The sequence below is a fragment of the Amblyomma americanum genome, chromosome 1 (assembly GCF_052857255.1).
Source record: "Amblyomma americanum isolate KBUSLIRL-KWMA chromosome 1, ASM5285725v1, whole genome shotgun sequence".
NCBI classification, from domain to species: Eukaryota; Metazoa; Arthropoda; class Arachnida; order Ixodida; family Ixodidae; genus Amblyomma; species Amblyomma americanum.
In genome coordinates, this window is record NC_135497.1 from 94,518,186 (window position 1) to 94,662,364 (window position 144,179).

At 47.2% G+C, this 144,179-nt stretch overlaps 2 protein-coding genes and 2 pseudogenes across 9 annotated transcripts; 3 read left to right on the top strand and 1 right to left on the bottom strand.

Moving 5' to 3' along the window:
- Positions 1–11,504: 11,504 nt before the first annotated feature.
- Positions 11,505–12,960, top strand: LOC144133976 (uncharacterized). The gene has a single exon (XM_077667014.1). It carries the CDS (start codon positions 11,912–11,914, stop codon positions 12,821–12,823), a length of 912 nt encoding a protein of 303 aa, XP_077523140.1. The 5' UTR covers positions 11,505–11,911; the 3' UTR covers positions 12,824–12,960.
- Positions 12,961–24,742: 11,782 nt separating this feature from the next.
- Positions 24,743–102,714, top strand: LOC144113260 (structural maintenance of chromosomes protein 5-like). 8 transcript variants are annotated; one of them, XM_077646240.1, is made up of 10 exons: positions 24,743–24,848; positions 25,358–25,596; positions 42,569–42,775; positions 46,768–46,876; positions 55,377–55,472; positions 67,118–67,327; positions 72,235–72,435; positions 83,866–84,072; positions 91,704–91,904; positions 102,497–102,714. In XM_077646240.1, the coding sequence occupies exons 4-10, from the start codon at positions 46,853–46,855 to the stop codon at positions 102,620–102,622; spliced, it is 1,065 nt and encodes a 354-aa protein (XP_077502366.1). In that variant the 5' UTR covers positions 24,743–24,848; positions 25,358–25,596; positions 42,569–42,775; positions 46,768–46,852; the 3' UTR covers positions 102,623–102,714. The 8 variants fall into 8 exon arrangements, with proteins under 8 accessions (XP_077502366.1, XP_077502369.1, XP_077502362.1 ...); XM_077646243.1 differs by lacking the exon at positions 67,118–67,327; XM_077646236.1 differs by lacking the exon at positions 46,768–46,876.
- On the bottom strand, positions 44,767–45,330 carry LOC144116108 (uncharacterized; annotated as a pseudogene).
- LOC144113259 (uncharacterized) lies at positions 94,632–99,150 on the top strand (annotated as a pseudogene).
- Positions 102,715–144,179: the final 41,465 nt, after the last annotated feature.

The following is a 144,179-nucleotide window of genomic DNA, read 5'->3' on the forward strand; positions in this document are numbered from 1 at the left end:
GCTGGAAACTTCATTTGACTGCAACGGGGGGTCAAGGAGAAGTTTAATCTGATCGAAGCCAATATACTGTACATGAGAAAATCAAAAAGATCTCTAACCTGTACAAGTTGCATGTCAATTACACGATTCAATGAAGTGTCCAGCAGCGAGTAAGTGCCGTATTTGGCACAGTAGCCAGGAGAATCTGCCCGGCTGTCACGTGCTAGTTGGGCTTCAGTCCTGCTGAGAGGGTTGACTAAAGAATGCTGTTCGCGTTCCCACAACTGAAATAAAAAGTAAATACATATAAATATGTACAGAGTACTCTTATAGTGTAGAAGAACTTCTATTTTGAAGAGCCGCAGGCCTTGCGTTGGGCTTGAGCCGGTAAAGAGGATTGCAGCAGCCGCAGCGATGTTTCCGAAGGCAAAGCTTCTCTTCTTTGGCTGGCTGTTCTGTCTTAAAACATGGCCGTCTTGGCATGTAGACGTGACCACAGCGAGGGAGCCAAAACCCTGAGCAAGAAAGAAAAGACACCTATAAATTCTCTATATATTCCAAAATGCAAGCACTGCACCGCCTGTTTCATTTCATTTATTTTGTCCATAAAGGCCCAACGACATTACATAAGGAAGGGCTACAAGTGATGGAAATACATGCACAATGAACACAACACTGCTAACTGTAAACACTAAAAATAACACAAAGAAGATCAAGCAATTACAAATAAGGAGAGAGCAAAATAGAGAAAAAATTGCATGTACGGCACTTTGTACATGTGAAAGTCATTGAATATTTCATGGTGAGGCCGACAAAATGATTTGCGTTCATTGCACAACAGTGTGTCATTGTGTAAGGCATTCCAGTGGGTTATTGCATCGGATAAAACCTTCATTCCTAAAGTACGGCTCTTGATGCTGGCTATGAGGTGGCTGTAGCTAAGGCGACTGGAATTCTAATCGGTGGTTTCATCGGGAGGTGCCATTACGTCGGAGGGCAGAAAAAGCTGTGCAGCAGACAAAGGCACGAGGTGATGCGGCATGATTGAAGTGACTACTACTGCATTGAGGGAAAGAAATCAGTAGGGCTCCATGCTTTCGCTATATCCTGATAAACCACAAAAAAAAACGAACCTCGAGGCATTTTTGTGTGATGCGGCGAAAACTGAAAAATCCCGAATTTTATCTGACCTTGAAAAACAAAATGGCAGCTTCACATGAAGCAATGTTCTATACTACTTTTTTTCTCATTGGCACTGAACACAACTGAACTACTTTTATATTTTCTCCCTTCATTCCTCATTCCTTTTTGAAGAAACCCTATTCCTAACCCCGAATTCCCTTCTGTTACTTTTACCAGCATGACACGTTCAAAGTCCAAAGTAGCGTTTTTTGAGCGATAGCCTCCAACTCAGCATTATATATGCAGAAAATGACTTCCGAACTTAACAAGTCATGCCGTGATTTTGTCACGGTGCCCATAAGAGACATTTGTCATCTTTTGAACGTTGTAGTGACGGAGTGTATGAAGACGCCATCTCTCAGTGCTGCACGAGAAATGGCTGTTCATGTACCAGCAATGCTTACAGACTCCAGCGATGCACGCGCAAATTTCACATTGCCTGCAAATCCCTCGGATTGTCAGCGCGGCGACTTGCTGCTGTGGTTCCCATGCGCTGGTGCAATTATTTCAAGCGCTCACTGATGTTCTTGTTTACTCGGGAGTAATAGAACAGCTCATGGAAGAACAACTAAAGGTGAAAAGCTCGAGAAGGTGCAGGCACTACTCACTAGCCCTGAAGACATGATTGCATTTTTTTGCAAACTGTGACTACTTGGCCTAGAGCGTCCTGCCAATAACTATAACACAAAAAGCCCCCGAGTCTGAGCAGGTGCTTGTCTGCCACGTGTACTATAGTCAAGATGCCCAAACGTGAAGCCGTCGGCTCTCGACTGCGCTAGTATGTGGTGGCGTCGAGGCATCGACGCCAGAGTGAAGAAAGACGCGATGTTCCATGTGCGGCGGCGTGCCACCCAAGTGTTTATCCAACTAACGGTGTATATATACAGATGGATATAGACGGTGCCCGTGATACCTACTAACAGTAGCGCCCTCTATACACAACAGTACCCAATCACAGATGCAATGCCACACGTTGATTGTTCTTAGCTTCTCATATTTATTGCGCTATCACAGCAATAAAATCATCAGTCGTAAGTGCAGCGCCTGTGTCTGTCCGCTTTTTCAGTCCCATCTTTTTGCGCTGTACCTTTTCCTGCGAAATGTACCGACTAGCCCAGACTAATACCCTTTTGCTGCACTGGGCTTGAAAACAAGTCGTTTTCTTGTACTTCGAGCGCATGTTAACTAAGCACAAATTCATAATAACATACCCCGGATGAGTCTCCGGGAAGAATATGGCCCACCTGCCCAGATTTCAGGAAAAGAAAAAAAATGGCGGTGGTTTAGCTCTGGTTAAACCTGGAGTGACGTGGTAGCTACAGCTGGCCGAGTGAAACTTGGTCGCGTGACGAACCACGCGATCAACCACGGCGCCGCGCCGCCGGCAGCTGCTCCGCACCACGTGACCAACCACGTGACAGCATGGCGGCGCAGCCACAGGGTGGCGCGCCGCCACGCTGAAGGCTCGAAATGCTACCGTAATGTAGCTATCGCTACAAAAAAAAGAAAGACGGAATACGGCTCTACGCTAACTGTAGCGGCTTTAACTGGTGTGGCCGCTTTATTCAGGCTAGCGCCGCTTGGCCACTGAAGAACACAACATCGGGTTTCACCTAAATGTTTCCTGTCCCCAGGAATAGCATGATGCACGCTTTAATTAGAGATGTGCCAGTGAGTGAGTGAGTGAGTGAGTGAGTGAGTGAGTGAGTGAGTGAGTGAGTGAGTGAGTGAGTGAGTGAGTGAGTGAGTGAGTGAGTGAAAACTTTATTGTCAGCTTTGGGGTTGTGGTTACTGGGTTATTATGGCTGCTGCAGGTGGTCGGCAGTTTTCTTCTGGCGACGACCTCTTGCGCCCTCTTTGTCTCCCGCATCTGGATGGTCGTGTCCGAGTTGGCGAGAACGGCTTCCCATTCTACCAGGGATGGAGATATGTCAATGGTTCTGCCGAAGGTGTATCCTCCGGGCAGTCCCAGATTATGTGATCTAACGTGGCGAGGTTTCCGCATAGGTGACAGTACGGGTTAATTAGTTCCGGAAAGATATTCGCGTATGTCCACGAGTTGCGTTGCGACCTAGTTTGCAGCCTTCTCCAAGTCGCAGCTTGGTCGTGAGTCATGCGGATGGGGCATACACGCTTTTAGGTTTTTGTAATATTGTGTAACCGCCTGGTAAGAGTCTATAGTTTCGCTTCTAAGGGTGCCCGGTTTGGAAGTCGAGTTCTGCTGACAAATCCTCGAGCTTACTTATCAGTTGCTTCGTTCCCCGGGTTACCTGAGTGAGGTGGAACCCGTACCAAATTTATTCCTTTAGTGCTTTTTGAGTGTGTGCTTAGAATTCTGAAGGCCTCGACGGAGACACAGCCTTTTGTGTATTTATTTGCGTAAGGTCGTTTTAGAGTCGGATAGTCTACACTTGCTGTATATGCTGCCAATATACAGAAGCCCTAGGCCACTCTAGGAAATTTTAATTCCACCTTTATACACAGCATGCCCTTTTTGATGAAGCACAAAATGATTCATGCGTACATGGCGATTCGAGCTATACAGTCTCGGCCATAATAATACGGAGCACGCTTTAGCGATAAAATTCCTTTCACGTCTAACCAAGCGAAAATTAGATACTTATTACCACAGTTAGCAGATAGCGCTGGTGCGCTCGCGCGCACTAACCCTAACTACATTTCTATGAAACGCGCGCAAAAAGTTCTAAATTGAAGCGTGCTCTGTATTATTGTGGCCCCACCTGTATCTGTCTTCAGTACGGAATTTCAGAAAGTGATCCACAGATCTGAATCTTGCCGATGAGCAGCGTTCGCCAGTAAATGATTCGTTGGTTGTTTTCGCGTATCAGCGAAATAAATTAGTAGCAAAACTGCAATGTTAAAGTCGAGCTGAGGGCACATTATAGCAGGTGTTTCAATCAATCAAGAAATATTTCAATAAATCAATCAATTAATAATCAATGAATCAGTCAATCAATCAATCTTTATCGACAGAAGATAGGTATATGTCTTTTTTGTACAGGTGGGACCCCAGAACTCGAGCCTAGTTCTGGAATTGGTCTTTTGATTACACTTCTGATATTTATCACTCTGAGCGATACATAACACAAAAAACAGAGAAATACATAAACACAAATTTCATTGAATAATCAGCAGCGATAAAAGAAAGCACATGTCGGTTACTACAAAACGCAGCGGTTACTTTTGTAGTAATGCAGTAAAATGAAAGCCTGTTTTCGTAAGGTGGTTTTATGAGTGGATACTTGTTGTTGACATAATGCTATTTGGCAACTTGTTCCATGTGTCACTACAAACAAAATAAAAATGTCTAAGTATACTCCTAAAAACTTTGTGTGGTTAACATTTTGTAACCTGTGAGTACCAAACCAAATCCTTGCATTACTAGCTAGTGATGTATTTGCTGTTTCACCTAAGATGTTCTGCAATTTTTTTTAAATAGGCTTTTCCAGATAGAACCACGCTTTTTTTCTCTATAGCGTTGTCAGCGGTATAGCTCATCAGAATACAGCTGAGACGTGCGAATAGTAGGCTGGTTAATTAATACTGAATGTCCAACTTTTTAAGTATTACTGCCAGCCTCCTTCTTTGCTGAAAGCCGTGTAACCCACCGTAATATACATATCAGTTAGAATTTCGAAAACTTGGTTACCCTCGGCGCTGTGGCCCAACAAATTCTGCCTACATCGCGCCAAACTACACGCGCTTTCGAAAAGCTTGCAGGCAAAGCAACCCCTCCGCTGTACGTAACTCGTCCAAGTAGGCAAAATTTGCTCGCCCTCAGCGCCTAGAGTAACTGTGTTTTTGAAATTCTAAAAACTGATATGCTTGTTATTTACGATTGGCTACAAGCCTGTAATTAAATAAAGAGGCTAACGGTAATAGTTAAAAAGTAACTATTGACTATTAGCCAGTCAGCCTATACTAGCCCTGTTGCGCGACACCGCTAATAATGCTTCGACGAAAAAGCGTTCTTATACATGAAAAAGCCTATTTTTAAAAAGTTCAGAACAGCTGAGGTGAAACATCTAGTATAAACATTGAAATGAAAAATTGTGCACGAGTATTTTCAAGCGTATATAGAGACAGCGTTTTTCGCACTTATTCCGTATTGCTTATTTTATGTGTATCTAGGGCCGTTTTTTTGGGGGCTTTATTTTTTTTCGGAAATTGTGGGGGGGGGGGGGGGGTAAAAAGATGGCGATATCTTTTTACCTCAAATTCGGGTTCAAATCTGGTTATTGAGCAAACGGATCAGTAATTCGGGTTTTGCATCAAAGTGAGTTGCTGGGCGAGTTGGTGACTGAACATCTTGGAAGAAAAAAACGGCGCAAAAAGAGGAGACGAAGAAGGAGCTGACAGGCACGAGCGCCGACTATGGCAACTGATTGCATTTCGTGCGCGAGCGTAGAACGACAGATGCGCGGAAACAGAGAAGAGGGGAAAGCAACAACGCCAACAGCAGAAACACAAGGCTCGTCAGTCATTAGTTAAGACACGCCCACTCATAACGGGACAGTGAAATTTAATGTTTGTTTGCGCACAAAGCCCCCTTGCGCGTGATGACGAGGGCTTCATAGACTTTCCTCGTGCGTTGCTCGGAGTAACATTTGAGGATTGCGGACTGATCAAAAAGCGGAAAGCAATTTTCGCATGATTTATAGTGGAGCACTAGGTTGCTTTTGGGAACAATGTCATAGACGATGCATGTTCTCTGAGGCGATCATTGATGCATCGCCCCGTCTGACCAACGTACGAATCCCCGCAAGGAAAAGGCATATCGTAAACTACGTGGGTGCGGCAGGCGACAAAACGATTTTCATGCCTCTTGCCGCATACTTCCCTTCGAGGTCCTGAAAAGTTCACTTTTCTGTGCAGATGCTGTAGTTTGTATGGGGCGCTAAACATAACATGTATACGTAGTCGAGGGTTTGACGGCATACCGTCTGGTCAGGAATCATGTTGATGCAGATTGCTGGTCACTGGCCAAAGTCAAAAGATGAAAAGACGTTTCGGGAGCACTACGGCTCCCTTGTTCACTATGAAGCAATCGGCGCACGGATTCGTCCTTTTGTAGCACCGAGTAGCGTTTTTAATGATTTAGCATAGATAGGATGTAGAGTTCCGTCGTTCCTGTTTAATGTGTTAGACGATGTCTGTATGATAAGGGACTCAAGATTCTGCCGTGCTGATGTGTTCTTTTCTGTTGTCAATATCTTTACTTGATCCCAGTTAATCTCGTGGCCGGATTCTTGCACATGCTCGGCGATGGCGTTAGATGCTGCTTTCCGGTTTCGGACGTCGTTCTGGTGCTCTCTCAGGCGTCTCCTGAAGTCCTTTGTTTCACCGATATATATTGATGAGCAATCGGCGCAGTCTATCTCATATACAACACCTGGAAATCTTTCACGAGGGAGCTTGTCCTTCACATTCACCAGTTCTGTTCGCACCTTGCCAGCGGGGACGTGCGCGATATTGACGCCATGCTTGCGGAAAATACGTGCAAGCGCTTCGCTAATTCCCGCCACGTATGGGACAGCAGCTCGTTTTTCTTTTTTTTTCTGTGCTCTCGCGTTCTTGGGAGGTAGGCTGATTTGCTGTCATTCTTCTTTCGGTGTTCCTGATGAAGGAAAGAGGGTAGCCGTTCTTTCGAAGATCCGACTCTATTCTTTTCATTTCGCTCTTTAGATCGGCATCTTGACTGCAGACCTGTCTGGCACGGTTGATCAGGGAGACAACCACAGACCGTTTGTGAGCGACTGGGTGCACAGAACTGAAATTTAAATATCTACCAGTGTGCGTAGGTTTGCGGTAAACATTAAATACAAAGCCAGTCCGAGTACGGGTTACCGTGGTGTCCAGGAATGGGAGGCAGCCGTCGGTTTCTTCCTCAAAAGTGAACTTGATTTAGGGTTCAATGGAGTTCAGGTGGTCTAGAAAAAGGGCCATCTAAGCAGCATCTAACGCCATCGCCGAGCATGCGCAAGAATCCGGCCACGAGATTAACTGGGATCAAGTAAAGATATTGACAACAGAAAAGAACACATCAGCACGGCAGAATCTTGAGTCCCTTATCATACAGACATCGTCTAACACATTAAACAGGAACGACGGAACTCTACATCCTATCTATGCTAAATCATTAAAAACGCTACTGGGTGCTACAAAAGTACGAATCCATGCGCCGATTGCTTCATAGTGAACAAGGGAGCCGTAGTGCTCCCGAAACGTCTTTTCATCTTTTGACTTTGGCCAGTGACCAGCAATCTGCATCAATAACATCTATACCACCACTCAGCAGCGCGCGACACGCTCAAGCTTATGGGAGACCTGGTGAATCTAAGGAACGATCGCTATGTTTTGCCTATTCTTTGGTTTCAGTTTTTTGTGGCCCATAGAGTTCCGGCACCCCCTTATAACCCTTCCGCAGCACTGAGCAGAAGTGATTTGGGAAAGCCAGCTGACTTCAACCGTTCCATCTGAGCGTGGGAACTGTTCTGCACCTGGTAAAGTTTGCACGACCCGGTGATGGCATTTCTGAGTCCTCCCGAAGCGACTTGTCGTTTGACAACCTTGGGGTGGGAGGACATGAGTGGCAGGAAGCGTTCTCTCGCACGGGGCTCATAGCGTCAGCAAGGGTCCGTGCTTGCTGCGAACAATGACCGTTAAGTCCAAGAAACTTATCCTACCTTCGGATTTCATCGAGTCATGTTTTCTAGCAGACGACAGTTTGCCCTAAGTGCTCTTTTTTCCTTGTGGGTCGCAAAATGCTTTATTTTTTGTTGATTTCTTTTTGGAAAAAATGTGGAAAAATAAGGTTGCGCTGTAAACCATCTATAAAATCAGATATTTCTTCTTTTTTTATTTACTACAATCATTTCACCGCGCGCGCATTATCATCCATTGCGCAGCACTTCTGCGTCCTTGAAACACCTATCTGCCCTTGCTTGTACACTGCGACATTCTTTCAACGCAGAAGAGCCTTGGAGCAGGACGCCGTTAGCGTGGGTAGCGCTTGAACAGAGTGACTTCACTAAGACGTCTGGTCAGTACCCGCACTTTTGCTTCTCATTTCCGAAGCGTATACTGTTCGAACTTAGCCATACATTAGGCACTGCAATGAATGAATGAACCTTTATTGCAAGAGAGGGACGGCACTCGGGCGCTGTTGGGGAATTAGGAGGAGGGGGGGGGGAAGGGTAGGTGCAAGGGCAGCTAGTAGTCTGTCATCTTCATAGTCTTCAGAGTCCTCTCTTGCACTACATGCATGAAGCAGGTCACTCTCACTACCGTATGTCGCGATGGCATGTTGTGCTGCGGTGCTTGATCGTATATGGACCGCTAGAATGGCCATGTCTTCATGTGGTATGTGCTGAATTTTGTTTCTCCCTCACGGGAAAGATGGCCAAGTCCATATAAGATGTTCTGCTCTGCAGTGTTCCTGGCAGTGGGTGCATCTGTTGTGCATAGGAGCGTCGTATCTGTCAAGGGACCAGTATGGGGCGTACGCAGTGTTTGAAAAGCCTCAAAGGATTAAAAAATGTTAGCTTGACATAAACGCCCCTGAGGGTATCCGTACAAGATGTTGGCTGTTTTTCTTGCAGTGTCTTCTGCTATATCCATACAGAAACCAAATTTCCTATAAGGCTTATTTTCGGGTAGAAATCGGGTTTTACCCCAAAAACGAAGGGCTCTATATTATGTGTTTCAGGGAAGACTATCGCGAATTTTTAAAAACAGTGTTTTCGGCATAGTAATACTAGTGCTGGCGGACGTAAAAAAAAGACGAGCCATATTAACTAGTAAAGTGATTTACTAAGTTCTAATAGTTAACTTTTCAAACAATTGCAAGTAGGCGCCTGGTTGCAATTCGAGATTTGCAGCCGGCCCGGAACACCTGGAATATCCGCTGCACGTCGGAGTCAAGGCTGTCAAAGTACGACTATGTCGACATCAACGTTTATAGATATAAACGTTGGTCGACATAGCATGACAACTTCCACCTTTTCAACTAGTGTTCTTTCAACACTGCAAACATAATCTTTCTTTCCAACCGCGTTGTTTATATAGCACTGAGCACATGTTGCTCGCCCGACAAACGTTTGGCGCGCGCAGGCACTCCGGTCGGGCTTTACTCCGGTCCTCTGACACTGCTGAAAAGGGGCGGTAGAGATATGCTTTTTAAGTTTCTTCTTTTACATATGCCTCGTGTTGTTCCTTACGTTTTCTCTGCTCATGTTTTTTCACTTCATATCAACCGTTATCTGCATGTTTTTGCACTTCATATCAACCGTTATCACTCTTTAGTCACCTGTTGTTACATTCAGCTTTTCGGCCTGCATGGTGAGCTTTGTTACGCCACTTGTTTTTTTTGCCGATGTTTGAAGTTGTTTGCCTGTCATTCATTTCGCACACCCTCACCCCAGCAGATATAAAAGAGCGTCTGGCATCCTTTCCTGTCATTAAAGTTGGAAGTTGCGCTTCTTTCCTCTGTCTCCAAGTTTCCTGTGTACGTCCTGTTAGCGCACGCTGTCTAATAGAGATATGCGAGTTACGGCTTTAAAAAGCCACCGCCCACGAAAGAAATGCTCAAAACAACTCAGTTACACAGTGCTGCTTCCGCTTCCGCTCTGACAGAAAACACCGTCATGGTCACATGACCTACTTGCTTGGTCTTGCATTGGCTACTTGCGTTGGCTTGCGGACTCGCCGCCTTAGCTGGGCTATAGTGTTCTAGAAGGGGGTAGTGGGCTCAGCAGCCGGCGCGCCCCATGCATTGCGGGGAGGCGGCGAGTGCGGACGGGACCCGGATGTTAGCGGCGGCGCTGTAGTCGCGTGGGCTGGTTGGTGGCTAAAAGCAAGACAGGAGTAAAATTTCACAAGACATGGCTAGGTGGCTTGAGCCACCGCCCGATGTAAAGGGTTCAGCCGTATCCATCCATCCATCCATCCATCCTGGCTGTTGGTGGCGCCCATGTGTTGCCTCTCGCACGTTTGTTCCCGCATGGTTTGCGGCTTAATAATAATAATAATAATAATGGACCTTTTTCATGGTAGCACTCTGCGCATGCGCGCGCAATGCATTGCGGGAAGCGCGCGGCCGCCATGTTTTTTGGTGGTTCGTAGGCCAGTTGAGCTAGCTGAGCGGTGCGGCCGGTCGCGTCTTCGCTGCTGCGTAGCTGTGGCGAACTCTGCGCTTTGCGTGCCTGCTGAAATCGCTGGCGAGATGCCTCAGCGATGCGCCGCCGTGGGGTGCTTCAGTTCTAGCAAAAAGCCAGGAAATGTACGATTTTTTTAGATTTCCTGCGGCATCACTGCATGCAGCCAAAAGGGCAAAGTGGGTGCAGGCAATGTGCCGTGAGAATGTGGATGGAACTTCGTGGCAGCCAGCAGCCAACTCGCGTGTCTGCAGCGACCACTTTGCGACAGGTAAAAGCTTTTCTTCTTTCTTGCACTCTATTCTCTGAGACGCTGTAGCGCGAAACACAGGGTGCGACGCCTCTGTTGTTCATATGCTAGTGTAGCAGAAGTGCCTGCATAAAAATATAAGCGGAAACTGCGCGAGCCTGTCTGCTAGCGCACCTGAGATAACTTACTTGTCAGGCTAGCTGGTTGATATAGGCACAAAAAACTGCGCGAACGAGGAACGGACGGCGAAGAGGCAGAGACTGAGCCACGTTTATGTGCGTCATTGCCTCTTCGCCGTCCGTGACTTGTTCGCGCAGATCTTTCATTGCAACTGTAATTTCAGTGCCGCATACGAATAGAAGGGAGCCTAAAAGATAGGGTGAAAGGTAAAGGGAATGTAGCATGCCTGCGGGAATGTGCGCGCGCCGTGGGACAGCTTGTTTCGAGGGGAGGACGCGGCCGCGGCTACAGCGTTCGCCGAAACGACGACGATGGCTCCAGAACGCTGGATACCTTCAGCTTAGGAGCAACTCCTCTGCGAAAGCAGTCGCCTCGACATCTTTTGCCGCATTGGATTGTGCCCATTTCAGACCATCGCAATGGAGTGGGGCTGTGCGACGGCTTCCTCAGCGGAACTCTCATGCCCTCGCGAACCAGCTGAATATGCCTGTCAGTAAGCGCTTCCACAGCCCCGTGTCACATTGCGAGACCGTCATGAACAGCCCTGGCACAATTTATCAGATAACGAGCACGCTCGACTAGGTGCTCCGATCGGGCTTTCAATCTATTTGTTTCCCATTTGTTATTCCTGGAACTGCATTGATTTGAGTAACGAGAGTGCAGAGTTCTGAAAAAGGCCAGGTGGACGTGCATTTCCCTTACGTTTAATATTTTTTGCAGGGGTGCCTTCTCGTTTCGTGGACCATCCAGATTACGTGCCATCGCTCTTCAAACACAACAAGAATGCTAGCCGCGTCGGTGCTGTCGCTCGCTTCGAAAGGTCGAAAAAAAGAAACACCGTAGCCGCGAGTTGTGGTCCGAGTGATGGGGCACCTTCACTGAGCACTCCACTGCACGACAGCGATCAGACGCAAGCTATGGCTGAAGATGGTATCACTGGAGATAACACAACAGATGCTGTCATGACTGATGATTCCTCAACAGACAAGTGCCAGAATGAAGATCTGCTTCAACAGATTGAAGAACTGGAGTCGCTTTTAGCTAAAGAAAAAAGGAGAAGAACGGTAAACTTCATTCACAGCTGAAAACAGCAGAAGAAAGTATTGGTCACTGGCAGACATGTTATTATGAACTGAAGTCAAGAATGTTGTACCTTGAGAACATGAAAACGCCACAGGACATGCTGTATTATACGGGGCTGCCATCTGTACCTGTTTTTAATCATATTCTCAGTTTTGTAGTAGAAAGAAACCCAAAGCTTGCCAGAAGTGAAAAGCAAAATTTGCGTTCCCTGGAAGAACAGTTGTTTATGGTTCTAGTACGTCTGCGGACAGGCATGGCAACAAAGGAAATTTCACGAAATTTTGCAGTTTCCATGCCTACCTTTAGTCGCATTTTCACAGAATGGATACTCATGCTGGACAAAGATCTGGCTGCTATAACAACCTTTCCATCACTTGCCGAGGTGCAGCAACATATGCCATCCCATTTTAGGCAGTATCCAAACACACGGATTATTCTGGATACAACTGAAGTGCGCATCCAGAAGCCCTCGGGTTTAAATGCGCAAAGATATACCTTTTCAAACTACAAATTTGCAAACACTATGGAGTGTTTGGTGGGGGCCACACGAGACTGTTACATCAGCTTTGTGTCACCACTATTTGGTGGAGGTACGAGTGACAGATCTATTGTTGAGGAGACTGGAGTTCTAGATCTGTTAGAGCCAGGTGATGGGGTAATGGCTGACAAAGGGTTCAAAGTTACTGACCTGCTTCCTCCTCATGTTGACCTCTATATGTCCCCATTTCGCATCCCTGGGAAGCGTCAGATGAGTGCCAATGATGTCCGAGGAACAAAACAAGTGGCAAGTGCAAGAGTGCACATTGAGAGAGTGATACGGAGAATAAAAGAGTATCACATACTAGACAAGCCATTCCCCATCAACATGCTGGATATAGCAGACCAAATTTTTGCTACCTGTGCTCGGCTGTCAAACTTCCGAAGACCATTGTTGAATACCAAAAGGGATGAAGAACAGTCAGAATCTGAGTAGATCACCAGTACACTATAGGCTGTTCGCAAAGACATCAGTTTAACTTTTCAGTTTGGTGGTTACCTAACGCTTGTGTTCATGTTGATGTTTTTGAAGTGGCACATGAAAGATGCAACCGCTTATATCACTTCCGTATGTTGGCCCTGTTCAATGAAGCGAGTCATTTGTGTGTGAAGATTTGCTATCAAGAAGGAGTTTAAATGCACTTTGTAGGCAAAAATATGATTGTGCACTTTTTGTAATGTCATGCCTATTGCAAATGTAATATTTGAAAGTATAGGTGGCGAATGAACTTCAGTACAGCCTGGCATGTTGCATTTACCACAACACGATGAAGGCAGCAAAAATATTTATTTCAGCTTTCTAAGTTTCAGCTTCAGTGGCTCGTTCTGCTCATCAACAATGTAAAACCCTTCCCTGAACTTATGAAATGGCACATAGCCAGCGCCTGTTGTGTACAATAATCCTAGGCGCTTCACACGGCGTGTTATTAGCTCTGGTATCACTGCAGCCCTGTAAAAATAAAGTAGTCCTTGCAGAATTTCATCCCACACTGATTATCGAAATAAATCATCTGAACTGATATAGAGTGCTCCAGTTCAGGGTGGCCAGTCCACACCACAAAATCGCACCATGGTTTGCTGGTGACACCAAGTTGTCCCTGTATTTGATAAAAGTATGCATGTGAATGCTTTAGATGCATTTACCCTTCAATAATTTCAGCACAGAATGCTTTATCAGTGCATGCATTGTGCACTTTTTGTCCAGCTTTTGATGAAGGGCATTTCACCTCGAGAAGGCCACCTATGCCTCCATCCATCACAAGACGGTCTGGCGATGCAGCGATGAAAGAATATTTTTCATGGACATGGAGGCCCGTCTTGCTCACTTTGACGTCTTTGTCGTATAGTCGCATTATCTGAATGTACTGCAGTACAGCTGCTTCTTCATTCTTCAGCCCATACGTTCTTGGGTCTTCATGTCGGAGTGCTTTTCTTCTTGGATACAGAATATCCTTAACAACTCCTTCAGGTTTTCGGCAGCAGAGAATTCTTTTGAAATTTGATACCGTTAGCCTACCAGTCCTTTCAGCGGCCCATAATGCATTTTTGTCTTGGCCAAGCGTTTTCACGCAAATCTCATCTCTCTCAGCTGTTAGCGGGACAAGCCGCTCAAAGTGGCTTCTTGTTTCTGCCAAGAATTCCTCTGAATGTAAATCTTCAGTGTCCGCAATCACACTCACGTTGCAGGATGGCGCTGGCTTGCTGGTCGAGTACCTGTTCCACACTAAGTGCGGTGCGTCTTCAGCAATTTTCTTCGCGAAGCCTGCGTAGTCTGAGTGGTCTGCCGTTGAATTAGCAGGTGGCAGTCATCGCTTCCGCTTTGCTGGCACTGTTTTGTTGACGATATGTTTTTTGAGGGTTATATCAGCCAGCGGTTTTGTCAGCAGACGGCTGTGACCTGCAAGTGAAAAAAATCACCACTTGTAGAAAACGCTAGCGTTATGTGTATTTGAACTCCTTGGCATTAATTTGCTCAAGTCAGTCCACTTAGTGAAAATATATATTTTTGTGCCTTATGATCTCTCTCGGCAACTCCACACACGAGGCTCGATCATTTCAAAGCTGCATAACCAATAAGTTCAACAAATAAAGTACAGCTGTTCGAGGCAAAATGCAAAGCTGGTCTGAAGATGCTCTTTAAATACAGCGCTGTATTCAAAGAGAATCTGTCAGTAACCATACGCTGGATACCCATAAGTCAGACTTTATTAAGCAGCACAACAAAATGATGGGCAAGAAACATGCAAGGAACCAAGCAAAGACTGCTGCATTAGACAAAACAAAAACAATAAATATTGATCTCGATCCAGTTTTAGGTGTGTGTCCTTTTTTTTCTGTCGTGTTACTGCACAGCAACATTGCATATATATCAGCTACCATGCCCGAAATGATTTTTCTCCATGTAAAAGTAGGTGTCATAACACGTAAGTCAATGCACTTAAAATGCTGAATGAAATGTAGAATAGTCTGGCCTTGTGTTGGTGCCATCCATCGGCATGGCATATCGGTACATGAAGGTGTCTGAATGATGCGTACAGCAAAAAGGAGGGCAGCGATGTGCTGGCACCTCTGGCTCAGTCTGCAAAAGAACGCATTGAAAAGAGTTGCAAAAACATCCTTTGTTGGAATGCATGCAAACCGCTTCTATGTACGCACTTCTGCATGTTGCTCTGGCAGGCATCCATTACCATTCTTAGTGCATGTTTAGAACCCAGCAGTTGCGCAGTTAAAAATCTACACTGCTTATTAACAGGGCGGTCAAGACGATCATACGGGAACCAAAGTAACACGTGTACGTAACTGATATTTGGTGCCGTGTACTTAAAGAACTCCAGCGCTAAATAGGTCTTTGAAACCGGCCTTACCTAAGCTTAAAGTATTTACGACTTAAGAAGGCGTCATAAATAAACGCCGGACAGATTGCGAGAACAGTATACATCGCACCACTGGTTATATAGCAGTATCGACAGATTGATTCAAGACTAAGCGAATGGCAGGACAGTGCATATGAGCACACCTTTCAATATTCAAAGGAATGTGTACTAACCCAGCAACGCAGTCACAGTATGCTTGCGCTACCTTTGTCTGTCCGTCATCACGTAGTGCTGCGACTTGTCTGTAATGTCCGGGTTTCATTGAGCAAAGGCAGATGCTTCTCAGTATCAGCAACTCGCCGTCGGACGAGTGCTGATGAACGCAACATTCAATGCGGCGAATGTATTTCTCCTCTTTGAAAGCCCATCCTCACCGCAGTTGCCGGTTCGATGCGCGAAAGCGCATGTCAATCACACTGTCACTAATCGGCGGCACAGATGTCAAATCGTTGGTCCACTGCTTGCTGGCGTCAAAAAATTGCGCGAAATTCATCGGCGAAAACATTAACAGCTCAACAGGAAGAAAATGTTCACAGCACTAAAGGCAAAAGCCGATGGTCGGATGAGCACGAAAACTTCAGCAACCGAACAGCGCACGGACGGAACAACAAACTGACCGCTGCTGACTGCGCGACGCGAACCGGCCGGCCCACCAGTTGTAATTCGGCGGCCGCCGCTAGGGGCGTTCTCCCTGGGAGCTGGGAACGTGGCTGGGAGCTGCAGCGACTACGTCCGAAGCTAAGTGCTTTTGGTATTTACACTTGTATACATGCTGTCGGGCGGTAGTTTTAGACCGAGTTAAGGGTAGGGAGGCCAGCGGAGGTGTGTGAGAATAATTTTTGGCGGGTTTTTACGTTGCGCAGGGTCGAGGGCTATTGGCATAGGAATTTTGGCGGGCTTTCACAAGGCGTAGTCGGCCGGACGATGGGTCGGCAAGCTAGGAAAGTTAAGGTGGACGAGGACGGGGAGTTAGTACAGTGCCAGGAGTGCGACCGTTGGTGTTACTTAGATGAGACTGGGTTCGGGAGCTTAGCCGAGGCGGATGAGGCTAGCTTCGTGTGTAAGATGTGTAAGCGGTTTGGGGACGCCGTTCATGCGTTAAAGGGGGAATGGGAAGCTGGGTTTAATGCACCTAATGCGGACCGGCAGGTCGAACGAGAGGCACGGATTAAACTGGAAGCTCAGGTCGCCGATTTGATTAAAAAGGAGGAGAATAATGCCGCCCTGTTGAAGCGAATTGTGGGCGAGATTAAAGAAGAGCGGGAAAAGCGGACCCAGCTAGAAAAACAGGTTGAAGCGCTCAGGTCGCGGCCGGCTGGGCACCCCAGTTCGGAGAAGTGTCAGGTGGGGGACGAGGCTCGTCGATCGTACAGTGCTGTAGCGCAGCGAGCATTGAGTGAGAAAAATGAGAACAAAATGAAAAAGGTTAAAGCGGGCATGGAAACTCGCGACAATAGCGTACAGCGGCAGGAGAGTCAGCTAGAGCGATCCGGAGGCCAACAGATGGAACTAGGAAGCGAACGTTTGGGGCGCAGGAGAGTTCTGGTGGTCGGGGACTCGAATGTAGCGAGGGTTGAGGGAGGCGTTCTGACGGCAGTGAAGGCAGACAGGCAGGTGCAGGTGGAGGCTCAGTCGGGAAAGTGCATGGTGGATGCAATGGCCAGAGCCCGGGAGGTGGCGGTGGGCAGCATGGATGGCGAACACCTTGTGGCCATCCATGCTGGTCTCAATGATGTACTGCAGGGGAGGAGCCAGAATCTTGAGACGCAGTTGGAGGTGGGGATGCGTAGGCTTAGAGAGGCCTCTGAGAGTGTGCATGTGACCATATGCACAATCCGAGAGGTCCAGAGGCAGGCTCGCGAAACGGAAAGGAGGGTCGTGGAGACTAATCGGGTAATTAGGCTATTAAGTCGACGACTAAGATACGAGGTGATGGAGGTCAACAGGGAAGTGTACGAGGTTAGGCCCCACCCTTTTGCACAGGATGGCATCCACTACGGTGGTGCCACTGGCAAGAAGGTGGATAGTAGGATAGGTCGCCAGGCAACAGCTTTTTTGGGGGGACCCAGAGCTCTGAAGGAACCAGTGTAGAGAAGGAAGAATTAAGATCAAACGGACAATGGAACCATAGGGGAAGAAAGAGACGCAAGCGCAAGGGCCAAGTTAACTCAGATATAGGTTTCATTAACATGCAAGGTGGCAGGAATAGACTGAAATGGGAGGAAATAGAAGAACAGTTAAGACAAGAGGAATTAATGGTATATGGTTTAGTGGAAACACATCTTAGAGACATGGAGCAACCACCCTGTAACCCAGACTACGCATGGGAATATTGCAATAGAACAGAGGGCAGCAGAAAGGGAGGTGGAATTGGGGCATTCATTCATAAAAGAATGAATTTTCAAAGGGTTAGACTGGGATGCAGGGAACATTTATGGCTAAAAGGAACAGTGGCAGGCAAGCAAACACTCCTTGGCTTTGTATACCTGTGGACAGGGGTTAATGCCAAAGAGGAAAACAGGAAAATGTTAGAATGTATTGCAAGCGACATTGATGAGCTAGGAGGACAGGGCGAGATAATTATATTAGGCGACATGAATGCACACATAGAAGACCTGGATGGGTACACGGATTCAACAAGAAGCATGCTGCAGGACATGTGTGACAGGCATGATTTAGTTGTATGCAACAGCACCGAGAAGTGTGAAGGGCTCATAACATGGGAGGCGGGGAGTCTGTACTCGACGATAGATTATGCACTAATGTCACAGAGGATGTATAACAGATTAGGAGTAATGAACATAGATGAAGATGGTTCCAGAAGTCTAGGTAGTGACCACAAGCGTATCAAGTTGAGCTTCAGAAGAAAAAGCAATGTAGGACTGAAGCAAGATGAACAATCAGGGGGAAATTTTTACTCAGAAAAGCAATTGGAAGCAGCAGCCAAACAAATCGAGAAAGTAATTTTTGAGGATAGTGAAACAGAATGGACTTATACCAAATTAACTCGATTACTGGAGCTAGAGCCAGCTAAGGTGCGAGTAAAGCTAAAAGGGAAAAGATTCAAACCCAAGAGCTGGTGGGATGAGGAGGTCAAGTGGGCAATAGAAAAGCGCAAGGAAGCATCCAGGGAACACAGATATTCCAAGAAGAGGGGGGAACCAAAACCCGAAGTAGACAGAAAATGGGATACCTTCATAAAGTGTAGAAGGGACGCATCCTATTTGATTAATGAGAAAATTAAAAGAAAGGGTGCCCAATGGATGTCAAAAGTAAATAAAAAGGATATAAAAGCAGCCCAAAAATTCTGGAAACATCTAAATGCAATGAGTAATAAAACTAGGCTAGAACAAAGGTTTATTGTTACAGATGAGGGTATTCGACTAGAAGGGGATGAAGCAATAAAACACATAGGAACAAGGATGACGGAAAAATTTTCAACAAAGCACGTGGTACATAATTTATCGAAGGAGGATAGACCGGTTACAGCAATAGCTTCACTTGAGCAAGGAGAGTGGGAAAGGGCAGAGAAGAAGGTTCCTAGTGGCACATCAACAGGACCAGATGGTATCCCGATTATGTTGATAAAGAAGTTAGGACCAAAATCCAAGCAAACATTAATACAGGCAGTGAACAAAATGATAGTGGATGAGAAAGTCCCCGATGAATGGCGATTAAGTAGAATGAACATGATATATAAGGGAAAGGGGGACAAAGCAGACGTAAGTAACTATCGCCCCATAACAGTGACATCTGTGGTTTACAGGGTGGTGATGCAAATTATAAAGGATAGACTGCAGGCTTGGGTGGAAAACGAGGGGGTGTTAGGGGAACTACAGAATGGGTTCCGGAAACAAAGGAGGTTGGAGGACAATCTTTTTTCATTGACACACTGTATAGAAATTGCGGAAAAGGAACATAGGCCCTTATTGCTAGCATTTCTGGATATTAGGGGAGCCTATGACAACGTTACTCAGGAGCATTTGTGGGACATACTGGGCACATTGGATGTGGAAAATGGAGTAATTAATCTTTTAAAAGATATATATAGAGGTAACAGAGTGCTCATAAAATGGGAAAAAATGTATCAGGGCCTGTAGAGATACAGCGTGGGCTTAGACAAGGATGTCCTCTGTCCCCTTTGTTGTTCATGTTGTACCTGCAAGGTTTGGAGACCAAGCTAGAGGGGAGCGGACTAGGCTTCAACCTATCTTTTTTCAAGCAAGGGGAATTGATTAAACAGACATTACCGGGACTAATATACGCGGACGATATAGTGATAACGGCTGACAACAAGGAAGACCTGCAGAAGTTGTTAGACATATGCAGTACAGAGGGAGATAGATTAGGCTTCAAGTATAGTAAGGAAAAATCTGCAGTCATGGTATTTAATGAAGAGGGCGGCGAGCATAGAATACAGGAGTTCGTGCTAAAAGTAGTAAATGAGTACAATTATCTTGGGGTGTGGATAAATAACAGTGTTGAGTATCTGACAGAGCATGAAAAATATGTAATGAATAAAGCTAGTAGGAATGCAGCTGTCATGAAAAATAGGGCACTGTGGAATTACAATAGGTATGAGGTGGTAAGAGGGATCTGGAAAGGGATGATGGTCCTTAGCCTGACCTTCGGTAATGCGGTCCTGTGTATGAGGCCAGATGTTCAAGCAAGGCTGGAAATTAGGCAACGGGGAGTAGGGAGGTTAGCTTTGGGAGCACATGGCAATACACCAAATCAGGGGGTACAGGGTGATATGGGATGGGCGTCTTTCGAGAGCAGAGAGGCTAGCAGTAAGATAGCATTTGAGGAACAATTGAGAAAGATGGAGGAAAAGCGGTGGGCTAGGAAAGTTTTCATATACCTGTATATAAAGAATGTTGACACGAAATGGAGAAAGCGAACTAGAAAATTGACAAGCAAATATCTGGACAGCAGTAAGGGGGCAAATCAGCAATTATCGGTTAAGAAAAGGGTTAAAGGAACAGAGAGAGCTTTGTGGAAAACAGGGATGCTGACGAAATCGGCAATGGAAACATACCGGACCTTTAAACAGGAAATTGTCAAAGAAAATATCTATGATAATTGTAGGGGAAGTTCTTTGTTGTTTGAGGCCAGGACATGGAGTTTTGCGGACTAAGACGTATAGAGTCAGGTACCAGGAGATAGACACTTTGTGCATTGCGTGCGGAGAGGAGGAGGAAACGGCTGAACACTTGACACTTTTCTGTAAAGGGCTTCACCCTACAGTGGAAGGCAGCGGGGCTGACTTACCCAAGGCATTGGGGTTTAGGGATAGTGAAGGGAAAGTGGATTTTAAGAGGTTAGAAGTAACCAAGCGAAGGTTATCTGATTGGTGGCTAAAAGCAAGACAGGAGTAAAATTTCACAAGACATGGCTTGGTGGCTTGAGCCACCACCCGATGTAAATGGTTCAGCCGTATCCATCCATCCATCCATCCATCCATCCAAAGGCCCATTGTTTTTTGGGGAAAGGAAATGGCGCAGTATCTGTCTCATACATCATTGGACACGTGAACCGCGCCGTAAGGGAAGGGATAAAGGAGGGAGTGAACGAAGAAAGGAAGAGGGAGGTGCCATAGTGGAGGGCTCTGGAATAATTTCGACTACCTGGGGATCTTTAACGTGCAGTGACACCGCACAGCACACGGGCGCCTTAGCGTTTTTTCTAAAAAAAAAAAACGCAGCCGCCGCTGTTCTCCGTTTTTTCAGCGCATCATTTTAGTTTGTTTCGCCGGCTGCCTTCTTCATTCGTGAAAAGTTGGAACCGTCAGCGGCAACGACACTGCTTTGCTCCCGGATGTCAAACCGGCTACAAGTGGACTAAAGGGCTGCGTTCCAATACTCCCAAGTAGACGGCTGCTAGACGTCTAGCCGGACAGCTGCCTTCTTGGGACGCGTTCCATTTCTTGGCGAAGCAATCTCATAAGACTGCTTCGCCGAAGTCCACATCGATGCAGGCTAACTTGCTGTCTAAAGATGGCGGAGCTGATGTACGCGGATGAGCGAGTCGTGCTCTTGCGGGCGTCGGACTGTACACGGAGTATAGGAAAGAAAAAATGTGAGTCATTGCATTATGTTATTTGGTACGCAAACTAGTGGCTAATTAATCATCGTGGACGTGCGATTCCTAGCAGTGAATCACGCAGGAGAAAATCGTGCAGTTGAGAGCTTTGCTACAGCAGCGGACGCTGTAGGTCTGTTTACGTGATCCGGCATCTGACGATGCCGGATCTTAATTAGCGCCTTGATTTTAGAGAATACTCGTCGCTGTCGTTGGTTTCCTCGACGGGCGTTAAGACGGCTGGCGTGACGGTTAACAAATGTGTTCTTCTGTTCCTGTTCCTGTTGCATCAACTCTTTCGCGTGCATTCTTTTTTATCTGTACACTCTCAGAACAAATACACCGGCATGTTGCGAATTGATTTTAGTCTTTGCAGGATTAAAGATCGCTGCTGTATTTAGGTCTCTCGCTGTCTCCGAGTGTCACGTAGGGCAGACAGTAGGTTTAATGTCACGTATGCGTTTTCCTGTTGCAGTGTATATTAGCCGTATCGCATTTCGCGCATATTGATTACAGTCTTTCGTATTCTTTCTTATGTTTACAGGACCGTCTGGTTGAGCACGTTCGAGGAGCATGTACAGTTGAGCATCAATAATAAAAGAATAATCGCATATCTCTTTAGCGTCGTCTTCGGAGAGCGGCCCCGTCTGCTACAAGTAGACTGACCGATAGGCACATCAACCAGTCCGGTTTACGCGCAAAGTCATTGCAGAAGAAATGTGTAAACTTGTTGAAAACACGTTTTTAATTATCGTTATTGCTCAGTTTGTGAAAAATAGTAGTACAACTGTTCATAAGCTTTAGTTACATTATTATGCCGCGAGGCGGCGTGAGCAGTAGACAAGTTCCAATCAACGTTACTAGACTAGTCTAGTAACGTTGGTTCCAATAAATGGACATATAGACTGCTTCCTAGACGTCACACTAGACGTCTTGTTAAACGTCTAGAGTATTAGAACGCAGCCAAGGAAAGCAGCCGTCGTTGTTTACCGTGCCGAAAGATGAGGAAAGACGCCGAATTTGCCAGTACATCATGACATCCAGATTGAGCCAGGATCAACCGGAAAATTTATTTCGCATATTCAGGCAATCGTGCGGGTCCAACGACCACCCAACACCGACACAGTTTCTAATTGTCGTCAACTGCTTGTAGTTTTACAATCTGGCCAAGACAGTGCGCTCAGGCAATGCTGACCTTAATGGAGGTAGTGGAGAAATAAGTTCTCTCCTGGGTGCGTGTGATGCTCCTGCTCAAGAAGACAGGGTTGCTGCAATCGACCAGCTCATCGAGAAAGGCAACATAGCTGCAGCCAAGCGCATGCTTCAGAGTATTCCTGCTGAACACAGAGAGTATCTAGAGCAGAAGAGCTACGACCGCCTTATACATTTTATGGCAGGGTATGTTGCCCGAAAGTTTGACACATTATCACTGCACGCACTGCAAAACCTATTGGAAAGCTCCAATAAGGAAGGCAGAAATTCTGAGTTCAATGATATGTGCCAATTAAGGGAGGGAGGGTTGTATCCTTTCCAAGAACTTTTCCGGGCAGTGAAAAAGTTAGAGTATATATTCACTGTTTTCTTCAGTCGCGAGGAACTCTGCAGTGAGAGCATAGTAGATGTAATGCTGCTTGTGAAGGCAAATTTTGGTTATGCCTTAGGTTACAGCCAGCACGCAGATGAGCTCACAACTGCAGAGTTGATGAAGTTCTATGTGCTGACAAGACTGCACTTTTATGTGAAAGGGCTGAACCAATCGCGACAAGAACGGCGGAAAAAGAAATTGCACACGAAGATAAGCCGTTGTTCATAGTGCCTCTCTCGGAGCAGCCGTAAGAAGTGCCTTGAGAAGGAGGTGGCTGCCCGTTTGTTGTACCAATAAAATTGTTTGGTGCAGTCCCAGTGGAAAGCAATATTAAGGTTGAAACGTTTAAATAAACCTCTCAAGAAATCGTGCCCACAATATTAAAACTCCGCAGCATTCCATCATACGGCACGATTCAAATTCCTTTGTTCACGTGGCCATGGCCGTGCAAAATAAATAGCCACCAGCCCGTGGTTGTAACTAATGCAGTCACACCTCATTAAAAGTCAAACGAACACTGGACTGTTTATATCCAGGAAAAGTGCCAGGCAGCAGAATGTTATTGGCCCAAGCAAGGCAAATCATCAGTGGCCAATGCTTACATGATTGGAGAAAGGCCAGATAACGCATCTGAAGAAAAGCTGCAACCAATTAAAACCAACTGGTGTACCATTTGGTTTGCTTGGGCAACCACTTGAAACCAACTGGTGTACCGTTTGGTTCTGCTTGGGCAACCAGTTAAAACCAACTGGTGCACCATTTGACCTCATGAGTTGGAGAACCAAATTCATTTCAACTGGTTGGGGCCCAATGAGCGGCGAAAACACAATTGGATGACCAATTGGTTTCAATGGGAAAATTTCCAATTCAACCCATTGGTTATTTTTGACTGGGGTTCCCCTACTTTTTTTTTTTTTTTTTGCAGGTGTATTACGAAATTTCGCGCATTTTAGGAACCGCCGTGACCGTCTACTAATTGCATCACCGTGGCAGGAATTATCTTTCTAGATTTCAGTGAATGTGTACTTTGGAAAATAAAAGCTGAATATGATGAAATAAAGCCTCGTCGATTCGGGATATCTCTGTTCAGGATGCGTAAGTGCGCGTGCCGCAATTGTTTGGCTAACTTTAACAGTGAATGTGATTGCACCTGGACGTGCATCGAAAATTTTGATTGAAAATAAGCGATTTACTCATCCACAATTTTACTTCTGCCCTGTTTGTGAGCTCTGCGTTTAGAAATGCAACCGGATCGTCGTACGGCGGTTCTGTCTCTTCGTCGGGTCGGCTTTATCTTCGCCCACACTTGTGGCATGTCAGCGTTTCCACCTTTTCTGTGCTCTTTGCCTTGAGAGGTAGGTTTTAAGGAAATATGCATTAGAGTTGCAGACGTCCGATTTTCGGTGTTGCACCAGATGCACAAGCTTTCTCGGCGCTGCGAATGCAGCGCGTATAACGGGTATGTCGCGGTTTCTTTACAGCCAGTGCTCCGGTGGCGCCATCTCACGCTGTCGACGTGAGATGCAGCACCCGCGGGCTCTCCCTGACCCCACTACCCCCTTCTAGAACACTAGCTGGGCTCGGCAGTGACTACTACAGGTCGAAATAACGCAAGCGTTCCAGTTCCAGTTCCAAAGACTTTTATTTCCATCAGAAATGGAGGCCCTCTACTCCCTACCCCTGGCGCGCAGGCTTAGGGGCCGGCAAAGAGTTGTTGGCTCGTCGCGGCCTCTGCCGCCAGATATTTCAACCACGACGTCGCATCCGGTTTGAAGAAAAGACGCCACGTCCGGCATTTTTTTTCTGTTTAAGCCATGTTTGAGCCGAGCCGAGCATTGCTTTCAGTGAATCAATCAGCTTGGAATCAGTAGCACTATGGCCGGTCGAGTCGTCGACGGAAGGAGCGCGCGATCGTGTTGCACGTAATTTGTTCTTGCTATCTTTTGGTATGCACATACTGAGTGATTTCCCGTTATCTGACACTCGGCATTCCGTTGTCAACTTCCTTGCGCCCGAATATTTTGTGTTAGCAGATAACCCAGGACTAGCGCTGAGCCCGCTTGCCCGGCAGTGAACCCAAAGGCCCGAGGGAAAGACTCATCTGTTTTTTCATAAGTTCTGCTCAAAAGCTCTGTGCAGTTCAACAGAAAAAGAGCTTGCGCTGAGCGTGTTTTATATCTTTTGTCAACCCAGCCTAGCGTAACTCATGTTCATGTAAAACGCATAATTACCAGCTTTTGCGTGCTCCCGAAAAAAGGCGGGAAACTTTTGACAACAGTTCAGTTGAACTAACCGTTTGTGCGATGAGTTTTGTACGCGGTCAGATTTTTTGTGGCCCCGCGGCTGGGAAAGTCTGTAGAGTGTTGGCAGCAGTGGCAGCGGGCACAGCTCTTGCGCTGTATATCTGACCCATTCACTCTGCACATCGCAGGTTGTTTGGATTCCTGATTGCGAGGCATCACCGTATCACGGAACTATCCCACGGAACGCCGATTGTTTCTGCCCGTGGCCAGCGGTAGCTCTCAACCGTCCTGCGGCGCTGCCACCCGGCAGCTGAAACGCCCATTGGCCCTCAGTGCAGTGGGTGGCATCTTGGACTACGGCGGCAGCAGTGGCAGCGGGCACAGCTCTTGCGCTGTATATCTGACCCATTCACTCTGCACATCGCAGGTTTGTGACCTTATATTTACTCTGTCTGTTTTAGTGCACCTTCGCCACTGCTGCTGCTGCTGCTGCTGCCTGATTGTGCTTCCCTGTTACTTTCTGTGCATAGCCTTTAGCAGCCTCCAGGCACATCAAACTCTTGACAGTGTTGTGTGAAACTTTCTTACCTGCTGTAGACCTCCGATATGTCGAAGGCTGCTATTGCAGAGTTAGGGCTTGAATTCGAGGAAAACCTTGCACAGTGTAAACAGGAAATGGAAGATAAAATAGTGGAGCTTAAAGCAACAGTGGAATTCCTCAGTGAAAAGTACGAGGAAAGTAAAACTTTGCTGGAGTCTACGCAAGCAGAAAACGAAAGACTGCGAGAAGAAAATCAATCCCTGAACGCAAAGCATGAGGCCTTCGAAACGAAACTGGAAACTGATGAGGACAGGCTGACTCAGTGTGAGCAATACTCCCGAAATTGCAACTTAGAGATCAAAGGTGTCCCTGTGCGACAAAGCGAAAATCTTGCAGACATTCTCGGCAAGATTGGCGAAAAGGCCGGAGAGCCAATCGATGCATCAGACATCGAAATTGTGCACCGTGTGCCAGTTGCCAAAAATTCTAGCCATAAAAACATTGTTGTCCAGTTTGTACACCGCAAGAAACGTGACGCAGTCTTGGAAAAGGCTCGTAAAGCTAACATTATGGGAACTGACCTTGGTCTAGACACTTCTGACACCGTATATGTCAATGAGCATCTGTGTCCTCAGCTGAAAAGGCTCCTCGGAAGCGCGGTGGCGCGAAAACGCGAGGTTGGGTGGAAATTTGTTTGGGTTCGAAACGGCCGCATTTTTGCACGAAAAGCTGAAAACTCGCCATTGCTTAAAATTTTTCGTATGTCTGACCTGTCCAAGATCATTTAAACAACTTCCGGGTGCCACAAAGCGATTTCGGAGTTCAGTCTTATCAGTCATGGAAACATTTCTGCGCGATTATGCTGCCGTGTTTTCGGAATTTTCTTGTTACCCTTGTTATCATGGTCTCATGACGGGAAGGCCACTTCTTGTCCGAAGAGCAGATACAATTATCACTCCCAAAGTTACATGCGCAAACTTGTCCGGCAACGTCACTCTTTTGCTTCATGAATACCATTCAGCCCATCCTAATCATTCAGGCTTTCACTCAATAGAAGCCATTTTTGGCAACCTGAATACGCCCCCCAAAATTGATCACAGGATGAAAAGTGTTCGTGTGCCCGATATTCCTATCACCGTATATCTGTTTCTCGCGGCAACAAAACGTGCATTATTCCTAAGCCCGCCATGATTGAACCACATGACGTTGTTTTTCCCCAGGTAGGGGGGAACTTTGGTTTTTTCCATTGTAATGTACAATCAGCAAGAAATAAGCACGATGACATATCGCAATTTCTTAATGAATTCTCTTTTAAATTTCAGATTGTAATGTTAACTGAAACTTAGTTTACAACTGAATATGATGTCTTGACCCTACCTGGGTACACTACCTATTATTTAAATAGGCAAAGCAAACGCGGTGGAGGAGTACTACAACTAGTGGAAGCCGGCTTGCCCGCTAGCTTACTATCAGATTTTTCAATCTCAAATGAAAATTATGAGGCACTTTCTGTCGTTTGTGGCTGCAATATGTTTACAGTTATATACCGCCCACCTTCTGGAAATCTAGATGCCTTTTACCAGTTCCTGGAAAACATGTTCTCTTTTGTCCATAGCAACCAATTAAAACTAGTTATAGGTGGGGACCTAAATATTAATCTCCTTAAACATAGTACGGCATCACAGGATTTCACATTACTCCTTGAGTCACACGACTTCAAGAACGTCATTACAGAGTCAACGCGCATCACAGTAGAATCAGAATCACTAGTAGATATGTTCATCACCCACCGTTACATAGACGATATAAAGGCTGGTGTCATTGCGACTAGTATAAGCGACCACTTGCCAGTATATATGTTTTAGAATGCTGATACTCGGAATAAAAGAAAAGCTATTCTAGAAACGTTCACAGTTGAGGACATATCTCCTAATGCGCTTGACAATTTTCGGACTCAAATTTCCTTAACAAACTGGGACGCCGTGTTCGAATCTCGCCAAGCAAATGAGGCATATGATATTTTCCTCAATATTTTCAAGCGCGTTTACAGGGATTGCTTCAAAATTAAAAATGTTAAAAAACCTAAAAGAGTACGGAAGCCTTGGATTACGGCCGAATGCCTTGCTATGATCCGTAAGAAGACATCCATGTATGCGCAATTCATAAAAAATAGGAACCCAGCAGACCTCGCTAATTTTAAAAAGTACAGAAATTTTGTGACGCGCTTTCTTCGAAATGCAAAACAGGTTTATTTTAACAGCTTACTTGGCAGGGCAAATAATCGCACCGATGAGCTATGGCGCGCTCTAAATACCATCATGAACCGCAATAAATCGAGAAATGACGATATTCAAGTAAAACAAAACGGAAAAACTCTCGACGGCCTTCAACTCGCAGACGTATTTAACTCCTATTTTGTTAACTTAGTAAAAAGTGGTCATGATGAACGTGTGACGAGCTACTTGCGTAATCGTAACGAACATACCGCTTTTTTTTATCCAACATCTGAGAATGAAATACGTTCGGTCTTTACATCACTAAGCAATAGCAACACAAGAGATATTGATGGTCTTAGAATTACACCAATCAAATTTGTCTTAGACTACATTTTGCCTGTGCTCAATCACATATACAACTTATGCTTGTCATCAGGTGTATTTCCCGATAGCATGAAACGTGCTAAAGTGACTGTTATTTATAAATCAGGCGATAAAAACGCATTTTCAAACTATCGCCCCATATCTGTCCTTCCCGTTCTCTCAAAACCGCTTGAGAAGTTAGTATTGCTGAGGCTGGACTCATTCTGCAATAAGCATTCATTAATTTCCCCTTTCCAGTTTGGCTTCCGGAAAGGTATGTCCACAGAGTTAGCCTTACTAACACAAAAAGAAATAATCCTTAAGTCATTTTTGGATAAGAAGTTAATAATGGGCATTTTCATAGATTTCACAAAAGCATTCGACAGCTTAAATCACCAAACGCTGATAGCAAAATTAGAATTTTATGGGTTTCGAGGCATTGCCTTGAAATTTCTCAAGTCATATCTTTCAAACAGAAAACAATGCGTTGCTATAAATAACAATTTTTCTTCTCTAATGAACTTGAATGCAGGCGTTCCTCAGGGCAGCATATTGGGGCCACAGCTTTTTAACTTGTATATAAATGATATAGGGAATATAGCCGAGAAATCACAACTTATTGTTTATGCCGATGACACAAGTATTTTTGTTCAGTCAGATAATCCCAGTGATTTGTGCAATAACGTAAATTTGACACTACAAAACTTATACGAATGGAGCAATAGAAATTCCCTGCAGATCAACAGTGCAAAAACCAAAGCTGTGTTATTTACTCCCTATCAAAAGCCAATTATCTACAACTTTAACATTCATATCGGCAATAATCCTATTGAAGTGGCTTCAGAAGCAAAGACACTTGGTGTGACATTTCACCAGCACTTATCATGGAACTCACACGTGCAGCATATATTAACCCATCTTGCCAAAATATCAGGAGTACTTTGGAGGCTTCGTTATATTTTACCACTGAAATTTAAGCTATTAATATATAACGCGTTGTTCTATGCTCAACTAAATTACTGCGGACTTGTATGAGGCACAACATCAAAAGAAAACATAAATAAGATTTTTTCTCTGCAGAAGAAAGCCCTTCGTCACGTAGTCAACATTCCAAGTGAAAGCCCATTACATAATACCTATTATGAATACAAAATTATACCCTTTCCAGTATTATATGACTTTAACCTGTCGATGAGATATAAACATAGCTTAAAAACTAATAACAATGCATTTTTGTCTTTATGTAGTTTAAAAAGCCTTCCTGACAGGGGGTATGTATTTCGGAATAAAGGAACATGGCACGTGCCATTCACTAGGCTAACACACGGGCTAGATAGCGTCGAAAATCGCCTTCCGAGAATATTGAACAAATTATTAATGATGGAAATCGACCTGCAAACAGCCACTAAATGTAATATAAAACTTCATTTCATCAACCAGGTTCACGGCGTTTAACAGTGTCAACCATCTTCATAACCAAAAACAGAGCTTTTGTAACACGTCATTTCATCCCAGAGTACTGTAGTTGTGTGTATTTGTCTTTACTATTTCTTTTCCCTTATATTCAGGCGAGTTTGTTTATTAACATTGTCATTTTTCAGGTCTGCTATCACGCGAGTGTTTGTTGCATTTTTGTTGTATTTTTTTATATTGTAACAAGACTGCATTTGTAACATTATTCATTTTCTGCGCGAAAATCGCATGTGCTGTGAATTGTTCTCTTTTAAACATTCAACATTTCATGCATAACTGCTGCACAAACTGCCATGTAAAGGGGGTGGGGACCCAGTCAAGCTTGCCTTAGAGCAGCTTTTTGTCCCCACTCCCTGCATTTTTATTTGTACTAAAAATGCAAATAAAGATTGATTGAATTAATGCTGCACTTTACAATTGTGTGCTGCTGTTACAATTCGCTTTCTGGTCTGAATTTCACCATTGAATTGCCTGTGAATAACAGCATCCAGCTTTTAGACGTGTTGCTTCTTTTTTGCTTGTACTACAACGTAAGGTCTAGACAGTGTTTGCTACCATTTGACAGCGCGCATTGTAAGCTAGTAAAAAGAATGATAGTAACAAGCGCACTTCAGGCGGCGTTAGCCAAGAGCTGTGCGCATATGGCAAAATCAAGCTTTGAGAACCAGGTACAGCGCCTCTACTCTGCCGGGTACATGCCTTCATTAGTGGCTAATATATGTGAGGCTATGCTTAAGAAGGAGGGGAGCCAGGCTAGGAAGGAGCGAGATAAGAAGCGCGTTGCAATCATACCGTACCTTCACAAGATGTTCCACAACGTAAGAAAGATAGCAGGACGGTACAACGTCCAGGTCGTCTTTTCCGCACCGTTAAAAGCTTTCGAAGATATACGTCTTGAACAACAAGGCAAGACAGGCGACCTGCACTACGAGACACGGGCAACGGTAGACACACTGCTGGACTGGGGTTGTCTATCAGATACCCCTAACCGTAACGTGCAGTAGTGTCTGCATAGGCCATACGGGAAGGTGCTTTAATGTCAGGGCCAGGGAGCACTTCCTCAACGCAGATAGAGGGTCTAGAGGTAATCTAGCCTCGCCACAAGTGTAAACCTATATAGAGGATACAAGGTTCTTAGCAACATCAAAAAACAAAACAGAAAGGAAGGTCATTGAGGCCTACTTTATTGCTAAGGCAGGGGACAGTTGCGTAAGCACGCCCTCAATTTTACTGCACGAGAAATAAATGCGCTTCCTTGACCATGCCTAAAGATTCCTGATTTTGCATGTTCGCCTGCCACTTCCCGTTTGCTCATGAAGTTTTCTTACGTTAGCCAGTGCGCATTCTTCTCAGGATTTTGGTGCGGACCATAAGTTGTAATCGTCCAAATTGTGTTTTACATGTAGACTGTTTTTTACTTCTTACCTTCTTGGCGTTGACAAGTTTTTTTGCTCCATTTTAGGTTGTATTTGTTTGTTTTTAGTTTTTTTTTTGTGGCATCATTAGGGTTGTATGACGTTTTATCTGATTTTAGATTTCTGACTGCTTTTGCTTCGCTTGCTTGGGCCCTTTTAGGCTCACTCGTTGTCGCTGTTTAAGTGTTCGTGACACCGCCCTTTGGCCACGATGTTGTTCGGCACGTGTGTTTTCCTTGGTTTCCTGCTGGTTAGAGTGCTTTGCCTGCAAACTTCCTAATCTCATCCGCCCACCTAACCTTCGCCGCCCCCTGCTATGCTTGCCTTCTCTTGGAATCCATTCCGTCACCCATAAAGACCAGCAGTTATCTTGTCTTCGCATTACATGCCCTGCCCAGGCCCATTTCATCCTCTTGATTTCAACTAAAATGTCATTAACTTGCGTTTGTTCCCTCACCCACTCTGCTGCTTCCGGTCTCTTAACGTTACACCTATCATTTTTCTTTCCATAGCTCGCTGCGTTGTCCTTAACTTAAGCTGAACCCTTTTCATTTGTCTCCACATTTCTGCCCCATCGGTGAATACTGGTAAGATGCTGCAGCTGTATACTTTACCTTGCTGTTGTACACCATATATATAACAGGATGGTCTGTATCTGAAGCACATGTTTAGTCTATGTTGCGATGGTGTGTGCCCGCCTGTTGTCATGGTATGCAGTTCTAAATTTCTAAAGGATTACGCTCCTTGCAGCCTAAAAGTTTGCCACGCCACAGCTCTGGTGCTTGTACAGTTGAGCCCGCTTTTAACGAACATGAGCGTCACGTGGCATCCGTTCGTTATATCCTTAAGTTCGTAGTAGACCACAGTTTTGAAGACAGTTGCTTGTCAAAACATAAAATTTTTTCTTTGCGAAAAAGTCCATGATGGACGTATGTTTTTGCAGTGCAGATCCGATGAGGGAGGTTTCCAGTTTATTTAAGGCAGAAGTGTGCTTTTCGCTGAGGCCCTTGGCATAGACAAGTTGTCTGAGGCTCTCCTTATCCTCATCTGATTCCTCCGTATCACTCTCGTCCCACACTAGAAACAATGCCCTCGTCCGTGCACGGTTCCGCGGTGTCTGCGTCGTCATCGATAGAAATAAAATCATTCCAACCATGACCCCCCATGTTGGAGTCGACGATGCGCTGCCACAAATCTCCGCCGGGCTGGTCATCTTCTGAAGCATCAGGCTCAGCATCAGACACTGTGTCGGCAAAGCCGGCGTTGCGGAAGCAGTTCCGCTTGCCAGTGGCCGTCACCTCCGCCCAGGCCACTTTCATTATCTCTACCACGGAATACAATGGAAATGGGCATGGTGTTCCCATCCGCCATCCCGAATTGCGACCAGGGCCCCGAGATTTGAATGAAGCCAACGAAACATCCGCACCGCAACAAGAGTAACGAAAGCGCGCTATGGGGTAGACGTGAAATGTGTCCAGGTGGCAATCAGGCCAGTCAAGCTAAAGATATACAGATGCACAGCGCCAGCGGAAAGACCGATGAGGGGCGTCTGTGAGCATCAGTGCAGCCACCTCTTGGCTCCCACGGAAGGCCTGCTTCACGAAGCATAGCCTCCACGATCGGCACCGGCGGCGGCGTGGTTGATCACGGAGGCCACGCGCGGATTTGCAAGAGAGTGAGGAGAGGGGAGCGGAGTTGCGAGGATGGGCGGGAGGGCGATCTTAAAAGCCGCGTCGGCGGGAAAGGGTAGCTCGCTTGAGAGTGGCACAAAACTGAGCGGGCAGTTCGCCTGCGATGAGGCTCGGGAAAACATGCCGCGCGTCTGGCGCACAAAGGGGTTGGAGGCAGGTTATCTCGCATCGCGGCGAATGGTTTATGCCGTCCATTCACTGTAACCGGTCAGGGCTTAATGCCGTTTGTTATATGTGTGATTTTGTGCCATTGAAACAATGTATATTTTGATGGTCGCGCAGGTCTCGTTCGTTACAAGCGAAAGTTCATCTTAAGTGGGGCTGGTGTATGTGGGCTCGACTGTAGAATGAAACCTGTTTATAATGCAATTGAAAAATGTTCGGGCTGTCGTTACATGCGGTTTTCGCGAGAAGGCTTGAAAGTACCATCAGAATGGGAATCAAAATAAGAAACAAATGTAGGTGTAATCACACTGAAAATGTTTACAGAAAACCTCTTAGTCGCGAGTCATAAATGCAGGGAAACGTTTCGTGATCACGATGTGGCAGCAGTCGTTACCACCGCCGCTGCGGCTCGCGCAATGCCGCTACAAGTGGGGTGCGGGGAGATGGGGGCACCGCGGCCGAGCTATAAAGAGGAGAGTGCGCACCCCCGTCGCAGACCGGCAGCAGAGACATACGGTAATCCATCGTTATAACGAAATCGCTTAGAGCGAAGTGGTGAGCGAAGGCATCGCCGCTGCCGTGCGGGCGATCCTTTTGCGCATGCAGTGTCAAATTAATACCGCCGATGAATTAGTCTCAGGCAGCCACAGGACAGGTCACAAAAGTACCAAACCTACGACCGATGAACCTGCCTAGTAACGGGTATAAAGTGAGTGCCGAGTGCCCCCAGGTGTTTACAGCAGATGCGAACGGAAGCGGGCCTGAATCGGTCGCAGTCTCATTGCTGGTGTCCCCCGTGATAGAATCCAAACGAAAATAAAATTTTCGTGATGCTTTGTGATGCCAGAAAACCACTGTCTCTTGGATGCTGAAAAGTGGCCAAAAGACCGCGGGCAGACTTGTGCCGTAGCATTCCAAGGGGTGTGCTCCGTGAGCAAAATTTTGCCGCTCCAAAGAACATTTCTGGTGCTGGTACGTGCCAAAAAGCACAAAAGAAGTGTCCCTCCAATTATGAGCCCATTCACGCTTCCGAGTCGCTTCCCATTCACGCTTTCGACAGTGAACAGAGCTGCTACCTGGCTGCCATAGTCGTCACTAAGCCTAACCGTTTCACATCGGCCAAAGCAGATGAAACTCGAAAGCGCGCGAACAGCGTCATTCCCGGGAGTTTTCGCTTCAAACGGGAAGGCGACCTGCAGGTCGCGCTGGCAAGCGTGAACAATGTTGTTGTTGAGTTGCTGCCTGGTCGCACGCCCTTTACCGTGTTCGACGCGAGGAGCTACGTTAACGAATTGGGAATATGACTTTGGGGAAGCCGGTCTAGAAATTTGCTTGCCGCTCGTCATAATCGGCCTTCCTCTCAATAAAAATACGCCCCTAGTTTCGTTGCACTTTTGACGGCGCAAATCGACTGACAGCTTGCCGTAAGCACGAAAAATCCGAGCGTCGCCAGCGGCGAGTAGGCTGTCAACATGGCGGGTCAACGCAACCACGGTGTTTCCCTGTCGGGTTCAGACTGGAAGGGCTGGGAGCGGGGCGAGAAGCGGCGCTTGGGGTCAGGACGGTAGTTGGAGAAGCCACCGCGGGGAGGCGACGATCGAGGGCTGCGGCAATGTCGAGAGATGTGTCCAACGCAGGAGCAGAGAAAGCAGATGGGTCGGTCGTCAGCCGTGTGCCATCCCGCCAGATTGTGGTAACGGGATGTGGAGTAGTAGGTGGGGCGGAAAGCAGGGGAACGAGGCTGGCCGGGGAACGCAGGCAAAAATGGCTGGGCGGCCAATGGAACACACTTGGGGAGGAAGATCCAGATTTTTCAGTTTTTTCTTGACGACAGCCTGAATAAGCGACACGACGGGCAGGGTTGTATCAGGGATGGATGGTGGGGATATGACAGGTGCGAGGGCCTCCAGTTCACAATTCATGTCGGATGATCCGGGTGACTGAATCGGTGACGACCGAGGCGTCCGAGGACGCTCGGGATGGAGATCGCAGGTCCTCACAGGAAGATATCGCGGCTGTGTTAGAAGGCGAGAAAACGACTGCGGAGCACGGCGGCCTTTCACTTCCTCAAATCTACGGCACTCTTTAATGATGGAGTCAACTGTGGCACACAGTCTTTACAAACAAACAAGTTGAAAGCATCGTCTGCAATGCCTTTGAGCACGTGGTCCACCTTGCCTGTCTCAGTCGTGGCAGCGCCGACCTTGTGGCAAAGAGCCAAGATGTCCTGAATGTAGGCCACGTAGCTTTCTGTCGAAGATTTGGCTCGAGACGCAAGCTGTTTTTTGGCGGCAAGCTGGCGGTCGTCAGACTTACCGAATAGCGTCCTCAACATCTCCTTATAGGTGTCCTAGCTTGTTAGGTCTTCCTCGTGGGTCTCGTACCACGGAAGTGCTGTGCCATTGAGGTAAAATATGACATTGACGAGCATTAAGGTAGGGTCCCACCTGTTACAGGTGCTGATGCGTTCGTAGAGGCTCAGCTAGTCTTCCACATCCGTGCCATCAGTGCCAGAAAAGGTGCTGGTGTCACGAGGAGGAGCCATGATCACGAAAGGAGCGGTAGTGAGGGTAGTGGGGCTCCTTGACTCGCCGGGTGAAGCCATGGTGGTTGGCCCGGCCTGACGACCACTACGAAGCTGCGTGGTGTGCTCAGCATAAAGTCCGCACTTCCACCAAAGATGTTACGTGGTCCAAAGCGGGAATGATGCAAGAACGCCCTGGGCACAGCACACTGGCCGAGAGCACAGGCCCTGCAAAGAGCACAGAGCACCCAAGCCCAGAACACGTGCACTTCTGAGACACTTCGTTCACCTCGTCTTCACCAAGAATATCCGCTGCAGTATTTTCAATGATGACGAGACAGCCCTCTTTTACGAGATGCTGCTATCAAAGACGCATGCACTCAGAAGGGACCCGTGCATCGGTGACAAATACAGCAGGGTCCGGGTAATTGCGTGTTTGTGTGCTACCATGGACGGTAGTGAGCCTCTCAAGCTTCGTGACTGGAAAATCGGAAGAGGCCTGACTGCTTCAGAAATCGGCACATTCCGGTCCGATATTGCAGTAACAGGAAAGCGTGTATGACTCTGGATCTGTTTAAGGAGTGGCTTTTCAAGTTTGACAGTGCAGCGGAAAAACAGAAGAGAAAAGTGGTCCTGCTCCTCAATAATCGGCACACATGTCAGTGTGAAGCTAGCTTCTGTTGAGCTGCTGTTTCTGCCCCCAAACACCACGACAGGTCTGCAGCCCATGGACGCTGGCGTAATCGTGAATTTCAAGGCCCTTTACAGACATCGCATGCTGGAATGGCTAATCAGAAAAATAGACTGCTCGGGATTGTTGGAACACGCTTACGGACCTCCTGACCTGATGCTGACTGTTTGATGCGGTGCGGTTTATGTACGGTGCGTGGTACGAGGTGAGGGATGCCACAATCAACAACTGCTTTAGAAAGGCAGGCCTTGTGCGTCGCAACTTCATGGTGACGAAAGAGACAAGTGATTTGCTCCCCAAAGCTGCCAATGTGGTGGAACTTTAAGACCATGTTGCAGCTTCCGAGGAGAATGCCGGCGGAGCGTTCTTGGAAGACATTTTGAATGCGTACAGCATTACTGCTTCCTGCGAAGGGTCCGCAGGTGAAGCCATTGTAGAGGAACAACTATCGCGACCAAGAGCTACATCAAGGAAATGCGAAAATGGTGATGACGATGACAGCAGCAATAACGGTGGTGACGCCACCACCCTGGTTCCACTGTCTTCACAAAATGCCCTTAAGTCCATCCAGTCGCTGATTAGTTTCGAGCACGCAAAAGGACTGCCAGCAGCGTGCGCGCAACAACTGGATGCAGTGCACACAGCGATTGTCAAACTTCAGCTGCCACTCAAGCAAGCGCTAATTTTCGACTTTTTCATGCATGTTTATATAATTTAGTGGCTTTATGTGCCCTCTATTTAGTGTTTACCACGACTCGTGTTCGGCCCGATTTACTCATCGCTGGCGAGTAACTAAGCCTACGGGCATGGGGAAATACGTGGATATGTTCTTTCGATTTTTCTTTTCGTTTTCTTTTTGTAGAGATAGCAACATTATGGTAGCATTTCGAGCCTTCAGTGTTGCGGCGCGCAGCCCTATAGCGGTGGGCCACCCTGTGGCGGCGCTACCACCCCGTGGCTGCGCCGCCAAGCTGTCACGTGGTTGGTCACGTGGTGCGGAGCAGCTGCCGGCGGCGCGGCGCCATGGCTGATCTCATGGTTCGTCACGTGGTTCGTCACGTGGTTGGTCACGTGGTTGGTCACGTGACCATGTTCCACTCGGCCAGCTGTAGCTATCGCGTCACTCCAGGTTTAACTAAAGCTAAAACACCGCCAATTTTTTGCCAGTCCAGATATAGTGATAATCGGTTATAACGATCGAATTTTCCTGTTTTCTCAACATTGTTATAAGTAGACTGCACTTTAGTTAATGGCGCTGACGGAGCCGATCAATCGCAGTAAGAGTAAACGAACAAGTTGTACACTGGCTTTTCAAATCAGGTGCTCTTTTTTTTTACACGGTGAAAAAAAAGATTAAATTCTCAATGACAAAAGTGGGGATGCAAGTCGGTTCATTACGCAACTGAATACAGTACAGTGGAACCCCGGTTATACGTCCCCCGGTTTTGCGACGACCTGGGTTTCACGACGGATTAACGCAGTCCCGGCGAAGTCCCCATAGAAGCAATGCATTAAAAACCCTGGTTATCCGAAGCAGTTTTACGCCGGACCCGCGTTATACGACAACTCTCTCGAGCGCGGGACGGAACGGCGGACAAAAGAAAGGAGCCGCGGATCTCTTTCGTCACACCGTCTCTCCGTATGCGGAGTGCTTGACCTCGCTCGACCGGTTTGCTCCAGTGGGTGCAGCTTTCTTTCCTGCCTAGTCTCATCGTTCGTTTCTCTCTCCCCCACCAGCTGCCCTCTGCGACGGCCGCTGTGCTGAAATAGCGCGTTTTCTTCTCCACAATCACTTTCTCCCATTCGCTCCCTCTCTTCTCGGCGGCGCCGCCTCTCGTCGCGTTGGGGAACCGTTTCTTTCTTTCGAGTTTCTCAGCAGCAGATCGCCGACAAGGTAGCATGGATAGGCATAGGTTCATCGCACGCGATCTTCGTCGTAATCCTAGCGACCAGCATTCAGCAAGGTTTTGAGTTGTGTGGAGCAACGCGACGCACGATGTCTCGAAAGCGGACACTTCTGTTGCTCGGTGATAATCTCCATGCTATTGAGGAAGTGGAAAAGCGGCATGGTGCCACGAAAGGCAGCATTGCTCGGGACCTTAAGATACCCAAATCTTCGCTTAAGACGATCCCGGCAAACAAAGCGGTGATATTACAAAATGCCAACAAGTTCGGACTCAAGCGGAGAGTGGCAAAAGAAGGACATCATGAGAAGTTAGAAGTTCTCGTCAGGTGGCTGCATCAGGCACGTAGCTCTTTGATCAACGTGGACGGCGCCATTCTAAAAGAAGAGGCAGACCTTATGGCATTGCGTCTGGGCATCGACGACTTTCAGGCATCGAACGGGTGGGTGGATCGCTTTAAAAATCGAAACAGGATTGTGTACAGCCGCTCCTGCGGAGAAAGCACTTCCGTGGATGGTTCGACGGTGAACGAGTGGATGGAGTCGCTGCTGGATATGATTGCTGCATACAAGCTCTGCGACGTTTTCAGCGCTGATGAGAGCGGTATTTTTTACCATATGCAGCCCGAGCAAACCCTTGCGTTTAAAGGTTACAGCTGTCATGGTAGCAAGCGCAGTAAAGAGCGGGTGACAGCACTATTCTGTGCTAACGAGGATGGTTCCGAGAGGCTGCCCGTGCTCGTTGTCGGAAAATTTGCAAAGCCACGTGCTTTAAGAACTTGAAGATGCTGCCGTGCAGCTACAACTTTAACAAAAAGGCGTGGATGACGTTTTTGCTCTTCAGCAATTTTTTGCAGCAGTTGGATTGCAGAATGGGTCCCAAGGCAAGGAAAATATTGCTTTTCGTGGACAACGCACCGTGCCACCCACCCGATATGTCCAGCCTGAGGAACGTAAAGGTTGTTTTTTTCCGCCCAACTGCACAAGCCGGCTGCAGCCGCTGGATGCCAGCATCAAGTGTGTGAAGCAAGGGTACCGGAAGCGGTTAGTGCAGTGTCGGCTGGTGGCTATGGAGAGCAGCGAGTCGGAAAGACAGATCACTGTGCTCGACGCCATGGATTTTATTGCCAGTTCGTGGAACGCAGTGTCGCAAAACACAATCGCCAACCCGTTCAAGTACTGTGGCTTTAATCGAGAGACTGCCTCCGCTGCTGGGGACGCAACGACCTCGATGCCACTTGAGGCCGATGCAGTCTTCACCGACTACGATTTCGAGGGTTTAAACCTCGCCACGACCTTCGCCGAGTACGTGGAGGCCGACGACAACGTTGCGATCTGCGGCGAGGTGTCACTGGATGATGCAATCGCGGAGACTTTGCCTAGTGCCGACACCACTGCGACGTCGAACGAGGACAACGCCGCCGCCACAGAGGCCGTGCCTGTGCCTACCACGTTCGCCGAGGTTCTACGGCACATAGACGGCATCCAGAACTTCATCTGTTCACGCGACACCACAGAGGACCGCCTTTTGGACGTTGCCTAACTCGAGCGAAAGCTTTTGCAAGTTCACGGGTCAAATAAGGTCCAAAAGAAACTGACCGACTTTTTTTAAAGTTTGCGCCGGCTGGCGGGAATCGCGGCATTGGGCAGTGGAGTGCAGGAAAGGTCCGTTTGCATAAAGCATGATTGGTACCTGTACTGCAGCATTAATTCTTATCGCATTTACTTTTTTGGTAATTTCAGTTTCCAAGCCCTGCAGATAATGTTAGTAGTTTACATTGAAATTTCTCATAAATTCGTCGCATGAAAAAAGTAGTATCTTTATAGGCATAATTTTTGTTCCGATTTTACAACGCCTGCATTTTACGACGCTTTTTTTGCGGTCCCGAGAAAGTCGTATAATCGGGGTTCCACTGTAGTGCAGATTGAGGGCTGTACCAATTGCAACACAGACCAACCTGAAGCACAGTAAGAACACCTTCATGCTCAATGGCCCAGTGGCTTTGGCATTTATCCGCTCATTCCAAGGTTGTGGTGGCTGCATTGCAAGGAACACCTGTGTTGATCTCAATGCACGTTAAAGAACCCCGGGTGGTCTAAATAAATCCAGGGCCCTCACCTGTGCCACCCCTCATATCTTCTGTATCCCTCTGGGGCGTGGAAGAAGACCACCTTCTTTGTCGACCAAAAGAAGGCGCAAGCAATATCCTTTCAGATAAGAAATAGCCTTCCCATTGCATTGCCTAGAAAGATGGCATGGTCAAAGATGTGGACTTGGCACTATGAGACCGGTGTCTTTTCCATAACAATAGCGCTACAGACGAGACAGAGAAGTAGCGACAGAACACAGAGCGCTGATTCACAACTCAAACGTTTGTTGGCCGCCAGCCAGTAAAAATACTGCCCTGTGACCGGAAAGGATACACGCACGCTTGACTTGCGTGAGATTCAAAATCTCCTGTACATCAAGCACGTGTCAACAGGCAAATGCCATACGTGGGGAATAATGTCTCCGCTACAGCAGGCGCAAGTTAACATTCACAATCAAGGTAACGATTTTTCTTATCTAACAGCGCTACAGAGGGAGTGCTGATACATGTTTCTGAGGTATTAGCTATCAGGTGAGGTTCTATTATTTCCCTTGCTAACGAGTCGTGGTTCTTTGCTATCACAGAGCATTCCTTATACAGTGGAGAACATACTTTAGTGTCGTGATCGTCTCGTCATCTTCATTGTCTTTGCACCTTTTTTTTGTGAATTGCGATATCGTATCTGAACTCACCTGTTTTTTTTGTGTTTTGCTGTACTTTACTATGTTTTTCTGATTTCTAACCTATTTTGCACAAACTTCTGTATTTGGCCCCCCTTACACAATGCCTCTCCGGAAGCCTGTAAGGTATCTGTAAATAAATAAATAAATGTCTGCAGTGTTTCGCTACTTGGCCTATGATGGTGACACGAGAGACATCATAATCGTGCTCCTTTAATCTTTCGGTAATGCTTCGGCCAGTTTGATGTAACACTTGCCACACGACAACACAACAGTCAACTGACCTATATGTTAACGAAAGATTAAAGGAACACGAGTATGATGTCTCTCGTGTCGCCATCACAGGCCACGTAGTGAAACACTGCAGGCACTGCAAAGACGACGAAGATGACGAGACGACGACGACACTAAAGTCTGTTTTCCACTGCATAAGGAATGCCCTGTGATAGCAACAATCCACAACTTGCTAGCAAGAGACATAATAGAAGCCCACCTGATAGTTAAGACTTCAGAAGAATGTATCAGTACTCCCTCTGTAGCACTGTCAAATAAGAAAAATCGTTACCTTGATTGTAAATGTTAACTTGTACCCGTTGCAGCGGTGACATTATTTCCCACATATGACACTTGCCTGTTGACACGTGCTTGATGTATTGGTGATTTTGAATCTCACGCAAGTCAAGTGTGCTTTTATCCTTTCCGGCCACCAGGGCAGTTTATATACTGGCTGGCTGCCAATAAAACGTTTTAGTTGTGAATCAGCGCTCTGTGTTCTGTCCATTCTTCTCTGTCCCGTGTGTCGCACTGTTTGTTGTTATGGATGACCATGAACACCAACTTGCACAACAAGTGGTATTTGTGTTTGTAGTATTTTTGGGAAGTGAACCTTCCAGACGGTGCCCTAACAGCTATTGGACACCTCCATCTTCTATCATTGGACCGTGCCTGAGCATGTGGGGCATCTTCGTAGAGGCAAGCTTTTGAGCTCGCCGAATGTTGCACAAATAAAAGCAGCTCATTTGGGTTCAGGGCATTGGTGTGCACCTCTCAGTACGCTAGCATTCAAACCCACATTCACGAGAAAAGCCATTTGTTTTTGTGCACTGTACACAGAACAGAGACAAGACGACGCACGGGTTCTCAGCATGGACTCACTTTCGGTGTCAGCACCTAGCTTGCTCTCACCATCCTGTCAGTGGAGGCTTTCATTGTTGTATGGTTTAGTGAAGACAGCCACAGCAAAGAGTCGGTGTGCATTCGACACCGGATTCTGAAATGCCCTGTGACGCGGTCCCCTTTGCACATTTTGTGTGGCCGGAGGTGGAGGAACTGGCCTTTTCTTGGCAAGCCCACAAAGATGAGCCCTCATAATGTTCACCGAAGTGGTCATGTTCTGACATCCTCATTTTCTTGCTCGGCATCATCTTTCTCGACTTGGTGCACCTCGTTGCATGAACCGTTGCAACTTTCAAGCAGAAACGCATGGGGCATGGTTCACAGTTTAATGCTCGCTCATTTTGGACAATGTCTGCCTTCCCGTGAGCATTGCATTGTTCTTGAAGGTGCCCAAAATTTGCTGGGTCTTATATCCTGTTCGGTTGGTGCTTCACACAATCTGAGGGAGGAAATTTTTTCTTCCCATGGCAGGTGTCCCTCAACCGAAGCCCGGATCCTGGCCAGTACGACAAGTACGGTGTCAGGATCCGGGTCAAGCTCCAAGACGAGGAACCACTGGCGGAGCTGAGTACAATTTACCATAGTGATGGGGAGTGCTCCGTTGCTACCACGCTCTACATGGTGGCCCTCAAGGAGCAGACGACCGTTCCTTTCCGGGTGGTGGATAACATCAACGAGGTTTGTTGCGTGTCTTATTTATTTTATTTTTATTTATTCAATGCTGCCAGCATTGGTAGGCCCGGGCAGGAGGGGCAATACAACGAGATGCAAGGCATGGTAACATTTAGCACACAAATTAAAAGATAAACAAACCAAAGACAACGCGTGCATGATTCGAACAGAACAGTAGGTAAATTGAACACAATTTTTTTTTCTCGCCAGAACTGGACATACAACATTCAAAAGTCTTTATAAAAAATTGCCAATGCTCTCAGTGCTTATTAGTCCACTCAAAGGAAGCTGGTTCCACTCAGTTATTGTTCAGGGAAAATAAGAATATTTGTACAAGTTTGTTCTGGCTCGATAAGTTGTTAAGGACTGGGCGTGACGATGTCTCGTTAATCGCGTCACTTGTGGTTTTAAGTAAGGGTCCGGGCTAATTGATAACTTGTTATTTTTCAACAAAAAAGGAATTTTTTGTCACAAAAGCTTGCTTCGAGTTTCCAGTTTCTGTGTGCCATTAACATTCATTAAAGTTGTAGGGGAATCGGTAGTGCGGAATTTGGAAAAAATAGAACGAACTGCTTTCTGCTGAATCATTTCTAATGCATGGATATTAGTTTTAGTGAAAGGATCCCACACTGTACAGGCATATTCTTATTTTGGTCTAATGATTGATGTATAAGCTAAAAGCTTAGTTGTAGACGGGGCTCGTTTTAATTTATACCTAAGAAAACACGGTTTACGGAAGGATTATGCACAAATGTTAAAAATGTGAGCATTCCAACTTAAGGTATTAGTAATTGCTACACCAAGGTACTTGTACTGCGTTACTTCTGATAGGCACCGTGATGATAGGCGGTAATGTAAGATAGACTGCGTTTTTTGTTAGTTATTCTCATGAAAACTGTTTTTTCGGCATTTAGTTTCATCTCGTGTCTGTAACACCAATCGTTAATGCTGTTGAGGTTAGAGTTAAGCACTACTTGGTCCTCCAAAGTTTTAATTTCTGTGAATAAAACGCAGTCCACGAACAGCCTAATTTAAACTGGTTCTGTGATAGTGTTAACAATATCGTTTATATAGATAAGAAATAATAACAGGCCCAGGACACTTCCCTGAAGGACTCCAGATGTTTCTGGGAGGGAGCGCGAGGAGTGACCACCAACACAAACAAATTGGGTTCTGTCAGTGAGGTATGCAGTAATCTATTCGATTAAGAAAGAAGGTAGACCAGCGAATTTGACTTTACAAATTAGTTTGTTATGTAAAACAAAATCAAACGCTTTCGTAAAATCTAAAAAAATTACATCTACTTGGCCTTATCTATCGAGGATTTCTGCGAAGCTGTGCACAACTGAAGTTAATTGAGGTACAGTTAAGTAACCTTTCCTAAAACCATGCTGAAGTGGAGTTAAACCTTTGTTATTTAGAAATTCAGTTACGTAATTGGCAATGATGTGTCCTAACAGTTACAACATGATAATAGCAATGAAATGGGGCAATAATTCTGGAGGAGGGTGGAGTTGCCTTTTTTGAGCACAGGGACTATACGAGCCGCTCGCCAGTCAGAAGGAAGGTTTTCCAACGAAATGGATGCTCGGAAAATAAGGACTAAGAACTTTGATAACATTTCAGCGTAACGGTGCAGGAATACATTGGGGATGTTATCTGGTCCTGGAGACAAACGTAGTTTTAAGTTCAAAAGCACTGCACAGACACCAGGCAAAGACACCAAGTCACACTTATCGTCGATTTGTTGGTGGAGGACATCGCTTTGCGCATGTCTGACTGGAATGGAAAAACCACTCTGGAAATATTCATTAAAATGATTCGCGATTACAGTCGAACCTCGATATATCGAACGGCGTGGTGATCGCAAAATAGTTCGATGTAGCCAGAATTCGATATATAAAATCACGTAGAAAACGCGTCAAAAACTAGCATAAATCAATCAATGAACAAATCGTGGCGCAATAGATACTCACTTGAAGCCTCAAACAAAGTATTTATTTCGTGGGCTGAAAGTACTGTAGCAGTGTAGCCTCCTTCATATTGGCAACTGCGTGCTTGACCACGGCGTCCTCAACATAGTCCAAACGGTCCACGAGAGATAGTCCCGTGCCTTCTATTGCGCCGCAGTAGCCAAGGGCCAAGGCAGCTACAGCCTCAGTTGCAGTCAGGAGCGGGGCAACATCAGCGTTTGCGGGATCAGCCTCGGCAGCGTCTTCGTTTGGCCACTCAGCAGTAACTTCTGCCACGATCTCCACGTCTGTTAACTCCACCACTGGTCCAATGCTGTCGTCACCGCCAACGAAGTCGTCAATGCATATGCTGTGCGGCACAGCACCGACAAAGCGCTCCAGCTGGCTCTAGGTTTCTTCGAGCTGGCATTCTTCCTCTGTGCCGTCCAACGCCAAATCTTCGGTTGCTTCCTCGGAAGCTACTTCAATGCGGCTCACGAAACCCGCATGCGGAAAGCAGTGAACTATTGTCGACTGCTTGACGCTGTCCCACGAGGCTTTCAGCATTTGAATGGCACCCAAAAGGTCAATCTTTAGCTCTTGGCCCATTCGCAGCTTTATCAGCAATATGTCGATGAGCCGACGCTTATAAATGGACTTGAAAGCACGAATAATGCCCTGGTCCAATGGTGCAGCTTCGACGTCGTGTTTGGCGGCAAAAAAATAATTTCAATATTGCTCAGCTGGACATCGGTGTGGTGTGCTGTGCAATTGTCAACGATGAGGCAAACCGTCAGGCCTTGACGTGTCAGCTCGGAGTCCCATGCCTTCAACCATTTTTGGAATATATCCCGAGTCATCCACGATTTCTTGTTCCAGGCATATGTAACCGGAATGCTGGGGCAGTTGCGCATGCACCTCGGAGTTTGGAACTTGCCTATGACAAGTGGCCACAGCTTCGTGCTTCCGTCCATATTGGCAGCCAACAGAACTGTGATACGAGCCTTGCCTTGCTTGCTGCCGTGGCACTTGTCTCCGCACGTGTCGAGCGTTTGTCGTGGAAGCATTTGCCAGAACAGGCCCGTTTCGTCAGCATTAAGGGGGCACACGGCTCTTTGGCACCGAAAATCGGCCCAAAAATCAGATTTTCAATCTTTTAATTTCCGTGTTCCTCGCACCATTCCGCATCTGTATGCAAATTTTCATCATTATACCCCACGTAATTAAGAAGTTATAGCGATTAAAAAATGCAGTACCACACCCACTGCCCTTTAAATTGTGGACAAACGACACCCAATTTCGATAGCCCGGTTCATCGAAACTACGTGCTCTACCGCGGCCATTTTGGTCTCGTTCAAAAGCGCGGGCTTTCGGCTTATTTTTTTTTCGAGCAGCAACCCTGTACATGCCGCCTTTGCCAGAAAACGAAAGAAAACATAAATAGCGGCGCGTGCTGCTATTGGTCGGTTTAGGCATGTGATCCAAATGGCGTCGTCTGGTTGGTTCCGGCAAGCTAGCCATGGAAAGCTGACGCCCGGCGACGCCATTTTGTCTATCTGCCGACCACGCTACGGTGGCTAGAAGGGGAGGTGAGAGCATCGGCCGGCGCGGAGTGTAGCAAGGTATCATGCTTGCAGCGGCGGCGCTGCTGTCGACATTTAGATCGCGCCGGCGGCTCGCTACCGCTGCTCGCGCGCTCCGTGAGCGAGGTAGTGTTGCATTGTTTTAGCGTCGAGGAGCATGTGTTGACTATGTGATGCTTGCCCACCACAGGAACATAAAATGCTAATCAGCCGACGTAGCCAGTCATTCTAAACAGGAAGTTAACAAGCATAGCATTACATGCAAACGTACTAGACGCGCGAGTAAAGCCGAAGGGTACGAGGCTCTCGCCAAAAATTTTCTTTAGCTATTTTTGCCTGTGAAAAAACGCAACAAGTTGTTGCCGAAAAAAGCGCTGGATTTCTCTCGGCTGTGAGCCAGTGTTTTTCTCAAGCCATAAAAAGCAACAAAGCCCTTGCAGTACACCACAAAATTTTATTGCAGGGATGGACAAGTATTTGGGCAAAGCCAGCCAGTAAGGGCAAACAAGTGATGCAGCCTAAAACAGAACACAAAAAATTAACGCACCATGCAAGGGACAACACACCCTCAGGTAACATGCCTCAGCTTAAGGTGCCGCATTCTTTGCCTCTTTCCCTCTCTAGCCTTGTTCTGTGCTTGTACTAGAAAATGTAGCCTTGTTAGTGCATAAAACTTCACAACATGATTTGTTACTTCTGTGCTGTGTTTGTCGCAGCCAACTGTACTTAGCCAGTTCCTTGCCAAAGAGGAAATCGAATCCATCACACTGTTGGCATTTAGCCTATTGACACTGAAACAATGTGTGAACGAATCCTCTAGCTTCACAATCAATTTCTGAAGCTCCTGAGATGGATATAGCAAGCCTCCATTATCAACCTCTTGTGTCAGGCAAGCTTCCTTTGGAAGTTGAGAGCCAGCTGGAAGGAGCAGTGCTCTAGAGCAGTCATGGCACTTTGTTTTGCTGAGCATTTTCCGAGCAACATATCCTGCGACATAGTAGGAAATATGCAAGTCACTCGTTATTGCTACAGTGGCATCATGATCAGCAAGTAGATCGCAAGATACAAGCACCTCATGAACTTCGTTCAAGCACCCAATATCCATCAGCTGATCAAGCTTTCCTTGAATGCTTCCTGGCCTTTCACTGGTTGCCGAGAGATGGCTCTTCATCAATGAGGGCGACACATTTCCATTTGGCGGGGCCTTCGCTAAGCTACAAAATGACAAGCAATTCACTGATATCAAAAACTGCGACGCTGTAGGGTGATCATTATTGCCTGACATTTGCCTAAGGATACAGAATATATTTTCTAAGCGATCCTGCCTCAAACGAGAGGTCATTAGGTACTTGTAGTCAAGCTCTTCTGTGAGGTAATCAAGAAGGGACATTGTGCTTGTCAGCGTAACACAAAGCCCTTCAGCTGTGCCTTGTGTAAGAAAGCCTACTTTCCCTATTTGTGCTTCCCAGGCGTCTATGTAGGCTAAGAAATCCTTCACCTCGGTGCGACTTTTTGAACCAGTGCGCATAGCACCACGACTGCACCTGGATGTCATAGCTGCTATCAGCTTAGACATCCGCCTTACAAATGATGCTGTTGCTGCACTCGAGCCAGCACCGCACACCCATTCAATGTCATCTTGGTACGCATAGAGCCCTCTCAGTACCTCGTCGCTAAATAGTGAAAAAGCAAAGTTGACCTTCATTTTCTCGAATCTATTCGGCTCAATGACTGCCCTAGTTACATGTGGCATTGCTTTTAGCCTTACAACATCCCTGTTGTCACATTTCCAGGCTTCTCTTACCACATCCATTCTAACGTATCCTTCAGGTGTGTGAAAGCCTTTGGACACAACAGAATTACGTACACATTTAATCAGATGAGGAAAGTCCGACAAAATGTGCAGACTTCTTTTGTCGTCTGCAGGGTGCTTGACCTTGCAGACTATCTTCTTGGCGGTCCCTTCGATGCCGAAAGCACGCCACATGCTCCTGTTCCATGATGCAGCGTCTGTTGTAACAAAATCCACGAAAAGGCCGGATTTTTCAGCTGCTAGTTTGATGTCAACCACAATCTTTGAAAGAACATCTGCTTTCACATTGCTATGTGAACCAAAGGTGGCAAGGATCTGCTGGAAGTTGCCAGAAAATGGCTGAAATAATACCACTAGACCATGGTCACAGGTCTCTTTGCTTTGGTCTGGAGAAGTGTAAGCACCCAGATCAACGAAGCCCTCAATAAAACCACTGTTTGTCACTTTCAGGCTTTCTGAAAGCTTCATTTCGTCAATCAGAATGCCTCCATGCCTCTCAAACTGATTCATGCCCTTGGTTTTTTCGGCGATTGCGGCAAACATATTCTCATTGAGGCCAAAAGAGCTCTTATAGCCCTTCATATACTTGTGCAGGCAACTCTTGCTAGGGAGTACCATCACCTTTTGCTTACGTATGTACTCGTATAGCTTGGGGCTCCTTATTTTCATTAGGATGCACTCCAATGCCCATTCTTGGCTATACGTCATTCCCTGCGTGCCTTTTCTTTTTGATGCTTGAAAGCATGCTTGAACTTGTTGCCGCTGCTTTTCAGGCAGTCCAGAGAGGCTCTTCTCCAGCTTCCCCTCTGAAATAGCGGCATTTTCTTCTTTCACTGCTGTCATCATTGTTTTCAGCTTAGCAACCTTCTCCTTTTCGCGACGCAGCTGTAGGTTGCACTTCACAACTTTCTTTGATGCATTGGAAACAGGAGCCGCCCTCGCCTTCCTCTTCTTATAGCAAGCTTGATTTACTAAAAGCTTCCGCAGGTACTTGCACTGAATGCATGGCTTCTCACCTTGGGAGACTCCTCGGCAGCCTTTGCTGTGCAGCTTATTTCCGTGCAGCCTGTAATTTACTCAGCTGCGGCTTTGATGCAGTTCACTCGGCGCCAAGCTCTGCTCAAATCCAGGACACACACTCATTTGATCAACCAACTGAAGCAGGTTTTCCACACCTTGGGGGTTAAACACGTCGACTTGTTTCAACGCTGCGCCCTGGACGAACACGGCACACTGATAGTGTGTATTTTCCGCCGAGCACAACACTAGCTTTCTAAAGCACACGCTAACACCTGCCTGAGAAAAAACACTGAATGCAAGTGACTTGGGCGCTTCTGCGACAACGTTCCTCGACCAGAATTCACTTGGAAGATTTTCACCCGTTAACTTGTCCAATTTTTTTCGGCTGCAGGCGTAATGAATCGCTGTGCCATCCGCTGCTGCGTCGTCGTCAGTTGCCACGGAGTCCCGGGTGCTGTCAGCCACGAACGAAGCAACCTCGCATTGCGAGCCGTCGATCCCTTTTCTTCGTTTCCCGAGCACCTCGCCTCTCGATGTTCTTGACTTCCTCTTCACAGGCAGCCTCTTCGAAAGATACGCTGAAGTGTTAGGAAACAGCGTGGGAACGGCGTCCTCAGACAGGCATGGCCGGCCGCGGGGAATCCTTATGGTCTCCCCATTCACAACGTGGATGTAGTCTCGCACGATGAGCCTTTGCTCGAAGTGCAATTCACAGAGCACAGATGTTTTCTCCAGGGGCCTGTCTGTACGTGGTACCGCCCGTTGCCACACTTTTAGCCTTTCTTCATCGCTCGGGGCAGCAAAAGTGGAGACTTTTTTGCCCTTGTTTCTGGTGGAGACATATCCTGACGTGCACCCGGGCGCAAAGCAATGCGTTTGACGGTTGACACGTCTCTCCATTCTTACCTGTGTGCTCATGACACGTTAAGGTTACAATGGGTAAGCGTAATCAGAAAAAAAAGACTGATTGCTAGCAACGCAGCGAGAAAACGTACAGGAGCACAGAGGCGCATCCACCTGACAAACGTTTGCCAGCCGGAGAGAGGCCGAAAGGCATCTAATACTCGACGCGGGCGCCACCTGTCAATAGCATGAATGACTACGACACACGCTTCCGTGCAGGGCCCGCTGCGAAACTCTCACCTCACCCTCTAGCCACCGTAACCACGCTAGTGCAACGCGAGAACCATGCCAGGAGGCGCGAAGAAGTACCGCTCTGTGCACAAGTCTGGGCGAAAGCGTGCAAAAGGAAAAAAACGTGTTAATGACACGACATTGTTGCATACTGTGCAACAAGCAAGCGCCAGTGGTACGGGATTGCGTGACTGCCATGTTGCGGGCAGCGACGCTTCTGCGTCTCCGCTGGATAACGGCGGTGTTCTTCGTGCCGATTGTAGTCGCGTACGAATTGACACCGCGCCTGTCACTAACAGTGACATAACTCAAGCGAGTGCCCGTGAGCAGTCTACACTTGATCGACTGGAATCGACGCCGGCACCGGCACGAAAGACTGCGCTGTTCGCCGATGCAAGTGGTGCGTCTGCAGGATCAGACGCAGACTGAACAGCCTCCTATGCAATAATTGACCTCAGTGTTGCGAACGTCCTCTTGGATGCCATGCGGTGCAAAACGTGTCGCGGATGCGTGAGGTTGATTACCAGCGACCAGAGCTATGGCCTCGCCGTGAAACTGATCGTGCTATGTGACAACTGTGGTGAGATTGCGGCCGAGTGGAACTCGCGGAGGGTTGACTGTGAGAAAAAGTGCAATCCTTTCGAGCTCAATATTCTTGCTAGTCGAGCAATGCTGTCGACTGGTAACGCCCAGACAGCAATGAACGATATCTTTTCGGCGATGGGATTGTTGCGGCGTGGCATGCACAACAAGACGTTTCAACGGCACTTAAAAAAAACACTACAGCCTGCTGCTACTTGAGCAGCCGCGGCAGCTATGGCACAGGCCGCGCAGGTAGTGGCAAAGGTATATGACGACTTGTGTTTTGGACACAGGGGGAACATTGCCGTGTGTTACGACTGCACATGGATGACGCGCGGGCACTCGTCACATATAGGCGTCGGTGCCGTAGTGGAACTCTTCACTGGTTATGTACTCGATTATGTGGTGCCGTCAAACTTTTGTCTGGGCTGTGAAACTGGCCCAAAGCCGAACACTGACGGCTATGAACTCTGGAGATCGCGCCACGAGTGCCAAAAGAACACCAACTGCAAGGCTGGCCAAATGGAGGTAGAGGCAGGCAAAATTCTATTTGAGAGGTCTCTACAGCGCCACAACATGCACTACAGAACGATGTTATGCGATGGGGACAGTCGCACGTTTAATGCCCTTCAAGATGCTAAAATCAATGGCTACATTGAAGTAGTCAAGGGGGATTGCATAAACCATGTGCACAAGCGTAAGGGAGCAGCTTTGTGCAACCTCTTGCAGAGGCACAAGGGTGCAGGAAAACAAAGTCTTGGTGGCAGAGGAAGGCTCACAGCTGATCTAGTTGACAAGCTAGCTATATATTATGGCCGAGCGCTAAGGTCAAACGTAGTTAATGTGGATGCCATGCAGCGAGCCGTGATGGCGACATATTACCACATCACGTCTACTCATGACTGCCCCAATCACACTTTGTGTCCCACTGGTGAGCAGTCTTGGTGCCGCCACAACGCTGCAAAAGCAAAAGAGGTGCCCCAACCGAAGCATAAGTACAGTCTGCCAAGCGATGTGGCTGAAGCTCTTTTGCCCTTGTACAGTCGCTTATCAGAGAAGAGCCTGCTGCGGAGGTGCATTCAGGGGAAGACCCAGAATTCAAATGAGAGCTTCCACTCGATCATCTGGACCTTGATCCACAAAGAGCGGCATTCATCACTGTTTGCTGTGGAAGTAGCCACAGCAGAAGCTGTGCTGCGCTTCAATGCCGGCTGCAAGCATACAGCAACAGCAATTCTGCAAGAATGCAACGCGAGCGTGCCAGCAGCTGTCTCCAGGAGAGCTGAAGAAAAGGACTTGCGCCGTAACACACATTCTGCGAAGAAGCGGGCGGCTTCGCTTGGCTTTGCTAAAGCGGAAAAAAAGAAGCACCGCGACAGCATGCACCCTGACTATGCTCCTGGTGCATTTTGAAAGCATGCGAAGGTTTTTGGGGTTTTTTTTCCTGATTAAATATGCTGTGAGGCTTGAGTGCTTCTCACAACCCCCTAATTTTGGTGGTGTTGCATTTTTGAAAGATTAATATCTCCGGTCCTGTTCTTGCTATTGCTATATTTTCTTTTTTTTTGCTAGAAAGGGAATCTTGTGAGTCACATGACACAAAGGTAAATGCAATGGCCACAGGAAAAAATTTACTGAGAAGGTTATCTGTCTTGGGTACCCAAATGGACCTTTCCTTTCAAAAGTTTCCTATTGCATAACTTAGGCTGAAATTGGCATAAGCTATTAATTTTAGCTTTAGTTCACTTTCCACTAGTTTCTGATGCGTCGGCACGTACGCTGTCAGGAAGGCCACGCTAGCCCTAGCCTCGCTGTCACGAGTAACGAAGCCAAGCCGTAGCCACACATCAATAACAAAGCCAAGCCGTAGCCACGCGGCAATAACGAAACCAAAACTTCGAGCAAAACTGAGATTTTTTTTGGATCCGTAAATAATATGAGGCGGAAATTTGAGGTGCTAATAATAGGAAAAAAACCTTGTACTATACGTGGGTTTTTACGGTATTCAAACGACCACCACCACGTCACTGGTTATCCAATTTTCAATCGTCTCCACTCTCGCTGCGGCCATCCGAGGCTTCATCGCCACTCTCAAAGACGTAGTCGTCCTCGGAACCATCCAAGCTGTTACTGATGGCACATTTTTTAAAGCTTTTACGCACCAAGTCTGCCGCTATCGCTTTCCACGCTTCCACAGTCCACTGGCACAGCAATGGAATATCGGGCCTTCACATGCGTCCCCCGTCAGTGTGAGGGTGTAAAGGATGTCGGCCATCCACTGGGCATACAGCTGCTTTACGTGTGCCTTGAACGGCTTGTTCAGGCACATGTCGAGTGACTATAGCATGGACGTCATGCCGCCAAGTACTATAACGAGGTTGGTACCGGTCTCTGCGAGGTGAGCCTTCACTGCATCAGTGCAGTGGCCTCGGAAGGATTCCGGTATGAGCATCGACCGGTGTGCCAGCAAGGCACTGGCTCAAGAACGCTGGCTGAAGAAAACATGGCCAATGCCGTGGGGAAGAATGAACAGGCTATGAATGTGGATTTAGCTATGTCTTTTGTTAGCCCCTCATCGGCTTGAGAAGCGTTAATGACGATGGGGATGAGGGACTCCACGAGGGAGGCCGTCGCGCATTACCGTGAAGCCGACCCCCAGTTTCGGGGTCGGCCAGTTTCTTTTGGACCTTGTTTGATCCGTGAACTTGCAAAAGCTTTCGCTCGAGTTGGGCAACGTCCAAAAGGCGGTCCTCTGTGGTGTCGCGTGAACAGATGAAGTTCTGGATGCCGTCTATGTGCCGTAGAACCTCGGCGAACGTGGTAGGCACAGGCACGGCCTCTGTGGCGGCGGCGTTGTCCTCGTCCGACGTCGCAGTGGTGTCGGCACTAGGCAGTCTCCGCGATTGCATCATCCAGCGACACCTCGCCGCAGATCGCAACGTTGTCGTCGGCCTCCACGTACTCGGCGAAGGTCGTGGCGAGGTTTAAACCCTCGAAATCGTAGTCGGTGAAGACTGCATCGGCCTCAAATGGCATCGAGGTCGTTGCGTCCCCAGCAGCGGAGGCAGTCTCTCGATTAAAGCCACAGTACTTGAACGGGTTGGCGATTGTGCTTTGCGACACTGCGTTCCACGAACTGGCAATAAAATGCATGGCGTCGTGCGCAGTGATCTTTCTTTCCGACTCGCTGCGCTCCATAGCCGCCAGCCTACGCTGCACTAACCGCTTCCGGTACCCTTGCTTCATGCACTTAATGATGCCGGCATCCAGCGGCTGCAGCTGGCTTGTGCAGTTATGCGGGGAAAAAAACAACCTTTATGTTCCTCAGGCTGGACGTATCGGGTAGGTGGCACAGTGCGTTGTCCACGAAAAGCGATATTTTCCTTGCCTTGGAACCCATTTTGCAATCCAACTGCTTCAAAGAATTGCTGATGAGCGAAGACGTCATCCACGCCTTTTTGTTAAAATTGTAGCTGCACGGCAGCGTCTTCAAGTTCTTAAAGCACCGTGGCTTGGCAAGGAAATAGTTTATTATCCTAACGCGAGGCAAAGCACACTGCGGAAGAATGTTCTATTCGCAGAATAGTTGTTCAGTAGGTCACCAAGTCATTGACGCTGACCGGCGTTGGGTTCGGGGGCCGGCGGGGAGCGAAAGGGTTCCTCGGGGCACTCAGGTCAGGTCCAGCAGCGAGAGAGCATTTCCCGCCGTGAGTTCCTCCTTTTATCCCCTCAGACATTGCCTCCCTAGCAGCAAATCGTTGCCGTCATGCTCACGCATGCAACCTTCTCCGCAGTAGGCAGCGCGCTGCCGTGACGTCACGTCAGAGCTGGGGCGGAAATCAGCAGAGTCGCAGGGGGGCCTTCTCTCCATATTCCCGGCAGCGCGCGCGCACGTGGAAGTCACAATTGCGGCTGGTGCGGCGGACGAGGAGGGATACCAATGTATCCCACAACCTAAGTAGGGTATATGTGTACGCAGACATGTTTTTGGCTGACGGGATTTATTTGCAGCTCCATGCGACCCCACTCTCTCACGACATTGTGAGTTGAGGGGGGGGGGGGGGGAGGGGGTAGTTTTCGGAACATCTGAATTTCTGTTTATCGTACACAATGCACTGTCACCAGGAAAGTGTACAAATTCGTGTCATCCTGAAATTATTCCTATCAGCTGGGATTGTGTCAGTGAGATTTGACTGTAGCCCAAACACTGCCACTGCTGATTCCTTCAGAGATGCTTAAGGTCACCTAACAGTCGGCTTTTTACTTTCTCGCATGCTTTGCAGTAAAGCCTTCTGCAGTTTTTTTTTTTGTTTTCCGTTTCACTCATTATCGTGTTTCGTTGCCTTCCTCACTTTTTAGTGCTTTTGTGTGCATATTTATTGCTTGCGGATTTGCTGAATTCTGATTGGTTGGCTTGTAAATGTAGCGCCCATCCTGTCCTTGTCTCTTTTCCTAGCTGTTTTTGTCATTGAAATAAATGCATTTCTGACCAACTGCTGATGCCAGTTTTGAACATTGCACAGGAGTTCCGGGCGCTTCCAAAAACAGCCAAGGAGGTCAACGACCAGCTGCTGTTTGAAGAACAGACGCTTAGCTGCATGCTTCCAGTGGATGCATCGGTGAGTGATCTGCCTCACAGTGTGTGCAGATGGGAGAAGTATCTTCCTGCTTGCTTTCTTTTCGTTACGCTGCCTTGGCTCTGTCTGGGCATTTTGTCTGCGCGATCTTGCCGCTGCAGTTTTCCTGCTGTGGCAACTTAGAAAGCTTACTGTAGGCAGTGCAGCTGTGCGAGTAGTGTTGGACCAACGGGAGGACACGTGCACCACGAGACAAGTTTGCCAAGATCCAGGGGCGCTGATGCTAGTAAAAGGGCCCCAGGTAGTCGAAGTTAATCGGGAGCCCTCCCCTTTTTTATTACGCGACAACGTAAAGCTTCCGTTGTGCAGAAAATCCGGCGTTGTCATCAGCAGCGGCATCAGAAGAGGCAGTCTCTCGCTTAAAGTCACAGTGCTTGAACGCGTTGGCGATTGTGCTTTGCGACACTGCGTTCCACGAACTGGCAATAAAATGCATGGCGTCGTGCGCAGTGATCTTTCTTTCCGACTCGCTGCGCTCCATAGCCGCCAGCCTACGCTGCACTAACCGCTTCCGGTACCCTTGCTTCATGCACTTAATGATGCCGGCATCCAGCGGCTGCAGCTGGCTTGTGCAGTTATGCGGGGAAAAAAACAACCTTTACGTTCCTCAGGCTCGACGTATCGGGTGGGTGGCACGGTGCATTGTCCACGAAAAGCGATATTTTCCTTGCCTTGGAACCCATTTTGCAATCCAACTGCTGCAAAGAATTGCTGAAGAGCGAAGACGTCATCCACGCCTTTTTGTTAAAATTGTAGCTGCACGGCAGCGTCTTCAAGTTCTTAAAGCACCATGGCTTTGCAAGGAAATAGTTTATTATCCTAACGCGAGGCAAAGCACACTGCGGAAGAATGTTCTATTCGCAAAATAGTTGATCAGTAGGCAGATTTGAGGGCCAATTTTTGGGGTGCGGCCCATACACGCGATGCGCGAAAAAAAAAATTAAGTAATAATCAAGTAAATCAGGGAATAAGCGGCATTTATTCTATGTTCAATCGTCACTCGCGGAGTATTCTGACTCCAAGCTGGTGCTGTGCTCTGATGCATGCTCATCCCACAAGAAGTCGTGCAGCATGTCCGCTCTCAACACATAGCCGCTGTTCCATGCTTCCATCACTTAGCAGAGGGCTTGCCTCGGAAAGCGCGCTTTTAGCAGCTTGTGTTCCTCAATGCATCCTCTTGGTTGCACCACCGTGGGACGCACTTTTCGGCCACATCGAATTTCCTGCCCGCTGCACACTTGCAGTGTTCGAAAGCAGACTCCCAGCCATGTAGCTAAAACTGTAACGCTTGGCGGCAGCACGCGAAAGTCACAACTACGGTGCGCTAACGCGCTACCGCAACTCTCATGCCTTTCACAGCCACATAAGGCTGGAGCTGGTGGTACTGATGCCGATATGGACAACAAGAGCTTGTGGGAGAACAAAAAGTTGACAATGATGATGATGATGAGATGCGGCCTCGGGCACCATTCATGGGCGGCATCTGGAAGCTCCTGTGCGCATGTGTCATCTCCACGATCAAGTGCACCGTTGCTCACAGTTGGAGCTGATCGCGGAGACCATGGCGCGTACATTTCGAAGGCGATTCCTGCGTGGGTCGTGGAAAGTTTGGGTGCGTCCCTCTCCCTTACACGGATATTATTTTTTTAAATATTTCCTTCGGGAAAACAGGATGCGGCCCCTACACGCGTTTATATGGTATGTCATTTGGTCTTTCACACAAAATGGAAAGTGTCCATGTTTGCATGGGCAAGAGGAACTGCTGACTGGAGCAATTCATGGAGTCGCGTCATACCCTTAAAGGGACACTGAGGACAAATTGAAGTTGACTTGTATCATTAGAAATCCAACTTCTGATCACAAAAATGCCACTCTTACTGAAAACAAAGCTCTTGTAAGGTAGAAAATAGCAAGAACCAAAATACAGGTATCGCCGCCACAGGCCAGTCTCGCAAGTACAAGCGTGATGACGTCATAGAACAATGGACGCCACCTTGTAGGAATTTTCCTTACTCCATGGACGCCACGAATATCTGAGGCTGACGAAGCAAAGTTGCGTGGTTCAATATTGCAGTAAGTTTTGTTTTGAAACCAATAGTGCACTTTTATTACAAAAGGAAGACAGACAAAAGACAACCTGAATGTTGGAAGCAAAGAAAACCGATGCTTGGCGGCGCCACAGGCGGCCAGAAGAGTTTCAGTATGTTATGGCACTTTGCGTCTATGAGCTTTGCGTGCCCCATGGTTTTGTTTTTGACGCGCCTCGATTTACAAGCGCCGAACAGCAGAGAAACTCCAAGTGCCGCTTCAAGTGCTAGTTGACATTTGAAGGAACCTGTTAAGGCTGGTCAGATGATCGCCACGGTCGATGAAAAACTATGATGGTACGATGATCGGTGATCGTACAAGGCAGTTAGCAGTATAAAGAGCACTTGTGTCTTCGTACGCTTGCCTGGTGAAATGTTCCTGGCTGTGCCAGTCAACTTCGAACTACTTAACGGAAATCGTTTATTACGGACGGGAGACAAGATACAAGGCAGTTAAGAAAAAATTGCTGATGGCCTAGCTCTGTTAGGCCAGGATATCCGTAGCGAAAGCGCGGAGACTTCTGCATCGGAAAAGTGCATTCACTAGATGCGCCATTATTCATGGCTATAGCGTCAGCCGTCGTGGCGGAGTGGTAGCGTCTCAGCCTCAAACGTCAGAGGCCCTGGTTCGATTCCGAGCCTCGGCACAGTCTTTTTTTTTTTATTCGGTGAGTGTGTGGGTGGTTTCAGAGGCTCCCATAGATGCCGCCACCGAATACATTGGTTAGCGGTTAAGCGCAGGCTCTGTTAAGGCGCGTTTATACTCCGGCGTAACGCGCACTCGCTGCACGGCGACCTCACGTCAGCCAAAGCGAGACCCTCTCTACTCCAACTGCGCTTGACCGCCGTCGCGTTCGGCGGCTTCGGTGCACTCTGATCGCACTGGCGGAAACTTGGAGGATGTCTCTATTTCGCGCCAAACCGGTTCGGCTCCGCAGCGAGGCGCGCGTTGTGATGTCGTGTGCCTCCTCAGACCACTGCCATGGTGAAATCGCAAGTTCGCGGCCAGTAAAGCTCTCGCTTTAAAAGAGATTTGTAACCTGTGAGACCGTGACTCCGCTCTCCTCCAACTTGTTTGTTTGCGGCTCCATTCAATAGCTTTGGCAGTTGGGCGGAGCTGCTGTCTTCGAGCTCTCTGCTAATTTAATCCATTGACAGTACACATCTGAAGGTATACATGCAAGTGGGCAAGAGAACCTCATCCAGTGGACCCCTTACCTCCGGAAACGCGCAAAACCCGTTGAAGTGCCGTGCATCGGTTTTACTTTCAAACTGCCAACTTTAAACCCGAGCACCCTTGAGCACCCTTTCGTTTCTTGTAGAAAAAAAATAAATAATAATAACCTGGCCCTTGCAACCATGAAAAACCTCCTCAACGCCGCCTGCTGCACCGTGCAACAGCGCCTTTCAAGGAATCGCAATCCATTGGCCCCAAAGCCTCGGCCAGCCTCCGATGGGCACGACGTGCCGACCGTGTCCTCGCCCCTCGCGACTCCCTGCACTGGGTTCAAGATATTTAATTAGCAACGGCTGCTCACTGAGGAAGGGCGAAACGACCTGCCAGCGCCTAACCTAACCGTGCTCCCTCAAAAGCATCGCACACTCTGTGGGGCTGTGGTCACTGAAATGCAGGCCGGAGTTTTTGCGAGAACTTTGTTGGCGGGTTCGGGAACGGGATCCATCGTAACGCTGGCAAGACGCCGGTGCAAACGTAAACGAAGTGACGGTATAGTGGCCCCCGATAGATGCCTTCAGCGTGCGGCGGCGTTAGCTTTCATTTTGGCTGCTGCTAGAACTCGCCGCTAGCTGCCAGAAATCACGGAGTCTGTGTTTACGTCACGTTTCACGTCACTCCGCCATGTGACGTCTTAAGAGTACGCCGTGACGTCATAAGAGTGCACAGAGTTTGAATCGGTGGGCGGGAATAACTTTTTCAACTTGGAATCCAAATTTCTTTGAAATGAATGCATCTTTCGCTCCCGGACGAGCGGCAACAAAGCCATGAAATGCCAAACTATCAGATTTTGCTAAAAAAAAAAAAATTGATAGAGTTCTCCTTACTGTCTTAAAGGGGGAGGCTCTCCCTCAGATTTTTTCCTCTTTTTCTCTGTTCCTCTTTGTCTCCTATTTCTTTCACTCTCTCCTTCATTCCTTCTCTAGCAGTACAGCTGAGGTGTCCTCCGAGATTGGAGGTAGGGTTAACTAATTAGGCCCACAGTGAGGCAGCAATTGCTTTTGCTTTAAATTGGATTGGATTGTAAGACTTTTATTTTTAACAGTCTGAGGGGCTGTAGGCCCCTCGCCTAAACGATGGCCAGAAAGTCCTGGCTTCTGGCGGCGTCTTCTCCCAGTTAGACGACCTTTGTCTGAATCTCCCAGTCGGAACTGAGTAGGCAAGCCTCCCATTGGTTAAGCGACTATTTTTTTTTCTCTTCAGGGGGGGGAAGAGGGCATTTCCAAAGAGTATGGTTGAGATCTCCTTTGCCGTGACATACCGTATTTATACGACTGTAAGCCGACTCGAATGTAAGTTGAGCCCCCCCCCACAACATAGAAATTCTAAAGAAAAAACTTGGAGGTCACTTACACTAGGCCTTCAATAATAGAACGTGATAGCACTATCTTGCCACCTCCACCTGTGCTCATCGCCAGCCGCTATCGGCTGCCACCAACGGGACCGCCTGTGGGCACATCCCAAAACGAAAATGTATTAGTCACGGGACTACTCGTCCACACTTCCTCCATTGTCCTCAATACCGCTGCCGTCGTGTTCGCTGCTGCGGTCCCACAGCTCGTCGTTCTAACATCGTCGTGCAGCGTAATCCCGCACTTTGCAAACACCCACATCACGACATCGCTTGGAACAGCTGAAAATTTTGGCTCGCTGCAGCTGCCACATCTGCATCACCCGTTGCAAACGTCAAACTTGCGGTCCGGTGCGCAGTTGTTCATCTCTTCGGCGTAAAGAGTGACAGCCATCTTGAATATAGCTGTGAACGAGCTTTGAGATGAATACCTGAAGGGCATTTTTGGATTACGCATTTTTGGAAAAGGATTCTAAGCCTAGCTTGTCATATTTTTTTGGTTGCTTGTGCAGGACGAACAAGTCTGTTTACATATTTTCTTTTGGTCGTGTTCCTACTTTGCAGAGGAAAACATCGTACGGTAAAAGCTTGGTAATTCGTCCCCCTTTAACTCTGAAAATCTGTTAATTCAACCTGCCCGCCTGGGCCCTACAAAAATGTACAGAAGTCTATGGTGCGGAACTCCCATTAATTCAAACGAATTTTAGTGCACATCGGTTAATTCAACGTAGCACTGCAGCCTCCTGAGTCATTGCAGAGGGAGAGAGGTGCAACGGAGGCTATGAGGATTATCACCAGGGTAGCACGGCCAGAAAGGAAAAAGAAAATGGAAAGTGTGGCACTAGTGTACAGTTGAAAGACTAATTCGCAGTCTAGGCCATCAATATAGTCATCGTCATGAGCATGTTTGCCCTCGTCAGAGTTTTTAGTTCTAGTGTCACAAGCTCTCTTCCGCATCTGTCTTTGGCGCTCCACCGTATGTGTGCTTTGTTGCTACGGTCGTGATCATTTAGGCCTAAGAGTCGTCCTACATTCGTCTTTGTGCCGCCGCGGTGGCTCAGTGGTTATAGTGCTCGGCTGCTGACCCGAAAGACACGGGTTCGATCCCGGCCGTGGCGGTCGGATTTTGATGGAGGTGAAATTCTAGAGGCCTGTGTACTGCGCGATGTCAGTGCACATTAAAGAACCCCAGGTGGTCAAAATTTCCAGAGCCCTCCACAGCGGCGTTCCCCATAGCCTGAGTCGCTTTCGGACATTAAACCCTCCTAAACCATAAACCACCTTTCTGGCACCTTTCCCAACGTCCCGATTAGGCAGGCGATCGGCGGATTTCTGTTGTCACTGATTACACAACCAGAATGAGTCCATTAGCCACATGCTGTGGTACCGATGTTGCGGGTTTTCTTCAGCAAGACGGTGTCCATCATAGTGCTCCCGGAGAGTTACCACTCGAGCTCGTTACTTTCTCTCAAACGTCCTCAATGATATTCCCTGCTTCTGCTGCAGCCAACATAGATTGACCACAGCCTATCATCTTCAAGGTCAGTGGGTTTACTGAAAGCCTCAACCGAACATTTACAGATATGCTCTTTAGGCTGTGTGGCTTATTATGCATCGCCAGCTTTGAAAATAAGGGGAACTGTTTTTCTCACCCATCCAAAATTTAGGACTTTTATAGGTCCTACAGGAGCCCCATAGCACTGCTTAAAAGGAAACCCGTTAGGCTCTTCAAATTCTACAAAGTGTACGCTTCAGCCAACTGCAGTGACGGGGGCATTTTTTTACTTATGGTTTCTTTGCTTACAGTTCTTCCCCCAGCGGCACCGCCTTTTTTCAGCGTCCTTTCGTCTTTGCGTGCTGCACCAATGTGTTCAGTGTGTGCCTGTATTTTCAGTGCATTAACCATAGTGCTGCGGTTTGTGCATGTGTAGAGTCCTCTTCCTGCGTGTTCTGCCACCATGACAACACCGTCAAAATGGCCGAACTGTCAGGCAAAGAATTCGCTTCAAAAGTGCAGATGTTGCAAGCCCTCAAGAACGGCTTTCCATGTCATGGCGTAATGGGACATAAATTATGGTGAGGCATAAAAAATAAAATTAAAAAAGAGGGCGTAATGGGACAGTATGATGCGAAAAGGACCACCTTGGCCACATTTGTCAAGAACGAGGACAGCATCATGGAGCCATTTGACAGGGAGAAGTTCAGCGCCAACAGCAAGTGACTGTGTACGGCGGCATACACAGAGCTTGACGTAGCTGTACTGCGGTGGATCAAGGTCGCATGTGACACTCATCTGCCTGTGAGCAGGCCGTTGATATGTGCCAAAGCCTAACAGTTCACCTTAAAAATGAACATTGAGTCTTTTAAGGATTTTGAAGGCTGGCTCGCTTGTTCGGCACAATCTGACATTCAAGAGTGCTTGAGGGAAAGGAGTTATCAATTACGAAGCGATCGCGCTCCTCAGTCCTGTGAACATTCTAGCTCATGAATGCGCCAACATGCCTGCAGAAGTTATTGCCAGCTGCTTCTGACACAGTGGTATTGTGACACGTGACTGTTGGGTAGCAGAACTGCCAATCGTAACAGCTGATGCACCTACAGAGGATGGCAACAGCTGTTTTGGTAACGTTTTTGGTTTTTATGGGGTTTAAAGTACCAGTGCAGCTCGGGGCTATGATTGGCACCGTAGTGAAAGGCTCCGGATAGTTTCAATCTCCTGGGGTTTTTTAACGTGCATCGACATCGCACAGTACATGGGCCTCTAGCATTTAAAGGAAAAAATTGGTTTTTGGAGAAAGGAAATGGTGCAGTATCTGTCTCACATATCAGCGGACTCCTGAACAGGATAAAGGATGCTCCGGATCAGTAGCCGAGCGCCCTAACCACTGAGCCACCGCGGTGGGTCTCATACGTTCGCCATTCTTCGTTTCGTCACTTGGGTTTCTCTGACCGCATTGACCGAGTGGTGCTCAGTCTTCACGAAGTTACATCTGTTCGCCATTTTGTGATTGCGTCCGACGGTTCCGCCGCTTTGAAAGAAGAGTGCCTTATCCTTGCGTGTGTTTAACGAGCGGTGTGGTGCACACTCGGGTTGTGGACAACATGGCCCCGCCGGGTCCGTGAAAGAAGCATGGGAAGTATTCCAACTAAATGCGGTGACCTTGCTGTCTTGCGTGTACAGTGAAAGCACAACTTTGGCGCAAATACAGGCGCAAATCGTCGCCAGCAAGAGAAATTTTCCGCAAGGTAAAATCGGTGACACTTTTAAGCCGATTTCATCTCGGTAAAGTTATTTTTTTGTACTTCACGGATTTTTCAGACTGTTTGTTTATTCGGACCATTTTTTGGGTCCCTTCGAGTCCGAAAAATCGGTCGGCGACTGTAGTTGGAGAAGTGCTGAATGCTGACAATGACGCCACTTCAGAAGGCGAATACTGCGGTGAGCTGCCACAACCGCCATGGCGCACAATCATACATAAAAATACAGTAGTTTTACGCAGTTTTATACAGACGGTTCAAAAACGGACGTTTACGTAGGAAGCGCAGTGGTCCGAGGGAAGTTGGAGAAAACAGTACAATTTCCACAGTGCTCATCCATCTTCACTGCAGAATGTTACACAGTCTGTGTGGCCGTAGAAAAAATAGACAATGAGAACCGCACCAACAGTATTATTTACACAGATTCCCTCAGTATACTTACAACTCTGTACCCTAGAAATGCAGTCATTCCGATTCTTGGTGACATCATACACAAGATAGTAACAGCCGCAGCTCGAGGACAAAACATAAAATTCTGTTAAGTTCCCAGTCATTTTAGAATAAGAGGCAACGAGAGGGCAGATTTCTGCGATGCTGAAGCTCGTGGCATGGAAACAACAAAAGTAAATATACCTTTTAAGGATTGCATAAACTTAGTACAGCGTAAATTAAGAGAAAAATGGCAGTCAGCATGGAACGGCGAAGTGAATAATAAACTACACTTGGTAAAGCCTGTTTTAGGTGAATTTAAATCACGTGTTCACCAGGAACGTTTTAAGGAAGTGATATGTCGTCTCCGGATAGGCCACATACATTTTACACACAACTTCCTGCTAACAAAAAAAGACAAGCCTGTTTGCGAATGCGGAGATGATCTTACTGTTAATCACATTATATTTTCATGTGTGAAACTTGAAACACTAAGAAAAAAGTATTATACTCAATTTTATAATGAATGCATTCCTTTTCATCCAGCACTGCTCGTAGATGATAATGCCATTGTTAATATGCCTTTTGTTTTTAGCTTTTTAAAGGGAGCAGGGGTACTTGAAAAACTAAATTTTTAACCACTGGTTCGCTTTATTACATGATACACCTCAGCCACTTTCTTATTCCTGAGAAGAAGGCTGAGGCTTTTTATTTGATTGTTTGGGAGCCTCAGGATCCTTGCCCAGCCAAGGATAACCGCTGAGGCTACCTGACCTTCTCCGGGTCTTGTACCATTAGCTATTTCCAGATTTCTTTTCTGTTTCTTACTAGGCAGTTCAATATTTTTAGGCCATCTGCACCATCGACGATTTTTCATATTCCTAAACATTGTACAGAAAGCCAATTCTATACCTTGAGCTTGGCGCATGATGGCCTTAGCTGCCTATGTGCCACTAAACCCAACACAACACAACACAACCTGAAGCACAGTAAGAACACCTTTACGCTCAATGGCTCAGTGGCTTTGGCATTTATCCGCTCATTCCAAGGTTGCAGTGGCTGCATTTCAGAGGGAGCAAAATGCAATTAAAGAACGCCTGTTTTGATCTCAATGCATGTTAGAGAACCCCGGGTTGTCTAAATAAATCCAGAGCCCTCACCTGTGGCACCCCTCATATCCTTCGTATCCCTCTGGGGCGTGGAGAAAGACCACCTTCTTTGTTGACCAAAAGAAGGCGCAAGCAATATCCTTTCAGATAAGAAATAGCCTTCCTATTGCATTGCCTGGAAAGATGGCATAGTCAAAGATGTGGACTTGGCACTATGAGACTGGTATCGTTTTCATAACATAGCGCGACAGACGGGACAGAGAAGAAGGGACAAAACACAGAGCGCTGATTCACAACTGAAACGTTTCATTGGCCGCCAGCCAGTATAACTACTGCCCTGGTGGCCGGAAAGGATACAAGTGCACTTGACTTGCGTGAGATTCAAAATCTCCAGTACATCAAGCACGTGTCAACAGGCAAGTGTCATACATGGGAACTAATGTCTCCGCTACAGCAGGCACAAGTTAACATTCACAATCAAGGTAACGATTTTCCTTATCTGACAGCGCTACAGAGGGAATACTGATACATTCATCTGAGGTCTTAGCTATCAGGTATGCTTCTATTATTTCTCTTGCTAGCGAGTCGTGGTTCTTTGCTATCACAGAGCATTTATTGTAGAGTGGAATACAGGCTTTTGAGTCGTCATCGTCTTCCTCGTCTTCGTCATCTTTGCAGTCTCTGCAATGTTTTGGTACGTGGCCTGTGATGGGGACATGAGAGACATTATATTCATGCTCCTTTAATCTTTCGGTAGCACATCGGCCAGTTTGACCGATGTAACACTTGCCACATGACAAGACAACAGTCAAACTGACCGATATGTTAACGAAAGATTAAAGGAGCACAAGTATGATGTCTCTCGTGTTGCCATCACAGGCCAAGTAGCGAAACGCTGCAGACAGTGCAAAGACGACGAAAATGACGAGACGAGACACTAAAGTCTGTTTTCCACTGTATAAGGAATGCTCTGTGATAGCAACAAACCACAACTTGCTAGCAAAGGAAATAATAGAAGCCCACCTGATAGCTAGGACCTCAGAAGAATGTATCAGTACTTCCTCTGTAGTACTGTCAGATAAGAAAAATCTTTACCTTGATTGTAAATGATAACTTGTACCCATTGTAGCGGTGACATTTTTTTCCACATATGACACTTGCCTGTTGACACGTGCCTGATGTACTGGTGATTTTGAATCTCACGCAAGTCAAGCGTGCTTATATCTTTTCCGGCCACCAGGGCAGTATTTATACTGGCTGGCTGCCAATGAAACGTTTTAGTTGTGAATAAGCGCTCTGTGTTGTGTCCCTTCTTCTGTCTCCCATCTGTCGCACTGTTTATTGTTATGGATGCCCATGAACACCAACTTGCCCAACAACTGGTATATTCGTGTCTTTTGTATTCTTGGGAAGTGAACCTTCCAGACGGTGTCCTAACAGCTATTGGACACCTCCATTTTCTATCATTGGACTGTGCCTGAGCATGTGGAACATCTTTGTATTGGCAAGCTTTTGAGCTCGCCGAAAGTTGAAGAAATAAAAGCAGCTCGTTTGAGTTCAGGGCATTGGTGTGCACCTCTCAGTACGCTAGCACTCAAACCCACATTCACGAGAAAAGCCATTTGTTTTTGTGCATTGTACACAGAATAGACACAAGACGATGCACGAGTTCTCAGCATGGACTCACTTTCAGTGTTGGCACCTAGCTTGCTCTCACCTTTCTGTAAGTGGAGGCTTTCATGGTTGTATACTCTAGTGAGGACAGCCACAGCAAAGAGTCGGCAGCCACCAGTTTCTGGAATGCCCTGTGACGCTGTCCCCCTTGCACATTTTGTGTGGCCAGAGGTGGAAGAACTGGCCTTTTCTTGGCAAGCCCTCATAATGTTCACTGAAGTGGTCATGTTCTGACATCCTCATTTTCTTGCTCGGCATCATCTTTGTTGACTTGGTGCACCTCCTTGCATCAACCCTTGCAACTTTCAATCAGAAACGCATGGGGCATGGTTCACTGTTTAATGCTCGCTCATTTTGGACAATGTCTGCCTTCCCGTGAGCATTGCATTGTTCTTGAAGGTGCCCAAAATTTACTGGGTCCTGTATCCTACATCTGTTGGTGCTTCACACAATCTAAGGGAGGAAATTTTTTCTTCCCGTGGCAGGTGTCTCTGAGCCGAAGCCCAGATGCTGACCAGTACGACAAGTACGGGGTCAGCATCCGGGTCAAGTTCCGGGACGAGGCACCGCTGGCAGAGCTCAGTGCAATCCACCAGAGTGGTGGGGAAGCACGGTCCGTTGCGACCGTGCTTTACCTAATGGCATTGCAAGAGCAGACAACCGTTCCTTTCCGGTTGGTGGATGAGATCAACCAGGTTTGTTGCGTTTCTTACTATCAAAATAGCCAGAATCTGTTGGGCTAGAGTGCCAAGGGTAACTGCAGTTTTGAAATTCTAAAAACTGAATACATGGTTATAAACATGGTGTTACACCATGGTCAGTCGCATGTTGTCCCACTGAAATCGCACGTGAATGATGGTCTGTTGTGTGGTGGTCAACTACTAGGTAATGAATTTAACGATTTGTTCACAAATATGGCTTCAAATGAAGTACCATCTGAAGCAGTTAAATATGTGCACACTAAAAATGACAGTTCACTTTTCCTTCACTCTACTATAGTGCTGAAGAAGTGACAGACCTATTCAAAAACATTAACAATTCTAGCAGCTGTGATATCGGTGGCATCCAGATACTGCCTGTCAAGTACACAGCTGACGTCATTGCACCGATTCTTGCTGATTTTTTAACATGTGCTTGATTACCAGAGTCTTTGCAGGTACAGTGAAAGCTTGTTAATTTGAACTGTAAGGGTACCAGAATATTGTTCGAATTAAGCAAAGTTCGAATTCTCGAATGGGTGCTAGAATCAATCACATCTAGACTCGTTATCGCAAGCTAGGCACTGCTACACATTTGTGGTGGGTGATTAAATTCATGTGGTCCTCATGGCAAATAAAATAAATTGATCAGACAGGTATGCACCAGAAACAAGTACTGGAATGCACTCGCATGAGCAGCGAGCTTTGGTGCCGGAGTATAGGACGCTATTTATGCTCCAAAACATATTTATTTAGGGGAAAGGTTGTCAAATTTAAAAGTAATCGGTGATGCGCTTTTGCTTGTGTTTCTTCTGCCGAGACTCCATCAGCATCGTCTGCAGCTTGCCCAAGAGCTCCTGCGCAATGTCACAGTTCTCATTGACACAGAAGTAGCGTGCTGCATCATTGAGCGCCCATGCTACTTCACACGCAGTTGGCCGTGGCATAGGCTCGTCACCGCCGTCGGACGCATCACTGCCAGCTGTTTTCACCGTATGTGAGTTCCTTGGCGTCTACTGACAGCATGCAGCCTTGGCGTCACTGAAGAGCTCCAACGTTTCCACACTGCTGTCCACATAGCTCGCGGCGCTAACAAAAAGCATGACTGCGGCGGTCAAACCGTTGAACTGGCCAAATTGCGTTGCGTACACCACGTGATCGGCACCCAACGACCGCAACACAATGAAAACCTTCATTTCTGGACGCTGTGCACTAAAAAAGACGTTCACAGGAAAAAGGAGACAACAGGAAAGAAGCGCAACTTTCAACTTTAGTGACGACAAAAGAAGCCAGGCGCACTTATATATCACCTGTTGTCCAGAGATAAGTTGCATGAGAGACTGTCAACCTAATCACCAAACACGAGAAAGAGCAAGGGGCATTTTTCAGTGAGATTAAAAACCTATGAAGGTGAACATAACACGTGCCGAGGCATGGGCTAACAACAATGCATTACAACATGAGAATACAGATCTGCATGAAAGATGTTAATGAAGAAGAAATGCGTAACAACATGAAAATATGAATTAAAAAATTCAGAGAAACAAAGGAAACAAGGGAGACGGGGATAAAAACCGTGTAAAGGGCGGCAGAAAAAGTTAAAGCCACATTAAAAATTCTAAAACCAACTAAAATACATAGAAACGAATGGTTTTGAGAGATTAGATATAACCATCCAAATAGGATAGTTCATTCCTAGAAAGGTTAATAGATGGCGTGCTAATGCACTTGTCTTTTCTTAGGTCAATGAAAAAAGCCTCAATTACTTCTCTCTCAGGCTTGTCTGGGGCCTTTTCTACTTGGAGTAGCAGTTTTTGCAATTGTTACAGTGTAACCGAAGGTTACCTCCAGATCTGTTCTTCAGGGTGACGTTGTGCTTGTTGCGGGCGCGCTCATTAAAACACTTCCCGGTTTGCCCCACATATGCTTTGCCGCACGTCAGTGGGATCTCGTACACAACATTGGAAGTGCATTGGGTGTATACAGTTTGATGTTTGATATTGCAGACCTTCTTAACAAGCTTCTTGGTTACCATCGGACATAATTTTGCTAGTATGCAGGGAGCCGAAAAAACCAGCTTAACCCCGTGACGAGACGCAACTTTCTTCAAATTGTGCGAGAGACTGTGCAGGTAAGGCATTACCTGCACAGGTTTCTGTTCTGTGTCGTGTTTAGCTTGGTCTGAATTTTTTTGTCTTTTTCAAAAGGTTTTCAGACATGCCGGTGACCAGGTAGGCTGGGTAACCTGCAGATAAAATCTGGTCAATCTGGGATTGGAGGCTTTCCCGTATATTGTGGGCGCATGATTTTTCTAATGCGGATTTCATGCAAAGGGATACTATGCCACGCTTGACCAGCTTGGAGTGGGCACTGTCATAATTCAAAAGTGGTTTCTTTAAATGCGGCTGATAAGCCCAACACACATGCGCATTTGTAAATATAAGTTGAAGGTCCAGAATTTGGAGCCGATCATTTTCTGCCCGTTCATGTGTGAATTTTAGGCCCCTCGATAAAGAACCAAAGGCCGTGAGAGTTTGATTTATAAGTGTATCTGCGGCACAGTGTGTAGGCACATTAAGAAGGATAAGATAGTCGTCGACGTATCGGAAAATATGTGCTATCCCTGTTTCCTTCAAGCTGGCTTCAATGCGACGGTCAAATGACGCCAGAAAGATTTCACATAGGACCGGAGCAACTGACGAACCTATACATATTCCCGCCTTTTGTAAGCAAAACCCTTCCCGGAAGCAAACAACAGTAGACTCCAAATAAAACTCTAGGAGGTCCAGAAATTTATCAGTTGTGACACCAGTGGAATTCTGAAACCTGACTTTGCCATATTCTTCCAAACGTTCTCAGACAGCATCAAACAAAGTGTCGTGAGGCACAGAGTAAAATAAGTCCTCAACGTCAATAGAAAACCCGGTGGAGGCTGACAACTTGCCTCCTTCCAGGACCTGCACGACTTCCGTTGAGCTTCGAACGCGGTAAGGGTCACCACCAGCTATCCTGTCCAGCTGGCGCCGAAGGAAGTCACTCACCACTTTTTGCCACATATCTTTTTCAGACACAATGGCACGAAGTGGGCATGCAGGCTTGTGCGTTTTTCCTGAGAAAAAAATTTCGAGGTATCCGGTCTGAGCCGCTTTGACTGCCTTTCCTATTGATTCCAGGTTCATCCCTGCAAGCAGTTTTAGTGCAGCCCGTTTTTGTCTGGAAGGGTTGAAGTCGACTGGTCTAAAGTTCTTCTCGATGGCTTCAGTGGCTTTTTTGTTGATGGTATCATTTGGCATGACAACAAAACCACCTACTTTGTCTGCCTCCAGAACAGCGAGGCCAGACGACTTCATGAATTTGGCAAGGCTATTGAGCGGAGGGTTCTTGCTCGGATGCGATTTGCTGAGGCATGCAACACCTTCCTCAATGATCCGGTCTCTATCTTTGTCATTGACTTTGCAGCCATGGCAGTGGTCTGCAAATAGTTCGCCATGGCAGTGGTCTGAGGAGGCGCACGTTGTGATGTCGTGTGCCTCCTCAGACCACTGCCATGGCGAAATCGCAAATTCGCGGCCAGTAAAGCTCTCGCTTTAAAAGAGATTTGTAACCTGTGAGTCCGTGACTCCGCTCTCCTCCAACTTGTTTGTTTGCGGCTCCATTCAATAGCTTTGGCAGTTGGGCGGAGCTGCTGTCTTCGAGCTCTCGGATAATTTAATCCATTGACAGTACACATCTAAAGGTATACATGCAAGTGGGCAAGAGAACCTCATCCAGTGGACCCCTTACCTCCGGAAACGCGCAAAACCCGTTGAAGTGTCGTGCATCGGTTTTACTTTCAAACTGCCAACTTTAAACCCGAGCGCCCTTGAGCACCCTTTCGTTTTTTGTAGAAAAAAAAATAATAATAATAACCTGGCCCTTGCAACCATGAGAAACCTCCTCAACGCCGCCTGCTGCACCGTGCGACAGCGCCTTTCAAGGAATCGCAATCCATTGGCCCCAAAGCCTCGGCCAGCCTCGGATGGGTACGACGTGCCGACCGTGTCCTCGCCCCTCGCGACTCCCCTCACTGGGTTCAAGATATTTAATTAGCAACGGCTGCTCACTGAGGAAGGAAGAAACGACCTGCCGGCGCCTAACCTAACCGTGCTCCCTCAAAGGCATCGCACACTCTGTGGGGCTGAGGTCACAGAAATGCAGGCCGGAGTTTTTGCGAGAACTTTGTTGGCGGGTTCGGGAACGGGATCCATCGTAACGCTGGCAAGACGCCGGTGCAAACATAAACGAAGTGACGGTATAGTGGCCCCCGATAGATGCCTTCAGCGTGCGGCGGCGTTAGCTTTCATTTTGGCTGCTGCTAGAACTCGCCGCTAGCTGCCAGAAATCACGGAGTCTGTGTTTACGTCACGTTTCACGTCACTCCGCCATGTGACGTCTTAAGAGTACGCCATGACATCATAGAAGTGCACAGAGTTTGAATCGGTGGGCGGGAAAAACTTTTTCAACTTGGAATCCAAATTTCTTTGAAATGAATGCATCTTTCGCTCCCGGACGAGCGGCAACAAAGCCATGAAATGCCAAACTATCAGATTTTGCTAAAAAAAAAAAAAATTGATAGAGTTCTCCTTACTGTCTTAAAGGGGGAGGCTCTCCCTCAGATTTTTTCCTCTTTTTCTCTGTTCCTCTTTGTCTTCTATTTCTTTCACTCTCTCCTTCATTCCTTCTCTAGCAGTACAGCTGAGGTGTCCTCTGAGATTTCCTTTTTTCAGAACCACTTTTTCAAAATAACAAATCAGTACGGTGTATTTGGTGCCCAAGAATGTGGGCATTGTGAACCACTGCACTGTGAAAGGTGGAGAATGGTGCTGCGGTCAGTTCGGTGCAATTGAGCGAGTGGTTTTCCGCAGGTGGAGCGCGAGTACCTGCAGTGCAGGGCGACTGTCTCTCGGCTGGAGAAGGAGGTGGCTGGCAGTGAGCACCAGCTGTCACTGACCCGTGCGGAAGTGGCTGAAACGGGGGCCCGCTGGCTGCACGACGTGGAAGAGCTGCTGCAGCGGGTCAACGCATCTTTCGGCCACTTCTTTTGCGAGCTGGGCTGCGTCGGCGAGGTGTGTGCTAGCTCTTGTCTCGACGGTCGGAAAATGTGTGTTGAAATCCCATACCATCGGAAAAAATCTCTGAATTGCAGTAGTGGTGGTAATCTTCGGCTTACGTGCGCAAGATGTGTGGAGCAGCCTCCGAGGCATACTTCAGCTGTGTCTTTTGGACTTCCTTGTTCTGCAAACGAGGCTTCTGTCCAGCAGCGATACTGTCTTTTGCTTTTTAACAAAACCTTTGTTTGGTGTTCTTGTTTTCGCCCTGTGCTTTTACTTCTTTTTCCTGACCATTGATTCCACTCTGGCTCGTCTCAGTGGAGGTGTGGCAGGAAGCAATCACTTGTTTGGAGGTAGGGTTAATAATTAGGCCCACAGTGAGGCAGCAATTGCTTTTGCTTTAAATTGGATTGGATTGTAAGACTTTTATTTTTAACAGTCTGAGGGGCTGTAGGCCCCTCGCCTAAATGATGGCCGGAAAGTCCTGGCTTCTGGCGGCGTCTTCGCCCAGTTGGCCGACCTTTGTCTGAATCTCCCAGTCGGAATTGAGTAGGCAAGCCTCCCATTGGTTAAGCGTCTATTTTTTTTCTCTTCAGGGGGGGAAGAGGGCATTTCCAAAGAGTATGGTTGAGATCTGCTTTGCCGTGACATATCGTATTTATACGACTGTAAGCCGACTCGAATGTAAGTTGAGACCCCCCCCACATCAAAATTCTAAAAAAAAAAACTTGGAGGTCACTTACACTTGGCCTTCAATAATAGAATGTGATAGCACTATCCTGCCACCTCCACCTGTGCTTATCGCCAGCCGCTATCGGCTGCCACACACGGGAGCGCCTGTGGGCACATTCCAAAACGAAAATGTATTAGTTACTGGACTACTCGTCCACACTTCCTCCATTGTCCTCAATACCGCTTCCGTCGTGTTCGCTGCTGCTGTCCCATAGCTCCTCGTTCTAACATCGTCGTGCAGCGAAATCCCCACTTTACCCACATGACGACATCGCTTGGAACAGCTGAAAATTTTGCCTCGCTGCAGCTGCCACACCTGCATCACCCGTTGCAAACGTCAAACTTGCGGTCCGGTGCGCAGTTGTTCATCTCTTCGGCGTAAAGAGTGACAGCCATCTTGAATATAGCTGTGAACGAGCTTTGAGACGAATACCTGAAGGGCATTTTTGGATTGCGCATTTTTGGAAAAGGATTCTAAGCCTAGCTTGTCATATTTTTTTGGTTGCTTGTGCAGGACGAACAAGTATGTTTGCATATTTTCTTTTGGTCGTGCTCCTACTTTGCTGAGCAAAACATCGTACGGTGAAAGCTTGGTAATTCGTCCCCCTTTAACTCTGAAAATCTGTTAATTCAACCTGCCCGCCTGGGCCCTACAAAAATGTACAGAAGTCTATGGTGCGGAACTCCCATTAATTCAAACGAATTTTGGTGCACATCGGTTAATTCAACGTAGCACTGCAGCCCCCTGAGTCATTGCAGAGGGAGAGAGGTGCAACGGAGGCTATGAGGATTATCACCAGGGTAGCGCGGCCAGAAAGGAAAAAGAAGAGGGAAAGTGTGGCACAAGTGTACAGTTGAAAGACTAATTCGCAGTCTGGGCCATCAATATAGTCATCGTCATGAGCATGTTTGCCCTCGTCAAGTTTTTAGTTCTAGTGTCACAAGCTCTCTTCCGCATCTGTCTTTGGCGCTCCACCGTATGTGTGCTTTGTTGCTACGGTCGTGATCATTTAGGCCTAAGAGTCGTCCTACATTCGTCTTTGTGCCGCCGCGGTGGCTCAGTGGTTATAGTGCTCGGCTGCTGACCCGAAAGACACGGGTTCGATCCCGGCCGTGGCGGTCGAGTTTTGATGGAGGCGAAATTCTAGAGGCCCGTGTACTGCGCGATGTCAGTGCACATTAAAGAACCCCAGGTGGTCAATTTCCAGAGCCCTCCACAGCGGCGTTCCCCATAGCCTGAGTCGCTTTCGGACGTTAAACCCTCGTAAATCATAAACCACCTTTCTGGCACTTTTCCCAACGTCCCGATTAGGCAGGCGACCGGCGGATTTCTGTTGTCACTGATTATACAACCAGAATGAGTCCATTAGCCACATGCTGTGGTACCGATGTTGCGGGTTTTCTTCAGCAAGACGGTGTCCGTCATAGTGCTCCCGGAGAGTTACCACTCGAGCTCGTTACTTTCTCTCAAACGTCCTCAATGATATTCCCTGCTTCTGCTGCAGCCAACATAGATTGACCACAGCCTATCATTTTCAAGGTCAGTGGGTTTACTGAACGCCTCAACCGAACATTTACAGATATGCTCCTTAGGCTGTGTGGCTTATTATGCATCGCCAGCTTTGAAAATAAGGGGAACTGTTTTTCTCACCCATTCAAAATTTAAGACTTTCATAGGTCCTACAGGAGCCCCATAGCACTGCTTAAAAGGAAACCCCTTAGGCTCTTCAAATTCTGCAAAGTGTACGCTTCAGCCAACTGCAGTGACGGGGGCATTTCTTTACTTATGGTTTCTTTGCCTACAGTCCTTCCCCCAGCGGCACCGCTTTTTTTCAGCTTCCTTTCGTCTTTGCGTGATCCACCAACGTGTTCAGTGTGTGCCTGTGTTTTCAGTGCATTAACCATAGTGCTGCGGTTTGTGCATGTGTAGAGTCCTCTGCCTGCGTGTTCTGCCACCATGACAACACCGGCAAAATGGCCGAACTATCAGGCAAAGAATTCGCTTCAAAAGTGCAGATGTTGCAAGCCCTCAAGAACAGCTTTCCATGTCATGGCGTAATGGGCCAGGATGATGTGAAAAGGGCCACCTTGGCCACATTTGTCAAGAACAAGGACAGCATCATGGAGCCATTTGACAGGGAGAAGTTCAGCGCCAACAGCAAGTGACTGTGTACGGCGGCCTACCCAGAGCTTGACGTAGCTGTACTGCGGTGGATCACGACCGCATGTGACACCCATCTGCCTGTGAGCAGGCCGTTGATATGTGCCAAAGCCTAACAGTTCACCTTAAAAATGAACATTGAGTCTTTTAAGGATTTTGAAGGCTGGCTCGCTTGTTCGGCACAATCTGACATTCAAGAGTGCTTGAGGGAAAGGAGTTATCAATTACGAAGCGATCACGCTCCTCAGTCCTGTGAACATTCTAGCTCATGAATGCACCAACATGCCTGCAGAAGTTATTGCCAGCTGCTTCTGACACAGTGGTATTATGCCACGTGACTGTTGGGTGGCAGAACTGCCAATCGTAACAGCTGATGCACCTACAGAGGATGGCAACAGCTGTTTTGGTAATGTTTTTGGTTTTTATGGGATTTAAAGTACCAGTGCGACTCGGGGCTATGATTGGCGCCGTAGTGAATGGCTCCGGATAGTTTCAATCTCCTGGGGTTTTTTAACGTGCATCGACATCCCACAGTACACGGGCCTCTAGCATTTAAAGGAAAAAATTGGTTTTTGGAGAAAGGAAATGGTGCAGTATCTCTGTCTCGCATATCAGCAGACTCCTGAACAGGATAAAGGAGGGAGTGAAAGAATAAAGGAAGAAAAAGGTACCGTAGTGAAGGGCTCTGGAATAATTTCGACCACTTGGGGATCATTAACATGCACTGACATCGCACAGCACACGGGCGCCTTAGCATTTTGCCTTCATTGAAATGCAACTGCCGCTGCCAGGATTGAACCCGCGTCTTGCGGGTCAGCAGCCGAGCACCATAACCACTGCGACACCGCAGCAGCTATCCTGCCTTCTACCATGCGGCTCACTGATTATGTGGCTATCGATGATAGTGTCGCAGGCCAGCTAACCGAGGATGAAATACAGTAGCCGACGGGTAATTCGGACTTGTAGGATATTTCAGACGTCGATGAGGCACCGTCAGTCACCCCATAGAAGCGCATACATATTCGTGACGAATATTCCGGACTTCAAAAGTTCGAAAGTTCGATTTTTCGGGCTAATTTCAGTCGCCTGCGGGCCAAAATCGGCCATCTTATCGGCTTTTCGCCGGCGCTATAGTGCCTAGAATATACTGGCTAGTGTGCTCAGCGCGAGCGGCGCGGTGGCACCAGAAGTGATGCCTGCCGGCGGCGGCCGCATAGCGGCACTGTGGTGCGGGAGGGTGTAAAGCCCCTTGATAATATGATCAAAGGGCTTTAGGAGGGTGTAGGGTGAGCGCGCGCAGCGGGGCGAGACGGCCTCGCGCCGCGCTGCTCAGAGTTGGAAAGGGTGCTGCGCGTTGTTTCGGCTCCCGTTTAATAATACTTTGTTTTACATATATTTCAGGTGCTTAGGAATAATGCAACGTTTTAGCCTGCTTCGTACAGATTTCCACAGCTTGAAAGCTCAGTATGTGAACCACATGCTAACCAAATAAACTAACATGTGAGCGCAAACGGTTGGTGGAATCCAAACTAAAAAAAAACACAAGTTTAACAAAACACAGATTTGGTTTAATGAAGCGAATACAGCATTTTTAATCAAAGGGGCCAGTGAGAGTGGAGGGTAATGCTTTTTGGCGAACACAAGCTACGAAAAACGTGTATTCAATTGCAGTGGCACAGCTTTAGAAGTTTTAGTCGTTCTCGCTGTCTGTCTCGCTCCTTGTTAAGACCCTTGACAAAGAATCCAAATCTCAATAGAACATAGAACTTTAGTACAGCTGCCAGCGTTCGCTTCTGATGCTCGGGGCAACCAAGAGTTGGAAACGTTAGGGAATGTAAAAGGCTGGCAAGATCAGGTAAGCTTTCCATGTGCAACTTGTTCTTGCTCAAAAATGATGTAAAGCTATCTACCATGAGCTTTACAACACTCGATAAGGCTTGACTTAATTCAATTCAATTCATTTTTCATGTATACATGGTGAGGGTAGAGGGAAAAAAGCCAGAAATTGTGGCTTGACATGCCCCTCGGCCCCTACTATGCAGGGCAGCAGGCAACATACATACACATAAATCATTAGAAAAGACAATGAGGAAATGAAGCGTACACAAAAAATGGTAAAAAAAGCAACAGAAAAATATACTTCAGAGAAAAACACGTCATTGCTTATTCAAATCAGGTCAACACTTTATGGAACGAAAGAGATAAGGAAGTAGTGAAAGCATGGTGAAATCTAAAAAGTAACACATACATCGTGTATATTTTTGCGGCATGCTCGTGATACATCAACTTTTGCAGCATGAAACTTATTTAAAAGACGGGGCAGCGCATTTGCTAGGCTATATGTACCATATATTGTGCGGCATGTTGGAATATACCACAGTTCGCTGTGTCTGCTAGGGTAAACTTGTACATTTAGCGAAAGGTGTGCCGTGTCACGCAAGTAATTCACATTTTGTCTTAGATCCTTCTTATATCTTTCAGCCAGCCTAACATTATACATTTTCAGATACTTTTACGGCATTGAACTGGCAGAATAAGTTGCATGTCTTTATATCTGAACCGACGTTGAGTATTGCACGTAGAGCCTTAATCTGTAAATGAGCCCGCCTTTGTCAAAGTTGGTAGTGAAATATGCATCCGCATTTGCGCTTGCTTCAGCATTGCTTATGCAAAGGTGAGCAGCACACCTGGGGCAAGCTGTTTTTGCAATAATTGTTCTCACCACCTAGCCCGCTACATAGTAAAGTAGAGCACTGTTGCTTTTCTTTTCTGTGTATCCTGTACGGTCACTTTCTGCAACCAGGGTGTCAATTACGTCCTCGGCCTCATCGACCTTTCCTCGGTCTATTAAGCTGTCCATAGAATCTAAAACATTCTTAACAGATGTCTTACTGGTGTCGCCTGGATTCAGCAGTGCTTGGACATCCTGGGAGCAGTTGCCTCCTCGTGGAGACTTGGCAAGGTTGTAAAATACCATGAAATTGACAGTCACCAGGAACTGCGAGACAGTTGGGTGATCGTTACATCCCGACGATTATGTAATGATCCCAAAGAGGTTTTCTAATTTGTCTTGGCTTAAACGGGATGTTAATATATACTTGAAACCCACATTGGTGCAAGCCTAGAGTGCTCGTTATTGTCACTCTTAACCCAGAAGCTGTACTTTCCGATTGAAAACTACCTCCACCTGGTTTAGCATGTTCTTCCCACTTGTCCCGATATCCTAAAAAGTCTTCCAAGAAACGCATCTACGGGCTGCCTAGCTTAAGTGCACGGTTGGTTACTCTGGAGGTCATTACTCGTATCAAACGATTGATTAGCTTGACAAAGTCTTCTGTTGGTTGCACCCGAGTGTATATAGTCTCCACATGCCGGCGGTGCAGGAAAAGCCCCTTAATTACCTCATCTCCAAAAAGTTGAAATGCGAGGTCAACCTTCATCTTTTCAAAATTATTTGGTCTTATGTGCGCATCTGTTATTTTCGGCATTGTAACCAATCCGACAAAGCGGCACGAAATTCGTCTTTTCCTTGCACTGCTGCTTTGCCTTTGACATCGTGCTGCGCCACTAGCATTTGTTTTGCGAACTTACGAAACTTCGCGCTTGATGACAGAGCAGCCACAAGACATGCACAGACGTAGGAGGGCCGCAAAACAACCACTCAAACACGTGGAAATCTCATACACGCGCTAAGACCGACGGCGACCAGTCAGCGCAGCGAGCGGAGCTGCGACTGTGGCACCCTCCCGACGAGCAGCGCCCTCTATTGACAGTAGCGGGCAGGCATCACGGAAGGAGCCACCCTCTCGCATAGTGCGGGGCGCGCGCTGAGCACACTAGCCAGTATATTCTAGGCACTATACCGGCGCAAAAGGCACCATGTTGGATTGAGGCGGATTTATGCTGCAGTTGGCTTGGCTTGACACACTTTCGGTACCGCATTGTTGCCAGTAGAGGTCCCTGTGATCGCTGACACTTCGAGATGGCAGCCGGATTGTCATCGCCGCCAACTTGTTTTTGTCGCCGACATTGTAACGGGCAGTTATCGCTTGTCCCATACTTTGAAAATTGGTTGTTGGTGGAAGGAAATTGTGCAGGAGCTATCTCGCATCTCTGCGTGAAGGGATAAAGGAGGGACTGAGAGAAGAAAGGAAGAAAGGGGTGCCGTAATGGAGGGCTTCAGAATAATTTCGACCACCTGGGGATCGTGCACTGACATCGCACAGCACACGAGCGCCTTTGCATTTCGCCTCCATCGAAACGCGGCCATCGCGGTCGGGTTCGAACCCGGGTACTCCGGATCAGTAGCCGAGCGCCCTAACCACTGAGCCACCGCGGTGGGTCTCATACGTTCGCCATTCTTCGTTTCGTCACTTGGGTTTCTCTGACCGCGTTGACCGAGTGGTGCTCAGTCTTCACGAAGTTACATCTGTTCGCCGTTTTGTGATTGCGTCCGACGGTTCTGCCGCTTTGAAAGAAGTGTCTTATCCTTGCGTGTGTTTAACGAGCGGTGTGGTGCACACTCGGGTTGTGGACAACATGGCCCCGCCGGGTCCGTCAAAGAAGCGTGGGAAGTATTCCAACTAAATGCGGTGACCTTGCTGTCTTGCGTGTACAGTGAAAGCACAACTTTGGCGCAAATACAGGCGCAAATCGTCGCCAGCAAGAGAAATTTTCCGCAAGGTAAAATCGGTGACATATTTAAGCCGATTTCATCTCAGTAAAGATATTTTTTTTGTACTTCACGGATTTTTCAGACTGTTTGTTTATTCAGACCACTTTTTGGGTCCCTTCGAGTCCGAAAGATCGGTCGGCGACTGTAGTTGCAGAAGTCCTGAATGCTGACAATGACGCCACTTCAGAAGGCGAAGACTGCGGTGAGCTGCCACAACCGCCATGGCGCGCAATCATACATAAAAGTACAGTAGTTTTACGCAGTTTTATACAGACGGTTCAAAAACGGACGTTTACGTAGGAAGCGCAGTGGTCCGAGGGAAGTTGGAGAAAACATTACAATTTCCACAGTGCTCATCCATCTTCACTGCAGAATGTTACACAGTCTGTGTGGCCGTAGAAAAAATAGAAAATGAGAACCGCACCAACAGTATTATTTACACAGATTCCCTCAGTATACTTACAGCTCTGTACCCTAGAAATGCAGTCATTCAGATTCTTGGTGACATCATACACAAGATGGTAACAGCCACAGCTCGAGGACAAAACATAAAATTCTGCTAAGTTCCCCGTCATTTTAGAATAAGAGGCAACGAGAGGGCAGATTTCTGCGATGCTGAAGCTCGTGGCATGGAAACAACAAAAGTAAATATACCTTTTAAGGATTGCATAAACTTAGTACAGGTTAAATTATGAGAAAAATGGCAGTCGGCATGGAAGGGCGAAGTGAATAATAAACTACACTTGGTAAAGCCTGTTTTAGGTGAATTTAAATCGTGTTCACCAGGAACGTTTTAAGGAAGTGATGTTATGTCGTCTCCGGATAGGCCACACACACCTTACACACAACTTCCTGCTAACAAAAAAAGACAAGCCTGTTTGCGAATGCGGAGATGATCTTACTGTTAATCACATTATATTTTCATGTGTGAAACTTGAAACACTAAGAAAAAAAGTATTCTACTCAATTTTATAATGAATGCATTCCTTTTCATCCAGCACTGCTCGTAGATGATAATGCCATTGTTAATATGCCTTTTGTTTTTAGCTATTTAAAGGAAGCAGGGTTACTTGAAAAACTAAATTTTTAACCACTGGTTCGCTTTATTACATGATACACCTCAGCCACTTTCTTATTCCTGAGAAGAAGGCTGAGGCTTTTTATTTGATTGGTTGGGAGCCTCAGGATCCTTGCCCAGCCAAGGATAACCGCTGAGGCTACCTGACCTTCTCCGGGTCTTGTACCATTAGCTATTTCCAGATTTCTTTTCTGTTTCTTACTAGGCAGTTCAATATTTTTAGGCCATCTGCACCATCGACGATTTTTCATATTCCTAAACATTGTACAGAAAGCCAATTCTATACCTTGAGCTTGGCGCATGATGGCCTTAGCTGCCTATGTGCCACTAAACCCAACACAACACAACACAACCTGAAGCACAGTAAGAACACCTTCACGCTCAATGGCTCAGTGGCTTTGGCATTTATCCGCTCATTCCAAGGTTGCAGTGGCTGCATTTCAGAGGGAGCAAAATGCAATTAAAGAACGCCTGTTTTGATCTCAATGCATGTTAGAGAACCCCGGGTTGTCTAAATAAATCCAGAGCCCTCACCTGTGGCACCCCTCATATCCTTCGTATCCCTCTGGGGCGTGGAGAAAGACCACCTTCTTTGTCGACCAAAAGAACGTGCAAGCAATATCCTTTCAGATAAGAAATAGCCTTCCTATTGCATTGCCTGGAAAGATGGCATAGTCAAAGATGTGGACTTGGCACTATGAGACTGGTATCGTTTTCATAACATAGCGCGACAGACGGGACAGAGAAGAAGGGACAAAACACAGAGCGCTGATTCACAACTGAAACGTTTCATTGGCCGCCAGCCAGTATAACTACTGCCCTGGTGGCCGGAAAGGATACAAGTGCACTTGACTTGCGTGAGATTCAAAATCTCCAGTACATCAAGCACGTGTCAACAGGCAAGTGTCATACATGGGAACTAATGTCTCCGCTACAGCAGGCACAAGTTAACATTCACAATCAAGGTAACGATTTTCCTTATCTGACAGCGCTACAGAGGGAATACTGATACATTCTTCTGAGGTCTTAGCTATCAGGTATGCTTCTATTATTTCTCTTGCTAGCGAGTCGTGGTTCTTTGCTATCACAGCGCATTTATTATAGAGTGGAATACAGGCTTTTGAGTCGTCATCGTCTTCCTCGTCTTCGTCATCTTTGCAGTGTCTGCAAAGTTTTGCTACGTGGCCCGTGATGGGGACATGAGAGACATTATATTCATGCTCCTTTAATCTTTCGGTAACACATCGGCCAGTTTGACCGATGTAACACTTGCCACATGACAAGACAACAGTCAAACTGACCGATATGTTAACGAAAGATTAAAGGAGCACGAGTATGATGTCTCTCGTGTTGCCATCGCAGGCCAAGTAGCGAAACGCTGCAGACAGTGCAAAGACGACGAAAATGACGAGACGAGACACTAAAGTCTGTTTTCCACTGTATAAGGAATGCTCTGTGATAGCAACAAACCACAACTTGCTAGCAAGGGAAATAATAGAAGCCCACCTGATAGCTAGGACCTCAGAAGAATGAAGTCGAGAGTTCGACGAAAACTCGTCTGGTCGGGGACAAACATGTTGACGAAGAAGAAGGAGCGCCGACCAAAGAAAAACGTCTGTTTTTGTTTTTTGTTTTCTTTGGTCGGCGCTCCTTCTTCTTCGTCAACCTCAGAAGAATGTATCAGTACTCCCTCTGTAGCACTGTCAGATAAGAAAAATCTTTACCTTGATTGTAAATGATAACTTGTACCCATTGCAGCGGTGACATTATTTTCCACATATGACACTTGCCTGTTGACACGTGCTTGATGTACTGGTGATATTGAATCTCATGCAAGTCAAGCGTGCTTGTATCTTTTCCGGCCACCAGGGCAGTATTTATACTGGCTGGCTGCCAATGAAACGTTTTAGTTGTGAATAAGCGCTCTGTGTTGTGTCCCTTCTTCTGTCTCCCATCTGTCACGCTGTTTGTTGTTATGGATGCCCATGAACACCAACTTGCCCAACAACTGGTATATCCGTGTCTTTTGTATTCTTGGGAAGTGAACCTTCCAGACGGTGTCCTAACAGCTATTGGACACCTCCATTTTCTATCATTGGACCGTGCCTGAGCATGTGGAACATCTTTGTATAGGCAAGCTTTTGAGCTCGCCGAAAGTTGAAGAAATAAAAGCAGCTCATTTGGGTTCAGGGCATTGGTGTGCACCTCTCAGTATGCTAGCACTCAAACCCACATTCACGAGAAAAGCCATTTGTTTTTGTGCATTGTACACAGAATAGAGACAAGATGATGCACGAGTTCTCAGCATGGACTCACTTTCAGTGTTGGCACCTAGCTTGCTCTCACCTTTCTGTAAGTGGAGGCTTTTCATGGTTGTATACTCTAGTGGGGACAGCCACTGCAAAGAGTTGGTGTGCATTCGGCAGCCACGTGTTTCTGGAATGCCCTGTGACGCTGTCCCCCTTGCACATTTTGTGTGGCCGGAGGTGGAGGAACTGGCCTTTTCTTGGCAAGCCCTCATAATGTTCACTGAAGTGGTCATGTTCTGACATCCTCATTTTCTTGCTCGGTATCATTTTTGTCGACTTGGTGCACCTCCTTGCATCAACCCTTGCAACTTTCAATCAGAAACGCATGGGGCATGGTTCACTGTTTAATGCTCGCTCATTTTGGACAATGTCTGCCTTCCCATGAGCATTGCATTGTTCTTGAAGGTGCCCAAAATCTACTGGGTCCTATATCCTGTTCTGTTGGTGCTGCACACAATCTAAGGGAGGAAATTTTTTCTTCCCGTGGCAGGTGTCTCCGAGCCGAAGCCCAGATGCTGACCAGTACGACAAGTACGGGGTCAGCATCCGTGTCAAGTTCCGGGACGAGGCACCACTGCCAGAGCTCAGTGCAATCCACCAGAGTGGTGGGGAACGCTCCGTTGCGACCATGCTTTACCTAATGGCGTTGCAAGAGCAGACAACCGTTCCTTTCCGGGTGGTGGATGAGATCAACCAGGTTTGTTGCGTTTCTTACTGTCAAAATAGCCAGAATCTGTTGGGCCAGAGTGCCAAGGGTAACTGCAGTTTTGAAATTCTAAAAACTGAATACATGGTTATAAACATGGTGTTACACCATGGTCAGTCGCATGTTGTCCCACTGAAATCGCACGTGAATGATGGTCTGTTGTGTGGTGGTCAACTACTAGGTAATGAATTTAACGATTTGTTCACAAATATGGGTTCAAATTAAGTACCATCTGAAGCAGTTAAATATGTGCACACTAAAAATGACAGTTCACTTTTCCTTCACTCTACTTTAGTGCTGATGAAGTGACAGACCTATTCAAAAACATTAACAATTCTAGCAGCTGTGATATCGGTGGCATCCAGATACTGCCTGTCAAGTACACAGCTGATGTCATTGCACCGATTCTTGCTGATTTTTCAACGTGTTTGATTACCAGAGTCTTTGCAGGTACAGTGAAAGCTTGTTAATTTGAACTGTAAGGGTACCAGAAAATTGTTCGAATTAAGCAAAGTTCGAATTATCGAATGAGTGCTAGAATCAGTCACATCTAGACTCGTTATCGCAAGCTAGGCACTGCTACACGTTTGTGGTGGGTGATTAAATTCATGTGGTCCTCATGGCAAATAAAATAAATTGATCAGACAGGTATGCACCAGAAACAAGTACTGGAATGCACTCGCATGAGCAGCGAGCTTTAGTGCTGGAGTATAGGACGCTATTTATGCTCCAAAACATATTTATTTAGGGGAAAGGTTGTCAAATTTAAAAGTAATCGGTGATGCGCTTTTGCTTGTGTTTCTTCTGCCGAGACTCCATCAGCATCGTCTGCAGCTTGCCCAAGAGCTCCTGCGCAATGTCACAGTTCTCATTGACACAGAAGTAGCGTGCTGCATCATTGAGCGCCCATGCTACTTCACACGCAGTTGGCCGTGGCATAGGCTCGTCACCGCCGTCGGACGCATCGCTGCCAGCTGTTTTCACCGTATGTGAGTTCCTTGGCGTCTACTGACAGCATGCAGCCTTGGCGTCACTGAAGAGCTCCAACGTTTCCACACTGCTGTCCACATAGCTCGCGGCGCTAACAAAACGCATGACTGCGGCGGTCAAACCGTTGAACTGTCCAAACTGCGTTGCGTACACCATGTGATCGTGACCCAGCGACCGCAACACAATGAAAACCTTCATTTCTGGACGCTGTGCACTAAAAAAGACGTTCACAGGAAAAAGGAGACAACAGGAAAGAAGCGCAACTTTCAACTTTAATGACGACAGAAGAAGCCAGGCGCACTTATATATCACCTGTTGTCCAGAGATAAGTTGCATGAGAGAGCGTCAACCTAATCACCAAACACGAGAAAGAGCAAGAGGCATTTTTCAGTGAGATTAAAAAACTATGAAGGTGAACATATCAACACGTGCCGAGGTATGGGCTAACAACAATGCATTACAACATGAGAATACAGATCTGCATGAAAGATGTTAATGAAGAAGTGCGTAACAACATGAAATTATGAATAAAAAAATTCAGAAAAACAAAAGAAACAAGGGAGACTGGGATAAAAACCGTGTAAAGGGCGGCAGAAAAAGTTAAAGGCACATTAAAAATTCTAAAACCAAATAAAATACATAGAAACGAATGGTTTGAGAGATTAGATATAACCATCCAAATAGGATAGTTCATTCCTAGAAAGGTTAATAGATGGCGTGCTAACGCACTTGTCTTTTCTTAGGTCAATGAAAAAAGCCTCAATTACTTCTCTCTCAGTCTTGTCTGGGGCCTTAGCTAGAAACTTTGTTTCATTAAACTTGGGGTAGCAGTTTTTGCAATTGTTACAGTGTAACAGAAGGTTACCTCCAGATCTGTTCTTCAGGGTGACATTGTGCTTGTTGCGGGCGCGCTCATTAAAACACTTCCCGGTTTGCCCCACATATACTTTGCCGCACGTCAGGGGGATCTCGTACACAACATTGGAAGTGCATTGGGTGTATACAGTTTGATGTTTGATATTATAGACCTTCTTAACAAGCTTCTTGGTCACCATCGGACATAATTTTGCTAGTATGCAGGGAGCCGAAAAACCCAGCTTAACCCCGTGACGAGACGCAACTTTCTTCAAATTGTGCGAGAGACTGTGCAGGTAAGGCATTACCTGCACAGGTTTCTGTTCTGTGTCGTGTTTAGCTTGGTCTGAATTTTTGTCTTTTTCAAAAGGTTTTCAGACATGCCGGTGACCAGGTGGGCTGGGTAACCTGCAGATAAAATCTGGTCAATCTGGGACTGGGAGCTTTCCCGTATATTGTGGGCGCATGATTTTTCTAATACGGATTTCATGCAAAGGGATACTATGCCACGCTTGACCAGCTTGGAGTGGGCACTGTCATAATTCAAAAGTGGTTTCTTTGAGTGCGGCTGATAAGCCAAACACACATGCGCATTTGTAAATACAGTCAAAACTCGATTTAACGAAACCCGATTTAACGAAAATCTCGATTTAACGAAGGTATCCTAATTCCCCCTCAGACGACGCCCATCGTGTTCAATGCTTTGACTAACCCGAAATAACGAAACCGATTCCGTGATCTGTCCCGATTTAACGAACCTTTTTTCGAGAAATAAAGATGAAAAAGTGTTAATTTTTGGTCTATTTTGTAGACAGCACCCCAAAATTTATTGATTGCGAGTCAGCGGTAACAGCGCGGAGCATCTTCATCCCGTCGCTTTTTTCAAACTGCGCGGCGCAAAACGAGTTTTAATTTTGAGTCGAGCTCACGAGATGGCGCCAGCAGTAAAAAAGTTTCGTGCCACATTTCATAGATGGCGCTGTTGCAGTTCGCGTGTTTTTTTGTGTGTATGTGTTTGTGTGATGTGCTCTGTGTTCGCTCTTGTGCGGATTTCCCCGTGCCTTTGAACGCACGTCTTTGTCAAGCTAAGCTTGTTAGGCCTCCATCAGTCTAGCCTTGCTATCGTGAACGCGGACGTGGTGTGTGCGAGCAAGCGCGCTGCTAACCCTCCTGACTAGCAGATGGAGCCCTGCAAGAAACGAAAAAGGCTTACCCTGGACGAGAAAGCGGACATAATTCGTGCTGTGACAAGTGGACAGAAGAAATGTGACGTGGCTGCATCACATGGCATTCCAGCGAGTACTCTCTCCACAATATTGAAAGGGAAAGATGACATCCTCCGCCCCACTTCGTCGGGGAATCTCTCGCGCAAAAAAACGCTGAAGACCACTCCTCAAAGCAAAATGGAAGAGGCCCTCTTCGCCTGGTTTATGGATTTGCGGGCGAAGAATAGTATTCCCGTGAGTGGAGACCTGCTCCAACAAAAAGCTCGCTCTTTCGCGTGCTTGCTGGGCGACAACGAGTTCAAGGCAAGTCCCGGCTGGCTGTCGCGCTTCAAAGAACGACACGGCATCGTCGGGAAAGTGCTTAGCGGGGAAGCGAGCAGCGTAAGCATGGCTGTAGTCGGCGACTGGCAGTCTGAAAACGTGCCCGACATTCTGGGAAAATATGCCTCCAGCGACGTCTACAACGCCGACGAGAGCGGTCTATTCTACCAAATGCTGCCTAAAAAAACACTCGCCCTGAAGGGGCAGGCGTGCCACGGCGGCAAACACAGCAAACAAAGGCTGACTCTTTTGCTGTGCATCAACATGGACGGCACCGACAAACGAGACCCGCTTGTCATCGGAAAGAGTGCGAGGCCGTGCTGTTTTAAAGGCACCAAAAAGCTTCCTGTGAAATACATTGCCAATTCAAAGGCGTGGATGTCGCGTGCCATTTTCGCTACATGGCTGAAGGAATTTGACAGCGACATGTGTCGCCAGAAAAGGAAAGTGTGCCTTTTGCTGGATAACTGCACGGCCCACTACGTTGCAGAGGTCGAGCTGACCAGCGTGGTGCTCCGCTACTTCCCCCCAAACGCAACGTCCGTGGTTCAGCCCTTGGATCAAGGGATAATTAATAGCGTGAAGTGCGCATACAAGCGTCGAGTCGTCGACAGAGTTCTCCTCAACCTGGAGCTGAAGCGCAAGATGAAAATAGATATTTTTATGGCGGTTGAGATGGTGGCGGCAGCTTGGAGAGCATTGAGGCCGTCGATAATTGTCAACTGCTTCAGGACTGCCGGTTTCGGTACACTAGGCCCTGAAACTGCCGAAGCTGGTCCGGACTGCGCGAGCGCCGTGCACGAGGATGAAGATGCCTGGGAACACCTTCGCTCAGTGGATGAAGTGCCCACAGGCATAAGTTTCTCAGACTACGTGAACGCCGACGCAAACGCAGTCACAACGGAAGTTTTAACTGATGCCGATATGTTGCGGCTTGTAGGAAGCGTGGAGGTAGCGACGGCTGAAGACGCTGCAGACGACGCCGCAGGTGCCGAAGCTCCCGTGCCGACACCAGGTCAGGTGATGAATGCTCTCGATCTGCTGCGACATTTTGCCGGCGCACACGAGGGGACGGAAGACGCGCTGGACGCACTTCAGACCTACGAGAAATCGGTGCGGCCGTTGCTCACAAAGCGCACGCAGGCAAAGATCACCGACTTCTTTGGCGGAAAATAAATTTGTAGTCCCCTCGGGCCTTTCTTGTCGAGTAAGAATGTTTGTTGTTTCTTTTCATACGCGCTAGCGGCGCCGGTCGTGGTGTTGGCGCTACCCACTCGAAAGTAGTGCGGGGGGTCATGACGATGACCATACGGACCCCCAAAGATTGCGCTAGTTGTATGATTACCAACTTTGGCGCCAATTTGTCATTAGCTGTGTGGCTTGCCGTCCCGTCGGCGGTATTTAGGGAAGATTGTTGCGCCGCTAGCTGAACCGTCCTTTGGGTCGGTGCTACCGGCGTGAATTTGTCACGCGCGAGTGCGACGAAAAGTGAAAATGGTACGTGCTAACCGATACGACCGCGATAAGCTGGTACGGTTTATGCGGATGCAAAATGCATTATGTTCAATGGGTGCTCAGTCGGGGACTTGACTTTACTACTTTTAAAACGAAAGTACTGTTTAAGCGGGTACGTTTTAACGAGGTTTTACTGTAATCGAATGTACTGAATTATGTGCCCAAGAAATGCCTCATTCAATTTAACGAAGTTCTCGATTTAACGAAATAATTCACGGCTCCCCTCAACTTCGTTAAATCGAGTTTTAACTGTATAAGTTGAAGGTCCAGAAACTGGAGTCGATCATTTTCTGCCCGTTCATGCGTGAATTATAGGCCCCTCGATAAAGAACCAAAGGCCGTGAGAGTTTGATTTATAAGTGTATCTGTAGCACAGTGTGTAGGCACATTAAGAAGGATAAGATAGTCGTCGACGTATCGGAAAATATGTGCTATCCCTGTTTCCTTCAAGCTGGCTTCAATGCGACGGTCAAATGACGCCAGAAAGATTTCACATAGGACCGGAGCAACTGACGAACCTATACATATTCCCGCCTTTTGTAAGTAAAACTCTTCCCGGAAGCAAGCAACAGTAGAATCCAAATAAAACTCTAGGAGGTCCAGAAATTTATCAGTTGTGACAACAGTGGAATTCTGAAACCTGACTTTGCCATATTCTTCCAAACGTTCTCAGACAGCATCAAACAAAGTGTCGTGAGGCACAGAGTAAAATAAGTCCTCAACGTCAATAGAAAACCCGGTGGAGGCTGACAACTTGCCTCCTTCCAGGACCTGCACGACTTCCGTTGAGCTTCGAACGCGGTAAAGGTCACCACCAGCTATCCTGTCCAGCTGGCGCCGAAGGAAGTCACTCACCACTTTTTGCCACCTATCTTTTTCCAGACACAATGGCACGAAGTGGGCATGCAGGCTTGTGCGTTTTTCCTGAGAATAAAATTTCGAGGTATCCGGTCTGAGCCGCTTTGACTGCCTTTCCTATTGATTCCAGGTTCATCCCTGCAAGCAGTTTTAGTGCGGCCCGTTTTTGTCTGGAAGGGTTGAAGTCGACTGGTCTAAAGTTCTTCTCGATGGCTTCAGTGGCTTTTTTGTTGATGGTATCATTTGGCATGACAACAAAACCACCTACTTTGTCTGCCTCCAGAACAGCGAGGCCAGACGACTTCATGAATTTGGCAAGGCTATTGAGCGGAGGGTTCTTGCTCGGATGCGTTTTGCTGAGGCATGCAACACCTTCCCCAATGATCCGGTCTCTATCTTTGTCATTGACTTTGCAGCCATGGCAGTGGTCTGCAAATGGTTCGCCATGGCAGTGGTCTGAGGAGGCGCGCGTTGTGATGTCGTGTGCCTCCTCAGACCACTGCCATGGCGAAATCGCAAATTCGCGGCCAGTAAAGCTCTCGCTTTACAAGAGATTTGTAACCTGTGAGACCGTGACTCCGCTCTCCTCCAACTTGTTTGTTTGCGGCTCCATTCAATAGCTTTGGCAGTTGGGCGGAGCTGCTGTCTTCGAGCTCTCGGATAATTTAATCCATTGACAGTACACATCTGAAGCTATACATGCAAGTGGGCAAGAGAACCTCGTCCAGTGGACCCCTTACCTCCGGAAACACGCAAAACCCGTTGAAGTGTCGTGCATCGGTTTTACTTTCAAACTGCCAACTTTAAACCCGAGCGCCCTTGAGCACCCTTTCGTTTTTTGTAGAAAAAAAATAATAATAATAACCTGGCCCTTGCAACCATGAGAAACCTCCTCAAAGCCGCCTGCTGCACCGTGCAACAGCGCCTTTCAAGGAATCGCAATCCATTGGCCCCAAAGCCTCGGCCAGCCTCCGATGGGCACGACGTGCCGACCGTGTCCTCGCCCCTCGCGACTCCCTGCACTGGGTTCAAGATATTTAATTAGCAACGGCTGCTCACTGAGGAAAGAAGAAACGACCTGCCGGCGCCTAACCTAACTGTGCTCCCTCAAAAGCATCGCACACTCTGTGGGGCTGAGGTCACTGAAATGCAGGCCGGAGTTTTAGCGAGAACTTTGTTGGCGGGTTTGGGAACGGGATTCATCGTAACGCTGGCAAGACGCCGGTGCAAACGTAAACGAAGTGACGGTAGTGGCCCCCGATAGATGCCTTCAGCGTGCGGCGGCGGTAGCTTTCATTTTGGCTGCTGCTAGAACTCGCCGCTAGCTGCCAGAAATCACGGAGTCTGCGTTTACGTCACGTTTCACGTCACTCTGTCCTGTGACGTCTTAAGAGTATGCCGTGACGTCATAAGAGTGCAGAGAGTTTGAATCGGAGGGCGGGAAAAACTTTTTCAACTTGGAGTCCAAATTTCTTTGAAATGAATGCATCTTTCGCTCCCGGACGAGCGGCAACAAAGCCATGAAATGCCAAACTATCAGATTTTGCTAACAAAAAAAAAATGATAGAGTGCTCCTCACTGTCTTAAAGGGGGAGGCTCTCCCTCAGATTTTTTCCTCTTTTTCTCTGTTCTCTCTTTGTCTTCTATTTCTTTCACTCTCTCCTTCATTCCTTCTCTAGCAGTACAGCTGAGGTTTCCTCTGAGATTTCCTTTTTTCAGAACCACTTTTTCAAAATAACAAATCAGTACGGTGTATTTGGTGCCCAAGAATGTGGGCATTGTGAACCACTGCACTGTGAAAGGTGGAGAATGGTGCTGCGGTCAGTTCGGTGCAATTGAGCGAGTGGTTTTCCGCAGGTGGAGCGCGAGTACCTGCAGTGCAGGGCGACTGTCTCTCGGCTGGAGAAGGAGGTGGCTGGCAGTGAGCACCAGCTGTCACTGACCCGTGCGGAAGTGGCTGAAACGGGGGCCCGCTGGCTGCACGACGTGGAAGAGCTGCTGCAGCGGGTCAACGCATCTTTCGGCCACTTCTTTTGCGAGCTGGGCTGCGTCGGCGAGGTGTGTGCTAGCTCTTATCTCGACGGTCGGAAAATGTGTGTTGAAATCCCATACCATCGGAAAAAATCTCTGAATTGCAGTAGTGGTGGTAATCTTCGGCTTACGTGCGCAAGATGTGTGGAGCAGCCTCCGAGGCATACTTCAGCTGTGTCTTTTGGACTTCCTTGTTCTGCAAACGAGGCTTCTGTCCAGCAGCGATACTGTCTTTTGCTTTTTAACAAAACCTTTGTTTGGTGTTCTTGTTTTCGCCCTGTGCTTTTACTTCTTTTTCCTGACCATTGATTCCACTTTGGCTCGTATCAGTGGACGTGTGACAGGAAGCAATCGCTTGTTTGGAGGTAGGGTTAACTAATTAGGCCCACAGTGAGGCAGCAATTGCTTTTGCTATAAATTGGATTGGATTGTAAGACTTTTATTTTTAACAGTCAGGGGCTGTAGGCCCCTCGCCTAAACGATGGCCAGAAAGTCCTGGCTTCTGGCGGCGTCTTCGCCCAGTTGGACGACCTTTGTCTGAATCTCCCAGTCGGAACTGAGTAGGCAAGCCTCCCATTGGTTAAGCGACTATTTTTTTTCTCTTCAGGGGGGGAAGAGGGCATTTCCAAAGAGTATGGTTGAGATCTGCTTTGCCGTGACATATCGTATTTATACGACTGTAAGCCGACTCGAATGTAAGTTGAGCCCCCCCCCCCCCCCCCCCCCCCCCACACATCAAAATTCTAAAAAAAAACTTGGAGGTCACTTACACTTGGCCTTCAATAATAGAACGTGATAGCACTATCCTGCCACCTCCACCTGTGCTTATTGCCAGCCGCTATCGGCTGCCACACACGGGAGCGCCTGTGGGCACATTCCAAAACGAAAATGTATTAGTCACGGGACTACTCGTCCACACTTCCTTCATTGTCCTCAATACCGCTGCCGTCGTGTTCGCTGCTGCGGTCCCACAGCTCGTCGTTCTAACATCGTCGTGCAGCGAAATCCCGCACTTTGCAAACAGCCACATCACGACATCGCTTGGAACAGCTGAAAATTTTGCCTCGCTGCAGCTGCCACACCTGCATCACCCGTTGCAAACGTCAAACTTGCGGTCCGGCGCGCAGTTGTTCATCTCTTCGGCGTAAAGAGTGACAGCCATCTTGAATATAGTTGTGAACGAGCTTTGAGATGAATACCTGAAGGGCATTTTTGGATTGCGCATTTTTGGAAAAGGATTCTAAGCCTAGCTTGTCATATTTTTTTGGTTGCTTGTGCAGGACGAACAAGTATGTTTACATATTTTCTTTTGGTCGTGCTCCTACTTTGCTGAGCAAAACATCGTACGGTGAAAGCTTGGTAATTCGTCCCCCTTTAACTCTGAAAATCTGTGAATTCATTCTGCCCGCCTGGGCCCTACAAAAATGTACAGAAGTCTATGGTGCGGAACTCCCATTAATTCAAACGAATTTTTGCGCACATCGGTTAATTCAACGTAGCACTGCAGCCCCCTGAGTCATTGCAGAGGGAGAGAGGTGCAACGGAGGCTATGAGAATTATCACCAGGGTAGCGCGGCCAGAAAGGAAAAAGAAAACGGAAAGTGTGGCACTAGTGTACAGTTGAAAGACTAATTCGCAGTCTAGCCCATCAATATAGTCATCGTCAGGAGCATGTTTGCCCTCGTCAGAGTTTTTAGTTCTAGTGTCACAAGCTCTCTTCCGCATTTGTCTTTGGTGCTCCACCGTATGTGTGCTTTGTTGCTACGGTCGTGATCATTTAGGCCTAAGAGTCGTCCTACATTCGTCTTTGTGCCTCCGCGGTGGCTCAGTGGTTATAGTGCTCGGCTGCTGACCCGAAAGACACGGGTTCGATCCCGGCCGTGGCGGTCGAATTTTGATGGAGGCGAAATTCTAGAGGCCCATGTACTGCGCGATGTCAGTGCACATTAAAGAACCCCAGGTGATCAAAATTTCCAGAGCCCTCCACAGCGGCGTTCCCCATAGCCTGAGTTGCTTTCGGACGTTAAACCCTCGTAAACCATAAACACCTTTTTGGCACCTTTCCCAACGTCCCGATTAGGCAGGCGATCGGTGGATTTCTGTTGTCACTGATTATGCAACCAGAATGAGTCCATTAGCCACATGCTGTGGTACCAATGTTGCGGGTTTTCTTCAGCAAGACGGTGTCCATCATAGTGCTCCCGGAGAGTTACCACTCGAGCTCGTTGCTTTCTCTCAAACGTCCTCAATGATATTCCCTGCTTCTGCTGCAGGTAACATAGATTGACCACAGCCAAGGTCAATGGGTTTACTGAACGCCTCAACTGAACATTTACAGATATGCTCTTTAGGCTGTGTGGCTTATTATGCATCGCCAGCTTTGAAAATAAGGGGAACTGTTTTTCTCACCCATCCAAAATTTAAAACTTTCATAGGTCCTACAGGAGCCCCATAGCACTGCTTAAGGGGGGACGCGGCTTTCAACTCGCGGAAAATGGTCAAAAAATCGATTTTATGAAATATTTATTTTCTGCTTTTACAAGTCATATTTTGTGTGATTACAAATTTTCATCGTCGAAAACCATCAAGAAGTGCGCCAAATCATTGTTTTGATGATCAAGGGTGGCGGAAAATTTCCTCCAAGTAGCGAAAAAACGCCGCTTTTCAAGCCCCGATCTCTCGGCAACCGCCCTACGTACCGCGGCCATCCTGGTCTCTATGGAAAGTGCGTTCCTCCGACTTCAAATTTCCCGCTTCAGTGGTCTCCTCAGAGCGGAAACAAACGCATAAAAAGCTAAAGTTTCACGGTCGCGCGGTGATTTCCGATTGGCTCCGCACGTCACGTGACAGCAGCGCGCTGCGCAGTTGGTCTCCTTGGCGGGTGCGTCGTCTGCTACGCGTGCCTCTCGACTCTGCGGCTCCGCTGCTCGTCGTGTACGATGGGGTTTAGTCATTTGAGCAGAGAACCTCGGCTCGCCGTGACTGTCTCTTGCGCAGAGCTTGGTTTTGAATACGGATTACGCGGCCGCCATGTTCGTCAGTACGTGCGGAGCATAGTTTCGGAAGCGGCTTTCACTGGCGGTCATGGGTTGGCGACCTCTGAAGTACAAGACGGCGCGTGCCTATGGCACCCGTAAGCGAAAATCGCCGATGGTGCAGAAGAAGAAGTCGTCTGCTTCAATTACTTCTGATGTGCAGCGCACTTACGAAGTTACGGGCTCGCAGGCGAGTACTTCGTGCGCGGCTACGACTGTTGGTGGCGCCGCTCCAGAGCCGCTGCCGAGCACTTCACACGCGGACGAAACATCGTGTGCGAGCATGGGGGACTCTTCTGAACTTTCTACTTCGCGCTCTGCATTGCCGGAAGCATCAAGCGATGAAGGCACCGCGCGTGTCGCGGGTTCTCTTGGCACTTTACGCGACGACGCCACGCCATCCACGAGCACCGGACGCACCATTCAGGCGCACCTGGAGCCGCGTTTTGTGTCGGAAACATCAAGTGATGAAGGCACCGCGCATGTCGCGGGTCCTCTTGGCACTTCACGCGACGACGCCACACCGTCCACGAGCACCAGGCGCACCATTCAGGCGCACCTGGAGCCACGTTTTGTGTCGCCAGAAGCATCGCAGGAAGCCGCCGCAAAAGTGCAAGCAAAGCTGAGTGCCGTGCCCGCGACCACGCGGAAAATGGAACTGCTGGGTGACGGCGAGGCGCTTGCTACTACAGAACAAACGGATGAGTTTGTTGTTGTGCAAGTCACGGCCCTAAACGCGCTTCTCGAGAATGCCAAGTGCCAGCAGTGCTCTCAGCCAGGACTTTCGGTTCAGCTGGGAACAAGGTTTGGGTTGGCAGCACAATTGGAGCTAACATGCGCTTTGTGCGGTACCGTCGCAAAGGAGTCGTCATCACCGCGGAAAGAAGGCCGCAGAATTTTTAATGTTAACTTGAGGGCTATACAAGCTGTAAAAAGCATTGGCAAAGGGGCAACAGCTTTGAATGATTTCTGGTCGATAATGAATGTGTCTCACAGAGGGTTACACCACAAGACATTTAAAAAACATCTGAAATCTGAATTCCGACTGGCCAGTGAGACGGCTGCTGCCAAAATATTTTCTGATGCTGTGGCAGCTGTGCGCACTGTTTACAGCGAGATGGACCCTACCTTTAATAATAATATTACAGTTGTCTACGATGGGACGTGGTTGACACGTGGCCACACGTCCCACATAGGTGTTGGTACCGTCATTGAGTTTTACACAGGACTGGTGCTCGACTGTGTCATACTTTCAGATCGGTGCCACGGATGCTCGGTGGGCCCCAAAGAAGGAGATGACGGTTATCAAGAGTGGAAAGCATCCCACATCTGCCAAAAAAACACTGATGTTAAATCTGGCAGAATGGAAGTTGAAGCGGCCTTAATCTTATTTAGAAGGTCCCTTCAAAAGCATGGTTTGCGATACACAAACATTGTTTGTGATGGGGACAGTAGAACCTTCTTGGCCCTCTGCGAAGACAAGACATGGTTTTATCCCCTTCACAAAGGAGGATTGTGTCAATCATGTCAAGAAAAGGATGGGCACAGCCCTGCGTGCCCTTGTCACAAAAAGCAAAAAGGGTCGGCCTATTGGTGGGAAAGGTGGCCTCACTCAGGCTTTAATTAAGAAGTTAACAAATTATTATGGCAAGGCCCTGCACGATCACGACAACGTTGAGGACATGCAGAAAGCTGTGATGGCAACTTTTTATCACGTAACATCTACCAATGAACGCCCACGCCACGAGCTTTGCCCCCAAGGACCACAGAGTTGGTGCCAACACCAAGCTGCAGAAGCAGAGGGCAAACCTCTGCCCTCCCACAAGTACCAGCTTGCAAGGCATGTCACAGATGATTGTTGCCTGTTTACCAGTGGCTATCGGATGTCCAGCTCCTCAGCCGTTGTCGGGGAAAAAAACCCAGAATGCGGCTGAAAGCCTTCATTCAGTAATTTGGTCGCTGCTGCCAAAAGATAAGAACGCATCTTTGACTGCAACAGAGACAGCTCTCAACGAAGCGGTTTGCAAGTTCAATGCAGGGACCCGCCGTGCTTACACAGAGTACTGTTCGACACTTGGGCTGCAAACTGGCCAACATGCTCTTCGCAGAGCAGCGGAAAAGGACGCCTTGCGGAAAAGAAAGGCAGCGAAAGCACTTCAATCTCGAGGCAAGGCATCCAAGAAGCCCCGTGTTAAAAAGGACACAAAAGACTACAACCCCGGTGCCTTTTGACGAGTGAAAACAAGGTGCAACTTCGGAAGCCATTTTCTCAAAACTGTTTTTTTTGTCATTTGCTCTGATTGTTCCGCTGATTTCTTTGCGACCGCTGGGGCTATTTTGATGCGTTTTTTTTTCGCTGCATTCCTTGAGAAATGTTTCAGGTCGTGACATTCTTGGTTTTCCGGCATCCCGTTTGCTGACTTACTGATTCGACTAGTTGTTCACTTTTTAGGTGCCCATTGTAATGTCTGCTCATAAAATATTAAAACTAAAAACTTTTACTTACATTGTAAATAAAAAAAATCTAAGAATGTCACGACCTCATTCATTCATTTTGGAATGCAACACACTTTGAAGAAGTCTTCTATCTTATTTTGTAAGTCGCTCAAGCCTGGTACAAGATGAAAAGGAGGAAAATTTTTTAAATAAAAAAGTTGTTGAGATATCAGTTTGAAATTTTTATGGTGATATCACAGAAACATTACCAGTAACCCTGCCAATTTTTATCAGAATCCATGAAGAAATAGGAAAGTTGATCCCGAATGCCACGTCCCCCCTTAAAAGGAAACCCCTTAGGCTCTTCAAATTCTGCAAAGTGTACGCTTCAGCCAACTGCAGTGACGGGGGCATTTCTTTACTTATGGTTTCTTTGCCTACAGTCCTTCCCCCAGCGGCACCACTTTTTTTCAGCTTCCTTTCGTCTTTGCGTGATCCACCAACGTGTTCAGTGTGTGCCTGTGTTTTCAGTGCATTAACCATAGTGCTGCGGTTTGTGCATGTGTAGAGTCCTCTGCCTGCGTGTTCTGCCACCATGACAACACCGGCAAAATGGCCGAACTATCAGGCAAAGAATTCGCTTCAAAAGTGCAGATGTTGCAAGCCCTCAAGAACAGCTTTCAATGTCATGGCGTAATGGGCCAGTGTGATGTGAAAAGGACCACCTTGGCCACATTTGTCAAGAACAAGGACAGCATCATGGAGCCATTTGACAGGGAGAAGTTCAGCGCCAACAGCAAGTGACTGTGTACGGCGGCCTACCCAGAGCTTGACGTAGCTGTACTGCGGTGGATCACGACCGCATGTGACACCCATCTGCCTCTGAGCAGGCCGTTGATATGTGCCAAAGCCTAACAGTTCACCTTAAAAATGAACATTGAGTCTTTTAAGGATTTTGAAGGCTGGCTCGCTTGTTCGGCACAATCTGACATTCAAGAGTGCTTGAGGGAAAGGAGTTATCAATTACGAAGCGATCACGCTCCTCAGTCCTGTGAACATTCAGCTCATCAATGCGCCAACATGCCTGCAGAAGTTATTGCCAGCTGCTTCTGACACAGTGGTATTGTGCCATGTGACTGTTGGGTGGCAGAACTGCCAATCGTAACAGCTGATGCACCTACAGAGGATGGCAACAGCTGTTTTGGTAATGTTTTTATGGGGTTTAAAGTACCAGTGCGGCTCGGCTCGGGGCTATGATTGGCGCCGTAGTGAAAGGCTCCGGATAGTTTCAATCTCCTGGGGTTCTTTAACGTGCATCGACATCGCACAGTACACGGGCCTCTAGCATTTAAAGGAAAAAATTGGTTTTTGGAGAAAGGAAATGGTGCAGTATCTGTCTCACATATCAGCGGACTCCTGAACAGGATAAAGGAGGGAGTGAAAGAATAAAGGAAGAAAGAGGTACCGTAGTGAAGGGCTCTGGAATAATTTCGACCACTTGGGAATCTTTAACATGCACTGACATCGCACAGCACACGGGCGCCTTAGCATTTTGCCTTCATTGAAATGCAACTGCCGCGGCCAGGATTGAACCCGCGTCTTGCGGGTCAGCAGCCGAGCACCATAACCACTGAGACACCGCAGCATCTATCCTTCCTTCTACCATAAGGCTCATTGATTATGTGGCTATCGATGATAGTGTCGTAGGCCAGCTCACCGAGGATGAAATACAGTAGCCGACGGGTAATTCGGACTTGTAGGATATTTCAGACGTCGATGAGGCACCGTCAGTCACCCCATTGAAGTGCATACATATTCGCGACGAATATTCCGGACTTCAAAAGTTCGAAAGTTCGATTTTTCGGGCTAATTTCAGTCGCCTGCGGGCCAAAATCGGCCATCTTATCGGCTTTTCGCCGGCGCTATAGTGCCTAGAATATACTGGCTAGTGTGCTTAGCGCGAGCGGCGCGGTGGCACCAGAAGTGATGCCTGCCGGCGGCGGCCGCATAGCGGAGCTGTGGTGCTAGCAGACGATCAGGCCTGCACTCGACCATTCGTTTTGGAAGTAGGCAGCACTTGAACTGCTGGAACTGGTGCTGCACACTCACGGCACCGCTGCGGAACTATACAGAACTGGTGCAGGGAGTGCACGCGAATCGAACGGACCTGCTGTAAAAGGTACGATAGTAGTCTGGACGGCAAAATAAAGGGAAGCATGTTACTCCACTCTTGTTCTCTGACCGAGTGGTCTAAGACACAAGAAAGGTACAGCGTGACATCAGCAGTAAGAGTCTATTTGATCAAGTTCTTGACAAATGTGTCATGTAGTATGGCTGCAGACAAAGGATTCACTATGTTTCGCTCACCACAAGGAACGCACTACTTTTTGGTCACGGATGCAGGCAGCGCAAACAGGTGCGCTAGCTTTGACAGCGTTGCACCTAATGTATGAAATGGAGTATAGTATAGCGCTCAGTCGCATGCTGCTGTCTTCACTCACAACCGTTCACACTTAGTAGGGCTCAGCAGTCACTTTTGTGAAGGGCCTTAAAAAGCAGAAGCCTGGTGCCGAGGTCTGGAATAACTCCCTTGCCAACATGCCTGCTGTTCAAGTGGCTGGTAGTATTTCAATTCCTCAACACAGGTCAGGCTTGTTCTAGCTAGGTACAGTAGGCAACGGATAATTCGGACTTGTAGGACATTTTGTACTTCGATGAGGCACCGTCAGTCACCCCATAGAAGCACAGACATATTTGCAGCGAATATTTCGGGCTTTAAAAGTCCGAAAGTTCGATTTTTTGGGCGAATTTCAGTCGCCTGCAGGCCAAAATCAGCCATCTTATTGGCTTTTTGCCGGCGCAAAAGGTGCCATTTTGGGTTGAGGTGGATTTACTCTGCAGTTGGATTGGCTTGACATACTTTCGGTACCTCATTTTTGCCAGTAGAGGTCCCTGCGATTTCTGCCACTTCGAGGTGGCGGATTGTCAGCGCCGTCAACTTGCTTTTGTTGCTAACGTTGTCGCCGGCTATACCTTGAAAATTAGTAAATTGGTTTGTGGGGAAAGGAAATTGCGTAGTGTCTGTCTCACATCTCGGTGGACACCTGAACGGTGTGGTAAGGGAAGGGATAAAGGAGAGTGAAAAAAGAAGGACGTGAGGTAGTAGAGCCCCGTGGAGGGCTCCGTAATAATTTCGACTACCTGACATTGCACAGCACACGGGCGCCTTTGCGTTTCGCCTCCATTGAAACGCGGCCGCCACGGTCGGGTTCGAACCCGGGTACTCACGATCAGTAGCCGAGCACCCTAACCACTGAGCCACTGCGGCGGGCAAAGTTCGCCATTCGCCGTTTCGTCACTTGGGTTTCATCAACCAAGTGGCACTCCGTCATTACGAATTTACATCCCTTCGCCGTTTTGTGATTGCGTCCGGCGGTTCCACCGCTTTTAACGAAAAGTGCCTTGTCCTTGCGTGTGTTTGACAAGTGGTGTGGTGCACACTCAGGTTGTGAACATGGCCCCACTGGTGCCGCTGGGTCCGTCATAGAAGCGTGGGAACTATTCAACTAAACGCTGTGACCTTGCTGTCTAGCGTGTACAGTGAAAACACAACTTTGGCGCAAATACAGGCGTAAATTGTCGCCAACAAGAGACATTTTCCGCAAGGTAAAATCAGTGCTTTCTTAAGCCGATTTCATCTCAACAAAGTGATTTTTTGTACTTCACGGATTTTTCGGACTGTTCGATTATTCGGACCACTTTTAAGGTCCCTTCAAGTCCGAAAAATCGATCGGCGACTGTACACGAAAATATCTCCGAAGTGCATGTGTGCCGGGCACTTAAGTCATTTTTTTAGTTGCCAATCGCTTATGGGTCTGGGTACTGGAGTGCCATGTACTTGGGCCTCATCTAAGTATCATTAATGCAGATGCACAATTTCAGGCAGAAAATACCCATTGGCGGACAGCTCCGCAACATTCTGCAGAGCAGGGAAACCAGACTTGAACGCTCGCTTTTGCCAACCAAGCTTGTTTTCTTTCGCCACGCCACCTTGTCCATGTGCTCCCCTGGTGTCACATTTTTTGCATGCAGGGTGAGGTCTGTTGGTAAGGGAATGCCTCTTGTCTTGGGCAAGTTGTGACCGCAGCACTTGGCCATGAGAATTAAGCGACTGAGAGAACAGCAGTGGGGCAGAACGCATTTGACAGATGCTTTCAGGTAATGAGTGCCCGTCGAGAGAAAAGTATGTAATATTGTATTACCAGTGCTCATGTATGGGGCAGAAATTTCGAGGCTAACAAAGAGGTGTCAGATAAATTGCAGACAACACACGGGGCTATGGAAAGGAAAATGGTGGATGTGTAATTTGAAGACATGAAGACAGCAGAATGTTTTAATGATATCCTTGTCAAGGTAAGAAGAAATTGGCATGGGCACAACATATTGTGTGAAGGCGAGATAACCAATGGTCCCTTAGAGTAACGGAGTGGATTACCAAATGGAGAAACAGCAGGGGTGGTAGAGAGGTCTGGTGACTAGATGAGATGGGGTAGTTTAGAGTGGCCGTAGCAGACACAGGACAGGGCTTTTTGGGGGAATATGGGAGAGGTCTTTTCTCCTTCAGTGGGCACTGCTGGGTGACGATGATTGTGGGGTATTGCCTTGTTCTACTTTACTTTACGGCGCTTGACACGTGGACCAGATAGCTGCATTCTTTCAGCCCTTTCAGCAGTACAAGCAGTGCAGGTCACTGCTGAGCATCCTTCAGTTCATTCGAGGAGCTCGATGAGCATCTGAACCCATACTACCAGCAGTGGGTCGGTATGAGGCAGCTTGTTGGCAGCAGTTTTAAGGCCAGTGTTATTCGGAGCACAGCCACTGATAGACAAGCACTGTGCATTCTTAGAGTGCTGCAAACACTATCAGGTGCAGCCACAGTCTAGTGATTGGCTGTGCTTTTCCAAACTGTTTTTGTCCGGCATGGTGCACCACAGTAGTCTCTACTTGTGCCATTTGGACACTGAGGCCCCTGCACTTTTTATGGCAGCCTCTTCAGATCTGTCCTACGTTAGGGTTGCACTTGTGATCGTGTGGGTGCACGCCTTTTCTGCCCACACTCAACTCAGGCTGGGTCTTTCTTGTGTGCAGCTCCTGCCGGACTTGCCCTACTCCGAGGACGACACCATGATCTTTCTCATGTTGCTGGACAGCCCCATCACAGAAGACATTGATGTACTGGCTGGTGCTCCAGTGGGCCTCCTGAGAGATACCTAGCAGCGCATAGAGGTCCACTACATTTGTAATTTTAATCTTTATTCATTTTACTTGAGAATAACAGTGCTATAATAAAATGTCACTGTTCATAATGACTATTGACTGTGGTGACGCTTTATTGGTGTGTGCATTATTAGGCAAGTGAAGATCGGCTCAGACTCCCGCGAGGGCAGTCTGGACGGGAGACTGAAAAAATGACTGTTACGCTGTTCTGCGTAATGATGGCACAAAAAAAAAGCACAGCGAAACAGAAGAACGAGCAGAGAAAAAAATATTAGTAGAGCTAAGCTTACCGGCTTAGTGCATTAATCAGCAAGAGTAGTTGACATATTAGCGATAAGAAGTCTGAGTGGCACGCCCTTTGTGGCATCCCTAAGCTCACATGCATACTCGATCTCTCTGTGCTCACGGTCTTCAGTTCGACCAGTTTCCAGACACACTCGCGGTCTCCAGGCTAAGACACAGTCATCACTGCAACTCCGCCTTTTCATCACTGTGTACAAAGTCCATGGCAAACCGACAGCTAGAAACGAACAGACCAACTGCTAAAACACTGTGTAGACAGACGCAAGGCGACAGCTGTATGGGAAGTACCCTCAGAGTTGTAACTCATTCCAATCCCTCAGACACGAGACTGAGTGACGCGAGCGCCTCTAGCTGCGACCTATTTTTCCGCACCGCGGATTGGTTCCGTTTCGTGCCCTCCTTTTTCTCTCTCCCACCGAAGCAGCCAACTGGCTGCAATGACGTGGCTCCGCTGTAGCTGCAGGCGATACGGACGCCCCTGGTGGTGGCCAGTTGTACCAGCGAGGCTCTCCGCCTCCCTACACCTACTGGTTTGTTTACCTGAGTCCACGCTCTAGATTGCAACACGGAAGGCTACTCTAATTGGCAAAATCAAAGCCAAAAACAGTTTTCGCTGTAAACACTTCTTTACAAAACTGAGGACTCGATGGAACAAGCAGCGATGCACTTCGCGCAATGTTGAGATGTGTGCTTGCTTGTTCAGGGCTTGTTGAAACATCAGCTCTTATATGGCCATGTTTGTACGTAGGGCATTCCATTAAAAACAGGGTCATTCCACGCCACACATCCCGGACGTTGTGCTCGGCCACCTCCGATTTGTTGAAAAAAATTCATGGAAACTTATTCTAATGTGTGTAATCAAAGCCTGAAGTATTTTTTCCGAAAAAAAATTATTCATGAGGTGAGGGCAGTTTGAATATTTAGGAAAGGCGAGAAACCAGGCACTGCTCAATAATTAATAAAAATTAAGATTTTTACAAAACACCACCATTTTTTGTCATTGACATTTACACAGATTCTGGCTTTCGATGCATTTCAGAGCATGCAGCTTTACACGGCAGAAATGTTTTTAAAAAATTGAAAAAAAAATATGAAGATGTACCGTTTTTTGTTTTAAATATCAACTTGCTCTTGAAAATTTGAAACTAGCTGTTCTGTTTCTATACATGTATAGTACTTATATCAAATGTTAAAGGTGATGAAACTGCGTACATCGAAGTAAAAAAAATACTAAAGTTGCAAAAAGTACGTTTTGAGCCAAAAACACTCGTTAATTTCACCCTGAGGTGCAGGGTAGCCAACTGGAACCCCTTTCTGGTTAACATCCCTGTCTTTCCCTCCTCCTCTTTATCTATCTATCTACAAACAATAGCGGGATACATAGAACAGTTTTTTGTCTTTCATTTCTGAAAATTTTATCGATGTAATTTTTGTTTAAAGCAAGAAAGGAATTGTTGAAGTTGAGCTCTAGCGACGGCGGAGATTGTAGCGTCGGGCATAGGTTCGCTCTTGGTGTGTAATGCGTAGCCGAGCAACTCGTAGAGCTCCCGCACGCTGCAAGCAGGCGGTGACGTCAAGGTTGTCGTCACTGGTGACGTTTGGCAGCATGGCGTCAAGCGTTGTTGTTGCTTCTTCGCCGTAAATGAGCCTAAAATGTGTCATATATGACTGGTCATCTCAACTGCGGTGTAGTAGACGAACATGACGTACGGAAGGAAGACATCCCAGGTTCAGCGTCGGCGACCATGGCGAGCTTGTCTGCAGTGGTTTTGTTCAAGCGCTGCGTGAGGCCGCTCATCTGTGGATGAAGCACAGTCGTCGTCCGACGGCATCTATACTGTAGCGCACGATGGCTTGCGTTAGCCCCACAGTGAACGCAGTTCGTGTGTGTCGCGCAGGACACAGTGAAAGAAGGAAAATACGCGCTGTAATCACAATGGGTGTCCTAGATGGTTTCTTGGTTATCGTCGTTTTTCGACGTATCCTTCAATGGTCGCTTGAGCGACCGAGTGTTTTGTGCTTCGAGAATGTAATCAGGCTCACGAATTGGAAGGCCACGGCTCCTCCTTGGGTCCACGAGCTCAGGCAGCAAGCAGTGCATATAAAATTTTTTGAGCCGCGGCAACATCTTGTCCTCCTAAAACGATTGATTCCTGGATATCACCTCAGTGCTGATGCCTTTTTTGGTCCACAACACAAACAAGCACTTCCTACGGCGAGCAATATTCAACTGTCCTTGCACTCGATACCAGTAATTACTGTTTGTCTTCAGCTGCAATCTCCCGTTCTTGTTTTCCTCACAGCACGTTATTTTTTTGGCGCAAACTCCTTCCAGTGGAGTAAGTAAGGTCCCTCGCTGAGTACGGACAGTTGACTTACACAAGAACGTCCTCCCCAATGAGTCCGTCCGGGGAAGTGCCAAGAAAGGGGCTCTCCTGGTCAACAAACAGGCCGCACTCCTTCACCACGACGTTGCACTCATTCTCGATTTGCTTGAGTGCTAAGCACTCGTGGTCCTTTCCATACCGAATCGCTTCGGAAGTTATTTATTTGTACAGGATGTCACCAACTGTCCGCCCACATCCCGTCGTTGGCTTCATTTTACAAATATCACCAAACAATGATGCCGTCAATCTTTTTCGCTTTTCTTGTTTCCACACAGTGGATCCACTCTGCTTTGACATTGCTCGCTGCAGGTCTTCGATGTTGGTTGCTGATAGCGAGAGCGATTTCAGGAAGTTGTCGGAAGCAGATTGAAAAGCATCAGGCTCCATGTCTGGTACGCCGTAATAAGCATCGGCACCAATATGTCGCTCTTTTTCTCAATGCTGGCAGCGTGGAGTGATTGATATCTTCTTTTTCGGTAGCTTTCGCTTCGAATCTCTCCTAGAAATTAATGCCTTTACAAACGATGCTGTGCATCCTCCAAGCTGCCCTCCCGATATCCTGCGCGCGATTTTTTCCTGGTATGTTCCTCGGCAGTTGAGCGATAAGGAGGCTGCAAAACACCTTGTCTCGTAAGATGCTTTCAAGGAATAGTTTATCCTCTTTCCACCTACAAATTTTGCCACAACGGAATTGTAATGCTCGGCAGCATTGTTATCGACGTCCATTATTAGGCTCGCCGCGTTTGCAACCACTCTGCTCATGGCAACACAAATTTCTTCAAAGATGCCTTTCTGAACTATTTCAGGAAATATATTTTCTTCTCCCGCTTTGCTTCCAGAACAGAAGTAATCAGCGCAGTTGGCGTGGTCTCCAAACACATGATTTGGGCCGTTCATTATGTCATGAGCAAGACGGTCTATTTTTTCAGAAAACGATGCATCTTCACTGCTTCTAACTTTTATTGCTGTTGCAACTCCGTGCCGTAGGTGCACAGCTGCTTGGAGAATAGAGTTTTTTAATTTAGGAGGAATTTTTTCCAGCCGCTTCTTCTGAGCGATCTCTCTTATTTTTTCTGCATAGTTTCGAAGTAGGTGGTTCCTGCACTCAATTTTTCAACCCGCTGGTTGCCATATGGTGCTGCTGCGACGATAGATCGGTAAGTGCTGGAATCACCATCAGCTATAAGCTTTGTATATTTGATGCCATGTAGCTCAACGCTTTTCTTGAAGCCTTCAACAACAATAGCTTGCTCCATGCTTGTTGAGCTTCCCTGCCAGTTCTTGTGGCACTGATGCTCTTTCGGGGTGGCACCTTGTGGAGTCCGACGACACATTGCGCATACCTTGTTTTTCACGCCAAGATACGGGACTTTTCCAGTTCTGTGACCAACGATGGCAGCCTGAAAGAGTAAGACCAATATTAGTCACGAAGCTGCCATACTGGCTGCACTGCTAATCGCTAGAACATATAGGTATTGTCATGCTTGTGACTCAAGTGCTGCTTTGTAACTACCTCCAGGCAAATTGATGCCTTTCGATCACAGCGGTACATAGCCCCGCTTTTATGCTTATTCTATAGTCTTTCTTCCTGCTCGTAGTGTGATGTAAATACTCTGTTTTTCACAAGATATTAATCACTGAACAACAGGAAAAAAATTATAATTATTAAAACTGCATTTGCACGTATACAAGGACCAACTCAAACACGCATAACATCGCTGACAGCATTTTTGTATTCACAGTTCTAATCACTGCACGCTCTCTCTCTTCGTTGACGCTAGCACTGAAACTAGTTTCAGTGCTTTGTTATGAAAGCGCGGGCATTTTCCATATCTCTTCAATTAGCCGAAGGAGCAAGTGTAAAATATTTCAAGTACAAAATGCAGCATTTTTACCACTTCGGCAATTAAATAAATTTTTACACTCACCACGCCTGACGAAGCGTCATATTTGTTCTTGTAGGATCTCTTTGACCACGCACCATCTGCGATGACTGTTATCGTGGGTGTACCGTCCCTGTCAATGTTGCCACATTCTCTTGCCAGCCTTTCCTCTTCTGCGCCCGCTCTTTTCATTTCCTCCCAGGCGGCTTGATTGATAATGTGGCCAACGTTGTCCTCTATTTTTGTGTAAGTGTCCGATGACATTCTTGGGATGTTCATAGACGCAAGCAGTTCGTTAAGGTTTGAGAAGCCACAGCCAATTGACATTATTCCACGTACCGCTGATGTGTTTACATCACCGCAGCCGATAGAAGCTTGTGCGTCAGGTGGCGGGTCCGTGTGGATGACATCCTTCCTTCGGCACATCCTGCATACGAGAGTCAACGTGCTTCGAAGACCTTGCTTTCTTTCAGACTCACAGTCCATATCCGCTAAAGTGCAGTTGAAGGGAGCATGGAGGGCGGTATTTTGCAAGCTGCTCAACAGGTACTGAAGGCTAACAATGCGCCGCCCTTGAATTCCAGCACTTGCACTGCCGTTCTTTACTGAGGTGGTCGCGGAACCTCCAATAGCAATATCTTCGTCGCACGACCCTGTTGCGCTCATCACTGAAGATGATGAAGATGACAGGGCACTTCCTGGCACCTCCGGTTCTCTGATGAGGGCTTCAACGTCTGCCGGCCTTGGGTTGTGCTTGTTGACTTCAGGCGTCGAATAACCTTCAGCAGGGTGGCCAAGGTCACCACGTAGGAGCTTCGTTTTCGAGAGCTGGCCGCTTTCTGGTGTTCGCAATCAGTGCACCTGCACGCTTACGCTTCCCGTACCTGAAATTCTTTGATGGCATTTTCTGCTGACTTGTTGCCTGCTGGTAATCAAGCCCTTTGAGACAAATCTACTGCTGTCAAGACAGGGATCAAAAGTATGGCGCACTAAAGTGCCACAAGATGATGACCACCGTTAGAACAAGCCGAACACTCAAGCCTTGCTGGTACTGAGAAGCGGAACATAGGTGTTCGGCGCTGGGAACGCTCGTACGAGACTAGGAAAAGTAAGCTACACGCTGTCACTGCACTCGAGGACATCCATCTGTAGCTATATAAGGAAGGCTACGCAGGAAAGGGAAGAAGACCAGCCATGAGGCCTTGTGCTAGGAGCTCCTTTCTTTCCTTTTATTTGGGGCTGGCTACATAGGTGCTCAACCCAATGGACCTTTTTCCAGTAATGTCCTGGGGATGCGCCAAGTCTCTTCCGCCATTTTAATCGAGCAGACCTGTCTGCACAAGCGAAACCAGAAACCCCACCCTACCACTGTAAAATAATTTTCTCAAAAGTCGAGGGAGCTTAGGCGGCCCAAACCAGAAACGCTAAATTGGTGGGTTAATTACTGCGAAATGGCCCATTGTCTGACGCCCACATCCTTCTTTGGTGAATGGCTTCAGAGGGGTTAACTTTTTTGTGCTTCGGTCCCCCAAAATTTCTCCGCGTACCTACAGAAAGTTCTCGGCTCTACTCTTTGAACGCGCAAGAACGAATGCTTTCATGTCGTTGTGTAGTTTACTTACCTGGAGGGGTTATAGAACTTACCACCTTTTTTTGGGGGGTGCTTAAGTGCTACCATCTATTGTCAGAAAAAGTTCAAATCAGAGTTCTCTTGTTAAACAAAAAGTAAGGGCAACAACAGCAAAGACAATGCGAAATAAACACTGGCAGGGCAAACAATGAGAGCGCAAAAAGCTTTTCACTGAGGCCGCGTCGCCGAATCGGCGTCCACACTCGTACACGGCCATTAGGCTTGCATTGTGTGTGGGGACGGAGGAATACGCGGAATACGGAATAGCCGGCCGAAGTGCCGAAGGGGAGGTGTTCCCAAGGTGTGTCAAAAGATGACTCACACTTATCTGTTCTGGCTATGGGAAACCAGCATAGGCTGTATACCCCATCCTAGCTGTCACCTGTCATTGTAAGTGAATTTTCTCAGAAAAGATTCGAGGGAGCTTATGGGGACCCAAACTCAAAAACGTATTTTTCGTTGTGTCAGCTGTGTGGTGGGTTACTGGAAAAAGGTCCATTCGCTGACCACCACCCCTTGAGAGGGGTTATTCTTATTTCCAGCTTTGGCAGGATATACAAAGAAAGTTCTCGGCCCTACTTTGTTCGCGGAAGAACTACTACTTCCGTGAAGCGGTCAAGGGGGTGTCGCGGTAGAATTTACACACCTGGAGGGGAAATAGAAGTTCCCTCCTTTTTTGTGGTAGTTAAGTGCTGCCGTCTATCGACCGAAAAAGTTCAAATCTGAGTTGCCTCGTAGCTGGTGAGCCCTCTTAAACCCCAATGCCATGAATAAATAAGCCCCGCTGCTTTCCACTGTGGGGTGAAGCCCTTTACAGAAAAGTATAAAGTGTTCAGCCGTTTCCTCCTCCTCTCCGCACGCAACGCACAACGTGTCTATCTCGTGGTACCTGACTCTATATGTCTTAGTCTGCAAAACTCCTGTCCTGGCCTCAAACAACAAAGAGCTTCCCCTATAATTATGATAGATATTTTCTTTGGCAATTTCCTGCTTAAATATCCTGTATGTTCCCAGTGCTGATTTCGTCAGCATCCCTGTTTTCCACAGAGCTCTCTCTGTTTCCCCCCCCCCCCCCCCCACTGCTGTCCAGATATTTGCTTGTCAATTTTCTAGTTCGCTTTCTCTATTTCATATCAATATTCTTTATATACAGGTACCTGAAAACTTTCCTGTCCCACTGCTTTTTCCCCCTTTGTCTCAATCACTCCTCAAATGCTAACTTACTGCTAGCTTCTCTGCTCTCGAACGACGCCCATCCCATATCACCCTGTACCCCCTGATTTGGTGTATTGCCATGTGCTTCCAAAATTAGCCTCCTTACGCCACGTTGTTTAATTTCTAACCTTGCTTGAACATCCGGTCTCATGCACAAGACTGCATTACCAAAAGTCAGGCTAAGAACCATCACCGTTTTCCAGATCCCTCTTACCACTTCATACCTATTGTAATTCCACAGTGCCCTATTTTTCATGACAGCTGCATTCCTGCTAGCTTTATTCATTACATATTTTTCATGCTCTGTCAGATACTGAGCACCGTTATTTATCCACACCTCAAGATACTTGTACTCATCCACTTCTTCTAGCATGAACTCCTGTATTCTATGCTCGCCGACCTCGTCGTTAAATATCATGACTGCAGATTTTTCCTTACTAAACTTGAAACCTAATTTATCTCCTTCTGTACCACATATGTCTATCAACTTCTGTAAATCTTCCTTGTTGTCAGCCATTAGCACTATATCATCGGCGTATATTAGTCCCGGTAATGACTGTTTAATCAATTCTCCTTGCTTGAATAAAGAAAGGTTGAAGCTTTGTCCGCTCCTCTCTAGCTTGGCCTCCAACCCTTGCAGGTACATCATGACCAACAAAGGAGGCAGAGGACATCCTTGCCTAAGCCCCCACTGTATCTCTACAGGCTCTCATACATTTTTCTCCCATTTTATAAGCACTCTAGTACCTTTATATGTATCTTTTAAAAGATTAATTACTCCATCTTCCACATCCAATTTGCCTAGTGTGTCCCACAGATACTCTTGATTAACGTTGTCATAGGCTCCCTTAATATCCAGAAATGCTAGCCATAGTGGCCTGTGCTCCTTTTCAGCAATCTCTGTACACTGCGGCAATGAAAACAGATTGTCCTCCAACCTCCTTTGTTTCTGGAACCCATTTTGTAGCTCCCCTAGCACCCCCTCGTTCTCCACCCAAGCCTGCAATCTGTCCTTTATAATCTGCATCACCACCCTGTAAACCACAGATGTCACTGTTATGGGACGGTAGTTACTTACGTCAGCTTTGTCCCCCTTTCCCTTATATATCAAGCTCATTCTACTTAATCGCCATTCATCGGGGACTTTCCCATCCACTATCATTTTATTCACTACCTGTATTAATGTTTGCTTGGATTTTAGTCCTAGCTTCTTTATTAACGTAATCGAAATACCATCTGGTCCCGTTGACGTGCCACTAGGAACCTTCTTCTCTGCCCTTTCCCACTCCCTTTGTTCAAGTGAAGCTATTGCAGTAACCGCTCTATCCTCCTTCGATAAATTATGTGCAACATTTCTTTAAATTTTTTTGTCATCCTCGTTCCTATGTTTTATCGCTTCATCCCCTTCTAGTCGAATACCCTGATCTGTAACAATAAACCTTTGTTCTAGCCTAGTCTTATTACTCATTGCATTTAGATGCTTCCAGAATTTTTGGGCTGCTTTTCTATCCTTTTTATTTACTTTTGACATCCATTGGGCACCATTTCTTCTAATTTTCTCATTAATCAAATAGGATGCTTCTGTTCTACACTTTATGAAGGTATCCCATTTTCTGTCTACTTCAACTTCGGGTTCCCCCCTCTTCTTAGAATATCTGTGTTCGCTGGACGCTTCCTGACGTTTCTCTATCGCCCTCTTGAACTCCTCATCCCACCAACTCTTGGGTTTGCGTCTTTTCCCTTTTAGCTTTACTCGCACCTGAGCTAGCTCTAGCTCCAGTAATAGAATTAATTTGGTATAAGTCCATTCTGTTTTACTATCTTCAAAAATTGCTTTCTCAATTTGTTTGGCTGCTGCTTCCAATTGCTTTTCTGAGTAAAAATTCCCCTCTGAATGTTCATCTCGCTTCAGTCCTACTTTGGTTTCTCTTCTGAAACTCAACTTGATACGCTTGTGGTCCCTACCTTGACTTCTGGAACCATGTTCATCTACGCTCATTACCCCTAATCTATTATACATCTTCTGTGACATTAGTGCATAATCTATCGTCGAGTGCAGACTCCCTGCCTCCCATGTTATGAGCCCTTCACACTTCTCGGTACTGTTGCATAAAACTAAATCATGCTTGTCACACAAGTCCCGCAGCGTGCTTCCTGTCGTATCTGTGTAGCCATCCAGGTCTTCTATATGGGCGTTCATGTCGCCTAATATAATTATCTCGCCCTGTCCTCCTAGCTCATCAGTGTCGCTTGCAATACATTCTAACATTTCCGTTTTCCTCTTTGGCGTTAGCTCGTGTCCACAGGTATACCAAGCCAAGGAGTGTTTGCTCCCCTGCCACTTTTCCTTTTAGCCATAAATGTTCCTTGCATCCCTATTTAACCCTTTGAAAATTCTTACTTTTATGAATGAATGCCCCAATTCCACCCCCCTTTCTGCTGCCCTCTGTTCTATTGCAATATTCCCATGCGTTACATGTTTTGGGGGAAAGGAAAATGGCGCAGTATCTGTCTCATATATCGTTGGACACCTGAACCGCGCCGTAAGGGAAGGGATGAAGGAGGGAGTGAAATGAGAAAGGAAGAGATGCCGTAGTGGAGGGCTCCGGAATAATTTCGACCACATGGGGATCTTTAACGTGCACTGACATCGCACAGCACACGGGCGCCTTAGCGTTTTTCCTCCATAAAAACGCAGCCGCCGCGGTCGGGTTCGAGCCCGGGAACTCCGGATCAGTAGTCGAGCGCCCTAACCACTTAGCCACCGCGGCGGGGCCTGCCTATAGGCAAGGCACTCTTTGATATCCTGCTTTAAGCCCCTAGCGTTTGGTGACGCCGCCGACGAGACCTGGTTACATTTTTCCTGCGGCTGTCAAGTTCTTCGGGCTGTTGTTGACAGGAGACCAGTGGCGTCTCTCTGTGTTCATCTCCACTCCTGCTACAAACCTGGCTCCCTTCCGCCGCTTGCTTCGACGCATCGCCAGCGACGCGTCGCGCTACATCGACCCGCGTTCGCCCTGTCTTCAAGGCATCCCCACTTCACCTGGGACGCTCAGTACCTGGTGAACTCTTTCCTTTTATTCTGTAGTGTTGCGCGTTTGTTTAGTGTGTGTTTTCTTGTAGGCGTGTGCGCTCCTTATTGTTCCCCTTTCCTTTAATTATAAATACGGCTTCGTTTTGTTTTGTTTGATCTCTTTGTTCTCTTGTTCGAACCTGCACGGGATAGCGTTCCCTTACGGAACGTCGGGGACGCGCAACCAATTCGCGACAGCCACCCATTCGCACTCGACGCACTATGGGCCACACGTCGATTCCAGCAAACGTTTTCGGGGAAATTGAACGCCATGAACGTACAGACGGGTAAAGTTATGCTTGTTATGTCATAAAATAAATGTTAAGCCCATCTGCGCTGAAGAAAAATTTCGTTGAAGTGGTAACACCCATGAAAAGATAATCGTTGGGGCGAGAACTAGCACAAATTGTTTTCTATGGCTAGCAGACGGGGAATCTGAAATATTACGTTGAAGCGGCGTTCATTGTAGCGGGGTTCGACTGTGTGCGTATATATATATATATATATATATATATATATATATATATATATATATATATATATATATATATATATATATATATATATATATATCTGGGGAGCTGTGGGAAGAAAAGGCCAGAAAAGACGACGACGAAACAAAAACAGGAGATAAATGGGCCAAAAAAATCAGAATGGGGATGTGACTAAATATGGGAAAGAGAAAAGTGAACCGGGAGAAATGAGAAAAAAGTAGGGACAGAGGAAAAGATACGGAACCAGTAGAACAAAAAAGAAGATAAGGCAAAAAAAACGGAAAGGAAGCATGGCAGGAAGATGGAAAAGACGAAACAGCAAAAAAATTACCTGAGTTTAACTAATGCTGAACCTGCTTAGAGAGCGAAAGCTGTGGTGTATCGGGCAACTGGAAGCAGCTTGGCATCTGTACCTGCCACCCTGGCAGTTAAATGTTGATCACAAGGGGTAGAAAAAGGTGCCGTAGTGGAGGGCTCCGGAATAATTTCGACCATCTGGGGATCTTTAACGTGCACTGACATCGCACAGCATACAGGCGCCTTAGCGTTTCGCCTCCATCGAAACGCGGCCGCTGCGGTCGGGTTCGAACCCGGGCACTCCGGATCAGTAGCGGAGGGCCCTAACCACTGTGCCACCGCGTCTAGATAAACTGCCGTATAAACATGTCAGCCGGCCTCTGAGACAATTGATATCTTGATGTATTGTTTCGCCCCCATCGAAACGCGGCAGCTGCGGTCGGGTTCGAACCCGGGCACTCCGGATCAGTAGCTGAGCGCCCTAACCACTGAGCCACCGCGTCTGGATAAACCGTCTTATAGACATGTCAGCCTTCCTCTGAGACAGTTGATGTGTTGTCAGCTGCTTGCAAAAATTTTTTAGACATCTTGATACAGCTTGTAGCTATCTTCTAGCTTAGCTAGTAGTCCCTCAAGATATGTTGTCTCAACTGGCTAAGACTTCATATGTACTGTTTAATAAAGGCCTCCACAGTCATCCATGCAAGCACACGAAGTATTAAAGTATACAAACACTGCACTCACCTTATACTACCGAGAAACCTACGCTCACCCTTATATACCCCACTCCAATGCCCTCTGCAATGTGCATGGGGAGAACTGCCGATCTACAAAGCTACTGAAGTTATTTTCGTGTCTGTTAATTTATTCTTGGTGGATTAGATTTAGGCGGGCCTAGATCTAGAGAAAGAAAATAAACTCAGAAATTAAAGCTATTTTATGGGCCCGCACACGTTTTCTACATAAAGAAAGGTCAAGTAGAAACGTCTTGTAGACATCTGTGAAAGATGTCTCAATTTTTACTAAAAAATCACATTTAGATTTCCGCACCTTTGAGATGTACTGTGCTCGGTTAGCGGCCAGGCAGTACAATTTCGGGGACAGTTCAAAATGAGTTGTTGAGACTTCCGGTTGTCATACATGTTTCCTGTTTTCGGCTGTCATTCAAGCCCGTGTAGACCTCTAGAATTGGCCCTTGAGATATCTACAAGAAGTCTTGCAAAAAGGTCTTGTAGCTTGAAAAACTAGGAGCATTAGCTGAGCTAGAAGGTATGTACAAAGTGTTTCAAGATGTCTAGAAATCCCTTGTAATCATCTGCAAGATGTGTTGCACATCGTGTGAGCACTGAGCTTATACGTAACACTCATACACTTGCTTCAATCTTTATAGCAAATATATACCACGTACCCCCCGTCCCAGGCGATGGCCTCGTTAGAATCACTTCTGCAAGAGCTACACCACCTAGAAGGGAAACATCCTCTACTAATTGGTGGGGACTTCAACAGTCAGCATACTGACTGGGGTTACACAACCATGACATAGCGAGGTCGCAGGCTGCAGCTGCTCCTGCAGAAGCTCCAACTCACTGTTCACAACACGTTTCAGATGCCCACGCGGATCGGTAACACTGTCAGCATGGACACCAGTCCGGACCTTACGCTGAGGCGCTACATCCGCGGTTTTACCTGGAACAGCGCTCTACATTGCGCAGTGATCATTACATTATACAAATCACTGTCCCGTACAAACCAACTCGTCACGCCTATACAGCAGACAAACTGGTTAACTGGGATGCACTTCACGCTGCACACACCGCCCGCATAGACAATCCCATCACAGACATCGACGCCTGGGTGCAATCACTCAAGCGTGACCTTCACCACAACGCGCAACACATTGAAACGACCTCCGAAACCCCTATCCCGGACACACGCCTAGCCCACCTCTTGGAGGCTTATCACAGCCTTTTGGAACGCTGGAAAGTCAATAAATATAACAAGACACTTAAAAAGCGGCTGGCCGCGCTGCAGACACAAATCCAACAACACTCGGAGGAGCTCTGCCGATCCAACTGGGGACAGATATGTGACGGCATCGCTGGAAACCTGTCCAGCAAACGCGCTTTGCAACTCCTCCGACACCTCATCGACCCCACAAACACCAAATCGTCAACACAACACCACGTGACACGCCTTACACACCAACACATTGATGATACCGAGGCCCCCATAAACACACTTCAGAACACATACACCTCTCCGGGTTGCCCCCACACCTCTACCCACCTACACAGGACAAGCCAATCCAATACTCAACACAGACATCACTGAGACGGAAGGCAGAGCGGCCCTCCTGACTCTCCGAACCAACTCCGCACCTGGTGTAGACCAAATCACAAACTCCATGCTCCGTAATCTGGAAGACCAATCGATCACCCAAATTACGCAATACTTCAACCAGTGCTGGAGGGAGGGTATCCTCCCGTGGTCCTGGCGCCACGCGAAGGTAATATTCATACCCAAACCCAACAAACCACTCGCACTTCAAAACCTTCGCCCGATTTCGCTAACTTCATGCCTCGGGAAGCTCCTCGAGAATGTTGTGTTAGCGAGACTCACAACGCACATGGCGGACAACAATCTATACCCGCACAGCATGGTCGGATTCCGCCCCCATCTGTCCGCACAGGATGCCACGCTGCAACTCACACACGACATTTTCGATCTGCTTCTGCCTGGTCACACCAAGGCAGTCTTAGCTTTGGATCTCTCCAAAGCTTTTGATCGCATAGAACATCAGGCGATCATGACTGCCCTATCTTCATTGAATGTGGGTGCGCGCACGTACCACCTACATTCAAGCATTCCTCACTGACCGCACGGCTGAGATACATTCTGGCCCTCTCTCTTCCTCCTACACGCTTCAGAGTACCCGAACCCCTCAAGGGTTCGTCCTCTCCCCCATCCTCTTTAACATCACCGTCATCCCCCTCGCCCGAAAATTGGCAACTATTCCCCACCTTAAGCACGCTCTTATGCTGACGACATCTCACTGTGGACCACCCATAGCAGTGACGGCGACATAGAGAACACCTTACAGGAAGCAGCCACCCTCACCCAAAATTACGTACAGAACATCGGGTTGTCTTGTTCCCCAGAGAAGTCTGAACTGCTCCTCATCCGGCCTAAGAACCACCGCTCACCCCGCTCCCCCATTGCCATAGAACTGAATGGGGATCCGGTAACAGAGGTTGACACCCTTCGCGTATTGGGCCTGCATATCCAGAACGATGACAAACACCAACACTCAAGAAACTCAAGCAGGTTGCAGGAGTGATATCGCATCTCATCCTTGGAGTTTCGAGCCATCATAGAGGCATGAAGGAACGCGACCTCTGTCGCCTCATTCATGCCTTCGTCCTCAGCCGTGTGCTCTACACTACCCCATACCTAGAACTGTCACGACAATAAATGCTTTGGATGCCTTGATCCGCAAGGCATTCAAACTCGCACTTCATCTTCCCCTCAACACCCCCACAGACAGATTACTAGGCCTGGGCCTCCACAGCACGATCGGGGAACTCGTGGAGACCCATCGACAGGCCCAATACATACGGCTTACACAAACCTCCACAGGCCGGTATATCCTGGAATCCTTCGGAATCAGAATACCGGCCAACGACCCAACCCTCCTCCCCATTCCTCGATCCCATCACCGAGAGCTGGTCATCAAGCCACTGCCAAAAAATATGCACCCCTCCCACCATGAGCAGCGCCGCAGAGCCCGTGCGAAGGCACTCCACCGAGTGTACGGCTCCGAGCCGGACGCCGTATGGGTGGACGCCGCCTGCACGGGTGACGAAGCAGCCGCAGCCGTGCTGTACTGCTCTTCATCCGCACTCCTCACACTACCTCTCCCCCCTGACACCACCCCAGAGGCTGCAGAGGAAGCCGCCGTCGCAATTGCCATCACCTGCACGTAAGCCCAGTATTTTAACAGACTCTAAAACTGCAATTCTAAATTTTGCGCGAGGCCGAGTCCACGTCCCTGCTTTTGGCATACTGGGCTCGCCTGATGCACCCCCACACCGCCATGTAGAGCTTATATGGGTGCCTGCGCGCTCCGGGAATCCCGTAAACAAGGCCGCCAACCTTTTAGCCCGAGGTTCTTTAAACCGGGTTCAGGTGGCCTCCGATCGGGGATTCGCGAGGGAACGAATGCACTCGTTCATCGAGATGACGCAGGCCTACAGAGCCTCGCGCCAGCTCTACCCCCCGCCCCACCCCTCCCTAGATAACAAACACGCAACACTCTGGCGCAAACTACAGACACACACACTCCCCTCACCCCTGACCCTAGCCCACTATCACCCCTCCTTCCCCACTCCTGCCTGCACCTTGTGCCCAGAACCATTCGCCTCTTCCCTCCACATCCTCTCCCTCTGCCCGGCGGACCCTCCCCCGCGCGGCCTAGAGGACCTCAAGACCTGGGAGGACTGGGAGACCCTGCTGCGCTCGGAGGACCCGGCCGTGCAGACAATCGCCACCTGCCGGGCTGCCAGTGTTATGGACCTTAGGGACATAAACACTTGAGTGCAGTGGGGTCGTGCGGAGACCCAGGGGCGTGCCCCGATTTCCTCTCCAACAATAAAGTTTCTCTCTCTCTCTTCGCCCGAGAAGTACGCTAACGTGACACCTTGGATGACTAGATTCATGTTTTGTCGCTCACGTCGAGATTCTTTTTACACCGCTAGCTGTTTGTAGGAGATGCTGCGGTGTTTAGGACGGCACCGACACTAAGTCGCTTCCGGTGGAGAACGTGGCTATTCCGGACCAATGCACGGCAGAGCTTTTTTACCGGTCGGCGCGAATGCGAGCGATGGCAGCGTGAAGGTGACTCTCGCATGCCCGCTGAGCGGAGAAATTATCAACGGCGAGAAGATTATGCATAACGTACCTGACGCGCGAGCTCGCGATGTGAATCGACGGCATGAATCGCGGAGTGCGCGGTGCCGTTCAAGCTTTTCAAGAGCTTGAACGCAGGGCTTAAAGTCAGGGGCGTCTCGGGGGTCTCGGACATCCCATCAGTAATGGCAAGGGATCTGAGACCTCCCCATTGCCAGAATGTAGGGACTGCATGAATCCGAAGCAGGCAACCATTCATTATTCTTCGTGTCAGCGGTGGTCGGAACATTCCTTCTCTATCGTTTCGAAAATTTCACTGTGAGTTTCAGTAACAATCATGAACACGTTTCCTGAAAGCCGAGACGGAAAAAAATAAAAAGTCGGCAGCACTACACAAAGGCTGGAAGAAAAAAAAATTGGCTGGCGGTACAGCATATTGCTAAGCATGAAATATCAATTGTGCGAAAGCACAGTTCGCAGGTGGATACCACTGCCACGTTCCTGAAGGCGTGATTGAGGTGTCCACTGACCCAATTATGCACGTCTTCAACTTTTTCACCGTCAGTACCAATTTACCCAATGTACGCCGGCGGCTTAGGCTCCATGTGGCACGTTTGTGCAGCAGTGTTGTGCCGTGTTTGTGGCGCAACGTTGCCTGCCAATGCATGCAGCGCACATCTCTCTACCGCTATACCGCCACATATCTCAAAGCGCGAATATGAGTTTGATAGCATTATTAGTTGATGAAGAAGACTATGTGCAATGCACAGCACGAGAGTGTTGCAGTTCAATGGGAGTCGTGGCAGGTTGGCCAAGGTCAGCCTCAAGGTCATGCATGCCACAAAATTATCAATTGGGTTCGACCGCGTTAAGCAGTGCTTTCGCAATAAAAGGGAAACCCCTGCCCTCACACAGAGAGACAGTCCAGACTCAGCTTCAAGGCTACAACGACGGGCACACTGGCAGAGCGAGGGGATCGCTCGTTTCAGGTCTTTGTCATACACTGAGCAAGCAACCACATTTAGAAATTATTTCTCCCCTTTATATAAAACGGTGTGTAAAGCAGGTCGCCAGCCGCTTTCTCTCTCTCCCTCTTTATCTCTCTCTTCACCTGTGCTCGAATCACTGGCGACCTGCCTTCGATGGAGCCAGAGTTTCAAACAATGTTCGAGCATGAATTCAAGGTCAAGAGGTCTGGCTTTTAATATCGCGGCCAACAATTGACTTGGAAATTTTTTGTAGCTGCGCGCTGAACCGCCACGTGCCTACGTATATAACATCGCAGTGAGATGAGAAAAACGAGTAATAAGTGCTGAAGTTGGCTACATTTTTAATGCGGTATTTATTTTTCCTGTTACGGATGCTCGGATAGTCAAAATAAAGATGTCAGCTTTTCTTCTTCTCCACAGCGTGGCCCATTTTAACAGTACTAGCTTTTGGGCGTCGTTTGGCAAAGCGAGCAAAATTCGTTCGTTATAGATGACGCCGCAGCTGGTACGCGGAAAAGCTTTGGCATCTGCGACCGCAGCCACAATTTCGGTTTCCCCACGCTGAAGTCCATAAAGCAGGCGACATCTACCGGGCATCAACATAGCTGATCACTGGAAATGGCCGCCATCTTGCTCTGCCTTCTTCTTCCCATTCTTTCCTTCCTCCATGCGGCTTCTCTGATGGAATGAAGTTGATGGCTGGAAACGCTAGGACGCCAGCGCTGTAGCGCGGTTGCCCCTGGCTGTGTACAGAACTCTTAGGGAGAGGATGAGGAGGAGGAGAAGGAGGAGGAGGAGGAAGCGAATATCGTGGAAAGCGAGAAGGGCATAGAGAAAGTTCGTGGTAGTTCGGTGTTGAGTCACTTCGTTTCACGACTAGACGACGGGATAGGAGTCAAGATGGCTGTGAGCATTAACAAGAACGCGTCTCTCGCGCCGTGCGCGGGCGGTGCTTGTGACTGCTAGCAATACACAGTCTTGTCGGCACCGTGAATCAAGCGAGAGTACTTCCAGGCACTGCCCATGCACACACAGGAAGATGAACGAGATTGGTGAGAGTCTTCACATTGCTTTTTATAGTTTGTGGCTTATAGGGTTTTACATCCCAAAGCGACTCAGGCTATGCCGGATGCCGTAGCGGAGGGCTCCGGATAAGATTTAGAATATGGGGACCCAAGTCTTGGGAGACCCAAAGAAGTAGCAAGCCTCTGCGATACGGACGCGTGCACCGTGGACTTTTAAAATAGGGGTTTTCTCTACGCTGAGGCGCGAGGCTTGGTTTCGTTGATTGTACCGCTTCTGCTGCCAAAAAGACAAATGCTAAAAAATAAAAATGGAAATGTTTTGTTTCATATATACGATTACTTTTATGCAGCACTAAATTCGTATAAAATAACCGAAACAAATGCTACAGAGAAAAAAATGTTTTTGACATGTTTTTGGATTGTTTTCCATGTGCAGCGCCATCTGGGGTGGAGCCCGCAATGGTAACTATCGCAAATATAAGTATTTTCAGTTCTCTCCATGTATGCGCGAATAAAAATACTGTGTAAATAAGACAACTGTGTGTGAGCGGAATGCCAATTCTTGGGACCCTTTTTTGGACGAAAATCGCTAATCTGTTTGTAGAGATCTATGGTTTCAGCCTGCCGCGCTTTCTGACGTCAAACGACGAGTAATCGTTAAGCCTAGCAGCCCACGTTGCTTTTTACCCCATGGTTACATTTATATAGTTATAGCACACTGGCTAGTACGTATACGGAGGGGTGAAATTCATCAACTTGTCCGAGCACTCTGTGTCGCGCCTCTGATATTTCCCCTGCGTACGTTTACTTTGCAGCCAGTTAAGTGCGACTTGCTGAAAAAAAAAACATTTCAGACGAAACAGCGAGGTCAGCTAATGGATAGTCGGACGCATGTGCATGACTCCGTTCGTCCGCATAAGACATTTTCCTTCCCCACACGTGGCACGTTCGCGCTTTTGACTGTGTGTGTCCTGTATGTTACGAATGGTGCATAAGTTTCCAACCAAATGTAGGTTAAATGAAAAATAAAGTTTATGAAGCAACGTGGTTTCCTGCCCCGCTGGTTTTACGATAGGCTGCTCTATGGAGCCCGGGTTGAAGTTGGGGGGAGAGTCGGAGAAAGGCTGCTGACCGCGCTGGATTAAGCGGCAGCGGAGCTAAGGGGGCTGCAGCCCGGGGCCTCACCTCGAACATTAGGAGATGTGGGCCCATTTATTCTAACCTGCATAGTATATGGAACCATGGGCAACGAAACTTCGAGCGACATGTATGAAGCCAGAAAACCAGAACGAGCAGACGGGGCCCCCCGCCTAATGTAACAGCGTGCATTTAGCCTGATCATTTGGGGAGAGCTTGTCGAGCTGCAAAAGCAGGAATCCCCCGCCCCCCACGGGTCCCTCTTTCTTACGAAGCGAGGTGCGTTTGCTTGGAAGAGTTTTCGTGGTTTCCTGTCAGTCCGTCTGTCCAGTGCTGTCTGGAGAAGAGAGGCAAGGGGGAAACACCTAAAACATGTAATCTGGGATGAGGACATAAATCTCCCTTGCACCTCGTCACCACTACACCCCCCGCCACCTCTCAAATAGTTCCGCCGCTGTCCTCATAGAAAGGGTGGGCTGCAATACCCAACAGTGCCTCCCATTCGACTTTTCTTTACCGTGATGGTGATTTGGGCGGGGGAGGATGAGTCCGATAGCAGATGATGATGGGTCTGATGGCAGAGTCTAGGCAGGAAAGACGTCCGCGTGCCGTGGGGCATGGAATGTTCATTGTTCGGGTTAGGGTTGTGGAAGAGTGATGGGGGAATTTGGAGAGCTGGACACAAAGGCCTGCCTCTGCAGGGCCCATTCCTGCCTAGTGGCTGCGCACCCTCGCGCGCGCTGGACGGAAGAAGTAGGTCAGACTGGCAGCCGAACTTTCCAGAAAAAAGTAGAAAAAGATGACTCAGAGGCTACGGAGGGCGCGTAACTTCGCTCGCGCTAGGAGTCGCCCTCTCCCCTTCGTTCTCGCGCTCGGCGTCGATGGGGCGAAAGAAAAATCGAGAACCTCCCAGAACAGACGATTACTCCTAACCAATAGGAAGACGAGACCGGAACGGGAGGAGTAAGTTTGTACGGAGAAGGAGGGAATTTGTACAAGGAACTCTATGCATATCTGAACGCCTGCTTTGGCGCTATTAAAAGAGACGCGGCGCGCGTCTATGAAAGGAAGTTGATCGCGGGCTGCGATTCAGCCCCGAGCCGCAGGTTAATCTTGCATAAGCCCGCCCGCTGACAAGCTCCCGGGGGACGCACCACTTTCGGCCAGCCACGGACCATCCAGGCATCGTGCGCCAGTCATCGGGACGGCCACCGTTGGACACCTGCGGTCGCGTCGGACTGACGAAGTGCCCGATGCGGTGAACAATTAGCATCCATTCATGCGAAAATGCTCGGTCGGAAGCATCAAAGTGGTGCGTCTAAACGAAAGGCGAAGTTATAAAGAGAAGAGCGTGAAAAGAAGCTACCAAAGATGCCAAAGTACCTACTGAAAGCAGCTTCCGCGAAGAAGTATGATCGCTCTACCCAGAGTCTGTGTCAAACTCCCAATAGTACCGACTGAGCTTCTGTGGAGGACTTGCCAACTCCATCACCACTGTTTCATGGCAAGAAGCAAGGTTTGATTCATCGTGGTTGTCTGGATCCTCTGAAAACGGCGCCAACTTCGGTCGTCCATATTTTTGAGCAACCGACGCTAACCGAGCCCTGTCCTGTTCCTGAGTCAGCAACGTCTATGCTACAACAATAACTGATGGGCACGTTGGTCTGACATGATTTCCAGTGAAACAGCGCAACGGCACAAGTCCAGAGGACAAGAAAGGACGATACACAGCGCTGACTAACAACAGAATGTTTATTCAGTGAGCCATGCTTATAAAGGCGCCAGGGACACTGAAAAAACAGAAAAAAAACAGAAAAAAACACACACAGAACCGTGACAGATATCCCTCCGACCAGGCACGTATTTGATAACACAAGGCTAACACGTGTGCAAAAATTTATGTTCTTTCTGCAAGATAGCGACAGAAGGGGTGCTTACGCACCTCTGACCCAGCTTCAAGATCTCAGACGCTTCGATAACGTCTCTAGTCAGCTGATCTTTGTGTCTATCAACAATTCTGCTTTTGTCATACAGAGGCTGGCACGAACAATCACGACAGTGAACACCAATGTGGCGGGCAGCGTTCTTGACATCATTTTTGTGCTACCTCAGCCTATCGTTCAAACAACGACCAGTTTGTCCAACATATGAACCACCACAACTCAAAGGGATCGAATAAACCAGATTCTCTACGCACTTCACAAATTTTACCTCATGCTTTTTTGTGCAGATGGGTTCACCTTCATTTGACATTTTGGGGCCATTTACACGCGCGCACAGACTTCTCAATTTCACAGGAGCTGAAAACACAACATCTACTCCGGCTCTCTTCAAATTATGCGATACAACATGAATGTAGGGTATCACAGACACATTTTTTCTTCTGGTACTATGGTCGACAGCGGCGGAAAGTTTTAACTTTTTCAGCATCCCGTCCGCTACAGCTGCTAAGACGTTCAGGGGGTATCCTGCAGTAACGAGCCTCTGAACCTGATAATAAAAACTATTGGCAGTCCTGTGGGTGCAAGATTTTTTCATGGCGTTACTGAAGCAAGACGCTATAATGCCCCTTTTTACGAGCTTCGAATGAGAGGAACTGTACGGAAGCAACGGCTTTTTGCTCCTAGGTTCAAAAGACCAGCACATATGTGCAACAGTGAAGTACAGGGTCAACTATTGACTATTGACGACCCTTATCAGGTGAAAAAATCGGACGATGTAATTGACTTTTTGAAGAATAACCAGGACAAAGGGTTGCGTGCATTCTCAATTGACGTCAAAGACTTGTATTATTCTATCCCACATGAAGAACTGCTAGAGTGCATGAATGAAGTAATTGACAGGTACGGAGCTGTTGCTTTTCAGAATGCCTCCGGCATCTCCGTACAAAACTTCTTGGCCCTCTTACAAACATACCTTGAGTCCACTTACGCTGAATTTGATGGGCGTATTTTTATTCAAAAGAAAGGGATATACATAGGAGCGTGCATTGCTCCATTTCTCAGCGATTTTTACTTAGCCATGCTGGACAGGACCCTTGAAAATCGTCTCATTAGCTCAAATGCTGAAAAAGTTTTCCGTTTTGTAGATGACTACCTGATTCTGATAAAATCCGATGCGGTGAAGTTTTGATCAAGAAGTTAATGCCATTCTTTCAGTTTTTTCTGAAGTCCTCGCGCCTCTTGAAGTGACACACGAAGTACCTGTTGATGACTGCATAAAATTTCTTGACTTGACCCTGTACTTCACTGTTGCACATATGTGCTGGTCTTTTGAACCTAGGAGCAAAAAGCCGTTGCTTCCGTACAGTTCCTCTCATTCGAAGCTCGTAAAAAGGGGCATTATAGCGTCTTGCTTCAGTAACGCCATGAAAAAATCTTGCACCCACAGGACTGCCAATAGTTTTTATTATCAGGTTCAGAGGCTCGTTACTGCAGGATACCCCCTCAACGTCTTAGCAGCTGTAGCGGACGGGATGCTGAAAAAGTTAAAACATTCCGCCGCTGTCGACCATAGTACCAGAAGAAAAAATGTGTCTGTGATACCCTACATTCATGTTGTATCGCATAATTTGAAAAGAATAGGTAAGAGAGCCGGAGTAGATGTTGTGTTTTCAGCTCCTGTGAAATTGAGAAGTCTGTGCGCGCGTGTAAATGGCCCCAAAAAGTCAAAGGAAGGTGAACCCATCTGCACAAAAAAGCATGAGGTAAAATTTGTGAAGTGCGTAGAGAATCTGGTTTATTCGATCCCTTTGAGTTGTGGTGGTTCATATGTTGCACAAACTGGTCGTTGTTTGAACGATAGGCTGAGGGAGCACAAAAATGATGTCAAGAACGCTGCCCGCCACATTGGTGTTCACTGTCGTGATTGTTCGTGCCAGCCTCTGTATGACAAAAGCAGAATTGTTGATAGACACAAAGATCAGCTGACTAGAGAAGTTATCGAAGCGTCTGAGATCTTGAAGCTGGGTCAGAGGGGCGTAAGCACCCCTTCTGTCGCTATCTTGCAGAAAGAACATGAATTTTTGCACACGTGTTAGCCTTGTGTTATCAAATGCGTGCCTGGTCGGAGGGATATCTGTCACGGTTCTGTGTGTGTTTTTTTCTGTTTTTTTTTCTGTTTTTTCAGTGTCCCTGGCGCCTTTATAAGCATGGCTTACTGAATAAACATTCTGTTGTTAGTCAGCGCTGTGTATCGTCCTTTCTTGTCCTCTGGCCTTGTGCCGTTGCGCTGTTTCACTGGAAGTCTATGCTACTCGGCCGGGACCCTGCCACAGAGCTCCAAATGTCTGGTCCGCCACGCCCGATTTCTACTACTGCTGATCAACAGGTGCCAAACCTCCCCGATGACCCTCGTTCTACTGACGAGCGCCAGGAAACAACACTCCAAGAACCGACTCACTTTTTTCCTATTAGTTTGGCTTCAATTAATCATGTTCCTACCCACAAAGTATGGCTCGCGAGGACAAATTAGACGGCTTCTCGTTGCGGCAACAGAGAAGTACAGACACCCCCGCAGCAAAAGGTACGTTGCGAGATTATCCGAAGTGACCCTGCTAAGTGGCTGGACGTTATTGCTGACAGCTTTCGGAGTGTATGCCTTGAGAATGGGCTATTGTATTTTCAAAATCCGGCAGAAAATTTTCCGTCTTCCAAAAGGCAACACAAAACTCAGAAACGCTATTGGTCACCTCATATTTTCGTGTGAAAGGCTGTAAATGAGGAGGCGTACGAGCGACACTGGTTAATGTACTCGGAGTCCAAAGGTTCCGTTTACTCTTTCATGTGCAAACTATTTTCGATTTCAAGCAACCCCAGTGCTTTCACCACGCACGGCTTTTCTGATTGGAAAAGAGCAGAAGAAAAGGTTTGCGCACATGAAAATAGCGTCGAGCACCGCAACTGCGTGGCAGCATGGCTCGCCCGCTCGAACTCAAGAGCTGGTTAAGCGTCTTGTCACTGAGACCGTTTACTGGACAGAGGTGTTGAAGTGCGTAGTCGTTGTAGTTAAGCTTATAGCTGAGCGCAACCTATCGTTTAGGGGCAGTGAGTAGATTTCTGGTTCACCGAGAAATGGCAATTATATGGGAGTGCTTGAGGCCATTGCCAAGTTTGATCTCTTTCTAGGAGAACACATCAAGCGCTACGAGAACAAAGGAAACGGTCGCCCATCGTATCTGTCAAAAACCATTTGTCGTATCTGTCAAGGAACGTCTCGTTGACGAAGTGAAATGCGCAAAATACTTCTCTTTAATTGTTGATTCGAGAACTTACTCACGTTGATCAGCTGTCAGTTGTTTTGCGATACTATTTAATGGGAAAGTGTACGAGCGGTTTCTTGGATTGGTTCCAATCGAATCGCATACCGGCTTGTATCTTTTCCATACCGTGATGTCCCTGTTGACAACCAATGACATCTCAACTGATGATTGTAAGGGCCAAGCTTATGATAATGCGAGTAATATGTCAGGAAAATACAAAGGACTGCAAGCTCAAATCAAACACCTGAACGAATTGGCTGTCTACGTCCCGTGTGCTGGTCATTCACTGAACATAACTGGCGCGTGTAGCGTTGACAGTTGCCTTGACGCAGTCAAATTTTTCACTGTAATTCAGAGACTGTATATGTTCTTTGCAGCCTCATCTAAGCGATGGAGGTATCCTTTGGACAGCATGGGCGGAACTGGCCAGCAGCTTGTTTTGAAAAGTCTCTCTGAGACCAGGTGGTCAAGACACGCTGAATCATGTAAAGCCATTCTGGAAAATTTCAATGCAGTCTTGTGTTGCCTTGAAGCTATATCAAAGAACGAGGAAGAAAACGGTGACACTAGGAACGAAGCGCGCTCTCTTTTCAAGAAAATGACAAAACTAGAGACTGCATTCATGGTGATTTTCTGGAGTGAAATCTTGGAGCGCTTTGACAAAACAAGCGTAGCAGTTCAGAAACCAGGCCTAGACATTTCAACTGCTGTAGACCTGCTGAGCTCTCTAGAAAGCTTTGTTAATTCTTTGCGACCTCTCTTTGATACCTTCGAAGAGAGAGCACGCACGGTAAGTACCAATCAATGTTATCAGGATGAAGGCAAACGCATCGTTTTGAGCAAGCACCCGGGCGGAAAAAGCGATAGTGCGCTACAAGGTAGAAAAAATTTATCGTAGAGACCTACAATGTTGTACTTGACAGTCTAGGCTCTGCTTTGCGAGTGTGAAAGGCTGCCTACACTGAACTCTGCGAAAGGTTCGGATTCTTAAAATTGCGTACAGAAGTTGGGATCGAGGCCTCTCTGGCACAGCAGGCTGAGAAGTTAGTGAAAACCTACAAAAATGATTTGGGGCCAGCATTTCCGCTGAAATAGTTCACTTTGCGAACTTTCTGCACAACTGTGTGTGCAAGGGCACGAGCTCCTGGGAATAATGAAGTTGCTGCACGAAAGAAAGCTTAATTATGTGTTTCCGAACCTTTCTATTGCTTTGCGAATGTACTTAAGCATACCCGTGGCAAACTGTGAGATCGAACGATCGTTTTCCAAGTTGTCGCTGATAAAAAATCGCCTTCGTTCGAGCCCCCTTGACGACAAGGTGAACTCGCTTGCTATCATGTCCATTGAAAGTGACCTCCTCCGCGATATATCCTTCGAATAGACTATATCTGATTTCGCCAAATTGAAGGCGCGAAAGATGCCATTTTAAAAGAGGACTGTTTGCGCTATACATGAATTGTTGCAATAAGTTCGTTGTGTCGCCTCCCAGCCTCCACGTTGCCAATGAAACGCTGAGCAATGTAATTCAAGATATGCAAATCTTCGTTGTTCGTCTCTTGTTTGTTCTTGTGATATTTAGCGTGCTTATAAATAACTGTATTTTTGTTGTTTTTGATAGTGCCACGTTTATAAGGTGTCGTCCTTGCTTGTCTTACCCTTAACGAAAATATTTTCAAATAATGTTTTGTAATTCCAGTTGGTAATTTTCATCTGTATTCTAGTGCATATTTATGGCGTTTGTATTGCCTCAAGTACTGTATATATCTATTGCATATTTATACAGTAACGTGTATAACGATTACTGCACTCTGATGCTTGAATTTTAATAAAGAACGTTTTGGATATATATGCGTCTCCTCACAGGATTAAACTTAGTGATGCAAACAAAGCCTAGCTTCAGAAGGATCGACATCTGAGCTCTGTTGTCTTCTCTACGTTCTTGTTCGTCTTGAGCGCACTAAACTTGTCCTTAAAGCAAAGCTTTTGCTGAAAACAGAATGCAGATTAATCAGAAAGCGAACATAAGTGTTGGTGTTTACAACAGCACGCGTTTCAGGCAAGTTTTGTTGTTTTCCTTATAATAATATTAATAACAATAATAATAATCCCGTTGATCGCACTTCGTTCTTTTTAATTTGGGGGAATTAAAATGAAACATGGCATATTTCCAGTAGCGTAGAAGGCGACGGGGGGGGGGGGGGGGGGTCACTACACTATAGGGAAAGGGGGCCAGCATGCGCATTAGCCCTAGGGAGGGGTATTGTGGTGGGCTTTTGTTTTGCGTTTGAAGCAAGAAAAGTTTTAGTTCCTGCACTCTCAACCGATTACTTCGTTCGAACACGACGCCTGCAGCGCACGAAGCCAAGCATTAGAATGAAGCGTTTATTCTTTGTGCGCCTTATTTCTCAAGTGCAAAATACGGTCGACTGAGGCGGATACGTGAAATCAGGCTCGTCATGGAGTCGTCGACGGCACCTTCCCGGGACCGGAGACGAAATCCTAGATCACCAGAGAATCCCGATTTTATTCCAATCCGATTTTCCACAGACGTGGGTATTTGTAGTGTTGGTGAGCGGCAGGATCCTGCAGTTGTGTGTGCCAATTCAGTGCCGCTAATCCATTTCTGTAGACGGCACGGCCGGCTGGCCTTAACATCTAGTCTTGCACGGCTTCAACGTTCGTTCTTGCTGGCAGCTAAGGCGAAGTTATTGCAACCTCCTGTGGTGGGCTGCAGTGTGCAGTATTTGTTTACCTGCTGATATATTACATTAAGAACTTGGACTATCTATTTGCTTCTTCACAAATTCTTTTTCTGGTGCTGATGGGTGAAACTGTTCCTATACGAGCCTTGTTTCCGAAGCCCGAAAAAGCTTTTGGCGGTTTTAAAGATTTTGTAAGGAAGCGAACCCTGCCGCGAAGATTTGTTACCTGTCGTCTATACAGAGCCAGAGCAAGGTTCCTTCTCACTCTCCTTTCTCACTCGGCTTAACCGCTGCACCACTGCGCCAGGAATGCTGTGAGGACTCCCAGGGATCTATGAATGTAAGCTTAAGAATGCAAATCTGCACATATGAGAATTAACCCATTACGCTATCGCGTCGTATACCCTTAAGCCGGAGCCGGAGTTGAGTGCGCGCCGCATTGTTGCTCCGAATACATGTGTGGCATGTGGCGATGGCTGAGCATGGGTCCTTCGCCCAGTGATAAGCCTGGAGCGCGGGGGGGGGGGGGGGGGGGAATTGAACTCCATGCACGCGAAACTGCGGTTGAAAGACCAAGCTGTTAGCTGGGCACTTGTTTCGTCTTCCTCCCAAAACGGCGCTGTTTGCCTGAATGGCTCGCACACGCTTCCGGCCTTTCGGCTGCTCCCCCGCGCATCGTGGTGGGGCACTTCTTCACTTCGGCAGGTGCGTCCGCCTGGTCGTCGCCGCTGTGTCCCCGTAGTAACGGCAGGCCTCAAATAAATTCAACATGCTATTGCTTTCCCCGTGGCTGTGAGGCAGAATTCAAAACTTTTAAAAATGGACATTCAATTTTCCTGTAAAGAAGTACTAGCCTGACATTTTTTACGTGTTACGGACTCAAACCTTGAAAGGTGGTCCCGCACCAGAGCTGCCTTGTCCACCGGCCCAAATGAGCTTGTAAGTGGAGGCGGTGGTAGAGGCAAATTGGTGAGAAGTGCCGCACCGAAACTGCCACTCTCCGCAAGCTCGTCCACAATTTCAAGGAGATGCTCGACATAACCTGCACCAGGTGCACAGAAAGCGCAGAAAAACACATATCAAACTGGAATCAAAAAACAAAGTATGAGCATCTCTCCTGCAGTGTTCTTATTTCGTTATGTGGCAAAGGCAGCAGTACAGGTATTCAGTTTAAAACTACCAAACTTGCTGCTAGAAGTTGAAAAGAAATGACCTGGAATCTTCCTGCTCTACTCCGGCATCCTGGAGAAAAATATGCTGCTGCATGGCACAGAAGCAGCTTTTCTAAACACGCCACGGAAAAATAACTGCATCTCTTTAAACCTTGTACTTTACATACAGCTGAGCTGCAAAAGTCCCAGCAAAGCGTAGGTTCTACAATAAGGTGAAAATGTCTGAAAACGATGGTGACAGCGCAGTGTTTTGTTCAGCTGTGGATGCCACACTGAGCGTCATTTTTTGCCGTGGCCAGTAACCATGTTCTAAAAGAACAGTTATCCAAGGGGCAACATTATACATTTTCATAAATTGCAATTTCAACATCATTTTATCCCATTCCTTTCAATGGCCTTCTCGTTGCAGAATGCGTAGTACATGCGGGTCACAGTCTGAGGAAGTCCGACCTCTGCAGCTGCCACAATCATGTATTTTTTTCACACACTCTTAGAAAAGTCCTCTAAGTGTGTCCTGCACACTAGTGCGATTATGTGCATCTTCTTTTTTGCAAAGCTGTCATTTACAAGCGGGTGCAACTTATACACAGCAGTAACTTCAACAAAAGAGATGGTATATGACATCCTCTGCTGGTGTCGATCTGTGCAGCCATTATTGTTCCTTCTCGTGTGCAGTAACGCTGGAAGCAGCTTGCTCATGCCACAACTGCACTAAGGCTATTAGTGCAAGCAGTACCATGTTTCGTATTATCTGTGATGCATGCAGTTGCAGCAAACAGTGGGCTAGGTATGCGGTTTTAGTTGCAGGCATTCAAGTTTTGCCTTCCCTCTGCAGTTTTATACGTACCAAAAGTTGCAGGCTCTTTGGACATGTCACTGGGTTGCCTTTCCTGGCTCTAGGATGTTTCACTGCCCACTGACGCCTTCCCATGGCAGTTCTGCGTTGCACCCTGTCCCGATTTTCATTACAGTGGAGAGCAGCCAGTTCTGATCTGTGCACAGAGATGTAGAATATCAAAAGTGCACACCACAGTTTACACAACTGCTAAAGAGAACATACTTAGCTAGCAGTTTTGCGAAAAGCATACCTACATTAATGCTCCAAGGAGGGCTAACCCTTCAACACTTTTTAAAAAAACGGTCATGCATAGTGAAGAGCCCGCAGCTGTGTGCCTCAGCCCAGTGTATGTCTCCGAAATTCAAGCCAGTTTTTTTTTTCTGCTGCTTTACTACAGCACATGACAATAAATTTATTGTAGCGGTTAGCATCGGTGCATCACCAGCAAAATATGTTTCCCACTACTCACTACTCGCTCTTACATCCTGCTAGCGCTGTAAAGCAGCATCTATGACTTCTTTATAACAGTCATGACTGTCACTGCAGATATTCATGCAAGAATGTTTTTCCAAAATTCAATAATTCAATTCAATTGAAAGTCCTTTATTCTTAAAGGAAAAGGCAAAAGGGCGCTGTAAAGGAAGGAGGTTATTGGCACTGTAGCAAAGGTAAGAAAAAGTGCAGTATGAAATACCTCGTCACATTTCCTAACTTGCGGTCACATGAAGTAGCACTAATTTCACACGCAATCAAACCAACTTCCATGCTGGCAAATTTCACAATGAGAAATTTCATGTATACTGTCCGCCCTAAATTTGGTAAGCAGATAGTGATACCTGTATGCATGAACAGCAGTGTTCACTTGTACAGCAATTCAGGTGCACTGAACACACAAGTCTAGCTGTTTATGACATTTAGCACACGATAACGCCATTTTACGCTTGAGGAATATGTGAGGAAACTGACACCTTCATACCTTGCCAGCATTCCATGAACAGAAAATGTGAAGATTTTCGGACCAAACCGGTTGAGCAATGAATAGAATGACTCCAGACTTGATGCTTGGCATGCCGGTGACACCTGCTTGATGTCTGCAAGCAGGCGATAGTTTTCCACTATGGCACGCAGCTTCACAAAGGCGTCAGTACCTGGTGGCATAAAATTTAAGGATACGATATAAATGCAAGAAGAAACTTTTTGACGGGTTAGTATAAGAGTAAATAGTGAACAGTAGAGCAATGAGCAGGAATGCACTCTTCTTGCTTGCACTACATCAACAGAACAATATCATCAAATTTGAAAGTGTCATTAGTGATCGCTAAGGGTTATTCTTCCAGCGTATGAGCACTAAAAGATATCCTTGTGATACAAATGGCAAATTAATAGATGGAAGTACCTGAAAAAATCCACTTTCTGGGTAAGAGGTCTGCATGCTCGCAGTTGGCGTACTCCTCACTGTGGCCACAGTGCTTGTCCTGCACATGGTTGAGGAGTGACAGCCAGATGGCTACCACGAGCTCGCTTCTCTCTGCAGCAATCTGAACCCTTCTTCCAGCAATTTTTACAGCAAAATAGAAGTGATTGATGATGGAGTGCGTCCGCTGTTCAATCACGCCCCAGCCTCGTGAGCGGAAACAGCCTGCAACTTCTTTTTCAAGCCTGGAGTAAAAAAGAAGAAATTAGAAAATTAGGCAACTATTCTCGACTGCTCTGCTTAAAAGCAATTGCCACACCCACGTCACTGAAAAAGTCATCATGCAATTGAGAGGTAGTCTTGCCAAATGACGAGGGAAGTACTTTTTTATTATCTAAAAAATAATGCAGTCAACAGCAGCGTGCATGAACAAAAATGGCAGCCAATCTACATAGGTGACCAAATGTGAATTAGGTGGGCTAGCAGCTCTTCGCCTGGTTACGGATAGAAACCCACTCATGGCAGCCTGCCTTCCTGCCATCAGCCTGGCAGAGGCTTCAGACAGAGAAATGTCGGTGATACTGAAACTGGACACTGCCTGGCTTTCTGGCCGGCTGCCATCATCCTGCCAGATGCCATAGGCAAACATTGGCAAAATTATCTATGAGGGGTTTTAGTGCTAGAACAGTGCAAATCTGATAACAAACACACAATATGTATGCAAAATATGACCACTCGACATGTACTGAACAGCAGGGCTATGTTTGCAGTGATCAGAAATTATAGAAGTACAGAGCTGAGCACAATTGTGTAGGTACTCGAGCAGCGTATGGTGGAGCAAATGAACAGATACTATTTTAATGCAACTGTTTGGCTAGGCACAAAGTGCTTGTGACTGAACGGTTTTTATGTATTTCCGGCTGTGCTTCAAGCACAAATTTTATTTATAAAACTCAGTTCACGCTTTAAAATTTCAGTTCCTTTCTCGCGCAGAGCTTGGCTCGAGCCCTCTAGACAAGTGCGTTCACCTCTGTACTCATTTGTAGCAGTAAGGCTGCCCATTTTGCAGTTTACAAGACAGTAGTCCTAAATAGACCAATAAGGTGACAGCATTTATGCCTGTTCCCTGATCTGCTAATTCAACCGTCATATCTGCGGGTTGGCTTGATGTGCTTCATGGTGGCAGCACAGCTGCTCATTTTAAAACGCAGGGATGAGAAACACTTAACGAGAGATTTTGTGAGCAACATTAGGTATACATAAATTTGGCTTGAACAATTCTCCGGAAAACAGCAAGCCAGTGTTTCACTGAAAAAAAAAATCTGTTCTAACCTTTGGAAACATGCCAAGCATCAATGTAGTGGGCAATATCAGGCCGATGCTGTCGCATGTGGCTGCGCACCTGAACGTGCCTGTCCGTGACTATCTCACGCACAGAGATGTTCTTATCATCAAGGCGGTTCAGTGCCCTTTTTAGGCCTTCCAATTCCATGGCGCCACTGCTGGAAACTTCATTTGACTGCAACGGGAGGTCAAGGAAATGTTTAATCTGATTGAAGCCAATATACTGTACATGAGAAAACCAAAAAGATCTCTAACCTGTACAAGTTGCATGTCAATTATACGATTCAATGAAGTGTCCAGCAGCGAGTAAGTGCCGTGTGTGGCACAGTAGCCAGGAGAATCTGCCCGGCTGTCACTTGCTAGTTGGGCTTCAGTCCTGCGGAGAGAGATGACTAAAGAATGCTGTTCGCGTTCCCACAACTGAAATAAAAACTTAATACATATAAATATGTACAGAGTACTCTTATAGTGTAGAAGAACTTCTATTTTGGCTAGATGGTTCATTGTATTCGAGAAAGGAAAATAGTGCTCAAGGCCGAGAAGTAAGGCAAAGAAAGGAAAAGAAGCCAGAACCTTGAAGCAATGCTTTTAACAATACAACTGCATTAATCAGCCAAGTAGTACCACGTAAGGTTGCTTTTTTCTCAGGACTGGACGTTGACACACTTCAAAAATTTATTTTCATAATTATTGGCATGCCCATCTTGGTTTTGAGGATTTTTTGCTCAACACAGAAACCTTTCCAGACAAACCATGCTCACCTTGTGCACAGCAGGAATCAAAATGTCCCTCTGCAGGCGGTCGTATGTGCGCTTGCTGAATTATGCAATACCAGCGCTTTTGTAGAGCCGCAGGCCTTGCGTTGGGCTTGAGCCGGTAAAGAGCATTGCAGCCGCCGCAGCGATGTTTCCCAAGGCAAAGCTTCTCTTCTTTGGCTGGCTGTTCTGTCTTAAAACATGGCCGTCTTGGCATGTAGACGTGACCACAGCGAGGGAGCCAAAACCCTGCGCAAGAAAGAAAAGACACCTATAAATTCTCTATATATTCCAAAATGCAAGCACTGCACCGCCTGTTTCATTTCATTTATTTTGTCCATAAAGCCCCAACGGCATTACATAAGGAAGGGCTACAAGTGATGGAAATACATGCACAAGGAACACAACACTGCTAATTGTAAACACTAAAAATAACACAAAGAAGATCAAGCAATTACAAATAAGGAGAGAGCAAAATAGAGAAAAAATTGCATGTACGGCACTTTGTACATGTGAAAGTCATTGAATAATTCATGGTGAGGCCGACAAAATGATTTGCGTTCATTGCACAACAGTGTGTCATCGTGTAAGGCATTCCAGTGGGTTATTGCATCGGATAAAACCTTCATTCCTAAAGTACGGCTCTTGATGCTGGCTATGAGGTGGCTGTAGCTAAGTCAACTGGAATTCTAAACGGTGGTTTCAGCGGGAGGTGCCTTTACGTCGGAGGGCAGAAAAAGCTGTGCAGCAGACAAAGGCACGAGGTGATGCGGCATGATTGAAGTGACTACTACTGCATTGAGGGAGGGAAATCAGTAGGGCTCCATGCTTTCGCTATTTACCGATAAACCAGAAAAAGAAAACCTCGAGGCATTTTTGTCTGAAGCGGTGAAAACTGAAAAATCCCAAATTTTATCTGACCTTGAAAAACAAAATGGCAGCTTCACATGAAGCAATGTTCTATACTACTTTTTTTCTCATTGGCACTGAACACAACTGAACTGGTTTTATCTTTCCTCCCTTCATTCCTCATTCCTTTTGAAGAAACCATATTCCTAACTTCGAATTCCCTTCTGTTACATTTACCAGCATGACATGTTCAAAGTCCAAAGTAGCGGTCTTTGAGCGATAGCCTCCAACTCAGCATTATATATGCAGAAAATGACTGCCGAACTTAACAAGTCATGCCCTGATTTTGTCACGGTGCCCATAAGAGACATTTGTCATCTTTTGAACGTTGTAGTGACGGAGTGTATGAAGACGCCATCTCTCAGTGCTGCACGAGAAATGGCTGTTCATGTACCAGCAATGCTTACAGACTCCAGGGACGCACGCCGCAAATTTCACATTGCCTGTAAGTCCCTCGGATTGCCAGCGCGGTGACTACGTGCTGTGGTTCCCATGCGCTGGTACAATTTTTTCAAGCGCTCACTGATGTTCTTGTTTCTCGGGAGTAATAGAACAGCTCATGGAAGGACAACTAAAGGTGAAAAGCTCGAGAAGGTGCAGGCACTACTCACTAACCCTGAAGACATGATTGCATTTTTTTGCAAACTGTGACTACTTGGCCTAGAACGTCCTGCCAATAATTATAACACAAAACGCCCCCGAGTCTGAGGAGGTGCTTGTCTGCCACGTTTACTCAATCATGGTTCGCTTAGAGCCCCCGTCGCTAGTCAATGTCTTCCTGCATGGCAAGAGTTTGTTGCAACGACCTACACACTCTTACACCCGATGAGCTGTGACGTCCGAAAGAAATGTGTGCTCAGCTTTGATGAGCACTCACTTTAGATTCAGACAAAGCGGGAAGCCATTGTTTACATGATTATTCCTGCGAATTTTCATTTGTTGAGGAATGACATCTAGCATTAGTGCAAGCTGTGAACCCAGGCCGGAATTAGGAACCAATGAAAGAAGAAGACCTGTGGATTGTTTTTGCCTGTCGTGTGCTTTGCAGAACTAATATCTTTGAAAGAGGAACTCTTAGAATATTCTCTATTTCATTTGTTGAAGTTCGCATTGGCACTTTCCGGAGAGCACACATCAAAGGATTGCCGGTTTTGTCAAAAGATTACTTTGACTGTCTGGCCACCCCCATGCCAAGCGCAAACAAAGAACGTGCATTTGCTGGCCTGCTTTCCTGAGCTGCATGAACCGTGCTCTGGTGGCTGAAAAATCTCTCACAATGTACATGTCCATTTTTTTTCAACAAGATTAAGCGACAGTTTTATGCTTCTGAAATTAGTCTGTTGATATTTTCAATCACTGGTGCATTAACTCAGTGTGCAGCGTTTTGTATCCTTTCAATTACGTTGTGTAATGTGAGATGCGTTATATTTTCTCTAGTAACTATACAGCCGCTTTAAAGCAAAAACAATGATAAACGCCAATTTCTCTCCAGCAGTGGATTAAACACTGAAAAAGAACAATCGAAAGGGATAAGAATAAACAAAACACTGATAAAGAACACCCAAACGATAATGACAGATGAGAAAAGGTGTGCTGCATCTCCAAAACATCACTAAAAAATCCATTCCAGAAAAAACATGCGTGTGCTTTGAACAACAATAATTTCCATACCTCTACCAATGACTCTGCCGGGAGGTGGCATTTCCTGCAAAACTTCACAAGGTCCAGGAGGATTTCCTAAAACACAATGATCTTGCGAGGGCATGGTTCAACAAGAGAACTGTAAACCAAATGTATGTTCGATTTAACACTACTGCTTTGTTTCCATGCAGCATCCTTTACACTCATATACTGTGTGATGAGAGTGCACGTTAAAGAACCCCAGGTGGCCGAAATTTGCGGAGCCCTTCACTATGGCGTCCCTAATAGCCCGAGTCGTTTTGGGATGTTGAACCCTCACAAATCGAACCAAACCATCCTTTACACTTTTCCTTGAGATAGCAGGGCTTGTAAGAGGTACTACTTGAAAATGAACTTTTAAATGTGAATATGTCGAGAAACCTTCACGCTTCAAGTACCTGTTGTGACCAAAATGTTTGCATATCTGTAAGCAATGCATGGAAAGAAAAATCAGCTTTGAGCCATGAGGCACACTTACGCTGCAGAGCTCTCCAAAGATGGCTCGTATGTAGTGTCCATTGGACACTCCACTAAACCTCTTACAACAGCAGCTTGGTTTGGGCTAGTTGGTAACAGGCAGTAGCACCTGTCCCATCATGATATCTGTCGTCCATGTCTTTTTGTACTGTTTAAAAAAAACTAAACCTGTCGCTTGAAAGAACTGCACTCGAAAACAGCACTCTCTATGGCCACATTATAAAAAAAACCGACTATTGCAGTCATCAGTTCGCAGAGTGGTCAAATAATATACTGAATCGCACTTTCACACCAAAGCTACTGAGAAACAAATTGTCGACATCACTTGTTACTTCCCTAGAACACATTACAGAATTAAGGTGGAAACTAGAAGACGTGTACTGCTGGGAGCAAAAGTAGTTCACAACACGTCACCAACGGCACAGTTTCCCTGAGAGATTTCATACGCACCCACAGTTTAGGTTCCACCTTCTGTCTGCACACCGATACTTTTTATTCTTGACGCATTGTAGCTTTTGTCGCTTTCAGTGACACTTGCACAGTGCACTTAGTCTGGACGTCGCGTGTACAGCACCCAATCCCTGCTGTGGCTCCGTATGGTGGTGACATTGTGTCCGAATGATGACCAAGTGCTGGACCCAAATGAGATTGTCACTTGAAGGCAAGTTTTACGAGATTGTCACTTGAAGGCAAGTTTTACACACAAAGTACACACCATATGTGACATGCTTGCAACTATCATGCTAATGATTTGTTCATCACGCGCACTGTTCACAAATTTTCATGAGTACAAAGAGATAATTCCGTACATATTTATTATCAAATCGCACATAAGCCATATTGAACATGCCAAGAAATTTTCAGACTAATAACACACTACTATTAATTTTTAAGTGGTGCAGTCTACGTAGGTGAGTCGGTAAACGTGCGTACTTGTCAGCCAAACGAACGTCTCTATATGATTTTTAATTTCATTTTCTGACACTTTGCACATAACAGTGTGGTTGAGGATTACAACGAAACAGACCAGCACAAATATAATACCTGTGCTCCCAGATAGCTCTACCGTGGCCATTTCCTCGCAGAGATTAATACCATCGCTGCCAACCTCAGCTAGGCACTGCACAAAACATCAAATACGCCAGCATTACCGCCACTGTCAATGAACATACCTGCAAACAACTGGATGTAATACAAACCTGACGCTTTGGCGCAGTTGCTCTGCTTATAGGCGGCGGGAGACGTGGTGCACAGCAGGATACACCATCGGCATGGCACCGGGCAAAAGGCAACGCTTCTTCGGGATCCCGAAGCTGGCCGCATACTTGTACTCGTATGAGTCCGAGTAGAAGTGCAGCCAGCAAAGCATGCTCTTCTTCCCCGGCGTCCAATAGTGCCGCCCAGTAGCACGAACAAAGTCAATCCATGCGTTTCTTTGTGCATCGTTCCGGGAGAACTAATGGAAACTCACAGGGTCTCCGTATTTGCTGGGCAGAAGTCTGCCACACAATAGTACAAAGGCATGACACAAGAAAACTTCCGGATGTCTTCAACACTGCACGATCAAACGCTAATAATGCCGTCGCAGGGTCGCGTGACGATGCAGAGCGTTTTGCAAAATGCCAACAAGCCTGGCTAGTTCGGCAATACCTTCGCAAAAACTAACCGAGCGAGCGACGGTTCACAGCAAATGCAGCTCGCTGATGCGTCAAATGCGTGCCATTTGCTGAGGAGTCTGGCCTTATGGCAGTGCGCCTGTCCCGCTCGCCCGCTCATTGTACGTCACTGTATTATGGTATGACGTCACGTTAGTTATTCAACCAGGCTAGTGGCTTCACTAAAAAACACAAGATAGCGATGGCTCTATATCTCTAGAGTGAGCATTTAGGCGATCTTTAGAACCGAATTAAAGTATTTTTTAAACGTTGGTTGTGTCCAATACCTGGCTGTGAGTGCCTTTGCATACACAGGAATCCCATTATAGGCTTTTTATAGCCTCAAAACTTGGTGTCTCCACCCCTTTAAGCGTCCTCCAAATTTTGTAGTCGTTATGGAGAGCAGGAAAGAGACGCAACAACGACAGAACGAAGCGAGGAAGAGAAAAAGCGCTCAAGAGACGCCAGAAGAACACGCCGCACGACTGGAGAAGCGTCGTAACGAAGATGCGGCTAGAAGTCGTGCCACGTCCCGGAGTGACTCCAACTGCGGAAGAGACCGGTTTGAGTTCTCGAGAGCGTCGGAAAGAGACGCTGCGTAGACGACGTGCCGAGGAAACGAAGCTTTCGCAATTCAACTAGGGTTAACTGGAGCTAAACCACAACCATTTTTTAAAGCGAAAGCTTTATTGGGCCCAAACTCGCGATTTCGCCGTGGCGGTACTCCATCGAGACATCTGACGTCACAACGCGTGCTCGCCGCGCCATCTGGCATTACGCCGCACCGCGCCGCTCGCCGCCGCCGTCGTTTGGTAGGACGTGTCACCGCGTTCCTCGTCGTTGCACTCGCCCCCGCTCGGTTCGACAGCTGCGTCGCATGCGTGATAAGATGTCACAGGATTGAAAAGGAGAGCAGGCGTGCGCCTCAACCACAGTTGAGGCGACAGTATGGACGGCGACAATTCTGATAAGCTGGAGGTGGCCTGGAATCGACAGCGGAACGAGGCACGTTTAACGTCCGGTGTCTCGACCGCTAGCAGCAGCGGCAGCCGACGGAGAGGCCTGAGTCCTGCTTCACTGAAGACGGCCCGTGATGAAGGATGGAATGCGACCAAGAGACTTCAGCGGCGGGCTCAAGAAACCGAAGACCAATGTGCTGTTAGCCTAGAGAATAGGCGTAAGAGTGACGCGACCCCTTAAATCCTTGGATAGCCTCGGTGCTGAAATCAAATATGGACCTACATACAGGTCATACTGGACATTTATGCCTGTGCCTCATACATTGTGGAATATGTGAACAAGGCCAACAGGGGAGTTTCCCATTTGCTTTCGCTGCATATATCCTGGCATAGCCGAGCTAAGCCGCTGCCATTTTTTATTCAGTGAGTGTGCGGGGGGTTCAAATGACTCCCATAGATGCCGCGACCAAATACGTTGGTTAGCGGTTAAGCGCAGGCTCTGTTAAGGCGCGCTTATACACCGGCATAACGCGCGCGCGCGCGTTGCCCGGCGACGTAATGTCGGCCAAAGCGACGCCCTCTGAACGCCAACTGCGCTTGAGCGCCGAAGCGTTCGGCGGCATCGGCGCACTTTGACCGCACTGGCGGAGACATGGAGCACGTCTATTTTGCGCCAAGTGCGCCAGCCGCCGCCTGTCCGGCCAGACCGGTTCGGCTCCGCGCCGATGCATGCGTTGTGACGTCATGTACCTCCTCGGAGCACCGCCACGGCGAAATCACAAGTTCGCGGCCAGTAAAGCTTTCGCGTTAAAAATAAGCAACGCAATACACTACAGCCTCCATTGATGGCAGCACATGTCCAGGTCGCTCGGTTGTCTGTTGAACGCATGTTGAACGCAAAGCGGTCTGGTGACGTTTAGTATTACGTGCCGCGATGCGCACTTATCTTAAAGAAACTTCCCGTTCAGTGCATCTTTTAAGAGAATTTTATTTTTCCGAAAATATCTACAGTGCTAAGGACTCTTTACACAAGTGGCCTAGGTTTCAAGGACATCACAATGAGTCATCATTGTACAGGTAACACATATATGCAAATTACATTTCAGTGGACAATTCGTGTTTTCTACACAAGCTGGCTTAAAGCAGCTTCATTATGAACTTAAGTGGAATACAAGGAAGGAAAAGATGAGAAACTCTGGCCAAACTTCCTAATACGGAAGGATGGCAGTGGACACACCTCTATGGCTAACAACAATGAACCTTGTTGACCAGCGGAGGAGGAAGGCCTCCTCACCCAACGCGACGAGTTCTTCATTCAAGTGTTTCAGCATCAAAGTTCTAAGGCGGTACAGTAAAGGGAACATTGCTTTCTGCGGGCGTCCCCGCAAGAGAGCAAGTCCCCTCCTTTTCCAGAGTACATAAGCACCCACACACATTATTATTTCAATAAAGAAATCGCGACTGCGACTCTGCCACAGCATGCGCACCTGGAACATGCGCGCTACCAAGCGCAAGAAAGTGCGCGCGACTGGGCACTCAAGAACGGCATGGTTCAGAGTTTGACCGCATTGCGGGCATGAGGCGGAGGGCGCCATGCCTCACGCTGCAAGGCGGTCAGCTGTGGGTAACGCTTCCCATTCGCAAAGCTAGGTAAAATTGAATACATGAGCGGGGAGAGAGGCAAATATTCCTTGCTTCCGCCTTTTGCGCACTTTCCTGCGCTGGTCTACATTCAAGGTGCGAAACGCAACATACTCGCAAGTTTCACTCGCGGACAATTCTTTCAAATCACAATCAGGAAGTGTACCTTCAAGAAAATGTAAGGATCTCACGACATATGCATAGAAAGCTGGCGACTTTTCAGCCGCAGGGCCTTTCCAATTTGCTAACTAAAAGAAGCGACGCGATGTTCCCATCAAATATGCGGTGAGTGCTCTTCCTCGGTACGCTGTGTCTGAGATAAGGTCCCTCATGGCCCTTAAGGCAAATACACGACACATAATTTCAAGATCCGGGATGCTGAAGCCACCCATGTCGGTGGGCAGGCGGACAAAAATTCTTGCAACGCTCTCTGCGTGTCCACCCCAGGAGAAAGATCCACACGCTGTGGCCAGCCTCTGGAGGACGCGGCGAGGAGGGCGCGCTATTTTTGCGACGTAGAATACGGAAGCTATTATGCTTCTTCTGATAAGGTAAGATCATTCGGAGAAAGGTCGAAGGATTTTGCGACTTCGATGCGCTGATCAGCTTTGCATTTTATTTCATTCCAGGTGGCTCGGGCTACATCACCGAAGGCGAGGAACGTGACACCAAGGACTTTTACGCCACCTACCCATTGGACACCATCGGGAAATTGATCATTAAAAAGATCCAAAGCGTAACGCCTGGCTAAATTTTAGCTGGATTGAGACGTGCACCTTACAGGCAGCTGTAAGTGTGAAAGAGACTCAGAAATGGTTTATAGCTGTCAATGATTCTTATAAACAGAGAAATATCATCGCCATAAGCTCCTACTTTAACCTCGCCCAAGCGTGGGAGAGAAAAACTCGTATCAACTTGCAACTTTGAATTTGTTGCAGTACCTGTAGTTGGCGACTATCCACCGATAATGAAGTACCGAAGCATCCAACCCTTGCTAAGACATCTTGTTCGTCAAAACACGAATAGGTGCACTGAAGAGGCAACAAACCGTATCTAATTTAATGAGGTTTAAAAAAATCCTGCATTTACGTATGTCAATTATCAAATTCCATTCCTCTTACGGCGCAGATCTGTTATTTCTGTTCATTACTATGGCCATTCAAAAACGGCACTTAAACAAGTGGTAGTGGGCTGGTTTAGTTTCGCTTTTTGGGGAAAGGAAATGGCTCAGTATCTGTCTCATATACCGTTGGACACCTGAACCGCGCCTCGCCGTAGGGGAAGGAATAAAGGATAAAGTGAAAGAAGAAAGGAAGAAAGAGGTGCCGTAATGGAGGGCTCCGGAATAATTTCGACCACCTGGGGATCGTTAACGTGCACTGACATCGCACAGCACACGGACGCCTCAGC

Bases quoted from the DNA above. Each gene is read 5' to 3' on its own strand.
- LOC144133976 (XM_077667014.1), top strand. From the start codon at position 11,912: ATGTTGTACCTTGAGAACATGAAAACGCCACAGGACATGCTGTATTAT.
- LOC144113260 (XM_077646236.1), top strand. From the start codon at position 42,716: ATGGTGGCCCTCAAGGAGCAGACGACCGTTCCTTTCCGGGTGGTGGAT. The intron at 42,776-55,376 runs GTTTGTTGCGTG...AACATTGCACAG, and splicing joins TGGTGGATAACATCAACGAG to GAGTTCCGGGCGCTTCCAAA. The intron at 72,436-83,865 runs GTGTGTGCTAGC...TTCCCGTGGCAG, and splicing joins AGCTGGGCTGCGTCGGCGAG to GTGTCTCCGAGCCGAAGCCC.